Raw genomic sequence first — 122,410 nt, forward strand, 5'->3', positions numbered from 1 at the left:
CAGCCTGGCTGTCCAAGTGAGGTCAGTCACAGCCTTGTGTCAAAAGGCCAAAGTGATGTCTTGTTCACCTGTGAATTTTCCAGACCTGAGTTCCCTTTTCCACCAAGAATATTAAGCGTGACAAAACCTGGACTTGAAACATTGTGTTTGAACAGCAGAGTTTGGATTTCCTTTTCTTTAGTATGAATATATAATTTCATTTGCCTGATTTCTAGAGCGAGAGATTCACAGCTCCAATGAGATAGTATCACATGAACAAAGGTTTCAGTACATCCAGGACAGAAGAACTGAAACCATTTGTGCTTAAAATACATGACATGTGTGCCTCACCTGCAAAACAGTTACTTAAAAGACACTGATTTAACGAGCTGCAGAGTCAGAAAACTGACTGCCTTTCTGCCCATTTCCCCACCCATTCAGTGGGGCAGGCAGGACCCATTTCCCTCCCCTCCAAGAGAGGGGGATGAGAGGTGTGGCTCATGCTTTGATAGTGCCCCATGCCATGCCTTGCACATGGACCAGACATTGTTGTCTCAGTTTTCCTCCCTGTGTTTTCCACTGAATGAATTAATCAGATCTGGTGATAAAGTCTCCCCTCAGCTTTTGTCCTCTTTGCATTCTTTAAATATTTAGTACCAGAATGTCTTTAGGTCACCCTGGCTGAGGCTGAGTATTTCCTCCCAGGAGCTCTGGTTGGTGGCAGTGGTGGTGAGCCAGGAAAAGGCCAGAGTGGGAAAGGTCCTTGTATAGCTGGGGTGGCACTGGGGAGGACACTGCTGAAAAGAAGAAAAATCAGGAAAGGCAGAGGGAGAGCACAAGGGAAACAAAAGAATTGGGTAAACTTAAGGGATGTAGGTTGAGATGGCACAGAGAAAGTTCCTGGCTGGGCAATATTTTATGATTTCAGAAGGCTGAGAAGACAACCTGGATGGAGACAGCAAAAAGCCAGTGGGAACAGACAGGTTGCCCAGTTCATTTGGAAATAAAAAGGGAAGTAAGGATATATCTAGAGGGACAGGAGTGGGTAATAACAGTTAATGGTAATTACAGAGTGAACTGCTGAGATGTGCTCACTTCAACTTCAGCACCAGCTGATGGCAATCACTCACAATCTGTACAGTGGGAGCTCCCTGGCAAGAACCACAAACCACAACCTGTAAAAATTATATTTAAAAGCAAACCTTTTACACCCCTGCTTCATTCTTACTCCTTAAACTATCTTTTATTAATTTTGATTTTTAATAGATCCCCTGAGAAGTTAGAAGCATGTTGTTTCTGGGACAATTGCCCACCAATGTATATGCTTTATAATTCTCTTTATTAAAATCTTTCTTCTTAAGAAACACAAATTGAAACACTTTGCAATCAGTTACACAGATCAGTTAATATTGGTGACAGGTCCTACATAATTAAACAAGTACTAACAAATTTCAACTGTTTACAAACCAAAACTTAAATTAACAAGATTATATAAGCTCAATAAATAGTACATCTGGTCCAGTTCAAGTATAATTCAACAAATCACAGCCTTAATCCTTAGAGAACAGAAAAAAAACCCTGAATATAACCAGCCTAACACTAATTTAGTGTTAAAGCCAGTGTGAAACTTTATCTGATCTAATGGGGCAAATGTTTAATTATTTTATTTTTTTCTTCAAAGGAAGTAGGTTGCAGATTGACATTAAAGACTATTTGAGATCAATGCAGATTTCACAGAGATGAAAAACATAGTCCCTATTATAAAAGTGCAATCTTTGGTTGAGATGTATCGAAATGGTTTTGATATATTAAGGAAGCTCCTTTTTAAATATCAACATTTGTTTGGCTAGACCTGAGCCTGCTTTGTGCTATATACATATACATATATATATATATATATAAATAAAGAGCGTGGATTATAGTGATGACAAATTATGCCAACTAAAAAAAGTCAAGAGTTTAATATAATAAACCAAAAGAAACAACACATTTTTACACAAGCTGAGGAAGGTAAGGGGCTGCCTACAGCAGAATTCTTTCTCAGCAGAATAGGTAGTAGAGACAAGTTGAGAAGTGCCTGTCAGCATTGCATGATGGCCTGTTGGAGAGGGAAGGAGATTAGCTCTGAGTTCTCAAAGTGCATCGGCCTCAAACTAATCATGGGCATCATTAGGGGCTAATTGAGACTTGGGATTGCTTTCAACTGTTGAGGTTTTGGGGAGAAAGGACCTTCTCAGAAGGGGAAGTGCCCATTTGGCTGTTTCCAGGATTTTGCAGATTGCTGTTTTGTCAGGACAGAGCCCAAAGGGTTGGGGTGTCCAAACCAGCCCTACAAATATCTGGCTCTGATCACGGCTGTGGGGCTGGGCTCTGCACCTGCACTGCTCACCTGAGTCATCTCCCTCCAGAAGAGGAAACTGCACAGGGCAGAGATGCCATCTAGAGCCACCTCCTTCCTCAGTGGCAAGCAAGGGCCTGTAGCTGTGACCCAAACACGGTGTCTGGAGCCAGGACATTTCCTGCTGAGCCTCGGTCAAGACTCCACCTCTGGAGACTGAAACTTGGGGACCAAAGGATACCAAGAACCACTGTATCAAGGAGGGATTTTGTATTCCTAACGCAATTGTCCAGGGAAAAAAAGGAGGTTAATTGCAAGCTGTGAAAAATGGGAGTGAACCTGGTTCAGAACCAGAGGAGGGGGAAAGTAGTTTGAATCATCTCCCATAAATCCAAAAATAAGCCCCTGGGTAAACACTCATTTTAATTATTCTTCTGCTGCCAGTCAAAATCTCATGGTTACCTGCTGCTTTCCCTGCCTGCCTGTATCCACCTGTTGTCTGTTTTCAGAAAGTGTGATTTAAAGCTCTTTGGCCTGGGAAAGTCTTTGTTGTGGATTTGTGCCTTGCCTATAATAAAGGCAGTGGACCTGTAGCTTCTGCTGCACTACAAATAAAGAATAATAACAGTGATACTTTTCTCATTTGAGGTTACCTGGGGATAAAGCTGCTGGAGGCATATGACTTTGATATACAGTCAGCTATGTCTCACATCCAATTAAGCTTAACCACATGGTCTAACAAGCTCCCATTAGGCTGGTGAGAGCCCCAGTTTGATAGCAGGGTTAGCTTCAAAGATTTGATGCTTGATTTCCTTCCCTTGTGTTCAGTTTGTGCTGAAGGGCACCAAGGGAACTTCATATTCAGATGATACATGACCAGCTAGAGAGCTGCACTTTAGAAGACAATTGCACAATCTTTACTGCCATTTTCATCATCTTACAGCCTGCAATACAAGCTCTTGTCCTAATGGCCCTGTGCTCAAGTTTCACTGCAATGTGAAAAACAAACAGTCAAAGGAAAACCCAACCCTTGAAGGAAAAATACCTGGTTTGCAATATTGGTGGGTTTTTTTCTTCTCCACAGGGGGAAAAAAAAAACAAACTCTCATACAAAAAAAAAAAAAAAAAAAAAAGAAACAACAACAAACCAAAAAAAACCCAAACAAAAAAACCCACCAAAAACCAAAAAAAGCCCCCACCTAAACAACAATAAAAACCACCCCAAGACTAAAACTAAACTATCTGTTTTAAATGACAGATGGACACAAGTCTTAACATACTTCAAGCCTGGACAAAGGAGGATTTAGGCTGTAATGTTTTTCATTTCCCCTTGTTGTTTGGTAGGCTCTGAATCTGGGATGCAAAGAATCCCTCAACTTGCAAGAAGCAGGAATTCCAACTATGAAATCTGAACCTACCTCTAGTAAAAATGAGTGGAAAGCACAGGCCATGGAATGGAACAGGGCTTCAGGCAACAACACCAGGCACTTCTGAGAGACACTGCCTGGCTACAGGGTACTTCAGAGAACGAGCACAGCTGCTGGCACAAGACATAATGGAACAAATACTTTGGTGGAAGCAGTTTTGGCAATTTAGCCACTTTGCAATATCATGCAACATCCCTGTCACTCTTAGGGAAAGCTAGAACCTTCTGGGAAACTGTTTCCTCTGCACAACATCTAAAGAGGACATCCAGTACCAGCAATTTTTACAGAACATACTGTGATGAATATTAGAGTCAGGCAAAGAATGGAAATGCCTGCAAATCCCCATCTGCCTAGATTGCACAGGGCATTTTATAAACTCTGGGATCAATCCTGGCAATAGTTGGCATGCGTATTCACTTTAGTACACAAAGCCCTATTGAAATGAACCAGAAACTTGTACAGTGCATTTCAAAGGGACTTTGCAAAATACTAAGCAACAACTGTGCAGAAACAATAGGTCATAATAATGCCAGAGCTGCTGGTGCATCCTGTGTTCTCAGTGCAGTGCTCCGTGAGCCATCAGTTGTTGTATTCACCTTAAAAAATTCAGGGAAATAAAATACAAAAACAATATTAGAATCTGGCATCTTTCCATAAAAACCAGGAAGATTCAATGTTGCCAAGCTGAGGAAAAGCAAGCTTTAAAGAAAACAAAAAGACCCCAAAAGCAAGGATCTTGAATAAAATGTCTAAAAGAGACATGGTCCAAACATGTGGCACTTTAAAAAGCCTCTCATGAGAGTTTCAAGTCTGTAAGACTCAAAGTTGGCACCCTTTAGAATTATCAAAAAGAAGAGTTTCAAACACAACGGTCCCTGGAGAACACCCTGACCACACCATGGAAAATGCTGAAACCAGAGCAGGCTGGCTGTCAGCACGTGCATTTGAACTGCTCTTGCTGTGCTGGCTTCAGGCTCTGAGGTCCCTGGGACAGACTGTGGCTCCCCCAGAATTCACACAACACTGCCAGTGTGCAGTCAGTGCTTGACAACACAAACATTTGTCATTTCACCAAGCTCTAAGACATGGAGGTGGGTGCTGATGGGGTTTACATTATGCCATCTACTCACTAGTTTTAGCAAAATCTACTTCTTTTATGCAAATCCTACTTCTCACTGGGGCAAATGGCTGAAGATATTTTAAGCAACATTTAAGCCTATAAATAGTCATATCTCCTTTCCTTCCAGCGTCCACTGGAGGATGCTGAGTGCTTCTAAGTACTCCACCTGATCTGACATGTTACATCAGAACTAAAACTTTAAGAATCCCTGAGAATTCTGATTTAATCTAGGAAACCACTCCCAGCACGCAGAGTGTGAGAAAGAATTGCTCCACTTCTAACAGATATGCCAGCATTGCTTCACCGTGGGAAACAGTTTCAGGCATTTTGGTTTTTAATGGCACTCTGGGCATAGATGCATGGAACATGCTCTTTATTTCCCCTCCTCTGTACAGTGCAAATTGACAGTTATATCATAGAAATTAAAAAAAAAAAAAAAAATCAGCATTCACTCATTACAGCTCTTCCAGTTCATCTGCATCATAGTTTTTTCTTTGCAAAGTGAGGAACGATGCCAGTGTCATCCTGAGACAGAGGACTGCCTTCTTCCTTCATTTTCAGGCTCTCTTCTGCAAGCTGGGATAGATACTTCTGCAATCACATAAAAAACCCAAAGCATTGTTACCAAAACTGAAAATATTCAACACAGGATTCTTTATGCCTCTTCAGAACTCTAACTCTTCCAGTATCTCAAAAGAAAAGAAAGCACACAGAAGCCCCATTTTGGTGAAAACTCAAGCTAGAAGATATGGCTGTGTCAGGTAAACTAGCTGAATACATGCAGAGCCTCAGAAGTTCAGAGCTTTTACTGTGTGCCACGGGGAGAACTGGTGACAGAACCAGGAGGACTCTACTCCCCATCAGTCTGTGTGATCAGACCTCACCTCTTCTCTACTCCCCTGTGCTACAGGGCAGGAACTAACTCCACAGAGTCAACTGAATTCTGGTGTGTCAGAACATAAATGTGATTTCAGAGTCTTGATTTAAAGTTTTTATATTATATTTTCAGCATGTCCAGCTCAGAGATACACCTTTTGTATGAGAACATTTTGTTTTAAGGGAATAATCACACTCAGTAATAATCAACACAATTTAGCAATTTGGCTAGAGTATTTACCTTTATTGTGTTTCTCTAAGATAAAGCCTTTCACTGCTTTGGGTACTCACTGAGATTTAAAAGAACAGACATGGCCAGTGAGGCTTTCAGCCTTTTGGCAGTGCTCTTAATTGGCAGAGCTGCACACAAAATGGATGATGAATGGGTATGGGTCTCAAAATAGTGCTCAAACTATTTATTCAAGGTCAGCAGACATAGAAATGGATGGAAAGAAGCTTTTTCAGCAGCAGCTAGTGCAGAGACACCTGGGAAATTCCAACATAATAAGGTAGAGGTATTCTTCTTAATGATTTACACACATCACCTCCATCATACTCAAGAATAACTGATCTACACATTATTAGGATCATAAAACTCCTTTTCTAGCTATTTACTCATTCTGATTTATTTTGAAAAGATCCTTTCACATCACTGCAAAATTTTCTCTAATTGCAGGATTTCCCCAGAGTACAGTTTACTCTTTGGCATCCATGGAGAAGAGAATAAATAAGAAATGGCTGTAAAAATCCTAAGGGCTGTGTTAGAATTGCCACATTCTCTCAGATAAATACAAGTTTTGAATATAAGAGGCTCATCTGAAAGTTACTCAGCAATGGTAATGAATGGACATACCCATGGACTGCACCCTTATTACTCTGACTAGAGAGATTGGGCTGTGGAAATTACACAACTCTCAGTCTTGATCTCTGGGTGCAAAATTCCACGTGGCAAAAAGCCAGAGTAAATGTTACAGTAGTATACAGAGATACAGGGACCATAAAGGCAGGGAGCCGTGTTCTGTACAGCGTGAACTGTAATAAATCACTAACACTTGTCCCTGCATCAGATAACCCAAGCTTTTGGGGCTTTTCATGAGCACCGACCAAAATAAGACTGGATTTTATCCACTACCTTTAGCTGATTTTGCCTGTCATGAGTACCACAAACACCAGATTTGAACTTTGAGATTCAGATTAACATATAGCAAAATGGAAGTCAAGCAAAAAATGTATGTTTTTTTCATTTAAATACAAGTTTTGACAAATACTGCATAAAGCCAATGGAAAACAGGATGAAATATTGCACTGAGTTGCCAAGGTAGCTTCCACCAGATGAATGGTAGCTGGAGGAAGTGGAGGAAAGGATGGCAAAAATATGGATTTTTTCGACATGGGAATTGCAGTGTATCCGTAAATACAAATATCACCTGGGAAAATAATTTATTATGATGAAGAGAATTAAAAATTACAAAAAGTCTGCAAGGCTGGCAAAGAAACAGTTGATTTTTTTAATCAGTGATTGGTATTATTTGAGGGACATCATAGTTAGATAAAGTTGACTACTTTACTTCAAGACAAAACTATCACCATATAAACAAGGCTTTTGGAAGAAAATTGGCAAACAAGCTGTTCAGTGTTGCATTCAAATCCAAACACTGAGCATATATTTTGGATGTGGCTCAAGGAGATCACATGAGAGACAACAAGTAGCAAATCAGCTATAAAAGGCTCAAAGCTGTGACACAATTTGGGACACTGTTGTTGTCATTGGATGATGGCATTTGGCATTCAGGAAGGAGAACAGGAACACTGCAGTAGCACTCCCATAGCTGCACTACTGAGACCCTAGTTCCTACATTGGTGGATACGCTCGTTAACTTGCATCATCACAGGAGAAGCCTCATATTCCTTGCAGAATGCATAAAAGATCATTATGGAGACTAAAAGGGTTCTAGCAGCACAGAACAGTGATTTTAAATTTGCTAAGTTTCCATTTGAGCAGGCAAAAGTTGGACGAGACATTTACTTCCTGTATGTAGCAAGATAAGAGATATGGCTCGACAGAACAGCCTGTTTTTATTAGTGCATTTGGCAGATTTAATTTTAACAGCTTTTATAGTCTTTGTTCTTTTATCTCAAGTCAGTGTTAGCTATCTACCACAGTACTCATGGGAAATGTCTTAATGGGGATAAAAAGAGGTTATTTTCACACTAAGTCAGTTTTAGTTGGGCCTGTTTCTTACGACTTTAACAAAATAAGTTAGAAAATTAAAAAATAAAAATCCCTCTTCTTTGCATGGAACCAGTTTCCAGGGGCAGGAGCTGCAATCTTTCTTTAGAATGAGTTTCTTAGGGACAGACTTGCATGGAATACACAGCCTGCACTGAGTGGTGCCACCTCTGGTGAATCCCTCTGAGTTTTTTTGTATGAAGCAAAAAAAAGGAATGCAAACTTGGCACCTGTTTTTCAAGCTTGCACTTAGAGGGTCCATTATGAGCAAGCATCAGAGCTCTGTAGGAAGCCTTTGGAAGCCAGAGGCCTTTGTATAATTACAGCTATGGAACTTCGGGAAAACCAAGAAGAAAATTCTCCCAGAGAAATTACTTGACTGTGAGTGTCAATGCCTACTAGCCAGCTAAGGAAAGAGAGCTATTACTTGTACAGAAGCAGAGTTACTGCAGTTACTGTGGGCTGAGGGAAGGAACAGAGAAAGGAGGAGCAGCTCTGCTTTGCTCTGCCATGACTTTTGCTAAGAGTATGAGAATGCCAGCACAGGTGTGTGTGTAGTGTACACACCCTGCTCACAGGCAGGGACTGGGGGTGGGAGCCAAGGCGTTCTCCTCTGAGGAGCCCTGAGCATGGGACAGGTAACGCTCAGGCTGTTGGGACTGATTCTATTGATGGTACATCTCAAAAGTGACAGGCAGTCTTTGATTGAACTGCAGGCACACGTGGTCTCCCTGTGCTGTTACCAACTGCTGACATGTTTTTGCTACAATCTTATGGAGCAACAAGCACTGACATGCTCCTGCATATCCCGATGGAAATGACCCAGCAGTGCTGCTCTGCACACAGGGAGGGGATTTCAGCAGGTCACAGGAAATGCCTGACAGAGCCCACATGTCACAGAGAGCTGCAAGCTGAAACACGCTGAGAACCCACACCAACACAGAAATGGCTCTGGCTATGTTATCAGACAAATGCCATGTGTAATGCTCCTGATGTTAACATGTACTGAACACTGCTACTGCTGGGGTCACTCCCAGTGACAGAAACATCTGGGACCCTCTGAAACAGGGAATTAAAGATTTGACTTGCATGCTGTGCTAGTCACAAGGACCAAATGTAGATGAGAAGATCAAATTATCACCTGGCCTCATTTTACCTATGATCCAGAAGTTGATTTCAAGGACCTGAAAGTGAGAAATTAGCATGCTAATGATTGGAGCTACTGAAAAGTTTGTCTACCTGAATTTCACTTCATCCGAATTCTGTCTACAGACTAAAAACTAATTTTTTATCACATCATCTACCTTACACACAAACCATTCCACAACCTTGTTGTTAGGTAGCTTCAGGTGTGTTTTTACCTGGAGATTTTTGTAGTGAACAGTACTCCTGCAGTGACTTGTCTTTGCTGTCTCTTCATTTGTATAGAAGAGTCCACAGAGCTTGCAGTAAAACCCAGTTCTAGGCACCACGAATTCCACTCCTGTTGAGAAATTCTGAATTACATTAAAGTGTCAGTTGAAATCCTATCCCTCCCATAATAAACTTGTTTTCAAATAAAAAAACATGCTATTTAGTTAAATATTAGGAATAGGAAGACTGAATCCTGAATCACTTCTCTGATTTCCCTAATTTTGCAATATTGAGCTGCACTTTAAAATCTTGTGCATTGAAAACACACCTTTTCTCTTCTCTCTTAGATATACATGCTTTAAAATTTATTTTGTCATAATATTGACTGGAAACTTCACTCTGTAACCTCAAGGGCTAGAAAAGCAATAATACTTTTTAGCAGTAAATACATGTTCAAGTTACACAGATTGCTTTTGAGGATGTACTTCTTCCAGGTGTTTTGCTCATAATCAGTATTTATACAGTAAAGCCAATACTTCTGTTTATACTTTATGCCAAAGACTTTTAAATTACTAAGTCATTTTTCATATGTATTTCATATATAGTCCAAGGGAACTTATTTCATCTCATCAGCTGCCTTTTGCCATTCATTTGGAATGAATTAGCAATGATGTAGAATCAAAAGGCTGTTTCTTTCAACAGCTACCCGTCTGTCATATACTCTGTTCCTTCTCTCCTCACATCTGTTCTGAGAAATAAATATAGCAAGTAGCCTTAAAGTGACATCTTGTTGTAAGCCCTGGGTATTGCAGTGGGCGGCCCAACGTACCCAGGGGAATGCTGAGCTCGGTGAAGACGTCCTCTTGTTCCCAGCCTGCTGCAGAGGGCCTTTGTTTAGACTCTACCTCCGGGTATTCCAGAGATCTCATTTCCAAGTACCTAGAATTTGCTTAACAAATGAATAAATGTATTGAATGAAAACAGTTTATTAAAGAGACGTTTGTAAGCTTCTTGGGAACACTTTCTGGGTGGATCTATAAATGAAGTAAAATCAGGAGAAAAATGCTTTTCCATTCCAATCAGAGGCCTGTTTAGAGCAGCTCCAGCAGCTGTATTACGGTGTGCAGTCACTCTGATTTCTCCCAGTAGACCATTTTTCTATTTCTAATTTAATGCTATGTTTGGAGGGGTTTTTGTATTTTAGCCTATAAACAGAGCTATAACATTACACACCTCTGGCAGAAGCATGGCCTGACTGCAGCTTTGTAACCACATATATTACTGCATGATCAGTGCTGCAGCTGGGCTGACACAGGGGCTGCTGAGAGGGTGGGGCAGCAGGACCTGATGAATACAATTCTATAAACCTGCCTTTTGTAGGATCCCTGCAACATCATTGGCATCTTCTCCCTGGAGCCACTCTTCTCTCATCCTCACCTCTCCAAGGGATGGTTCTGCTTTATGGCACCCAGACACTAAAAGATTTTGGTTTCTGAAGAGTAGGGATGGGATGGTTGGTCCCTGCTGGCTGACACTAATTGACACAGCAGGAGATTCAAGATGTGGAAACACTGGATTGGTTTGCTGAGGTAGATATAGCCAGTCAAAAGAACAGATGATGTCCCTTCCCATGATTGCTATCATATGAATTATTTTATTTTAAAATAAGAGGAATTTGCTATCACAGAGCTACAGAAATACAGATAAACTGTCGCAGACATCTGACCATGGTCACAATAAACTGGTCTGATTCCTCTTTTTCAGTCCTTACATCAAAGAACTACCTCCCTTGCCCTGACAAAATTTCTATTGCATTGCAAATTTCACCTAAATAAGGGATATATTTTCTCATAAAACAAACATATTTTGCCCAAACCAAACCCTACCTGTCTTTCAAGTCTGTAGTTCAAAGATCTACAGTTTCTGGCTATTAGAATGATTTTTTCTTCACTTTTAAATATGTCTATTGCATGATTTAAAAGACAATAATATAAAATCCTAACTGGTTGGCTTTCAAGCTAACTTTAAACCTACCCCAGGATTCCAATATGCAGCAGAGAACCTGGAAGACCCCCAGTAAGCTGGTAAGCTTAGACACTCAGGGTCTTTGCAGCAACTGAAGTCCCACTTCAGTTGATTTCTGTGCTTCTGAGCTGGCAGCTGCATTTGTAGAGGGCCTAGAGCCTTGGACAGCAGATCCCAGATAACAAGTCCATGTCAGAAACCTGGGAAGCATGAGAGGTCCTGGAGCTTCCAGGCTCCCTGCTGACAAGCTGGAAGCTGAGATGCTGGAAACACTAGTAAATATGCTCTTGAGACACCCAACTCTTTCATCAGCTGGCTGCCCAGGAAGCCCAGGAGAGCCAACTTTGCCCTGCCCAGTGCCATGGCAATATTATCTCCAAACATGCAAAGTCTGGCAAGGTGTCTTCAGGCCAATCAGGCAAGTATTAAAAACCAATGAGCTTCAAATCTGTCCTGGAGGAAGAAGTTAGCTCAAAATCAGATGTTCTCATGAAATGTTTCCAGCATTGCACTCTCAAAAATCTTCCATCAGCTTCTTTTCAAAAGCCCCTGTCCATCACACGGGCTCTGGCAGCAATTAAAAAAGAGCATTTCTGACCAACATACTCAATGTAGTTTTTCACTTCATCTCACTATGCACAGCCCATTTGCTCAAGTATCATGACAAGGAACTGAATTGACTTTCAGATCTCAACATCCCTTTTTTCCTGACAGCTAAAATATAAATAGTTAGCTATGATTACATTTATTGACATTATCTCACAGCACGTCCTATCAGTTATATTAAAGGCAGCTTGCAGTAGATAATAGGACATGATAAGGCAAGTCCTGGCAAAAGGCATATATTTGCATGAACAGGGCCTGAGAAATACCAATCTATGCATGATATCCATATTAATAATGCTTCAGTACAGTGTGTAAGAATACCCACCTTGTCCAGGAGCCAGCCAGACATTACAGATACTTTTCTGTTGACCTTCAGAGACTGTCACTCATTTCATTGACAATTCAAAACAAATTTAGCAAGGCACTGAAAGACTTCAGCTAAACTCATGTGAACCTTGACATGACAATTATAGCAGCTTATGCCTTTCAGAAAGCTTGCAAGCTGCTTATCATATTTCCTTTACACTATTCATCTAAGAGGCTCTAATGATTTAGCTTGGCCAAAGGCACTGGGGTTCTTTTACTAAGCTGCTCCAAGGACAAGCCTTGATACTATTAATGACACTTATTCTCGTTAGCAATAAATTTCAGTCTACCCTCAGAGAAAACATGCAAGGCTCTCTGCAGGCTGAAGGGAAAAAAAGCAGTAGTTACCCTTGGCCTCTGGACACTCTTGGCTTCCATGTCTTGTTTCTTCACTAGCGTTTTTAATGAGCATTTCCGTAACTTCTCTGCTCTCAGCTCCTTGTGATCCCATCTGTTTGTAATCATCTATAAATGTATCAGGGAGCTGGAGAGTCTCTTCTTTCAGATGAACAGAAGGTATTTGGTGATCTTCAGGCTCTAAACGAGTGTCAGAGCTCTTATCAATTTTTCCTTCCTTCTGCTGGCAATCAGACTCCTTAGCAGATTCGTCTTCTTTCAATTCCTCTGGCTTCTGTTCAGGGTCCAGATTTAGCCTTGATGCTTCAGTTACAGCATCACCATTATCATCATCCTCATCATCTTCCTGACAGCCACTAGAAGCTGCACTGCCCTTTGCTGTTATGAAGTTTGTTTCTAAAGCTTTATGGGCAAATTTGTCTTCACTTCTTGTTAAGTGGCTGTGATCGTTTTTCAGTTCTAACATGGTTGACATACAGGCACACATTTCTGAAGCAGCTTTATTTTTCTGATCAACTGGGACTATTTCTTCAAGCTCAGTTATATCAGGCTCCATAATTAAATCATCTTCTCCCACTTCATCTACTGTCACTAATTCTTCCATGTTAGCAGGATACCAGGTCTCACCTTCTATTTCACTTCCACTCTCCCAGTCTCGGTCCTGTCACAGATGCAAAACATTTGAGAGATTGATGATTATAGATAATCACTGTAAAAAGTGGTCCTTGAAACAAGGAAGAACCTTGATATGGCCATGTCTAACTCCTCTTGTGTTTTAGTTTCGAAGTGTGATATGCCTTGGTGCTGTGATTTTAAATCTTATGCACAAGGACAAAAAATCTCTTGAATTATCACATAAACTTCTCTTTGTGAAGATTCTGTAACTGTCTTGGGGATTGCAGTCTCTCCAGTCCCCTGCTTCTCGCTTTTCTGTAAGCAGTAGAGCAAGGCACAATGTGTTACACTTTGTTATGCAATTGATGCTACTATATGATCCCCTTCCTCTGCCTCCTTCTCAGTGCAATGAAAATATATTGAACCCCATTTGAGCCACTGTGGCTTTGACTCTTTCCTGGACCAGGTCCTTTAAATTCACATAGTGACTGAGAAAATATGGCTTCCTTCTACAGTCATTTCCTTCCACCAGCAAGATCCCTCTGGCAGGGACTGTGCTGGGAGCCACTGGCCTAAACTTTAGGAAAAAGCAGGTTTACAGTTATACCCCAAAGCACATATTCTGAAATACCTCATATGTGCAGTTTCAGACGTACAGGACTTAGGCACTAATAGTGGACTTGAGAAGTCTTAGAATTAAAAGGTATACCTTACTTTTAAGACACACTTGCATCTTAGATTTCAAATCCCAGACTCCCTGTGTACACACAATCTATTAATAATCTGTATTCTCCTCCTGTTTGGCCATTCCCACACTTCCCCTCCTAGAATCCTAAAACAGCATGAAAACTCTGTGAGCTGGCACTGCTCTTGCCAGGAGATCAGTTTTCTGCAGCAAGAGATATCAATATCTTCCATATTTGACCATCAACCCATGACCCTACAGAAATGAAGCTGGAGGAATTCCAGGGACATTGCTGTCCTCGATTGCAATGCAGCAGTAGGGGTGCTGTAAAGGCATTATTTAATTAAAACCAGAAACAATCAGAAGACTGCTATCTATAGTTCATAAGGCCAATGTTCTAAAAAGTATTCATCTTAGTCCCCTCTTTCCCCACTAACTGACCACATCTCCTATTTTTGGGCACGGTTTGCAAAGTTACCCAGTTCACTTGAGCATACATTCCTCACAGCTGCCACTGCCAAGCGCTATGTATGTGAAGCAATGTACATGAGCAAAGAGTAACTAAAAAAAGAGTTCTGGAGACTTCAGGAAAAGCTGTCCCTTAAAGCAGAGGTCAAGATAAGGCAAGCTAATTTAGACAACCTCCTTCTCCAACCCCTTTATGTGGTTTTTCATGAGGGGTTAATATTTCATTTGGGAGAATGTTCTACCAAACCTGAGGTTTCAATCATTTTCTCAAAGAAGCTACACCAACGTGTCACCAACCTTCTCTTTCCTTGTGTTTTCCAGAATCTCTTCAGATTCTTTTCCTTGTTTATTATCTGAAGGTGAGCTCTTCACTGGAACTTGCTCCTCTTTTTCAAGCTAAAATAAATACATATACATGTATACAACACACAGTGGTGCTCTAGTATGTTTCTATTCTGGGTTTAGAGAAGCAAAGTCACTCACAAGGTCACATTCTTTATTTCTAAAGTTTATGCAAGTCAACTAGGCTGTGGGAAAAGACCCAACAATAAATTCCGTTAGCAGAGCTGTACAAATAAGAATTAAGAAAAAGAATTTTAAATGAAATTAGAGGTGTAATTTATATCACAGAATTGGCTGAAAGACAGGTGGGGGAGAATGTCAATTCATTAAAATTTCCAGCCTCCACTCTTCTGTTCTCTACCCACATTTGTTATGTTGGCTCAGATGTGGTAAGGAGAGCAGCAGTGTTAAACTCTGCAGAAGACCTCGACTGTTTTGTTTATTGACACAGGACCAGTTGAAAATGGAATTGGTTGTACAGTTCATACTTGGGAAGAGCAAAACCACAATACTACCTTGTATTTAGTAAAAGGGGGACAAAGCAAAAGTGAGTCCAAGACATACTAAGCTATTTTTTCCTTTAAAAATAAATTACTAGCAATAGTCCCCAGAGAGGTATGTCTTTAGCAAAGCCACTGTAAAACAACTTGGAAAACATGCAGAGGAGTGTGATTTAGGATGTTGTCTGACATTTCTCTCTGACGTCTCCTCCCAAGGAACCACACATCATTGTAAAATACCAGCCAAAGGAGAAAGATGATAAAAGGTGGTACAAACATGCTTCTCTATGGCATGAGGCAGTGCTGCTGCTGGTTACAGACTAGTGAGTTACAAATCGAGGAAATTCCACCAACTCAGCCCCACAGGAGAAGAAGGTCAACTGGAAACAACCGACAATGGCCCTGGCAGCACAAAGCACAAGCAAGAGATGGAGCCCTGGTCAGCCAAGCACCTCTGCAGCCTCCTGTGCCAACAGACCTGGGGGTGGATGGCAGCCGCTATCCCTGGGGGACTCCAGGGGTGGCAAGGTGGCCAAGAGCCAGTAACCAGATCCCCAAGGGGTGGGGATGTGAGTATGGGCTGTACTGAGACTGAGCAAATGACGTATCTGGATGTGTTCCCCCTCCTACCTCTTCCCAGTGGAGAATCAAACCCACAAACATTGCCACTTTACCACTGGAAGTATTTCTCCAGAGATTGCATAATTTTATAGGTGAGCTGATTCAGTGGTTTCTGTCATGGGAAGAGATTTCTGCCAGAACATTGAAGGGAGTGGTGTGAATTATCCCTGCCAGCCACAGTTGAGGGTAGGCACACATGATTAATTGCTCTGTTGAGTTATCCAGAAAGAAATGTTTCTCATTAAAAGTTCATTCCCCATTTTAGTAGTATAGCAACCACTTCCCTGTATAAATACTGTGCACCTCTGTAAAATATCACCAAATTTCCAGATAACTCAATCCTCCTCACTGGCAGCAGAAGCAGGTGATGGATGCAGAAAGAGCAGCTATGGGGCATTCTGCACAGAGTTAAGAGGAGGACAATTGCCTCTTCACACACAGCCTGCATGCAAATAGCAGACTGACACTTGGTTTCATTTTCAGCTGTCTGCCCCATCCCCTCATTTGTTACCCAAAGGTTCTATGCTAGACACAAAATGATAATGTCCATATATGCACAAGACTGGAATAGATCTGCATGGTCTGGGCAAAAACATGGACAAGATGGCCTCCCAAGACTTCTTCTATGACTACATTCCCTAATTTTATAATGGAAAAACATTTCATATTGCTGGCATCACACCCACAACAAATTCTTTAAGATATTTCAGAAAATGTATTACTTCACCACTTACACATCTTCTTACATATACTTTTAGATCTCTATTTACCTCGTTCTCAGGTGGTTTGGTTTCCTTTACATCACTGCCTTCAGCAGTAGCATCTTCTTGGTCTTTTTCAGCTTTCTTCACCTTATTCTTATCACTTTGTTTTTGCCTGGAGCCCTCAGATGCTTTGCTGTGCTTCTGTTCAGCTGCCTCCTCCCTGGCAGTGTCCTCACTGTAAGAATGCCTGCGTTCCCTTAACTTTGCCTCTTCCTTCCTCTTAGATCTCCCAGGTAAATCTTGCAGCTGCCTCTGAAACTTGTCCGATTTTGACTTAGAGGATTTTCGGTAATAGTCATCTTCCCTGTTCTTGTAGCCAGACAAAGGGTGAAGGGACCCAGGGGAACCAGTCTTTAAATATTTTTCTCGGTGTCCTCTGCCTCCTTCAAGCCGTTCATCCAAATCAAACTTGTCCAGTTGTCGGGAATAATGTTTCCTCTCGTGTACCCACGTGTCAGTCCTGTCCCTCTTCTCGTCCCCATTCTCTCGCCATTCTCTGCTATCTCTTTCCTCTTCCCGTCGAGAGTAGGGGGACTGATCCCACGCGTCTCTCCCATTTCCCCAGTCGGTCCTGCTGGTCCCCAGCGGGCTGTGCGGTGAACTGCAGGAGGTGAAGCTGGGCGTGTGGGACCGAGGTGACAGCGAGCGGCTTATGGGGCTGCGGGAGCGGGGCCTCTCAGTGCCGTACCTGCTGCAGGGGGAAAGGCAGCTACTGTAACTGGCTGACCCACTGCTGTCTACCAATTCTTGTACACTGGGAGCTCGTGGGGACTGCCCTGGGGACTGTGGACCTGAGACCCCAGGCCTTTCACAGACATTCACTGCACAGCTGCAAGCAGTGAACAGGAGAAAAGGCAGTGTCATAGCCACTGAGCTTAACTAAATCCCCACAGAACTGTCAAGCATATATTCATTCATTCTTAAAAGCATCTCATAAGGGTTTAGCATTAAAAGCTTATAATATGTTAATACCTTTACAATGACCCTAATGTATATACCCTTAATACTCACTCAGCTAGGGCATCTCTGACACAAAAGTGACAAAGGCCACCTGTTTAAAAGAGATGTTTTAGGACTGTGATTCCTCTCGCATTTTGCTGAAAGTTCCAGAAGTCAAAGAGATCAGAAATGTACCCAAATACATTTTAATCTGAACTGCCTCCTTCCCACTTGGTCTCAAAGCACCACCAGCCTTTATGCTTTTCAATCAACAGGGAGGAGAGTGGAAAAGTTTCATTTTTATGCTCTTCACATGCCAGACATACTTTCTGAGACATAATCAGTAGGAAAGAATTATTTTCATAACATGCACAGTTTCAATTGGATCTCATTTTACAGGCCCTGTACCAACTATTGAACTATATAAAAATATATACTATTTTATAAGTGAAATCCCAATTAGGAAAGCAAATTAAATACAAGAGGGAAGCATACAGACAATGCTCCTTCTACCTGTAGATTTACAGACTTCCAATTCCAAACTTTGGAGAAACTTTACCTGTCCACTTCACGCAGCAGATCCCTCTCCCTCTGTGAGTGGATGTCCTGGATTATAGCAGCCACATTTTTACCTGGTTTCTAATAAAAACAAAGACATTGTTTAGCATGCTGCTCTACTCTCCAAGTGATACAGGTGATTTGTCCTTCAAGAAACAGTATCCATGCTTCACTCAATTATTCTAGAACTAGAAATACTTAGTTTCAGGGTTGTGGTTACACTCTCTTTTGCAGTTGCCTTCTCAACAGCACGATCAAAGCAGTAAAATGATACAAACGGAAAATTTGCTCCATTACGTTGTAGCAGTCTCTCCTCATATTTGGCTGCTCTAACAGGCTTTGCAAACCAGCTTGTTTTCAAACCTTGTTACACAATCACTACAGAGCATTTTCTAGGAAACTGGATCTAAGAGGAAACAAACCAGACAATTTTTCTGATACAGAATCAAATATGTACAGCAGCCTATCTCTGATCCTCTAGGTATGAACTGCCTTCTCTTGATCTCAGAGTTATTCATTCTGGATTATAGCTCTAAAGGACTATGTTTAGACAAGGAGAGCTTCAGACAAGCTAAGTGCAAGATGTATCCTGGGGTGTTGATTACTCCTAGGTAGGATGCCCTACACAGGCTGGAGTGCTCACAATTCCTCAAACACTTGGAGCACACACAGATGAGCAACATAATCATGCAGGACCTCAGCAGTTTGTAGCAGTATATGCTAGTTCATGCATATTTCCTTCTTGGTATTTTTATTTGCTTTCTTTCTTTTGCAAAGCAAAATAATTCCATGACCTGAAAAACTGTAATTGGAAAGGCAGAAAAATCTTCCTGGAATCTAGGCAAACTATCACATTCTCCTGGGTAACTCCTGCCTCTCTTCAAGATGCACAATCTCCACCACCAAACATCTGAACCCCTCCCTGTGCCACATTAGGAAAGCCTGCCCTGATTTATGAACTTTTGGCAGCTCATTTTAAGTCTCCTTAAGCTAGTATACACATACAGGAGAGAAAGAGGCTTTCTAAAGGTCAAGCCAAACTATCCGAGTTCCTTTATTTTTTTTTTTCCCCAAGGCTCATAAAGGACTCTTAACATTAAATTGGAACATTACAGAGCTGTTCTACAAAATAACTTTGTGCTGTGTTAGGTAATACAATATGGAGCTCTTAAGCTCTGCATTGCCAGTTCTGGTCCAAGTCACCATGAAATAAAATTACTCTCTTAGCATTACATGACAGTATATAAGCCTCTATAAATACTTTCACAAGAGCAGTGATCTCTGGACATCACTCAAGTGTCCAGAACAGAAGTGTCACACACTCTACAGAAAGTCTAAATAATATTGCTCTGGTTTGACTTTGTGTTAAAAGAAAAAAAAAAACCTCTTGCTTTATAACTTAGGTCATTCACAAGAAATAAAAAAAAAAAATCATTATTGTGTTTAATCCTGTTACCACTGCTTGGTGTCAAGACTGCTATGGCTCAGGCATGGAAGCAGTGAAAAAAGTATTGTTCTGGGCTTAATGCCTAACTAAAAGGATAGAACCATCTTATTTTCGCTGACATGTTGTATCTTACACATGGCTGTGTTTTAGATCTTTCTTAGACCAAGGAGTCTGCTCACAAGGAAGTTCAGAAGGGATTTTTGAAATAATGGTATGAAAGGATCATAGAAAATAGGGTCTCTTCCAAGAGTTACAATTTAGAATAAGAGCAAGTGTAAAAAGATCAATAATATACACTGCTTAATTTATCTTTATTTCTTTTCCCATCATATTGAAGCATTAATTAGAAATCAGTAATCAGCAAGAATCTTTTAAAATGTATTCTCCAGATGTGCCATGGAAACTCATATAATTGGATCAAGAATGACCATCTTACCTTCAGCTGTAATTCCTTGTATCTTTTAGACATCCTAATAAGTAACTTGTCATCATTTATCATAGCAGGTTTTTCTTTGTAGTACTGTACCATGGCTTGGGCTGCTTCACTGTAAGCCATTTCCAGAAAGGCCTAGCACAAATGGAGACAACTTTACAATCTATTACATAATTAAGAATACAAAGTAAAAGAGAGAAAAGGCAGCACAATAAATTTTCTCTGGATGCTTCTCATACAAAATGTCTTGATAGTACAAAATTGGGTAGCTTTCCAGGCCTGAAGCTGAAATGATAATACTCAGTCCATTTCTCATCCTTTCTTAAATTGCAAATAATGGTTTCAAACCAGCTATTAAAGCCAATATGTCACCCTAGAAGACGGTTCAGTTAAAAATGAAATGACTGGTATCTATTCTTCCTTGACTGGCAGTGTTCAAGGCCAGGCTGGATGGGGCTCTGAGCAACCTGTTCTAGTGGAAAGTGTCCCTGCCCATGGCAGGGGGTTAGAACTAGATGGTCTTTAAGGTCCCTTCCTACCCAAACCATTCTATCATTCTGTGATTTTTACATATTACAACCTCAAACATTTTCCACCAGCATGGATTCTACATCCATCCATTTTGTCTGCTGTGAGAGAAGATATTCTATTCTTACCAGCTTACACCACTGGTACTTTAAGATACTTAGAGTATACTAAGCTACTATAAAGAATAAGAGAAGTCTGAAGTAACCCTAACAAATGGCTGAGAGAAGGCAGGAAGTAACTCACTTTTTAAAAAAATTAGAAGTAGAAGTTGAGTTTCACAACACTTTTTCATTGAGATTGCCAGGATTTTTAAACAAGAACTTGTTTAGATGTGGTCATGTTTACATCCTCATCTAATTCAGTGACCACCAACTTTTTTTTCACTTTGAGAGCAGACTTCATGTATTTAAGTTTCTATTACTAAATCAGAGGTTTCCCCCCAAAGACTCTGTCCTCATGTTTATGTCTTCATATCTTTATGTCTTTATGCCATCAGATGTCAACACTGGTAACCCCCAATGTACAGTACCTGATTAGTAGATTTCATGAGGATATAGTTGGTGACCTTTCCAAATGGGAGGCCCAGGTTAATGACATCATTCTCTGTGCAGCTTCCCTCGGGGAGGTTGCAAATGTGAACAACTCGACCCAGTGTAGATTTCCTCTGGGGAAACTGGGGGAAAAAAACCCAACTCAGACCAGTTTTTTTATGTTAGATATTCTTTCCACTGGATAACATCTTACATTTCTGCAAAAAAATTAAACGCTCTGCTCACCTGCTATTAAGAAAAAATATTCTTTAAAATTTGCATTTTACAATCCTGGTTTAGAAGTACAAATGGAAATGGAAATGTTTAGCTGCAGTGCAATGTAGTCTCCATCCCTGGACTTTGCAAAGTCCAGAGAGGATTTCTAGAAGGCAGATACCTCCTTCAAACAGGATCAACAATACTCCTGCAAAAACTAACTACTCACTGCAGTCCTTGCTGATTTTATGGATATTGGAAATCACTACATGGGTGTTCAGGATAGCAGGGACTAAATTTAAATCCTTCTTCATGGAACACACTGGGCCTGGGGTAAAAGTGATCCCACCTGACTTGTGAGAGGACACACAGCTGTACCTGGGGTTAGAAAACCTGCTACTTCCCCCTGGGGGCACAATGAGCAGTGGAGATGCAGAGAGGCAGAGCTCCCAAACTGGGCTGGCAAAGGCACAGAGCACTGGAGTAGTGATCACTTCCCAAGGGTGGAAGTCTATTTTGGAGTGCTGGGGCAGTTGCGAAAGAGCTGCCCATCTCCCTGGCATGGGAAGCAGGCTCTACACTCCCTGTGCAAAAGGCATCAGCCAGAGAGAATGTTAATTTACCATAGCTAATGACAAGCAAAACGTCACTCACACAGGATTAAATCTTTCCAGACTACCTCCATGTTTATGAACTCTCCATTGGGATTTTACTGAAGAAGTAACTCTACCTTCAGTTAAAATTGTGCCATTCAAGGGAAGATGCAAATCATGTAATCTTGTGGGATCAAGTTCACCAGAGCCATCACAAATGTTTGGCTTGTCAGCAAGTTCACAAGCTACAGAGCTAATGTTATCTTATTTACACCTCCATCCTGTTGCCTTCCCTCCAGACTTCACCACTTAACCATTTCTGTATTTTTGCTGCATTAGAACCCTGCATTACACAGTGATCTGCTACTGAGATTGCATCTCACAGAGCTTACTCAGGTGCATAAGGTAAGTCAAAGAGAAGTGCAAAAGTCCAGAAGTTAGGTTTTTATTCTGGCAGAAAAATAACAAAGACCTGATCCTGAAAAAAAGATGAAGCAATTCAACTCCAATTGAACAGAAAAGGCAGTGATGTCTGCACACATCTGGCAAGGCAGCATGTAGCACAGAGTAGAAGAACACTACTACAGCTAGAGGAAAAGGAAACATCAAATGGAGTCCCATTGTAAGAACACTCCAGGTCACCAATCACCTTCTGTTTGTTTTGTTAGATCTGTTAAAAAGATGATATGTAAGAGTCTATTGGACTCGAAAGGCTCAGCTCTTCAGAGCCTTGGCTCCAGAGCCCACGTTCCCACACACAGCCCTCAGTACATTAAATCAAACAACTGTAAGACATTGCCACTTCCCCACAATTGGCAATGGCTTAAATGAAAATGCTATGCCATAAACCTGCTGTAGTTCTTGATTAAGAAGTGGTCACATACTCGTGCCAGAAGTCAACAGGCTGCACCAAGCAATAATCTTGTCAGCTGATTGCAGTTAAACTGGATCCATTCATTAAACAGAGCTGTAAATCATGGCCAGAAAAGGAATATACACCTTCCATATCTACAATCAGGAAGTTAGAGGAGCTGTTGCATGCCAGGTGTTGCATGTAATTTTCAGTAAGACTCAAAGTTAACTTTCTTAGCAACCAACATCTGCCAGGGGTTACTAATGCAGCTGCATGGCTATTAAAAAAAACAAGTCTAATAAAATATGTACAACAGCAAAATGCACCTCATACTATTTACAATATTACTTCACCTATCCAATTTGGTGATTTTTTATTACAGCTGTTTTCTTACATTTGTTGTTGTTGCTCCTTGCTTTTCAAATTCTTTATCCCTTTCTTGAGCTTCACATGAAATTTTTTCTAAAGATAGTAAGAAACTGCCAATCTCATCCCTCCAGTGCTAATGGCTCACCACGCCCAAGTGAAGACTGGTAGCACTTGCCTTTTACAGAGGGATAGAGTTATTTGCAGATGGACAGCACAGAGCAAGCTCTTCCAGAAATCTGAACACTTTGTTTATGATTACATGCAGGGTCAAGTGTAATCTCCTACTGCTCAGTTAAATGGCAGCAGCTTAGCTGAAAGTGAATACTACCATGCAAAGGTGTAATAAATTATAAGCCACCTGGGTTGCAGAGTGAATGACAGCTGGCAAACTCAGTCTTAACACCTCTAATATAGCTCCCTGTTCATCCAATAGGCTTCTGAAGAAAAAAGGGATTTACAGCATCCAGGAAAATCAAAGTTATTGTTTCTTTTATGTCTCAAAATACTGCAGGTCATTCAGAAGAGGACTTCTTCAGGCAGCTTAAATGATAAATAGTGACAGATTCTAAAGCGAAATGACACTGGTATTAGCAGTGATTTCATTTGTTGCGAAGTTGACAGACATGATGAAAAGGAACATTCCTCTGCACCCACTACTAGTCCACCTCTGACCTTGGAGGCAGCTGTCATGAGCAGCTCTGCTCTTTGCTGGCCTGCACTCACAGTGCCTGTGACAGGCAGAAGCTGAAACCCCTTCAAATAACCTCTTGCACAGTAAAACTGCACTGTAGAAAATTGGCCGGATTAAGGGAATCTGGGTGAACTTTCTGCAAGCAGTGCCTGATGTGAACTGGAGTGCCACAGGGACACAACTCAGCCTGGCTTTTCTGAGTGTCTGAGACCACATCAGGAGAGATATATACATAAAAGTTAACAAGGTGAAAAGTTGAACCCCTGGATTATTGCTGCTATTCCATCAACGCCCTAACATAAGTCTTTGGTGTGCCCAGCTCTAGTTGTAGCTTTCTGAGATGAGTTTCATTTTATGAGTTTCATAACCCTAACAACTTTGTATTTTCATTATGAATATGGTTTGCTTTTATTTGCCTTTTTTTTTCTCTTTTAAAATGTTTCTGCTTTGTCTTTTAATGTTGGTTCTTTTTTCTGGCATTTTTTGACTACAGAACTAGGAATTCAAGTGTGCATTAGAGCAATATAAAACTGGGTACCTGTGCTGAATGCAGGGCAGGGACTAATAAACCTAAACCATGGAAGGCTCCACATCAAAACAAACTTGCTGAAAGGCCACCAGTGACAGCAGAGGATGTAAATACTACATTAAAATAAACTAAGGAAAAGCTAATCGAGTATAATGAACTGATCTGGGACCTCCAGGAGAATAATAGTGAAGCTGCAGCCACTGTCTTTGCCACTGTTGCTACCTGGGAGAAGGACCTCAGTGTGAGAGAGGCAGAGAGCAATTGCTACAAATAACCAGAGAGACAGAAGGTTGCTTGATGGGCTCAATATTGAAGGTAACTCAAAATTAATCCAAATCTTCATTCCAAGCTGAAACTGACCTTCCTGGGTCAAAAAGTCTCAGGTAATGGGGGAAAAAAGTCAATGGAAAACACAAACCTATTTACCAACCTCCCCAGATATCTGACAAGCAAACAACTGTTAGTACTGGAAAAAACAAAGCAAAACAAAAACTACAACCAAATTCATATTTGGTCAAAATCAAAAGCATAAAAGAACTGCGGGGAAATTGAAATAACAGAGTGAATATTCAGACTACTGCCTAAAAGAAAGCCTTCAGGGTTTTAATTCCAAGTAAGCAGAAGTGGCTTCTACAAGAATCTTCTACAAGAAACACAGACATCAATTTGCTTAGGTACTCACTCTTACCCCTGATGGAGGAGAAGAAAATGTAGGACCTGGCTGGCCAAAGGATCTTGCTGGTGTAGCGATAAAAGATGCGCCAACATTTGGTGGATAATCTAAATAATGGATTACACAAATTTCATTAAATCTTGGCTCATATTAATTGCATTAATGTGCTCAGTAAACAATGCCCCATTTCCACAGTAAATAATTTCATAGTCTCTACATCAAATTATACACTGTTTTGTTGTAGCATGAAAACAAGTTATTGTTTGAAAGAAAAATAAATTCATATTTCAAAGGGCACAGTATTGGCTTCCATTTTTTTTGTGCACAATTTCTCAAAATTTTTCCTTTGAAATTTTTATCACATTTCATTTTAAAAACACAGTTCTCCTCAGAGACTCATTTCCCTTTCAATTAAAAAAAGTGTTTTAAACTAGTGCATATGCAATCATTCACCTTCGATACTAGATGGATTGAAAACTGCTGCATTATTTGGCGATAAATGCAATGTTCCATCTGCTGAGCTTAACATACACCGGATACCAGTGCTGGAAAAGAAAGAAAAGAACTTTAGGGACATGCATGATATACCAAAAATATTAAAGCTTCATTGTTAGGCAGTAAATTCCCAGTGGAAAACCACTCAAGTAAGGGATACTCTGTTAGCAATTCAGTTTGAAGAATTCACTTTAAAATAATACTTACTTATCTGAAAAAGCCATACATTTTTGAATGTGAAGACTTCCCTTAATGTGCTGATCCCAGTCCTATGTTGAAACAAAGAGATGATGAACACAGGAAAAATCCTGAGACAAATTTACAAAAGATTATTCTTCCATTCAGTTTGTTCTAAAAACCTTGTTCTAAAAACAATACTGAGATGCTGAAGATCAAACCATGTGATGTCAGAGCCAAGCACACCTTCAACCAATGCATTATTTGAATGTTAAATTATCCATTATTTTACAAAAGGAAACCTTCTCTGTATTAGATTTTAAATTCAGTGTATTTCTAGTAATGAAGTTATTTCAGTCTTGCTGAAGACCTCATCCTGCAAAGTGCTAAGCACCTTCAATTCCTGCAATGTCCATAAAGAACTTGTTCGGTATTCAAGGCAGCCAGGACAGTGCTTATTATTTCACTAGATAAGCAACATTTGTCAAAGTACACTTAGCTTTTTACATTTGTATGATCCCATTGAGGCAGGGCATTAAACACCAACTAACAGATCTCCTGAAACTCACTGCAATGGCATTCTTCCTGCACTTTTTAAGTGTTTAATGAAAAAAAGAAATGCCCAGCATGCCCTAGACAGGGTCTGCTTCAGCCCAGCCCCACAAGCTGCAGTAACCAAAGCAAAACCTTTTGCAAGCAGTTGTTAAAAGAGGAAAAAGGTGAACATGAAAGCAAATATGTTCAAATATCCCAAATCCCCAGGGTGTGTAGGGATCAGGTACTATTTAATCTGCTGGTCATTTTCTTTCTTACATATATGCTGTTGTAATTTTATTGTCAGGCCACCATCAGTGTGAAAATACATGCCTTTGTGGTTAGGTGCTGGTCCTGTGATGTGACAGAAAAGGTCATAAGGACTTGTTGAACAGGGCTCACCAGGAGGCCAGAACAACCATGGATGGCTGTGGGGCTCAGAGGGTCACTAAAGTGGCCTTCTCCAGACCTGACCTAAATAACGTGACCTACAACACACTGCCTGGGAATCTGGGAAGCTGTTTCTTGAGGGTGAGGTTGAATTTGGAGCTCCCTTGGCAGTATGAACAGAAAAGTGAGAGAGAGCACAGTCTGTACCACATGTGCTGAGCAGCTTCTTGCTTTCAGGTCAAAGTCCCTGGGGACCTCGAGACCTAAATTTTCTTGTGAGACACAAGGAAGAAAAATTTCCTACAGAGGAATAGTTAAAATAACTTTATCCAAAAATTGTGCTGGTTTGTTTAAACAACCTGCCTCCATGAGGCTGTGTTAGGGGGAAGCCTTTGGGATCAGAAAAAGAGAAGCAGATGAAACTACAGACGTGGGGTTGCAACACTGGCTTGAGTATCGGGGGGATCAGCTTCAAGCTCCTCCCCGCCTCACTCGGGGCCCATGAGATGAGCAAGGGCCTCGGCTCAGACCTCACATTTCTCACATCAGTGCTGTAATCTCACCATCTTTCACAGCAGCATGTGGAACAAAACCAGATCTCGAAGCCCCAGTAACTGCCATGAAACAGATGTACCATGCCCTCAGCAAAACTAAGGCCTTTTGTTTCTGCATCTCTCAGGGCACCTCTGTGGTGATGGACACTGGCACTGAGGGGTGGCAGGAGCTGGTGGCCAGATCAGTCACCTGATAGCCTGTCCAAGGGTCTGACCCGTGCCCAGGGACGCCCTCAAACCACTCACCTTCACATCGAAGATCTTCTTGTCGCACAGGGCGCAGATGTGGGGAAAGTGGAGAGGGGTCACGCCGCGGAGGTCGCCAAGCTGGTGCGGCGGCAGGGAGCGGGTGGGCAGGTCAGGCGTGCCGCCACTGCGCTCCTCCTTCTGCCTCATGCGAGGGCTGCCGAAGCTCTGCGCGCTGTGGTTGAGGCGGCCGAAGGCGGGGGGGGCGGCCGTGCTGAACTTTGTGTCAGGTGTCGGCTCTTCGGGGTTGTACAGCTCGTTTCTTATTTCATACTGCTGCTGACTCGCTGACGGCCACAGGCTGTCGCCGGGCATGAGGTCAGCCTTGTTTTGGCTGGGGAAATTAGGGATATTTTCCCACTGGTTGCTTGTACTGCTGCCATGCAAGACAGGGCCGGGATCTCCTTTCGGATGGGAGCCCGCGTGTGGGTTGCTGGGGAAGGCCCGTGCTGCACCGTGCTGTGCTGCTGCCCCGTAGGACTCCTTGGGAAACGTCGCTCCTGCCTCGTGCTGCAGCTGGCCGGGAGCCCCAAAGTGACTCTCATAGCGCGGCCCTGCTGCTGGGGTGGCAGTGTGGGTGCCACCAGCAAGGAAGCCATGCTGGCTGGACTGTTCCCCCTCCGAGGCGAATGCCTGAGAGGCGGCAGTGACGGCGTTTTGCTTGTTGTACTCGTAAAAGCCCCCTGCAGCAGTAGATGTGGAAGCACCTGCCTTGTTGAGACCCACCACCACGGGTTGCTGGCCGGAGGTCGGAGCCATGACACTTCCAAAGGGATTCATGACAATTGCGTTGGGCGCCTGGGCCTGGACGGCTCCCAGACCTCCCCCTGGGGCAGTTAAGGCCGGGCTCTGGGCAGGAAAGGCTATGCCACCAGAGGGGAACCTCGTTCCAGAGATGCTGGGCCCCTGGGGTGGGCCTGCGCTGTGGCCCTGCGGGGCACTCATCACCGTGGGGTGCCTCAGCTGGTTGAAGAGTGGCTGTGACATGGCCACTTTGGAGAGCACCTGGTTGAGGACAGTGGCAGCGGCCGGGTTGTTGGTGACAGCAGTCTGAGCCAACTTCAGCCTGTGGAGCGTGAGCTGTGCCTGGAGCTGCGCCAGCTGCAGGCTTGCTGGCGAGGGGAGCAGGGGGCTCGGGGCGCCAACAGAGAATGGACTCTTCTCCAGGAGCTTGGCAGCACTGCAAAGGATCAGCATCTGGGTTAGCCTACACCCACCTCCTGTGAAATCCCAGCATGGAATACACAGCTGCTGCCAGAGGTTTCGTGTATCCAAACTCAGGGAAAGCAAAGGCCATACAGGTCCTCCCACACCATCCCCAAATCAGCAATTTTCCCCCTTTTTTGCACTTCATGCTACCTCCAGCCCCCCTGCTGAGACATCACTGATCCTGATTTTGTGATACTGTCACAATAATAATTTGTGAATAATGATTCCCTTTCCCTACAAAGCAGGCAGATGTGAAGAAGAGGACATCAAATAGGATTTTAAAGCCAGCCCCACAGGTATTTCCCACCTAGTACATCTGGCTGCATAAAGCAAGAGAAAATATTCCACATGCATTTATTTTGTTTACAGTCCTTTTGTTATTAATCTGCACAGCAGCTTGTTCTGTAACAAACCCTATAGTTTTGCAAATGCAAATATAGAGGAGGAAAAAAACTGAATGAGAAGCAACTACAAACAAGCTGTCCTCAAGAGTTTTCCCTGTTCAGCTAGAATCTAAGACAAAATTTCTGCAGTGCCAGCTGGTGAAAATCAAGGTCTTTATACTTCCTAGAAATAAGAGGTACACTGAGCGTTGTCCTTCAAGTCTCATACATGGGATGAATAAATGACTGAATTGCCTGCTTGAACTCCAGAGCTGCGAAAACAGAAGATGAATTTTTCAGGCATATGGTGGTTCCTTGCTTTGGGAAACACCTTTGAGACATCTCACCAGTTCACAGCACCACCACCAAACTATCATTTTCATGCTCCTACTGGAAAAATGTTATCCTTCACTTTCCACCACCTCTGCTCGCAGACAGCACAGCTACTCATTGCATTACAAATGGCTGTTCATTCTGACAGTGAGAGCAGAGAACACTCATACACAGGGATGTGGTCCAAAGCTCAATTAATTTATATTGTAAAAATGTATTGAGTTTCAATTGAGGCCTTTCAAAGTAGCAGGAACCATGCATCAACCACCACGCAACCCTCACTGTTAATAATTGGCCAATTTGCTAAACTGCATGGATGAAGCTGTAGTTAATGATAAATGTCTTGTCAGCATGCTACATTTGAAAACCACAAATTAGGAAAACATCTGCTTAAATCCAAAGTATGACTAAGAGAAAATGAATGGGTTTCATATTTAACATTTAACTTCCACTAGCAACTGCAAGGCACATCTGTCTCCCAAAACACAAACCACTGTTGGGATAAATGCATCACTATGTAATGACACGACTCCCTGCCAGCACAGGCTGACACCAGTGCTCAGCTTCAGAGCTGAGGTGCCTTTTGTTTCCCCATGTGGTTTCCATCACTTACTCTCTGACTTGCACTTACAACCCAGTTTGCTGTAAATTTGATTATGGATGACAGTCAGTGTGCAAGTACAGTCAAAACAACATGGAGAGCCTCACAAACCCCAGCCCAGGAGATCCTGAGGATGCACAAAGCTGCTGAGGAGTGCATGTGGTGAGAGGGGCTCAACGAGCAGGGGATGCCACAATGGCACACACACTGTCATTGCCACCGGGGGCCATGGATGGCCCTGTGCCTAGGCTGTATTGTGCCACCAGCATCTGGAGTGTCCTGACTCATGGTGTGTTTTCTGGCATTTACCACAGGCCTGACAACAGTTTTATTTTATAGCTACTTACACCCTTTGTTCTTTAAGTAGCTGCAAAACTCTTTAAAAAACTTTTACAAAGCATGCAAATAAGATCTGCCCAGTGGTCTCAAAGAGAAAAGCCAGCAGCATATAATGTTTTCAGCGCAGGAGCTATAGATGACTCCTGTTCCCAGCAATCTAATTCCACAGTGCTGCAAGCCTACGCAGCAGTGTGCCTATCCCAACAGCTGCAGCCACTTCCCAGCTCTGGTGGTTACCTGCTGGACACAGGCACAGGCTCCCTCGCCAGAGAAACCACCTCACTTGACACTGCCACAAGCCCTGAAGCTGCCTCACCCTCCTCATATCTTGCCCAAGTTTGGAACATTGTTTCCAATAACCTGCACCCCCAGCTGGGCAATGCTTTGGGTGCTGCCTCTCCCCAGCTCCGTGCTTGCTCCTGGGATCTGCTGCTGGGTGTGGGGAAGGCAAGGCCAGGAGTGCCCTGCACAGCTGCACTGGAAACGCTCTGGCCACTTGAGACCAACAGCCTTTGGACCCTGCTGTGGAGCAGGGCAGCACCCGCCCCCTGTGCCTGCTGGCTTCATCCCTGGATTGCAAGCCAACAGTCCAAACCAAGGAAAGACTGGGGCTGCAGAAAACCTTACCAAAAATGAACCCATTGTATGGTATGTTGAATACCATATGGTCTCCATACCATATGGCATTCAACCATTCAGTTGTATGAAGAAGCCACAGCCTCCAATCCACTTAAGAGAGACACAGAATAAGAGGGAACAGTTGCTCCCACGCACCAATAGGTTTGGGAATGGCCAAACCTTCAAAATCCATTTCTATTATGAATTTCCAGATTTCAGGGTGTTTCTGGTTGCAAAATTTATCCTCCCACAGCAGAAAAAGAATATTTTATCATCTAACCAAGGCAAAGAAGGAAGTGCTTGTTCTTGGGTCAGTGAGAAAGCAGATATGCAGAGAGAGGGTTGGAGAAGAGCCGTACATAAAACATATTTTAAAGAGATACTCAGATTTGAGGATTTCTGTTCTGTTGTGAAATACACAACGCAAGAGATACACTGGGCCAGCGTGCACAGCTTTGAAAGTTTCTTTCTTTCTATCCTACTATCACAATGTTTATGTATTGGATAACATAATTTTGTAAATAATCTTGCTACAGACTTACTGACCTGCTGGAAAGTGCAAACACAAGGTGAGGATAGCACTCAGCTAAGGTAGTTTGTGGGTGTCATTCCCCATTTGGACATACCTCCCACCCCCAGCTCATCCTCAGGTTACTGCAAGGCAGCCCCCACCTGCTCGTGGGGGGTCTCTGCCACAAGATGATTGAAAGCAGCTGAATGAAGCTCTCATTCTGCATCAAGCACTCGGGGAATTGGCCTGCGTCAGACACAGTTAGCTCTATCCCGCGCAAAACATTCCCGATTATAAGGTCAGCAATGTAAAAAGTAAACAGAACTTATTCTCTGCAATTATTTATTTAACACCCGCTGTACAGCTGGCCTACACCAGCACCACTAGGAAGGCCAGAAATGGTCTTTCTTTGCTGAAATAATGGCAGGCAGGAGTGCTGCCACACAGTTTTGACAAAGAAATCCATAGCCCAGACAAGTTTTCACACAGTTCTGAGAGACGGGAGTTGAAATTGTACATTGATATCGCAGCACTCACAATGGGATTAGCAAACAATGGCAAGGTCATATCACCATAAATCAATTCAGCCCACCTGCTATCCCTGTAATCTTTATTATGCTTTCAGTATCCAGGAACAGTGTCAGAGGTAAGGTATCTAGATGGCTGGATTATTTGAGCAATCCTGTCTACAAGAGTGATGAAAAGGTTGACCACAAAACATGTCTATTAGAACAGACCAACAACCTGGAGCTTGATTTTCAACTGACAAAACTAAGGGTTTCAAAATGCTGCCTAGCACCTTTCAAAATTAGGAAAGAAATAAAAAATCTGGACTAATAAATTAATCACTTGAGTTGCAACTACTTATATATTCACAAATATTTGAAATGCTGCATAAGGTGTGAATTTGAATACTTTAAAAAAACCCCTAAGTCATAGCACTGCAGAATTTTTCTTGTGTCTTCCATGAATCTTGCATATATTCTAAGATTTTTGCATTCCCTCCCCAAGACACATCTATACATGTAATTACACCTACCTGTCAAAATATTCGCATGAGAAATTTTTAACAATTTTTGTTCCAGAGTGTGCCCTTTTTTTTCCCAAGCAGTCAGTATTACTATGTTAAAACTTCAGAATTAAAATGACAAGGACATTAACATACCCAAGTATCCTAAATGCATCATCACTCTGCACTAGTACAGTATTAGATTTAAATGTGTGCAGTAGCATGCTGGTTTTTCTAAAGCTGCTTCTGAATCAGTTAGCAAACTTTAAATTAATGATTCAGCATTCCTGAATACATCACACAGAATCATCTCTTAATTATGCAAGCACAAAATCATTCTGTTATGCAGAAAGGTGAACATATCTCTTCCCTGTAATGTATCACTTATGAGAAAAATATAGGGCTGCCTTCTCTAAACTCATCCAAAACAATTGCCACTGTACTAAAAAAGCAAATATGCCTCAAAAATATACAAATCCACTGCTTGACAATGAAGTTGGGAAGATATTAGGTCTAGATGTAGTTTTCAAATTAAAACAGGACAGAATCCAGCCTCTTGAACACAAGAGAACTGCAACATCATATTTCAAACACTGTTAGGAATAAAGACAAAGTTCAGCAAATTCCACAACATATATTACTTATAATAAAATTATTATAATTACATTTAATATAATGCTGTTTTGCTGATCTTATCAATAATACAGGGTCTATATTCACTTTTGCTTGTTGAATAAATCCAGCACTTATACCAACAGAGACTGGAGCACTGGTTAAAAAATGAACTCAGGAAATTTCTCCTATATCCTTGGATTGTTTCTGGCTGATATTAAGTAACTGCTCATTTTCCCTTCAGCTCCACAAGAAGTTGCTTTGTTGGGTTTTTTTGTTTAAGTAAAATGAATTTTTTGGTCATAAAAGCTTAGAAAGACTGCTGAAAGGAGAAAATCCTTCACCTTCATAATTTAAGCTCTGAAATCATCTACCACCAAACTTTTTTTTCCTGAGTTCTGGTTAGAAATGATAAAAAAAAAGAGATCATGTTTCCCAGTAAGTTCAGCTAATGATGGGGAGCACTAAAAACCTTAAGCTACTTTAATATGTGTATAAGCTGCAAGTAAAACCTTTCTTATCCCAAATAATGATTTCTAAAGCCTTCCATTACACTACTGAGAGAGGAAAATAAAACATCAGCCAATGTATACATGTGCTTTGCCAAGCGAGTTTTGCATGTTTGGCAATGCTAAACTCTACTAACTGGACAATTATCTAACCTAACAGTTATCTAGAAGATGAAATATAAAATGTTATCACAGAGCTGCTAACCCTGATGTTTACAAAGCTAATGGGAGTTAAGTGCTTGCCTCCTACCAAGAGTCCTTCTGCTCATGTTTTGGCTTGAAACTTTCAAGCCAAAAGGTTCTCTTGCCAGGCAATTTTCACTCAGAAAGGAACAAGATAAAGGGGCAAAACACAGTAGCTTTGTCTTGGAGAACAGTTCTTTGTTTTGATCACAGAAATAAAATTGGAAGTGATCTTAGAAGGATGGTTAGACCAGTTCCTGAAGCAGGATCAAGCTGAACTCAACCACTTGGGACATATTTATTTAATCTGCTCTTAGGAAGCTTGTTTGGTGGATATTCCATGACCTCCAGGGATAATTAATTGCTCAAATCCCCTTAATTTTATAAAACTCATTAGAAGCCTGTGGTGGCTGTCTGCTGACACCCTAAGCCCATCATCCCATGCTCACAGACAAGGGCTTCTCTTACCTGTAGCTGCTGATATCTTATCTTCTCTGCAATCATCCCAGTTCCCTTCTCTACACATTTTGTGTGCTTTGCACTTGTTTGCAAACCCCAGGCTGATTGCTTTTCTTTTTATATATATGTAAATATATATATATATATATATATATATATAACAGCACAGCCCTGTGGTTCCCTGTTACACCCAACCCCTTTCCTGAAGGGATATTGCCCAAATATGCTGGTTGGGAGGAATCTTGGGAGCTCAACTGGTGTGACCTCCCACACAATAAGGACTAGCTCAGTCCTTGCTTTTTTTGACTGTCCAAAAGATTAATTGTATCACAATTTCATTTTATCCTCATCAATATTGCATCCACATTAAGTCAGATCTGGTTTGTCAGGATTACTCTGAATTCCCATGGTGCCTCCAGAGCACTTGTAAACTCTCTCCTCTCAGCACCAATTTAATGGATACTTCGCTCACCCAAGTTATCAATGAAGGCATGAAGTAAACTAAGGATGTTCCAAATAAGGAAATTGTGGTGCGCTTTCCATTTGCTCTCCAAACACCAGTAATTCAAGGACATGTTATCCACCTTGAAGCTCTGCTTTGCATGCTTAGGAGACCATGTTTTTTCCTCCCTGACAGTCATTTCTGCTAAAAAAACCCCATATTTGCATTTGCAAGAATAAAAGGGTGGATCACCTCTGGTGAGACTGATTTCTCATTAACAACCCTTGCTCTATATTTCTGAGGAAGTTATCTCGGATTGTTGTTTAAAATCAACTATTTGTTCTGGTTTCTTTGCAACAACATTTGCTTCTGTTTCATTCTAGCTGCTTTCAGTTGCTGAATCCAGGACTATAGAAAACAGTTGGCACTTACAACACAAGAATAATACCAGGTACCACCAAGGTTTGTGCTGGCCATCACATTTCCTGTATATGTTACTCAGTACTTGTTTTATCCTGAAAATATGCTTCTTATATTGTGTGAAACTCCAGATTGCATACTGGGCTTATTTCTGCTTTCCCCCAAGCAATGCATCTCTCCATAAATAGTTAGGTAAAGTTCAGCTCTTTTCAAGTAAGGAACGTAGTCTAGCAAATGTACTACATAAACTCAAGACTCTAAGTCATTATTTCCAAAAGGTGGGAAAGTTTTCATATTGTTTCATGATATCTAAATTTTGTTTGATTTTGACAATGTCCCACAGTATGTCAAAGATGTCTCTGAGCATTAGTGCGCACAAAGGAACATTGGTTTATATTTTGAATTTCAGTAGGCAGCCATACTAATTTCTTTAGCTGTACTGCAAGCATCTAGCTGGAACTGCTTCCCAAGGAAATGCAATCCTTTATTTACTGAAAGTAAAGAAAAATATTTTTCAAAATTTATTTTAAATTTATGCTAAGACCTGTCAGAAATAGCTATAGCACCAGATCAGTGCCCTGAGTAACATGTTGCAAAGTTCTAAACTAGCAGAGAAATTGTCATAGTTTTGTGGAGCTTTCAGGGCTTGCTATGACAGTCTGGCAGTGTCATGCTGCCCATGCCTGTCTCCCCAGCACTCTTCCTGCAACAACTCTTATCAGCTAGGCTTCAAATACCCTTTACTGGCCAAAGTCCTGGTTGGTTGGATGATCCCTGCAAACCAGCATCCCAGCAGGGGTCCTGTAAGGAGGGGTGTTGAGGGACCCCAATAACTCAGGACCCCAACAGCCACGGGCCCTGTGCAGGTGGTGGTGTCGGGGTGCTGAGTGCTCAAACCCCTCCTGCTCCTGCCCCAAGCTGCCAACAGAACAGCACTGGGAACTTGCCTGGGACCAAGGAACACAGAAGGTCTTTTGGGGGATGAAAAGCAGGAGAAAAGGTGGTATGGACCATAATGCAAATCCACAGGGTGGGCAAAAAGGCAGGGACAAGGATTAGCATTGGTGAGCATTGGCAGAGCCAGGTAACTCTGTGGGAACAGGGCAGGGGCTCCAGCAGATGCACCCCTGCCCCGGAGCGCTGCCGCTCTGCCACACGGCTCCGTGCGCCCGGCGCTGCGCCCGGCCTCCCCTCGCAAAGAACACAATTCTGGGGGAAAGGATCTGGAAAGCTTATTTTAATGTAATAAAGAAAAGAAAATGCAGACTTTAAAAAAGAAAAAAACACGATTCAGAAATCCTTTAAAGGTTTTTACATGAACGCATAGACAAATGCCCAACCGAAAAATAATCCTTGACATATAGTATTTACTACAAGAGATATTACAGTAATATCTCACCACACCTCCTGCTAATGTGTTCTCTGCATGACAATGTTAACCACTACAATAATAATAAGTTTGAATGTATCAATATCTTGCAGTGCCTGGAGGCACAGCTGTTTTCATTTGTGTGTTGAAAGTAGGAGCCATAATGTGGTAGGCGGATAATTCTTCATTTGAATAAGCCATTTCTATTTCACAGTAACATAAGACAACATAAAAGCCCTTTTACCAAGGTAATATCTTCAGTTTGTAGACAGGAAAATGACATATAACTGTGGAAAGCATAGAGTACAAAGAAGAATTTTTATTTCTAAAGTAGCTTCATTTGTGTTCAAAGAAAGGATTGCCATTTGTGGGGGGGAAAAAAATTAAACTCTCGTTTTTAAATATTAGTGCCAATGATACATTTGAAAATTTTAATGAAAAAGCATATTAGTAAACTAAGTCTCTGGCAGGACACTACTGACACAAGCTACAGAAATCACATGCAAACCTGAGCTCTCCTGTTTGTATGCTAAGTCAGCTGAAAAGTGACAGCTTGTGACCACAAGTCACCCAGGAGCATCACAATCATTTCAGAATTAATCTAGTATCACCATCTCCCCTAAAAGCTGTTTACATGCTAGATGCTACTAACCAACATAGCACATGAGTGCAGGAGCAGAAATGCTGGAATTGCTCCTATCTGAAGGGGCCGACATGATTTACTTTTTCTTTACTGCTAATGTTGAAATGTTGGCAATTTAAAGTAATAAATTCTTTTAAAAACCCAACCAAAGCCCCTGAAGCTTCAGCTATTTTTCAATCAGATTTCTGATTAGAAAACCAGAACCTCTGTGGATTTCCTAAGATGTTTATATTACATGACTATATACTTCGGCCTATTTTTTGGTTTTCCCTTTATGCATATTTTAACACAACATAAGTGTTATAAATTCCTATTGTTTAGGTACTCTCACATGCTACTGGTGTACATAAATTATACATGAACCTTGTGAAGCCCCAATCTAATTCAGCTGTTACTGAAGCATGTTGTAAAGCCTTCCTGATTTCACTGTAACAAGAGCAATGCTTCTGTGTCCCTTTTTGGTTATATTTAATTTAAGCATAAAACATCAAATAAGTTTGCTCTCCTTCCATGATCTCTTTGAAATCAGCCTTTAATACTAGGCCATATTATTCACACGGTTAAACAGAAGTAATACGCAGGGTATTTTAGCCTAGAAGCTTTCATTATCTGTTTTGCAATGAATGTTGCTCACTGTTTTCTTTAATGATTCCAATTTCTATGCTAAAGAAATTTAATGTGAATCTTAAAAGATATATAAGAGGTTTTCTTTAGTTTTCTTATGTTAGAGGGCAACCGTTGTATGAATCAGACCTGAGCATGTTCCTTCTGGCAGAAAACAGCCTGTGCCAGAACTGTTGCAACTCTTTGGCTTTGAGAAGTTTAATTTATTGTCTTAAATAATAAACTGCCATTCAATCAACCTTGTGAAACAAAACATAAAACATGACTGTGCTTAAATCTTGAACAGGAACCAAAAGAGTTTTCCACAAAGGAAACAAAATTGGAAGAGGCATTTTGTATTAAATAACATCGATTATTTTGTTCTCTCTTTCTGTCTGCCTTCAGTATTAATTAGGAGTAACTGACAGTTAATATGCTCCAAGCTCTGCATGGTAAAATTGATTAGTATACTAAGACAGAAAATAAGAATCAGTTTTTGATGAAAAATATCAGGTTTCAGAGCACTGCATGTGGCAGCTGTAGGAAGGAAAAAGTGTGAAGATATTAACCTATCCCCAACACTGAGCTGGGCATTTGCCCACTCCTGCTGACAGAACTGTCAATGGAGTCGGCCGGCCACTACTTTTAGGTTAAGCACTGCCTTATTTCCTCTCAATTTTTGCTTGATGGTCTGTCCATTTTTACTATAAGCACATGCTCTGCTGAGTAGTGATTGTCTAAATGTCTATGGAGCTTACATGACTGAAGAAAAATAAGTTTTTACTTATCCCACTGGCCTGCACAGCAGATGTTACACCTTGTGTTATTGATGTATCTTTTAACTGCAAAACACCCTAGGACCCAGATTCAATTTTGTGTGGAACGACATCCAAGAAAGTTATTACTACTATTGCCTTTTTTAAAAAAATACTATTTTATTTAATACTACCATATTTCTTTACCAGCCTTTACTTCTGAAAATAAAAAGCTCTCTTGAAGTATAAAGTATCAGTTATTAGAAAAACCCCAAACGATAAAATGACAAAACAAACAAAAAATAATAATGCTTTGATTCCTCTTTTTTTCTTTTTTTATTCCAAAGAACTCTATTCATAGCCTAATGAAAGCATTTCCAAATTCAAACATCTTCAAAAAATTTTGGTATTTTGAGTTCTTCCACGATTTGCAAATAACTCTTTGCCCACTGCTTGTAAACAGCACTAATATAATTCTGCTTTGTGCCTACTAACACAGACTATGAGGCTTATTACCGGGAGGTTAACCATGGCAAATCAATAGGATACAATTGGGTGTGGAATGTCTTTTAAAGTCTAAAAGCCCTTTATTACGAAAAAGCTAAGCACAATAAGAAGCTACTGCCCAAAGCAGACCGTATCTTTAATCTGAAATCTCAGTTAGCTATTGCTGCCAGAGCTGCACTTCCCTGTCTTTTCCCCTGTTACGGAAAGAGCTGAACTTCAAAATTAAATTTTAAAGACCGCTAAGATACTCCACTTGGCATATGAGTGTCCCTCCTTGCTGAGAGGACAGGGACACAGGCATTTCGGCACGGCGGTGGGTGAACATGGGTGACACGACATGATCTTACCTTCTTGCAACATGAAGGGCTGCCGGGAGCAGCGAGCTGGTGCGGAGGAAGCGCGGCCAGGAGCCGATGTCAGCGTTGCGCACATGCCTCCCGGTAACATCCCACTGACATTCTACCTGCTCTCTGCACCCCGATTATTTACAAGCTTCCTTCCAGAAAGTCACAACTTTAGGAACAAAAAAACCCACCCCAAATGGAGGACTGGAAGGCAGATCACGTGGCCACCAGGAGCCGGTCTTGTTGCATTACACGCAGCAAGTGTGGATGGCAAACAATATCGGTTGATGTTTATGCCATATGTTCTCGATCTCTTCAAGTATCAGCACCAAAATCCTGCTTCTGTACAGTGTAATACCATGGGATCCTACTGGGAAAAGGGTCACAGTCTAATTAGGCAAACTGCGGAAAAAACACGGCTCACTAATGAAGACTGAGGGAGACTGAATTTTACAAAGCAAGCCCTTGCTCTGAAAGACAACAAGTATTACCCAGCTGAAGTTTTAACAGTTTCTTAAAACACACACTCAAATACATCACATTTTATCCCCAGAGCAATTTGTCCATGTTCAGGCTGGCTGCTTCCTAAGGACAGTTGAGGTTTTGAGGAAAGACACTGCTGATATTTGTTAGCTCGAGCAGTATTATCGCTCGAATCAGCCCTCCGCCCGCTCAGAAACACTCAGGGAAAGGCAAAGTCATCATCCAGCACTAATCCACTGCCCCAAAAGTGTACGAAAGCTGACCTGTGCCACAGGTTCTGCTGGGACCCCAAAGCAAGAGCAAGAGGTAGCGCAGAGCCCGCACACCCGCACGCTGCCTTCGGCAAGTTATCTCAGCAGGTTCTTCTTATTGCTGATCTACCTTTTCCTTGAAAACCAAAGTTTTCCAAGAACAAATTTTGCACTTCCATAAACCCAAATATATTACACCTTACATCTGGGTGGCAAAATCAATGATCTTTCCCATATTTCACACTATTAAAAAATTAACATAGACAGAAAACCTATTTTGCTGTCTCTGCTTCTAATGTGACATGGTATATATGTCAATTAAGAAATACATTCTATTATTAATAAATAAATGAGCTGTTCTCTCATATCCAAAGATCAAAATAAGGCAAATATTCCTATTTTGCCACAGGGACATGAGCCTCTTCAGCCCATCAGACAATGTTTCTTACAGCAAGAGCTTGTTAAACTTCCTTTTTCCAGCATTAGTCTGGAAACCTTTCGCAATAGCACTGGCACTCTGTATGTGACATGATCCTTCTATGGAAGATGCCATTTCCAAAATTACCTTGCAGTAAGGCAAACCACAAACTAAATCAGCCTGCAAGCGCACACCTCTTACCTTGAAAAAAAATATTGTAATCCTGCAATACTTCACACTTACTCAAAGTAGAGACTGGAGGGTTCTCCATCCATATTTTCTAATTTTTTCTTGCCTTATTTCTTCCTTCCTGCACCACGTCAGAGAGCTCTCCCCGCCCCTCAAAAGGAGAAAACTATTGTTCAAGTTTTTGGCTTTTCTCCAAATATAAAACCCATAATGCTTAAGAGATGGCAAAGACCATGACTGAAAGGGGAAAGGCACCTAACAGGTGGTCCAAGGGGGTTCCTTCACACATACAACTCCCATCAGGAAACAGCGTAAAATTCAGGGGAAGGAGAAGGAATTAGTAAAAGCTACAGGGCTTTTCTACAGCCTGTCACTTCTCCCCCCGGCACAGGCGCCCTCATGCTCTGCTCTGCATCTGCATTACATTAAACGGGGTGAAGAAACACAAACCAACTTTCACTCGAATGTGAACTCTCCGCTTCGTGTCACCCTCAGGACAATCATGTGAAGCACATATGGCGAGCTCAGCCTGGGAACCGCACAGGACCTTTCCGGCCAGGAGCAGAGCTAATCCTCGCCGCTGCCCGCACAAGGCTCATGTGACTGAGCGCTGCAGGTTCTCCCTGCCCGCAGCTGCTGGCCCAGCCAACTGCGCCCTGTCAGCAGGCAGACTGGCATTCTTTCCACCGAGGCACGGCAGGCCAACGGTGAACGAAAGCGAGGAGAGTAACACAGGCAGTTTGATTGCAGAAAACACTGCCTAACACACAGGCTGCATGGCTGCTGATCTCTCCGAAGAGGGAAAAAATTCACTTTCTCAGTTATAGGGTTTTCCCCAACCTGCATTTTCATCTGTCATCAGATACTTGAGTTTCCCTTCACACCCAGGGAAAGAACGTGCCCCAAAACCATGGTGTTCCTGGCAGTCTGGCAAGTCTCATCCCTGTAGCATGTCCTCACTTCATCTATCTGCTAAGTTAGGAGGAAAGAAGAAAGAAACCAGCAGCTACTCCTTTCCCTACTTGCTTACAAGGAAAGACATGCCATTCAGAATAAATCAGTTAACAGTCAGGTCTATCTGCCTTTTTTAGGGTTTTTTGCAAACTTAAAAGTGATCGAAGGGATCAAAAACTCCATTAATTTTGAAAGTGGATGCACTTTGGAGAGAGACTGTGAAGTCTCTCAGCTGGTTCAATTTCAGCTGGGAGCATCTTCATTGTTTTCAGATGGACCCAATACCCACCTTTTTGGCACATGCAAGGCCTCCTAACTGCCTGATGCCCTCTGCTAAAGTAATATGATGCTCTCTGGGGCTGGTGATATGAGAAAGGCTCACTGGCAGTCTTTAAATATTAGTGGGAGTAAGGAAAAAAAGCATTCAGACCACTTGGATTAAAAAATGAAAAAGCACAGATGAAGTAATGCAGCTGAGAACAGATTTTAGCTGAGCAGTTGGCATACAAGGAGAGATATCAAGTCAAAGGCAAGAATATATTTGATGAGGAGCTGTAAGTCCTGTGATGCAGCTTTTCAGGAAATTTGCTCTCTAACACTCTAATTTGGGATTGTTTAGACTTGACTTTGTAATTTAGCAGTCAATCTTTTTATATAAATCACCTAAGCATAATTTTTGGGTTCTGAAGTCTCTTCACTTGTTTAAAAATCTCTTTTTATTGCAGGAAGCATCAAAAAAATTTAGATTTTGCCCCTGTCTCCAGAATTTCTGGATCATAGTATTACTGTTACAAAACCCATCAGTACGTCATTTTGAAAACATTCTGAGAAGTCAGATGCGTCAATGCAAGCCAAGCAGAAATGTGACGGATCAATTTGAATATTTAAACAGCAGAATTTAGAAAAAGAATTGGACCGAGATCTCCAGATGTGGGAGCATCCCCACTCAAAGAAGACTACTGAATAAAGAACACATCCTGATATTTGGATGGAATATGAGCCTAAAAATCTCTTGGCATAAACTACCTTCTACAGAGTGGGGTTTGGAAGAAGCTTATCTCCATATTCCACAAAAATGAGCTTTAGAGTCATGCTTCTATAATACCCAAGAAATGAGATGCTGGCAGACAGAATTGTGGTTGGATTTGCTGTAAGAATTCCCATATTTCTAAAACAATCAAATAAGTTGGTTTTTTTAAATGGAGTGTGTTTCATCCATCTTAACCTCTATAATGTAATGCACAGTAAAACAAATTATCTCGTTCACCCAAGAAAAAAATCTTAATAAGCTGTCTTCACAGTGCACACAGAAAATTCTAAAACATGTATTTCTTCTGCTTTTACTCACAGCCAGTCACACCTCCTGGGCTCCATCCAGCTCCATTTAGCAATATTCAAACAAATTATTTTAAAAAGGGAAGCTACAATTCTTTTTGTAGCCAGCAATACAGCCTAATTAAGCATTACAGCCTGGTCCTAAGACCAGGACAGGAAGCCACCTTCCTTACTGGGACTGGAATCAGACAGCTTCATCTACAACTTCTTTATGATAGACAGGAAAACTGAACATATGTCTTGAATGTCTGTATCTAAACTAGCAAGTTGAAGACCAGAAATATTCCACACAACTGCGATTCCAAAATGTTTGGGCATTTGGACATTGACATTTTTGTACAACCACTAGCAAGACCATTCAAACTTCATAAATACTTTTTAACATGACATCAAAAAACAATGACAGACCTTAACATAGTCTTCTAGGTTTGTAAGTGCAACCACTGTTTGATAATAAAACAGGCCCACATCAATATTTCTGATTTTTTTTTTTAGATGCTCAAGTGCCTGTAGAGACTTAGGCTTCAAAGATTGGCAGCATCAAATCTATCTGCCAATATATACTACTGAAATCACAGTGCAGTGCTGCTGCCAGAGTCCAGGTGAATCCTGGTATCAGGGGGGATGAGCTGTAAAATATGGGTTGGGATGATAAAGGACCCTCTGGGCCACATAGTATGAAATATCTGAGGTCAGACTCAAGTATTCGGTGGTCTTTTCTTGCTAGGAAACCTCTACCAAGCTGAGATTTGCTCGTGTGTCTAGCATTCACACTTCTTCTCCACCTGGTTCAAAGACTGTGCTAATCAAATACTCTAACAAGTATTTTCGCTGCACATAAAATACATTTTAGCAGAGAAGATAGTTATACTTTAAGTGGGACCAATAAACCCCCAGTCATCCATATGTGTAACATAGGCTGAAGCCTTCCCAGTGCAGAGAAATGCGGGCCCCCTGCACTACTGCTGGCTGCTTCCATCTAAGGGCAGAGCACAGTCACCTGCTTTAATGATGTTTTTCCTACTTTTCTGGTATTCCTTCTAGGTTTTTGTATTGTAGTCCACAGTGAATGCAGTGGTTCATTAAAACACACAGGGAAATAACTTGGTGGATGGGACAGCAGGTGAAGATAGTGTTCAGTGCTCAGCACCATCATAAAGAGATCCTGAGCAGTTTCCATAGGTGCATTGGTTTTCAGTTACTTAACTGAATTTCCTAAAATCCTCCTGTACAACAGATCAGTCTCAAAGTCTCTTGTCAGATTTAGTAAGCCTTCAATCAGGTCTTCTAGCTGTGATCCAGCCTGTGTTCTCTGTGTTGGTAATACTTTCAGACACTTTCACCCTCTGATTTATCTACTGAAAGCAAAGCCTTTGTTCATCACTGGAGCTTCAAAGAGAATAATACACACAATAAGCTCGGCTGCCCACTCCAGCATTAACATACAAATAACTTAGAGGGCTATCTAGATGTCATTGATGAAAACTCAGTAACAAATCATTTAGTTGAGTTTTGTCCCATTTGGCCATACATTTGGAAAAAGGCATGGTCAGCTAGGCTTTCACCAATACAGGATGGTGTTTTCTGCAAGACATCTGGTCCTGCTCAGTTATTTTCACCTAATACAATGCACTGATTTTGTGGAAATTAAAACTATGGCAGAACTGCCATTAATTTGCAGCACAGGAAAGATTCACTAATTTTCTCCTCTAGGAAGGAGTGTGGCTCAGTACATGGAGTAGACAGCTCAGCTCTTCAGCAACTCTGTCAGGAGCATGCAGAGGTAAGCAAAAAAGCTCTTGCCCTGTCTTATATGTCGGTCCTGAGGGGTGTGATGGAGACAGCCAGTCCCAAGTGCCATCTGCCATGCTACATGTGAGCATCACACTGTGCTGCCCCTTCACATGCCTGCCTGGATTAGCCAATGTCAACAAGAGAGTTACACCCTTCCCTATATGGGCACATGAGGGGCATCCAGCTCCATGTGCACCACGGGGGAGGGACTGCAGGGAGAGGACAGACAAAACACAGGCTTGAAGCCTTAGGAAGCAATGCCAATCTACTCCTGACTCTTGAAACAGGATCAGAGACCCTGGGAACAGAGCCCTGGAGCAGTCAAACACACTGAGCAGATTTTGTCCCGAATATGAGTCACCTGATGGCAAGGCATAAGACAACCCAGTGTTTTGGTGCTGCCAGCCTTTTTGGTTCCTCGTCTCTCATCCTCTCCAGGTTTTGCACAGCTGGTGTGGTGAGTACAGTGGCCCTTGAGCATCTGAAGTGATGCTCAGGGGGAAAGGCTCAAAGATCTCACCAGTCTGGAGTATCTCCAGGCAGGGTGCATTTATCACCAGTGCCACAAAGGCAGGAGGGAACAAACCCAGATTGTAGTGGGTGCTTCCCTGTCTGCCACATGCTGGGTTTGCTCAGGAGAAGGTTGGTGACCTGGAGCATGAGCAAGGACATGCCAATGGTCCTTCTGGCCTCCTGGTCTCCAAGGAGGGAAAGAGGACAAGCAACACTAGGTCTATAAACAGATCATGGGAAGGATACAGGTGTGAAATTAAGCTGAATGTTGGCTCAAAGATGTCCCAAGGTGGTAAGTCTGGGGGTTGAGCAGAAGATGAAATTATCAGCAAAAACACAAGAAGAGTGGTTGGTTAGAATGTATATTCTTCCATCTTTAGGCACATACTTTAAGGAAAAAAAGATACTAAAGTATTTTCACACAAATCAGCTGAATATAAATGTGAAATATTGCATGAAAATGACAGAATAAGCCTGAGAGTTAATATCAATACTAACATCTAGGATGAACCATTTTAATAACATCTCCACTCTGCTACTACCCAGGAAAACATGCTGATGCAGGCTGGGAAATCTGAGGAGCAGCTCATGTGATGCAGACTCCTGACATTCCCTCAGACATGACTAAGCTTAAACAAGTGGCATTATCTGGTGCATTTGAAAGCAAGATGTGAACAACGTGATCATGGGGGCTTTTTTTGGTACCTCTCAAAACGTTCCTGTTCAGGATCAGGATGGGGTTTGTGAAGTGAAAGATATTATGAACAAGTTAAAATTTGCTTGCAGCTTTCATGATCTTGCCAGCCTTGAACTTAGGAGAGAGTGCTGAGAGCTAACAGCATGAATGTATAAAACAGTAATTCTGTGAAAATGCCTATAATGGAACTGACACCATCTCCATGACAAAAATAACTACAATTCCTATCACAGAAAACACAGGCTAAGCTAGAAATAGAGCCTAAAAGTAGGCACTCTACTCAGTTTTGCAAGTTTTACATCATCACAAATACATTGGTATTTTAAGTCTGCTGCCTCCAAATGTAGAATTAAATAGTAAGTCACCACAAATGCTATTTTCCAGTCACGAAGCTGAACACACAAGTGAGCTTTGTATTAACCAAAAAATTGAATAAAATGAAAATGAAAATAAATGTATGATGTGAATCCCAGATGCTATTACCCTGATGTGTGTGCTCACCTCAGGAACACCAAGCTCAAACAGCACCTAAGCCCTTATGCAGGCAAACCCTAAAGGCACACATCAACCAGAACTCCTGCACTGCAGTTTCCCTTATTCTTAGCATGAGATTAATTTTATTCTACATTCATAGGTGTTTCTTAAAAATAAAACAACTTGATATTACAAATGAAGACTTCTGCTTTTGAAGAAAGTAAAGCAAAGAGATCATACTTAATTTCAAAAGATTGTCAAAACATATATGGTGTGGAGTCAAACACAGCCTCTTCAAACAGAAACCAATGTATTTTCCATCTTAAGAAACCTGTAATTTCTCATCTTTCCTACGTAGACTTTTGCATTTAGCTCAGCAACTATTGGAGGTGCTCACTGGCTGATACTGCCACCCAATGGTTCTTTAGTCATTAACAGATCACAAAAAAATAAAATCAAAGCAGATGTAATGCAGAACCAGTTCTGCTTCAGCTACAGGAATAGAAAGCACCTTCATAGGTAGGACATTTCCAGTAAAGAGCTCTTCTGAAAAATGACCATATAAAATACATGTAAAAAATACTCATTTGAGGATGGTGGAAATGGAGCCAATTCTCAGAATTTCAGCTGAATATTCTCACTACCACCTCCAGTAATAAATATGGGTGAGTTATTCAGCTGACACAGACAGCAGCTTCTGCACCCAGTCCTCAGCCAGGCACTTCTGAAGATGTTCCCTCACTGCAGGAGAAGGGATAAAGAGCCTCTTTCTCCTTCTCCTTTCTGGCTTTCTAGCTCTGACTACACTTTAGCACTTCCAGACATAAAGCAAATCTGACTGGCCCTGAAGACTTTTTAATTCAGGGCATGGAGAGGGATCCAACAAATTATCTTGTGATCTCTGAATATGTATGTAGAGAAAGTAAAAGGGACTTCAAGAAGAGAAGCAAAGTTAATTAAAGTTGAGGAGAAATAGAAAACTCTGTTTCCATTCCTGCAGTGAAGTCCATGAGAGATTTCTTTGCCCACAGGTGGAGGATATCCCATGATGGGGAAAGCACAATGACGCTTCCTATGAGGAAGAAGATGGGAGTTTACACCTGGTGCACACCTTGACTTTGTCTTTGAATAACAGGGGGGTTCCCTTCTTTCTCCCATCCCAAGTGAATATGTCTCCCCATCCCAGGTTGTGAGAGCCTGACTGTGTTTGTTGGCACCATTTCCCTCACAGCCAAGGAGGGTCAGACGGCTGCACTGCACCCAGCCTGGGCACCTCTCTGACAAAGACCAGCCTTGAACTGCTCCTGACTCACAGCCACCACCAACACCCATCAGCCACTCAACAGGGAGTTATGGTGAGGCTTCTGGAAGCAGGACTCCAACAAGAAAAACAAGAGATTTTGTTTTTCTCTGAAAAAAAACCTACAAAGGATTACATGCAGCAGAAATATTATTCTGCATTATTATATGTGCTACAAGGTCCCAACAATCTTACTTTAATGCAATAATTTGATTCACAAAGCAATGTCTAGTAACTAGTTCTTTTTGTCATTTTCTTGTTAACAAACAAGACTGATCCTGCTTTATTTTCTGCATACAGTTATGATGACAAACATCTTCACGTGTATTTTCTGTGTCATAAGCAGTAGTAAAATAATTCCCTTCCATATATCGGCAATTTTTTTCCCACTAAGTACTAAAAAAAATTCCTTTGGGAAAAAAAATTGTAAGTACTTTGTTCTGGACTCACAGCAGTTTAAGACACCCACAGGGTGCATTCACTGAAGTTACAGAGGGGCTGCAGCTGGTCATCCTGCTCTGTGTGCAGGGCATCCTTCCCAAAGTGGTACTTGGTGAGTGAAGGTGGAATAACCACTAGATGGGGATGTCTGGCTTCAGAATGTTAAAGAGCCAAGAGTTAAAAACAGTGTAAACACATTCTGCAATAAAGCTTTTTCAGAGTATTGACAGGAAAGGAAAAAAAAAGGAATGAGAGGAACAGAGAACACATGCACTTGGCTTCTCCATGTCTTTCACTGGATTGAGTGAAAGACCATGCATGGATTCATACTGTGCAAGGGATAAACAGTACAAGAGAAAACAGTATCAGGTCAATGTGTGTATTTCCAAACTGACCTGAAAATAGTTTCAACAAATATCCAGGCAACAGCAAACTGCCGGTGTATCTCCCCAGCCTTCTAGCAGGTTCTCCCACTTCTGACTATCTTTCTTCTCTGGCAAGGGATCTTTTGCAGTTCCACCTGCTTGTCCTTTTTTCCACCCTGCTATCCACATGGATCCTCTCCTCTTCCCTCCAGCACCTGGTAGCCAAATCCTGCCACTCCCCTACCCATGTCTTTCCATCAGGTTACAGCTAGAACTTCAATATGCATCACCTGTCTAAATGAATGGGACCCACACCTTCATAAGATGTGCATGGCCCTCATCCCTTCCACCATGACAGAGCTCTTCAAGTGGTTCTGTAGATCCCAGGGCTTGAAGCCTCTATTAGAAGCCCTGAAACTCTTCACAGGACAGGCAATGCTTTTTCTTTACCACTTTATCAGCTTTGGGGCCCACTTGTTCACTTGTCCCTATTTCTCCCTGTGAATGCAATGACTTCTGCACTAAAATCCAAGGTCCCTTTTCCCTCCACCTTCAAATCCTCTCTTCCAGTATTACCCTCCTCCTCAGCAGTGGCTAAATAATCACAGAGCAGCAGAGCAGTGGGGGATTTCTCAGATACACTTTAATATTTCATACATCACTTGAAAATTCCAGTATACGTCAAGAGAAGGCTGCACTCTGAAGTCAGATTCTTTTACAGAAGACACCCGGGGAGCCCTGTTAGGAATACAGACAGATTCCAAATAAACTGGATCTTCCTTTTTTCAAAGCTGAAAACTATTTACTCCCATAAAAGCTTTCTAACTGATTTCTGTTCACATTAAAAAAAACACATGAAGCCTTTTAAACTTTTCATTGGTTGCTTTTTCTTGTCCCAAGGTAAAAGGTTACAAATAAAACACCACTGTTCAATGCTTTGAAAGTAGCTGGCCATCTCCTTTTAAAACACTGTTATATAAGAGTGAAAAATGGCACAAAACTAAAAAAAAAAAAAGTTATTAAAAAAGTTTCCTTCCACTTAAGGGGCAAAATCTTGGATTTATTTCTAAAGCTGTGTTTCAGAGATGACACATATTTAGTCAGGCTTTCATACTCCTGAGTAAGCAAACAAAAAAATAGTCAATGCTCAGTATGCTTTGTCATAGCTTTCAACTACTGGAAAGCAAAGGTAAATACAAAAAGCACTGCAGGCTGTATTCCTCATCACCATTCTTTTCACCCAAAGATAAAATATTTATTATCTCAGCAGTACAGACTCAGCCTCCTCTGGGCATTTGCTGTAACATATTAGAGATCTGAGGAGATGCTGTTAATGGTCACATGGGAGCCTCATGCATATACAATGCAATTCTGTCACACCACTGTGACAGAATTAAATTTTTCAATGTAATTCTAAAACTTCCATGCCTTTGCACTGCTAAACATTCAGTCAGGGTCATTACAGACTTTGACACGCTCTGCATCTGACTGTAAAGGAGCATTTTGTCATTTGCAAGGCAGCATTCCCCATGCTCTGGTCCTACTCAGTGCTCTGTGCAGCAAATTAGGCTGTGGAATTCCCTCCCCTCAGGCATGAAGAAAGTAATTCATTGCATAATGCTTGAGCATACCAGTATCTGGGTGGGCATTGCTATTTACTAAAAGAATAACTATATGTGTGCATAAGAAAAGACTTTTAACTACAGCTCCATGAAAGATCCTGGGCAGAGATCTCTTGAGGAGCTGCAGACAATACTCCCGAAAGGAAACCTGATTCTATCCTCGGAATTACAACATCATCCACTACAGCAAGGAAGCATAAAACAGCTCATTAGCAGCCCTATCGAGTGACAGACCTAAAGCCAGCTCCAAAGTCACCCACACCTGTCTGCCTATAGCGACTGCCAAAAAGCCAAATTCCTTAGGGATTAGAATCCTTGTCCCCTTTCTACATCTGCATCCTACAACCCCAATTTGCTTCAGGGAATCACAGGTTTTAGAGCAGCAGGGTGCACAGCAAGAGTGAAAAGACAAGCAGATGCTGTAGATCCTCCCCACAAATGACCAAATTCCACACTGCTGTGTTTTAAATGTGAAAACTCAAAATGCCACTAAAAATACCCATCAATTTTAATTAGCACTATTTGAAATAGCACAATATTAAGTCACCCAGAAAAAAATACACACTGGCACTTCTATTATACTGGTTCTTTTATGGTTATAAACAAAAAGGCACAAGTCCTACCATGATCTTAGGATCTCATTTATAGTAGGCACCCTGAGGTGTTCTTTTGACAGAGTAAGAGCAAACAGCATTAATCATATACTAGTTATTGTGTGCTTCACACTGAACTCCAATACCACAGTGAAAAGCCTTAATTATGATAAAGCTGAGCAGAACTCTTAAAAGCAATCCAGAAAAATCTATTTTTCCACATCATGATTCACAATGATCTGAATGTGTCATCAGTCTCCCAGGATCTGTTTTCTATAATCAGTGGGATTTTTTTAAAGATGCTTTACATACAGGCCTCAGGGGTGATCTATCAGGAAATTTGATAGTGAGTTCAGAGAAATTAAATTAACAACTGACATGCACCTGTATCTGTCAGAGATTCAGTAACAGGACTACAAAGATCATATCCACATCATTCAACTCTCTATAGGAAGAAGGGAACAGCCTCAGTTAGATCAGACAATTTTATCCTTCTGGAAATCTTTCCTAATTGTAGCAAACCACTAGAAAAATGATGAATGGATAATACAACATGGTAGAAAGGGGGAGAGGAGAGAGAAGCATTTTTTTTTTTGAGGCAATTTAATAAGAAATTTCAGATAGGTGTAATGATGTCTTGGAAGTGTGAAAAAGGCCTTACTAATGCCACCCTGTTTGTTTTCCTTCCTGATATAATTAGCATTATTACTATCAGAATTTAGTGCACTGTTACATTGAAGGACATAAAACTAGATGCAATAGAGCTGAGATTGTACACAGCTGTAATAAGACAAATAACACTGATCCTATAGAGTAGAAGAAAATTATACAGCAGAAAATGAGAACTCCTCACACTGCCAAAACACTACAAGGTACAGCTCTGAGATATGGCACACTCGCAAGCCCACATGTAAGAATTTTTCAGAAAAAATTACAAACTTTCAAGAAGCAAAAGGAAGAAAAAGCCTTCTGAATACTTCCCTAAATTATTCCTTCTACTGCAGCAATATAAACCTAGGCGCGCTTTTTTTCTAGATATTAAGCTCAGCTTTAAGTTTTTATCCCAAATTGCATTGAATCTAAGTAGGTGACGACCTATAAACTTGAAGAAGGCTTGGGACTTTTCTGCCTGGGAGAGAAAAGTCAACAACAGCCTGAGTTTCTTGACCATTGCCTAGAACTGCCTTAAATTGCAATTCTAATTGTAGGCTTAGTTAATTCTTAAAAGAAATGCATGGTTTTGATGTAAGGAAAAGATGCACTAATTCTGAAGGACCATTTAATCTCTCTCTTAGCTTACAAAGACTTGTCTAGCAAAAGTTTGAAGCACAAAAATGATCCTGAAAGGAAAGTCTCAATGGCACCCACATCTGAACACCCACCTGCTTCCCTCCACTGCCAAGCTGCTATGGATTCAGCAGCCAGCACAGACGCTTAACTAGCATCTTCCAAATTTTGGAACAAGCCTGAATGAACAGGAGGCAGGGCAGATCCAGAAGCAGGTTTAAGGAGGCAGACAGCTGGCCTAAGAGTGGCACAGGAATTCAGTAATCTGAAGGGCTGCATTCCTGGCCCACGTGAAGGGACCTAGAGCCCCAGCTGCAGGATGCAAGAGCTCAGAAGCCCATTCAGTTATGTACTAAGGAGAGATTCACACTGGAGTAAAAAGTCACATATCATGGCAAAACGTTTGTGAGAGAAGCCCAAAAGCTCCTTATTACAGGTGGGAGAGCAGTAACTAATAAATCCACTTACTAGGTTCCCCCTCCCTGCCAGAGCATTGAGACACTTCAACTATTTCTCACTCAGCATTTTGCCTTTTACCTTAATAAAACATGCAGAAGTTTTAAGGAATTTAACCACTCTACCTGGGGTTTAAAAATCTCTATCTCTGGTTAAGAGTCTATTTCGTACAAATATGCTAAGAGATATCACCTTCAGTAGGGTTTTTAGGAATAAGTACCTACCTTATGAAGATAATAAAAGTCAGATCCATTGGAAACAGCTGCAGGTTCTTCTAACACTTGCACGGCATCTTTAAAGAAACCCCTTGGATCTGTAGCTGTAGCGCCGGTGGGAGAGCCCAGGGTTGTGCCTGGCCACTTGGTTACACACACAGTCTGGAAGCTGATGCACTGGATTCTGCTCTGCATCATCACCCTGCCTGTGCTCAGCCAGAACTTCAAACCCCACAGTCTGTCTGGGATAATACCTTAAATCCTAACCCATGCCTCCCTTCCAAAAAATGTACACTAACCCAATTCATTCCTTTTGTTTTATCTGTTACGCATATTCAGTGTTCAACTGCACAGTAGATGGCAGTAAATCTTCACATGCCATGGTAGAAACCCTCCAGCCTCCCTTAAGAATTTAAACAATTTGTGAATACATTTATGACATTTTTCAACATACTGTAGAAGTAAACTCCCACTCAGCTACACAACTTCAGCTTTCTCACCAACATTTTCCCTAGGTGTACACACATGATTCTATTATTTCACACATGGTTCATTCTCAAGAGTTCTTTAATTTCGAAAAAGCCATGGGATGCACATGCAGTTTAGTGCTCTCAGATGAAGAATGGCTTATTTCAGTGTAAGGTAACCCAAAGACTTGTGAAACGTTCAACAGAGGATTCTTAATCACAGCTGTAAATGTGTTGACAAACAGAGAGTGAGGAAGGGAAAAACCACACTTGGTGTTACTGACAGTATGTCAAACAGCATTACCGGAAAGAGACAAGCTGCAGCATGTGATTTGGACGACACTTTGAGACACAGAAATACATCTTGATTTAGATTTTGTGCCATAAAAGAGCATCCTCTTCCTGCCAAGCCCCTGCAAAGCTCTGAATCTCCCTTTTCTCTAATGTTCAGCATTTAACCTCTTCTACCAAAGATGCCATTTCAAGTTTTAAAACACCTCATGTCCCAGTTTACAAAAGGTACATTTGCTAAATAATTTTACAGCTACAGGTATGTCTGAGTAATTTATAGGACACATGAAGCCATAAAAATTGAGCCAAAAAATGGTATTCATAGGACATGAACACCAGGACATGAATTGGTAGAGGTATTCCCAGTTCCCTACCTTGGTTCTTGGATCATCATCAAAATGAATAAAAATTTGCTGGACAAGTATTTTGATCAAGTTCACAGTCAGTTAAGTGGTCATTTTTCCAGTGAAATTGTAAAATTCACACCAGTGAGGAAGGCAGCCCTTTAAGTGCCTTCGCTTCCAGTGTACAAATTCAGCTCATCTCCAAAAAATATTGTTATGCCTGGTCGTGTTTCAGAGACTTCCATAAAAATCAGTGAGAAGCCATAAAACAGTCTCTCTTTATAAAGTAATGATGATACTAATTCAACCAGATTAATATTATACTTGACTTGTAACAGCACACAGAAATCTGGTTTACATCACATCTTTCTGACGGACTGCATTCCAAAATAATTTTGGTGCCAGCTCTCACATTCCCAAAAGTGTTTTAAAAAACCACCTTGCAACCATCTGTAGAGGCTTCTTAGCTTGCATCCAGCAATTGAACACTACTCTCTGGGAATTCTGGGCTAGCATTCAAGATCAGTACGCTGGCATCTGCACAGGGCAGCGCAGAAGTGTGAAATCTTTGGGACTCAAAACTCCACGAGAAACGTCTTCTGATCACGCTTCATTTATATGAAAGTCAGTCAAACAGCTCCTGCAGCTCTGTTTCTCATGAGCAGCAGCTGAATTGCTTGCACAAAGCAATTTGCCTGCTGCACTAAAGCAATTGCCTCTGCATTGCTCCAGTGTACTGGGGCAGCAAGGACAGAGATTTATGCCAGGACTCACAAACAATACTGCCCTTGTACCCTCTTGCTCCAGCGTGGGACTTTCTTGCAGGGAGTGGGGAGTGCTTACCAACAATACAACTTTTCTTCAACAGAATAATGTTGTAGATTCATTTCTCTTGTAATTTTGAAGTACTCTGTACACACATTTGATCTTTTCTACTTTTTAAAAGATCCCATCAGGGAGGCCTAGCAGCCATTTACTGCAGAAAGAGAAGGCAAAGAGAAAGCTGCCTACAAACACCAATCACCAATCACAGATGAGCTGGATGCAATGCAATATCTGCTCAAGCTGAAACTGCTTGAACCCAGGAAAAAAAGTTAAGAGGAAATTTTCCTTTAGATGCTCACGGCATTTTTAGAAGAAGAAAGAGGAAGAACCTGCTTTAAATCTACCAATTTAATGGTGTACGCAAAAAATCTCACTGTTTTCAAGAAGCCTAACAAGAACATGGAGTTTGTACCTATGAAAATTTTCAAAGCCCTGAATTAAAATTTACCTCTTTGGTCTATCAACAACAAATGTTTCACCTCCCAGCCCCAGGGCAAAGCTCACTGGCTTCACACTATTTCACAACATCTACATTCTCAGGAAGAGCACAAAATCCTCTACACCACCAGAGCAATTTCAGCCCAAGTCTCCTATTCAGCTCAATGTAATTTGATTTAGGTGAAGCACAGAGGAACCTTATAAATTATAATCTGATGTTACACAGCCTACAAACATCTCCCCTCTCGAATGCTGAACTGGACACCTAATAGGGCCACAAACTTAAGATTTCCTTGTCAAATTTTTATAAAACCCCCTCACAAGATAATCTAGTATCTTCAAAGTGGCATTATCATCCATGATTAGAGCTGAAAACTTGCTGAAGAAAAGGCTATATGCTATAATTAAAAAAAAAAAAAAATCATGTTACTCTTTTCTTATCTATTAATTCTTCCCAGCCACTGAAGCATATGTCTAACTTTCAGTGGGTTACTGGTGGATTTAAGGCAGTGGAATAAATCAATTATCATTTCTGTTGCTTCCAGTAAAAGCAATATTGCAATTCTTTGGTCAGTTTAAGCCCCAGACACTACACATCAGTGAAGCTCTGAAGTATGGAATTACATTTACACATTTACTGCAAAGAAGCATTTGCTTCACCCTTACCACAGGATAAAGTGTTCAGGAAAATAAAGCAAAAATCCTTGTGGTAACATGTACACACTCACTTTGGAGAAGATAATCTTTCAGTATGAACTAAATGAGCTAGATAAACATCTCATCACACTCCAGTAAGTTATGAGCCTCCTCCACATCAAAGACAGCACAAAATAGCTGAGTCATGTGCAGTGTTTACAGGATGTCCACTTCTGCAGTGGACAATGCCCCTACAGAGCCTAAATATCTTCAGCCTGAGAGAGAACTACAGACAATCCTGTGATACTGCCACAGTCAACACACAGGATCCAGACACTCACAGACTTGTGACCTTTATCACAGCCCATCACAGGCTGCTCACCAGCATGTGGACAACCCTATTTATGGCATCATCAAACCCCTGCAAGTTATCCCCTGTCTGAGAGCTTGGAGCCCAGCATGCCTGAACCATCAAATATCTCAGCATTCCTCACATGGTGCTCAGTTTGCTCTAGCAAGACAGACAAATCAGGGTTATCCTCAGCCTGCCTTGGTTTTAGTTCTGACACAGTTATGGGCAACACAAAAGGAAATGATGCCGTGGTATGAGTGAGGAGCCAGTACTCACAGCTGACTACTGGTGATCAGATTATTTCCATGACACAAATAGGAACAGAAAAAGGATTTTAGCAAAAATGTTTGCTCATAAGCCACAAATCAAAGTGGAGGAGGGAGCAAAGCAATTGGGAATTATGAGAGATTTTACTTTTCAGTACTTCTACCTTTTTAATCCTTTCATTGCCTCCCTGCTGGATAAATGCAATTTGAGTTCCTGTCTTTACCTGAAAACTGCTTCTTCAATCTTCTCCTTCTGCAAATTTTGGTTCAATCCTGACACTGCCTCATCTGCCTTTTCCACTCCTCCTCTCATTACACTGCATAAAATCACAGGTTTGCAAAGTTCAAATCTGGACATGCCACTGGCTCACCCCACATTACCCTGCATGCCACAGCCTGGGAGGCTTCACCTTGCTAATCCAGTAACATGTATTTGAATGGAAGCAAGATTTTCTGCAAAACTGCAAAAATGAGACCACTGTTTTGGTCTCATTTCCCTTACTATTGCAGTGCAATTTTAACTCAAATATCCTTTTCTGTACTTACTACTTTGGATTTGGCTTTAGAACATATTGTGTTAACAAGGGCCCAGCTTGCTGCACAAACTGAGGTTACAATATTGTTATTCAAAACTGCAGCAATTTTTATGCTTCTAGTGAGTAGCATCTAGGTTTACTCCAAACTGTTGGTGGAATTGCTGAATAAGACTGTTTCCAAGTCTCTATGAAAAGATTTCTATTTGAAGGAAATTCACTACTGCCAACACTTCTCAGACATTTCAAAGTTTGGGGCCTTTAATACGGTAAGAATTTGATGTACAGATAATGTGGTTCTTCCCTAAAAATAAAAGGCCTGGGAGATATGAAGCAAAATACATGGCAAACATGAAACCTCATTATCTATATACAAACCTTTATCAAACAAAACTAAAAAACTTAACGGGAAAATGTCAGCTAACTCCTTTTAACAGAAGATTACACTGACAGAAACAACTACACTTCTACTCTCTTCAGTCTTTATCATTTGTATTCACCTTAAAAATCCCTGTAATATTGTTCTTTGTTTGTATCAGACTAACCACATTAGAGCTACACAGACAATTCCAGTCATCATTTTCCAACGCTTATCCCTTCTTCCTCAGTTTGAATTTATTTCCACATTCCATGATTTTTTAATTAAATTCTCACGGCAAAAATGTCTGGGAATTTCTGGATCCAACTTCAGATTCTTTGGTACAGGTAACCAGATGGGTTGATTTTTAGTGCAGTTCTACTAGGAAAAACATTACCATATTCTCACTAAATATTTACTTTAGTGTACTGTGTATCCTTCTATTTCAATACAACAAAGTTATCCTGCTCTTTTCCAAAAAGAAATGAAATATTTATTGGAAAGCAAGATATTTCTCAAACAGTTCTGCTTTTCTTGCATCAATTCTAGCTCCTTTACAGTCTTTATCTGGTACTGGGTCTCAGTCCTTTCTAGTGTCATTCTCCTGAAACATCTAAATTCTTCCATCAGCCACAGATTTTATTTTATACTTCCCAGAGAGAATATCCCAGTTGATTTTTCTGTTATTGAGTGGGAAGAGTGCAGTAAATATTCTGCAAGGTTTCTTTACAAAAATATCAATTTAATTTATTCACTTCTAATTTTTTCTTCTCAATCAAGATTGCTCAGAAGATTTTTCTCCAGAGAGATGAAATTCAGCATTTCTGAAATGCCACATCAGCCTGTTAGCCCTCCAAATCAGCATATGCCTCCTCTTTGGGAAGTAGGTCAGGCTCACTGGTCCCTAGGCAACCACCAAATCTCACTCCCTTGATCAATGCATCTGCATCCCTCTTCATGACGTCTGAAATAGGTTCAGCTGGCATTGTGTGCTGTGGTTTTTGCATTAAAAGATTATTATCTGTTTTTAGCAATGCTAAGTGAGTTATTATTGGCTGCATCAGATCTCTGGCACATTGAATGGCCCATTTTTAAATATTACATATCTGCTTTCCTTCTCCTCCCACATACTGCCATATAACAGACTAGTTCCCTTTGGTCTCTGGCTTTATTTAATGGATTCTTTTCCAGACCTTGATTATCAAATTAATCCTCATGCAGTCAAAACTCAGTGGATATGAATTACTCATCAGTTCCTTAATACTATAACATCCAGCTTGATTTCTTTATTTTTGTGCTCATCCTTTCTAAGAGTCTGGATGAGCACATGAGCAGAGAGGGAAGTCACAGAGTACACCCCCAGCACACTGCATTGCACTACACACATGCACTGCCAGGGCCTTTGAAAGCACCATACAGCAAGGCAGGGACCAGAAAGCACAATGACAGAGCTCTGTAAACCTGCTTCCACTGGGGCTGCTGAGATTCCTTGCAAGAGTTGCATTGAGAACTCAAAGCTGCTGCTCAGTCACAGTAGCCTGACCTGGCGCTGGTTCAGCCACTGAAGTATCCCATGAGTTTTATGACCCTCATCACACAAATAGTTCCCTGAGGGTTTAGTAATACACATTTCTTAAAATCACTGAGAATATCAGTTCTCTCCTGCTGGTCTCCCACAGCCCATCAGAGTATGTGAGCACACATATTTTGTATTAGGGGATCAATCTGTTCACTGCAAGCTGAGCTCAGTTTGTACATTTGACTTAGCAATAACACCCAGTGCAATAAATTAGATGTTAATTCAATGCCTTTATATCTGCTTCTTGTAATGTCAGACATGCTTTGCCTTCCAGTTTGCAAGGTACAAGGCTGCTGCTCTCCAGAGAGCTCTGCAGCTCCCTGGAACACAGCTCAGAGCTGTGCCTGGGCTCTGCTATTGAGGTAAGTTCTATTGGTTTATAAGAAAACAGCTCAAAGTGCTGTATACTTTTCTTCCTTTCTCCTGACAATTATCTCTTGGTTATAGCTCTGAACTAAAACAAAAACAAGGACTGTTTTTCTTAACTATATCTAAAGACATCTTGTACAGGTAAGAGTAAAAAACCTAAGAAAGTCCAAACTACAAACCTAAAATCAAGTTATGATGGAGAGGCTAAATCCAGCTACCAAAACATGGATATTATTATGTAAAGGTAACAATTATATTACACTCTCTCATACTTAGTAACTACACCTGCATGATTTAAAAAAAAGACCTCATATAAAGGAATTAAACACATATTTCCTATTTACATGGTCCATACTTGGATTTAAAACTGGTGAAAAGGAAAAAATAAAAACAAAAATATGTGAAACGTAAAGAAAAATGAGAATGACATATTTTTCTCAATGTTCTTGCAAATGAGAGATGGGCATGAAACAACATTTTTTCTATATTTGGTTGAAAAAAATGTGCCACTTCTATTTATCTGTCATAAAAGATAGAGACAAGTAAGGGAAAACTTCTTTGTAGTGATTAAAACTCGCACTCCCAGTGTCTCAGGAGAGACAAGACCAAATGCAGCCACTGATTAACCCTGGCCATGGCCTGCCCCGGCCTAGCTGATGGAGGGAGGGAACAGTCATTCCACACAAGCAATGTCAAGTGACAGCAGTTTTACCTGACACATACTCAGCAGATGCATCAACAACACCAGTGAAGCAGATGCTATTTAGACCTTCCCTGGAGAAAGCATGAGAAATATACTTGGATTAACTCCTCACCTCCATGGGATTGCTGCACTAATTGTGGCTTGTCTAAATATCAGCATCAGCTCTCCAAAGGAGCAAGCCAAGAGGCTTAACAACAACAGGCATTTAGGGAAAACTGTCTCCATTCCTCCATATCCCACCAGTTCCAAGGACCAGAGGTCTGGGGCCTTGGCTTTGCTGTGTGACTGGTGTTCACATAGCTGCAGCCTCAAGATCTGCTGGGCATGACAGCCTGCAGACACAGCAGATTTCCATCTGTCTTCATCATCAAGCTGTGGCCGTCAATCCCACCAGCTTCACGGGAAACCTTGGTGTTACTGATCAGCTTAGCCTACTGTGCACACACCACACAGCTCCAAACCATAAAATTATTGTTTTTACAAGGGCAGTGGATTTAAAACTGCGTAAGCCCTTCAACTGAAGAAATGGAAGGCTATAGCACCAACTTAAATGCACATGTGAATGGATGAAACCATATACACCAGTGTCTCAGGATGTATTTGAACCTTGAAGCTACAATATATATATTTATGCACAAAAGAGAAAAGGTATTCTGTATTTCTCACAGAATGATTTATACAGGAACTGTCCGTGGAGCAGCAGTTCACCACCTGATCTCGGAAGCCAGCAACGGCAGCAGCATCTTCTCTAGATACAGAGACACGACAGGTGGGAGAAGCAGACAAGACAAGATTTCTTTTAGGTGTACAAAGTTTGTATTTCATTCATGCTATTTCTGAAATGGAATAACATCAGCAAGTAGTCATGAGGCCACAAGTTAGGAAATTACATCATACACTTGGCAAGGACTGTGGGATATAAATAAATGTGAACATCAAACCTTTCACAGAAACAGATGCAAAAAGGGATTCATTTGCTCCTGTGAAATTTGCAGTTTGCAACATTTACGTGTAGATGTGCAAATTGTTTTTTGCTTCCCAGGAGCAGAAGAATTGTTTTTTGCTTCTGCTCTGGCAGAACTGGGCTGTACATTGCTATGTGAAGGGCAATGGGTGATTGCTACAAGATGCAGAGCATAGCACAGAACCTAACTTAGTACACCAAAAATCGTGAATCCAAGAACGTATGTAAGGAACCTTTTTCCTCTCTCTCCGTTTCCCTGTTCAGAGTAGTTATAGAAAGAGAAAATACTCTGTGTGCTACAATTTAGTACGAGTAATCCTTATAAAAAATTCTCTGCAGCCAACCTTACAATAGAAACACTCTACTTCCCTTCTTCCCTTCAGGTTATTTTAAACACATTTGCAAGTGGTTCAATACCTAGAACCAGACCCTGCAAAGATAAAAACAGAAGAAGAATTTTATTACCACAACCTGTCTTACAGGTCCTTCTTGGAGCAGATGTGCACACGTGCTCCTGACTTAAATTAACTCTATACAAACTTTTATTGCTTCTTCTGCTTTTATAAAATAATGACTTAGCTCCCTGGATGAAGGTAGGCAGAGATTACTGAGATCCACAGGACACTGAACCACACTTGTCCAAAATTACTGGCGTCCTATGCCATTAATTAAAATGGACAGCATGGATTCACTTCTGGGCACTGGAATTGATAACATGTCAATTTAGCAGCTACACAGTTTTCAGAGTAAGTGTGAGTAGACAATCCTACCTGTCAGGCCAAACAATTTGATAAATCTGAATTCATAATATTGCAAAAAAACCCCAAACCAAAACCAAACACCTCTTTGGAAATATTCTTAGCACTCCTCCATGCTGGTCTTTCGTAACTTTCCTTCGTCCTTCCCACTCCCACCAGGGAATAAGCAATAGCCTTGAGATGTTGAAAAACCATGCAAGTGAATCCCACCCCTTCCACTAACATCCCTGCTTGCATGGAGATAGCACTTTCCAGTGCTACAAATTCCAGGCAAAATGTTTCAGCATATCTTACTGCCTGGCAACCACCCCAAAATGTAGAGGTTTTGGTATGTACTATACAAAAGTATAGAGAATCAATTCTTGCTGTTCAGCTCCCCCCCATCTTGCAACACTGTCAGAGCTGGAGAAATCACCTCAGTCTGGATTTACCACATTAAAGACTTCTATTGCTGGCCTTGCCTCCCCATAATTAGCTTTTGGTATTTCAATCTGCAAAATCTTTTCTTTATTCAAGAATTCCTATGTGCTTTAGTACATTTGCTTAATGATGTTTTGCTGGTTTGGATTGTTGGCTATTGAGTACAATGTACTTTTTACATGAGAGCAAGGAGAATGAAGACAGGAATCGAGCAAACCCACCCAAAGCAGGACCACGACACTGGCATTTTCTTAAATAAATCTTAACAGATTAACACAAATACTTAACTGGCAGGAGGTGTGCACACATGACTTCAGTAAGCCTTCCACAAGTTAAACCAATAGTGCTCTACAGCAGAGAGGTTCATTGCTCACTGAAGCTTAGGTAGCTACTGTTTGAAACAATGCACAGATTAAATAACTGCAAATTCTAGAAACGTGCCAGGAAGGGTGGACTGCTTGTCTATTCTAAGATTTGTTGCATTTCTCTGTCTTGCAGCTACAATTCATAACTATATACAGAAGTCCTGATTTCTAATCATTAATTGGAATCATGATCATATAAAAGTAACTATCCTGCAGCATAAAATTAATCTAAACACAGAGAAACAATTTGAAGCAAATGGCAGTCTTGCTGACTGAGATTTTACAGATGTTGCAAGGATATTGCTTCCTTGCTTCTAGCACTGCCATAATTTTAAGACACAAATCTAAACACATCTTTATAGTGTTGGCCTTCAGCCTTCACACTTGGCTGCTGTAATCACTCCTCTCCTAATTTTTTCTTATTTTCCATAAGGATTTTACTTATTTTGATCACGGCCTCTTACTCATTCCCTCTTGCAGTGCAGATAGTAAAACAGAAATGTTATTTAAACACAGAAATCCGTAGATTTCACTGGAGTTAGGGGCTATTTTTAGCCCAGCTAGCACAGAGATTCACTGAAGTGTTTACTAGCTTGAACATAGGTCATAAAGTCTGCATTTGTTGGTACCAAAGACCACCTGCAGTTTAGATTATTTATGATCAGTGACAACTGGGTATTACTCTCCAACAGGCAAATACATTTAACCCTTCTCTATGAGCCACAAAGCTCTTGAATGGACACTGCAGTAGTGACCTTTGTGTGTCTCTCAAGAGTGTCTTTCCACCCTTGTGCCTCTGGAAACACACATGGGACTTGCTGCCCTTAGACTTACAGGCTTTTCTTACTGCTCACATCAAAAGGGAAGCCCCAGTTGGACGTGCAAGGCCAAAATCCCTCAGGAAACCCCTGAGAAACAACAGGCAAATTATCTGGAAAGCAAAACAAGCCCTTCTGCAGAAGATAGGGGAAAGAACTTGAGAACTCAGACCTGAGAACTGCAGAGGTTACTGTATATCCACCACTTCACATTTTATCAATTTCAGTATTATTTAATCTCAAATTAACCTTGCAGGTAGCTATGAAATGCAAAGCCACTTTGACAGTATTGTCAATTATCTCTACTGCCTTTATTACCTATTATATTTGTATTACTTTCCTGTGGTCTGCCATTGTCACTCCATGTTCCTATGGCAAATTCATGAAGATGTTCCTAAGAGTCTCCTGGCCCACCTCTCCCTTGCTGACTGCTCAGGGCAGGAGGCTGAAGGAATTGCAAAGGGCAACAAGATCTTAATTGATCAGGTTTGGGCAAATACAAGAATCACCTTGTGTCTAAACCAGGTGCACAGCGTCACCTGGAACCCATTCTCTAAGCACAGAAACAAATCTGAAATCTGACTTTCAAACCAGAATGATCACTCCATTCCTCACCAACTCCAGTTCACCATACAAATTATTCTGGATGAATTCTCATTTGTTATTTGGGTGAACACAAGTCTTTTGCAATTAATGTCCATGAAAACCCAAGCTTAGTCTGTGTCACTTGTCATGCCTAGATGAATACTAACACTAATAATTTTACACAGTGATTATCTATCATGTAAATAACTACCATGACCTCCTCAATGTCAGCCCTTAGTACACTCAGAGCAATTAGAAACAACTATCCTGCTGTTATTCCAAACTTTGACGAAGCCAATAGAAAGATTTCTATTTATTTCCAAAAATAATAAATTATTTTAACTATATACTCATGGCTTTAAAAATGTTGCCTCTGACTCCGAGTCTTTAATTCACTTGCAATCAAAATATTCTTTGCATAAGTACAGGGCAAGACAACCCTGGCAGGTCTCCTGGGGTTTCCTGCCAGACCACCAAAGTGTGCAAGATTTGGCTTCTGCTTCTCCACCATCACCCACCAACCTGGCAAGCCCTGGGAGAGCTGGCTGTGGACAGGGCTTTTGGGGCTGGTCTGCTGGGTCTTAGTAAGGTCTTTGGCAGTGCATAACTGCATTTTGCAATTGTGGAGGCAGGAACATGAAGCACTGGCTCCACTGCTGGCTCCATTCTAGGAACTCAGGCACATGCTGCTGAAACTGCCAGGAACTCCTGCTTCTCTGTAAAGAGCTCCTACAGCTCAGCCTCCTGAGCAAAGACCTCAGATGCAATGCAGCAACAGATTCAGAGCCAGTGCCCCTCTCAAAAAGTTAGCCCCTACTTGGTTCATTTGAGAATTAAAAAACAGCAAGTCAGAAATTTTATATCTTAAATGCTTGCAAAAAACAGCCCAATAGTTATGATCACACAATACTTGCTGTGTTTTTTCATAGAGGGGCACTGCTTTAACAAGCAAGCTGACACATTCTGCACTGGCTTTATCTTCTAAATGATTTCAAGTTCTGTGCCAAAGTCAGCACATTATAATAAGCTTGCCCTGGAATGGAATGTAAGAGAAATTATTTATTATAAATATTCAGATACATATGTACTTCTCAAAATAATCTGATGTTTGCTCATAGTAGTGGCTAGAACAATAAATAGATTAACAATTTATTATCTCTCTCTTCTGTGAAGATTATAGTTCTCTGCTCCTTGGCAAACACTTTGGACTGTGCAACAACATTACGTTTCATTATGCATCACTGTCACATACTTTTGTGCTATGAAGCTTTTGTGTGAGATGTCAAATTTGTTACAAAAATCTTTGAAGTGAATTAAATTTTATGCAGTTTCATTCAATTGCTTATTGATGCCATTAAATATCTTCCCAATTCATATTCCTGACAATGCAGCTTGAACTGCAGAAGACTTTGAAAAGTAACACTTGATCACAATTCTTGAATTAGCTTACACTGCTGAGCCACATGGAGCCCAAACATCAGCCTGGTTGCACAAGTGATTTAGAAAAATACACACAACTAAAATTAAGGATTCCAGATTTACCACTGGGATATTCTGCTGCATTCCCACTGATCTCCATAGCATTTGTTAATAGCAAAGGTCACTTTGCATTCCAGCACGCTTGAACAACCCCCTGAAGAGCTATGCCTGGGGCTCTGGAGAGCTTCTGAAGACTAACAGAGCAGAGGGGAGGTGAACAAGGACAAGATGCTGATGCCTTGAGGTACGCCTTCATAAATCAGGGAAACTCTTTAGAAAGAGATTGAGTTCTAACAGGTTTTCAGAGGTCTGAGTCATCAAGAGAAAAAACAGGGCACTTTGTGCTAATTTTGTTAGAACTTACTGATTGCCACTACTATTTAATCAGCATACTTAATGTCATTCATTACGATGAGTATTCACTTACTGATGAACAAACCTTCAATTGCATTTGTCAGCAATAATCACTTCTTCAGGGGAAGGCTGAAAGCCTCACAGCCCTCTGATGAACATGCTAAAATACACCAAGATAACCAACAGTAAGAAACTGAAATTGGCTGTTTAAAGATTATGTTCAACTGGCTGACGTACATCTCCTCAGACTCTCATGATGTCTTGATGAGAGATTAAAAGCCCTTTTGGCAGTGTGACCTTTGCATGTGTAGGGTAATCTGTATCTCCAGCACATCAGATCCCTGCCTCTCTTGTCCCCTTTAAACTCATTTTCAAGCTTTCTGTTTTGCTCGGCTAAAGATAAAGGGGGTTCAATGCTATATAGGTGAACATGCACAGCTCCTGCTGCTTTTGGGGTAGGAGCAGAAAAATAGTGCTACTCCTACATGTTCATATAAAAAAAATAGTAAAACGTGAATCAAAACTATGTTAGAGGAATAATATGTTTTGGGAAACAAAACAGCAGATGATCCCCAAATTTAGATTTATCCCATCTAAAATCGGGCCCCAAATTTCAGGACAGCCCAAGAAAAGCTGCTAGAGACCCAGGAGAATCAAGCTCTCCAGCTCAAGTGCAGCAGACCTAGGGTTCTGATATAATGTACAGGGATTAAGCAGTGGCCTTCCAATACTCTTTCTGAAGATTAGTGTAAGATTTCTTTCTGATAACATAATCATGTCAAGAGTCAGCCCTCTTGAGAGTTTCTTCTAGTCATCAATACCTTTATGCACTGTCATTAATACATATCTAATTTTCTTATTCCTAGGGAAGAGATCCCATTAGGATTTGGTGTAACACCCTTTTCTCACACAATCTTATTGTATACTTGCTGGCAAATGTATCCACCAAGGAATGAAACAGAATTTATTTGATGTTCCTATGTTACTGCCCTGGAGCAGATGCTCCAGCACAGAAGATTTTCAGATTATCAGGATGGGATAAGAGGAATGTAAAAGTTAATTCCTAAGATACTTATGGATCTGGCATGGGCCAAGCACTAGAGAACATGCATGAAGGAGAAAGGATGAGATGGGGATCCATGTTACCAGAGCTCCGGAATGCTGCAGTGTATGTTTAAAGAAAGCCTTTCTTAGGATTGCAGGATCCACATGGCACGGTGCACACATGGTGCATAGCATGGCATTAACTGAGGAGAGGATCTGAACAAGGAAAACATCTGCATCTTCTCCCTTTTACATGGCTACAATGCCTCCTTCACAAGGGAATTAGGTGCCCCATCTGCATCAGAGCTGGTGTTGGCCAATACAAAATTTTCCTCTGGAAAGGTTTTTTTCCTAAGGACAAAAGCTGCTTTGAGAGTTGAATTTGAAGTTATTCTGCTCACAATGTAGTTCAATAACATTTTTTTAAATTATCTCTGATGCAATTTTCCTGATCTTTAGCTTATTATGGTAATACTTGCATTTTTTCAATGTGCTTTCAGTGAAAAGCCACAAGTAGGTGAACAAAACTGATCATGTATATAAGTACCACGAGAGACCTGACAAAAATAACATTTAACCAGTGAGGAGGTGCCCACAGGCCATATGCATGTGGGTTTACCCATTTCACTGTGCATGACTTGGCTGTGTAATACATATTTTACATCAGCTTCTGCCCTGACGTTGTTCACATCAAACCCTTGTAAGAAGATCAACAAGCTCTTAGGAGGATATGAAATTACTGACACAACAGAACACACATAAGCCCTGGCTTAATTCAGCGGCGTCCTTAGGTGCCACCTTTTCCTAGAGTATTTCCAGCTTCCACAAAAGTTTCTGGAAAGCAACAGAGCAATATTTAAAAGTTAGCAACAGTTTAACTTGAGTCTTACACTATTTACATCTATTTATCTTTTTTTCCTTGTAAGGTTTCCATGTGACAGGAGAGTAATTTGCGACTGATAGCACTGAGATGCATGACTTTGCATACATTACCCACTATGGTGCAGCGTAGAGATATTTCAAGATAGCTTAAAATAAACTGGCTTGAGCACAAGAAATGGGTTGAGATGTAACAACACAGAGCTCTGCCCACAGCTTCATCCATCCCAACAAGTACCAAAAGCAACTGGCACAGCTTGCAGATACATTAGGCTTGGATGAGTGCCGACCTCTGCCACTCCTACCCCTTTTTGAGCAGGCATTTTATTCCATGTTAACAGCACTTCTGCAGAGAAAGCTTAGGCTCCCGCTACCCATGTCCTCCGTGCACAGCCACTTGTCACCAGCCCTTGCAGCAACACCCACACCAACATCAAACAGGCAAACCAGCCATGCCACATGCCACAACAGCAGCTGTGGCATCTGCAGACAGCCTAAATCCCTCCCTCAGAACCCTACAGAGACACTGGAGACCCTGCACTGGAACAACCACCATGGTAACCTGCACTGCTGCCACACTAGGCAGGGGTCAATGTGAAAGTAAGGAATAAAGATTTCATGTACCTCAAAGATGATTTACAAGAGGAGAAGGGGAAATGGGACAGGAAAAGCTATTTTCCTCCACATTTTTATGGCACATGAAATTTCCTTCTTAGCATACCATGTCCTTTCAGGATATAAAAATTGTAGTGACTGAAAAAATAACAAGATAATGACATAAGAATCAAAACAAAAATTAGGGGTCTGAGGCACAAAACTATATTAATACTTTTGAATTAAAAAAAAAAAGTTTTGTAAAATTTTCAATGTCCTCTCCTTTTTGGCCTGAGCAATTATATGATAAGTGTTGTTAAAACTGCAAATATCAAAGAAAGAGAATCAGATACACTCTTTCAGTGAAATGTAGGAAGAAAGTATCAAAACCCAAAGAGTTAAAGAACCAAACATTTAGTATACTTTCAAATATCAAGTTCATACTCAATCGTTCATCAAGTTTATCTCTTCCCTGATTCAGGGATGTGATCTTTTCTGGCTTTAAAGCACTTCCTAAGCATCACTTCCACAGTACTACCTAAACAAACAGTACACTTGGTATACAAGAGTGCATTTTATGATCTGCTACACCAAGATTTCCTGAAGTGTGTTCAAGAAAATGGCCACATGGAAGAGGACTTCTTTTCACCTGCACAACCTATTTAACTTTCAGTTGCTTCTGGTTTTTGGGAGGTTTTTAATGCTGCAGTTCAATTTTTACTCTACTCCCTCCTCCAATCAAGAAAGGAATCTCAAAATTTAAAGGGTAAGTCCAGGAAAAACTCACAATTTATTACAGAGGCTTACATAAAAGCAAAAACAGCCACAGTGGATTAATGTATTTCCTTTCCCACAGCTTTTTCACTTAAACCATAACTGTGCATATTTACTGCAACTCTTCCATCTGCCAGCGGCATTGTGCTGACACATCCGGCACACAGGCTGAGGGCTGATGGCAAGGAGACAGGTCCCACCACTGCTCTCAAACTTTGTGATTAATATAGCATGAAAACTGGTGAAAAGCCACACTCACAGACATTGCTGACTATCAACAGTGTCCCAAATCCCTGCTATTTCAGTCCTTTATCCTAAACTCGAGTCAAGTCTTTAACAATATAAAATGCTTATAAACAAAAACTAAAATAGATTGTCATCAAAAGCTTAAGGGTTATAATCAGACTTGCTCCTTTTTCTTACAAGTTCTACATAGCCTGTGTAGAGGAAGAAGAAATGGCTCCTGCAGACATTTAGTTTTTCTTTTACGAAAAGCAGTACAACCAAAGAGGAGGTACTTACCTTTTGACAAGGTCAAATAGAGTCCACATCACCACATCCACAGTCCAGTCAGAGTTTATCCTTTGAACCCAATCCTTTCAGCAGGCATATATATAAACACACACACTTGACAATATGGGAAGTGTTACTGATAGATAAGTTATGTAAATGATACAACGTACTATAATCACCTCTAAACTTATTCTCAGAGTTCAGATGTTTCTGGAAGGGATCAACCAGCCTCAATGTCACTCCAGTGACCCAACATGACAAACCCACTAACTGCAGCAATGTCAGAGTAATTCTTCCAAAAGCTTGGTGACCTCTTTGAAAACCTCTCTCCAGCCTAACACTGGCCTGAAAAAACCTAGCTCCTCCCCAAACTGAAAAACACACATAAAATGTGCGTATTTTGCTTCCATGTAGTGAACTTCAAGAAAAGTGATATTTTCTTTTCTTGTTTGTGATGGCAAATCTGTTTTGGGGGATGGTTATTTCTGAAGTGTCATTCTTAATTACTAGTAAACAAGCTGACTGCAATTCTGACACTGAATTTCACCCCTCTTTGATATTTTTTTTCTGTCCAACACTTTCTACATGACCAAAATGGGCAAACTCACAGCAAAATGTGGCCATTTTAGCAGCTTGAAAAGGCCACCAAAAGACACATATAATCCCATTTGTCAAGAAAGATGAAATCAGAGGTCTTCAAACTACCGGAAAATACAGCCATCCCAACCCTCCTCCTACTGATGCACCAAGTAACAGCAACACAGCCAGAACTGGATAAAGTAAACCCATGTAGCTCCCACACCATGGTAATGCTGACTTCTTCCAGAAGTTAAAAGTACTGCAGTCTCCTTTTGCTGAGAACAATAGGCAGGCTTGGTGATACAGATGTTTATTCACTGGGAATACAAATTGGACATATCAGTTTATCAGTTTGCTGTGCAGATGTCAACAAAAACATCCAAGCTCATACTTCCAAATGTGCTTTACACTAAAAACCATGGTGTGAACACAGACAGTCTTTCCCTGCCCCATGACGTTTCCTGGCAGGTGCTCTTTCCTTAGAGATGACTATTACCATTGATGACGCACATCAATGCTTTTCATGCCCATTTAGAAAGAAAAAGCTGCAAGCTTTCTTAAGTCTCTGCTATAAAACTTAATCATTTACATCTTAGCACAAATATTTCCATGTGCCACACTAGTCTCATCTGATATCAAGCTGTGAAAAAAGAATCACCTACTGATCTTGACAGGCTTAAAGGTAATAAAACGACTTTTGGTCAAGAGTGTCAGTTAAGACAGCAATCTCATAAAGGAACCTTGTAAGAAATATCACCCATTGCTGTTCATAAACACAAGCCTGGTTTGGCTATATTCAATTACAAGCAAAGAAGGATAATTAAACAGTTCATGATATGGAATGACTAAAACATGTGCAATCTTATTTATATTCTCTGCACCTGTGTTTTCTATGGCTTAAATTATAATACTGATCTTTTAAACTGCACTCAGAGAGTATCCCAGTACATTCACATGGGAATGATATGTTCCATTTTTAATTAATATGTAAATTTAAAAGACGCAAGATACTGCAGAGCCTTACCACTAGCCAAATATATACTGGCAAATAACCATTAAGATATTTACTCTTGTGTCAAGACAACCCAAGTACTTCCAGAAGTAGTCCGTGCGCCCAGTTTACTTGTCAGTGTTATTTTTCTCCTTTGTTCTCTCCACCTTTATTTTGTTTTTTTTCGCTGCTTCAACTCATATTATTTAATCCACAGTGTAATGGGGACCTCTAGTAGCTCATTTTTCAAAACGAATTGTAACCTCTACCCGTGTAAGCTGCAACTGCATTTTCCAGCGCTCGGGGCAATGAAACCACAGAACCCCAGCTAAAGCCCTCTAATCCTTAACAAAGTCTTTGAGGTGGAGGCTCCCAGCGCTGTCAGATGCGTGCAGGGAGACGGCACGGGGAGCCGTGGCGGTGCCGAGGGTGGCAGCTCTGGCTCCGAGGCGGCCGCGCTGGCAGCGCCACCGGGCAGCGAGGGCCGAGCAGCCCCCAGGGCCGAGCCAGGTGCGTGATTCTGCACTTTACTGCAACTGCCCACTCATGTCCGAGCACCGACAGGCTGCTCCCGCCCTAAATATCGTGGGAAACATAACATCCTCATGCTTTTACTTAGTTATCACATTTTTAATTAATTTTTGCAGTATCATGGTAGATTACTGCTATGTCTGTAATTTCATCTGCCCTATATTCCAGCCGTTACTTTTTACAGATCTTACAGGAGTTACAAAATAATTGTCAGGTATTTTTATTTTGCATGTTCCTTAGAAGTACTTGAAAGAAAAGCACTAGTAGTTGGTTTGGATATAAAAATTGAAAGTAATCTAATACAAACTTTATTTTTTAAAAAAGCCAGTTAGTTTGAAGCCTCCTAACCTCAAAGAAAAAAGAAAGAAGAGACTGCACGATATGTGTGTTTCTAGACAGGGAATTCATAATATACACGACTGCTCTTTATTTCCAATTCGTTTTTAAGCGTGTGGGTAACACACTATGATATTTTTTATTTGGCACTTTCCCCTAAGGTAGAAGAATAGAAATTGCTCGACAAAGTACAGTTATACAACTGAATGAAAACTCATCTACCTTCAAGATATTTAAACACATACAAAGAAAAACAAATTTATATCCTTAAAAATTTTTAAATGCACCCTTAAACCTACTGTAATAGTTAAGCATAACCATTAGCTGACTTCTCTATTATAATGTGGACTAGTAGTAATTAAAAATATTTATATAATGATCTATTCTATATCCCCCACAAAAATCTAATGTCAAACACATCAAAGAATTTTCTGACACTAAAAGCTTATATTATTCAATCTTTGTGGTACACTGACATTTAACTATAAATCAAAATGTTTTCACACTTTTTCCCTGTACACTGGACAGCACAGAACTTTCTGAGCTCAGTGAGGATTTCAAGAAAATTTCTTCATTGCCAGTATTGACATGCATATATTAACTTCTGAGAAACAAAAATTATTTAACATTTTAACTACTCTCACAGATTATTTTTCCCTTATACTACCAATCAATGGTCCTTCATATTTGCTATACTTTCCTTATACTGTCCTTCTTTGAAGTATACTTAAAATTTACCCCAAAAAAAGTTTGAAAATACTTAACTGAAAAAGATAACAAAACATCAATTCAGGCTAGGTATTACTATTTTTTAAAAACAAGCTACTAAAACAAGAAAAATTACTTTTAGAGAATTCACAAAGAATGAGATGCTTTAAATAGGATTTTCCTACTATGCCAGCCAACACCTAGGATTATTTTCATTGTGCTTTATTCCAACAAGCCAACAGCATAGCAGCTTCTAGCTGTATGTGTAAGTCAATCATCCCAGAACAGCAATTCAGAAAAACAAATTTCTTAATGTTGAATAGATTGCCAACAGCATAGTAATGGAAAATTATTCTAAAAGTTATAGCAACCATGATACTTTCTCCCAAGTGATTAGAAAAACATCTGTTATTTACATTGGGTTTTTTGTTTATAACAGTTACTCTTTCTTTTCTTCTTACCTTTAGGTGATATTTCATTTCACAGTAAAAGGAAGTGCATAGCCAGTTTTAGATTATGAAGGATTACATGGCATTAAGACTGTCAGAAGAAAGAGTGAAGGCAAACTGTGAACCAGCCAGATTAACACCAATGCTGTCACCAGGATTTTCCTTCCAGCGCCTAACTTTTTACATTTAAAATATTCTTTCTTTTTTTAGATTTAAAACGTAATCCTTCAAACAGTCTTATCATAGTCTTTATTTGAACTTAATGATATGTCCAGTGCTACAGTTTCAGTATTTTGCTGACTTCTCTGCTAATAAGGATATAACAAACCCATCTAAGGCATTAACTCTTTTGTAATTTGTGGCTTCTTAAAGATTTTTTAAGATGACAATTATACAACAGATGAAATTTAACATTAATTCTGAGTAACCAAAGCTGAATACAAACAAATTTTAATACTCTGAGCACATCACTGAGACTTATACTCAAGAAAACCAGCAGAAACACAGACGATTGAAATATCCATGAACATTCTTAACTTTTGGGATTTACCATAAAAATGAAACAGCAAGAATAAACACACTCAATTACCACTCAACAAGTTCTGCATCACCCCTTTAATTGCAGGGTTTTTCCAATGCTAAAAACATCAAAAACAAGTTTATATACTTTTAAGATTATATGCTATCCTATATGATGAGGAATGAATACAAAAAGCAGTCATTAACACAATTCCAATTACGGTTGTCAACCCTTTACTTTCAAGCTTTCCTTTAAACTTTAAAAGTCCAGAAATAAAGATGACTGTAACCACATTTTTTTACTACAACTGTTTTGTAAAATTTACTACAACATGTATTCTGAAGCAGATTATTTATTTTTATATCAAAATTTATTTTATATTACTACTTAATATGCAAGCAATTAGGCCACTGATTAAAAAAAATATCTTTGAAATAGAATTTATAAGTTTCCAGACAAGTTCGTAGCAAGCATTCCTTAAATCTAGCAGTGTTCAGAGTCAGGCCAGAGTAGCCCATTTATGATTTCCCCCACTGCAAATGAAACAAACAAAATAATACATACCCAACAAATTTTTTTGACATGATACACAAAACCCAAACCTGAATATAATAAAAGTAAACAGCACTATTATGTAAAATTTTGACAGCATTCTCTGATAACACATTTAGTTGGAAAGAGAGACAGATTAGTTAATATGAAGAAGTATCGAAATACAAATAGTCTACCAAAATATTTCTTCCTTTTATTATCTAGCCATTTATCTTAGAAACTGCTGAAATACATTCTGCTAAAAGCTGACTGCTAATATGACGTACTTGGGCCATTTTCACTGCACATTGATCAGAGGAAACACTTTCATGCTCTACTGAAAATGCACAGGTATTTTTTAGCACTCTTTCAAGCCCAGAAAGAACTTCCTTAAACAACCTGATTGTGCTTAATGTTTTCTGCTTCATTGAACATTCACACAAATTAAATCAACTAAACCAGAAAGCAATCAACAAAAAAAAAGGCATAAATTTGTTTATGCTTACAAAATTCTGAGTAGACAATGAAATGCAGTAAAAACTACTCAAAGAATTTGCTTGCTTGTTTATTATTTTGTTTTATCATTTGTTTTGGGGTTTTTTAAAATGAAATCTAGAATTAGGCTAAACAGTCTCCCAGAAGTTGTTTGTTTAAATTATTTTACAGTTCTCCAAGGGAGGGCTGGGTTCAGATTTTAGGGTTCAGGACTTTGAGTGGAAAATCTGCCCGAACTCCAATCTCCCACACAAGACAGAAACCTGGCCTCTAAAGGGATTTAGTCTATCAGAAATCAGCTCCAGAGATGAGATTCAAATGCTGGGTCCAGTAATTCCAGGTGTTCTCAAAGCCATGTTAGCATCACAAATGGAGAGGATTTTACCCTTCCCCACATCCTGTTTACAGAGCAGATGTGGGGGCTCCCTGGACCCTGACAGACAACTCTTTGTTCCCAGTTGACTGGAGGGCTTCCAAGCATTCCCACTAAAGAAAACGGGGTTTCTCTGTCCCAGTTGTGTTATGAGGGAAGGAAAATTGCTAATTCCATTGGCTCTTCAGGGGGCACATCTCAGTGAGAATGGTCAAGGTTAGCAACATCTCCACAGGTTTCATAGTTGGCTCATTTCAAGGTGCTTTTTGTTTTGTTTTTCTCTCAAGCCCAAAAATACCAGTGAATGAATTTTTATAAATAACTTGTCTAGGATTGAAGATCTACTGATGAGAATTAATTGGGCTTGGGCTTTAAATTGTCTCATGCCATCGACTCATAAAGGAGTATTTGAAATCACTAACTGAATGCAATGAGATAATATTCCTGTGTAAGAAAGCCAACACTCCCTTTCTTTCTTTCTTTAGCCATTTTATTGAGAAATACAGCATTTATTCCCTCTGCTGATTCTCTAGCCAATCTTAATACTGGATATTAACACCTATTTTGCTTAGATACCAGAGACCATGCAGAGGATTCCCTGGGAGGTTTCCTGAAGCAAAGATTCAGAGAAAGAATTGCTAATTCTAAAATAGAAATTTTCAAGCTCCAGGGGTACTAATGAATAATATACAGAAAACCTCAAGCCAACTGATTTTGGAAACTTGGCATAAAACTACATTTCTGAGAGAGTTGAACAGGAGTGTCTAAAATATTAATTTTTGGTACAATCTCACTGAGAGATATGATGAAGATAATAAAAGGAATAAAAAATGTATTTTCATGCTCCTGAAATGGAAAGGTTCTTACTGCTTCCTGCTCTTCAAGGGTAATATGAGACAGGATATATTTGTTGGTATAATTTATTGGATAATTTGGTAATTTATTGGAGTTCTAAAACAGCATGATTTGCTTAGTTATATGCCTATAATATATATGCACTGAGTAAAAAGGCACTTTTTAAGTGCACACACAAAGAACTGTTCCAGAACTAATTATTCCTACAGAATACAATTCCATTCTGATTTTATTAAATGCACTTTAACAATGGCTTTGAAGTATTTGAGATAAACAAATTTCAAGTCACATCAATGTGATATTTCATATATCGTGCAAATGAGTAATTTGCAGCTTAAACTCCTTCACAGGTTTGCTCCCAGTGCTGTACACAGCAGGTCACTGCCAGTACTGAAAAGTTTTGCTGCAGTTTAGCAGCTCCAGTTTTCAGTCACACAACGCTGCAACAGCGACAAGATTATGAGTTTTCTTTGTCACTCCATTTACTGGGAAGCATTTTACTGAAACCATATTGAAGACCAGCAGTAAGATCTGATAAAAAAGTAACCTTTCTAGCTTTCACTCCAGCTAAAATAAAAACACACGGGTCATTGCTTTAGAAAGCAAACTCCAAGCGAAGGACAGCAAAATACCGCTGAAGGAATGGTTCTGATACTCTGCTGACTTGTATTACCTGTTTGGTACATGAAGAGCCTGAAAGCTGGGGTTTGGAAAATTTTACAAGTCACCATGACAAATTTTAACATAAAAAACATCAATGTGTTGCAGATGTTAAGCCAATTCTACTAGTCAAGCAGAATATTTTGGCTGTTTAAATCCTTCAAGATAGGTGGTTTAAAGAAATAACCCCAATTCTCCAACTGCAGAGGTGGAGAGGGCCTGGCTGGGACCAAAGCAGCTCATTCTTTACCACAGTTAATTTTTCTCCTTTCTTTTTTTTTCCTTCTAAGTTTCTTTTCCTTTTTTTGACAGTTGCAAAATGGGTGAATGACACGAAAAATCGTTGACACTTTCATTCGACAACTCCACAGATCTCTAACCAGGAGCCGCGTACAATCCACCGAAAAAACTGACAGTACAGTATTTAACAGGTAAACGCTTTTGTATCTACTCATCTAGTCCTAGGACTCACTCAGGGTTAATCTACATTTACACTCCATAGGATTTGGGAGTGCTTCAGAACAGCCTATGCTGCTACGTTTGCAATTTTTCATAAGAGCATTTCACAAATCTGTGTAGTCAGAATTACAAGCTCCCAGGAGAAGGAGTGACCACATTGTCTGATTCAGATTTTTTAGTTAATAACTAGGACTGCTTTTAGTTAATACAGAAGTATCACTTGTGGGGATGACAGCAACAGAAACCATTTATGGTAATAGTAATTAATGAGATGCACCAACAAATTTCTCCTGGAGGATATGAAGATCTTTGTTGCTTCGGGAAAAACAGGAGCTTAATTAGGCTATGATTTAATCTGTGATTTCAACTTCTGTTTTTCACCTGACACTCAGAAATTATCTATAGTGATATGAGCAAGAAGTATGATATCAAGGAAATACCTGTTCAGCTCTTCTAATTACTTTTCAACCTTACTCAATACCAACTTGCAGCACTTTTTCTTTCATTCGGTACAAAAATAGTCTGAGTGAGATTCCATAATACTTGTTCTAACCATTTTAAAACAGTGTGCCCAGGTCCATGAGATTAATATTGCAGATAAATAACATTTAGACAGAAAGCAGTTAATACATTGAAGATGTTCAGAGAAGACCTTACACATGCACTACTGGATGTGTGAACTGCCTCCATATAACTATGTTTTCTCTGATTAAGAACTTATTTTGAAAGAATTTTAGTTTTCCTTTGTTCACAGCAGTATTTTCCCCTCATACAAAGATTTTCACCCATTGACTAATAAAATTACATAGATGCAGATGTTAAATAGTAGTTTCTGCAAGGCTTCACTAACACAAGGTCAAATATGTATTATCTGTCACCTTAATTTTCTTTTTCAGGTAAAATTTACCACTCTTGCAAATCACACAATAATTGCTCATGTTGGTAGGCATGTCAACAACTGGCATAAAATAACCTCCATCACCCCTGAAAAGTGTATTTTTTATTTACCATGAGGAAAGTATTCCTGTAATGTATTTTCCGTGGTATGATTAAGTTGAAGAGACAAAGGCAACTCAGTGATTATTAATAATTACATTTTTATACAGTCTGAACACACACAAAGAACATTTCATTTTTCTGGTAACACAGAAGTTCACGAATTTTCACTTCCGCCTTCAAAGTTCTACTTAAATTTTGCAAATGTGTCTTTAGATAGGGAACCATTCACCAGTTAAATGCCTATTTTGAATAAATTGTTTCTTCTCTTTGCCCCTTCCCTTCCAGTAAAGGAAGTTGCTATAATATGAAAGAGACTGAAAACAGAGGAAAAACTACCACTTTGCCAAAGCCACCTATATTTATCCATAGTGATAACAATGCACAGTCTCTTATGGGACTTTCTTCTTGTGAAGAAAATCTATTATTTATAGCTAAAAAGAAAAAAATAAACTTTTACAGTTACAGTTTATTTACATTATTTAATTCTATTTTTTAAATACCAACATAAATAAAGCCAATCAAAACATAAAATTTCTCAGAGATCTAATACTTTATTATTAACCCACAAACAGAGACAGAGAAGCAACTGTGCAGTTAAACTGCTTTGCTCTTTCAACACTGCAGGGTCCAAGAATTTGGGGCAGGGGGCAGTGTCAAGCCAAACCACTAAATGATTAAAGAAAACCCATCATTTAATATAATGTGAGTGAATCGGCCCACTACCACACTCCAGCACAGACAAAGCACTTTTTTATGCATTCTAACAGTTTGCACAGAATTTTATGTTCTTTCTAAAGCTTCCTTCAATGCCTTACCCTTATGAGGGTCTATATTAAGTTTTCACCACGTATCTAACAAAAAATCTTTAAAATAATGCACGTAAGTAACTTCTCCATAAATAAAACATTATGTAATTGGAGTGGCCCTTCTTAAAAAGGAATTAAGTGCTAAATTACAAAAAATCCCAAATGTGCCAGAAAAATACACTTTGAAAGTACACCTATTGTACAAAACCAATAAATAAACAAATAAAGATGTTTATAAAATTTTTTATACTTCCAAATTGTTTACACTAATTCATGCTTTTAACAGATCTCTGTTTAAGGAAGCATGGTTTCCTATGGCTTCCTGGTCTCACTAGCAGTGCTCTCCCACAGCCCTGTAGCTCACTAAGCCTTGCTAGAGACTTTAATGAACATCCTTAAAAATAGAGAAAAGTTTGTGACTTCTCCTATCTAGGTCTTTTAAATGCCAGCACTATCAAGCAGACACCCCAGGACCCAGGAAGGATAAGGGGATGTTGTCAACAAAGGAAAAAAGAGATAAGGCCTTCTGTGCCCACCCCCTTGACCTAACAAAAACCCAGGGCTTGATACTGGTCTCCAGGTCAAAAATAGACTGTCTGCATCTGAAAGCAGCAGAGAACATTTCCACAGTTATCTCATTCTTAGTTGTTTTGCAAACCACATTAAGGCACTTCAGAAAAACAGCACGCATATCTGCTGTGGAATCATTTGGGAACAATTCTGAATGCTATTTAATAAAAAGCATGTTTTTCAAGAGCAATAGAAGCAATTAAGAAAAATAAATCCTACCCTGAAGTCCATTCTCCTGTACATTATGCTTTCAATAGGTGTCTTCACAAAACCACCACTAACCCGTTCCACTGAAAATTAAAACCAAAACATATACACCTCCCTCTGCCTTTTTTACTCAACACAATATCCCACACTGAAGGCACAAATGCTTAACAAAATATTGGATAGCCACACAGCAGTGAGATACACTGTGTTCTCCCTCTTATCTATCAAGGAAAAAATAGCATTAACTACCGAATGTTATTCCAAGCAATTTTAACAAACCAGTATCATCAAGTCAAATGAATACACTACCTTTTCTGATTCATTATCTTTGGATTTGCGTTTCTCCTCTTATAAAATTTTGTCTGCTTTCCTCTGATAAAACTCAGTAATTCCCCATGTTCTTGCTGAGTACTCATGTGAGTTTACACGGTTCAACTGCTTGTGTTGTCCAAGCCAGTATAGCTTAAATCCCAGTCAGCCAGGAAGCCAGGCAGATAAGCACTGGCCTACGGAAAATTTATCTTTTGAAAGGGAACAGAGTGCTTGAAACAGAACTTAAGGTCAGGACAATCTGTAAGTTAATGTAAACTAGAGTTTGTAGATGAAGGACATAGCAAATGCATTGAACAAGATTATCTGCCAGGTTCCACTAGGTGTTCCCAATTACAAATCAATTCATTTTATCTAATTCGAATAGGTGGAATACACATTTTCTCCACTACAGAACTGCATAATTTAATAATAAAATTAAATAAAACAGATTTTGAGATTTGTAGTTTGATTAATAAAAAGGTGGTGGGATGCTTTTTAGCTGAGATATGCGGATTTCCTTGCAAACCAACAGAAGAAAAAACATTTTCCAGTGGAAGGCTCTCTTGCATAAGAAACTTTTTTCTTTTTTTTTAAGTAAAATCTTTGCTTTTATTTTAAAATCATATATTCTAAAATCGTCTGTTCTACAGACTGAGTACTGAAAGGTTGTTTTCCAATACTATACACAAACATAAATTTCATAATGTGTTTTAAATTCAAGATCAGAAAGTTTCAGAAAATAATTAATATTTGCCTTTCAAAATCTTCAGATATAATGGAATTCTAGGACACTGCATAGTTGCAGAGAGAACAAAAATTTCAGTAAATCAAGGGGGGAAATAATGCATAAATAGTAACTGAAAGCACAGGTATTATTAAGTAGCATTTAACTAATCACAATTGACAAAGTATCAGCGTATAGAACAGAACAAAAACACTCACTAAACCAATGAAATTAACATTATTCACTTACGTTTGTTCTTGAAGGTGACTTCCTTTTATGCAAAAAATTTGTATTCACAAATTTGAACTAAATTAAATTCATGAATTATATCCAAGCCTAATAGTTGCTTAATGTAAAAAAAAAAAAAGGCTTTTCCTGTATATATTCTAAAAAATAATCCAAATACCACTAAGGAGATTCAGACATGCCTAAATAGCTTTCATTATATAAATGAAACTAAATTCTAAGCTAAATATTGAATATGGTTAGTTTAGAAGTGATAAAGAATTTTATCTGCCTGTCTCCAATCTGAGATTCTAACCCCACGGGAATTTCTTTCGCTAGAAAAATTAACTCTGGCTTTTGGAAGAGGGTTTTTCAGTGACACACAATCTTCTTGATGGGATACAAATAAAAATATGTTCTCTTTCTTCACTACATATACATGCAAGAATGGGAAACAATTCTAAATTTAGTCATAAAGTATCAGCTTCTTGAGCTAATGAATTCACCTTCTGTGCTCCAGATATGTAGAGAACAAGCACAAAAATGGGACATTTCTGCAATTGTCTTGCACGGAAGAAATACACTGATAGAGTAAGCAAGAATGAACTACAATATGAACAAATGTGAGATATTATTTTGTTAATCTAAAGAGAAAATAGAAAATATTTAATTACAATGAAATTGTCTGATGTGCCACAGTATGTTACTGTTGACCAATGGATAAACTTAAAAGATTTTCCATTTTGCTTGTCCCATTCACACAGCAGTTGCACATCACTTCCCACTAAACTACTCAAAGAGTCTCTGCATAGGACAAGACTTCTGGATGGTTATTGGTTTGATCTTATCTATTACCAATGGGAAATAAATAAACAATATAGTTTGATATCCTGTTCTATGATTTCTGAAAAAAAAGCTTTTTCTGTAAGTAGAACAAAAGACCACGTCCTGTTCTGACTGCTTCATAAAAGCCTCCCCCACTAAACAGAAAAACGGCAAGGTTAATATGCACAACCTGATGTTTAATGACTGAAGTGATTTATGCAGGATACATGGTTTATAGTTTGCTCTGTAGCTTTCCTATAAAAGTGACAGTTTGACATGGCAGATTTAGATAAACACAGCTCCTAAGAAACAATGACAAAATATGGTACCGCACTACTGATTAAAAAAAATTGCCTAATTTGGATTAATCAGAAATTGAGAGCTGAGGTGGGAAGAAAAATGTAGTTAAGAATATTAAAAGAACATCTAAATCATAAAAAAAAAACTCACTTGTATCTGAATAATTGTTTAACCTATTTGTGATAAAATGATCCTGTACTACTGCAGCAACTAAATAGATGCATCAAAGTATTTTAACCATATTATGCCTAAAGAATTTATTTCTAGACAGACAGCTTTTACACTGACATAGAACTTTTAAATTAGAAGATGATGGCAAATACACAAAAAGCAGAAGAGAAGTAAAATCTTTCAAAAACAATGTATTTTGATCAACTGATTTTCCTATTGGCAGTACCACTTTAAACTGCGATGGAATTTTAAAAACTGTCTCGAGATATCCAAATCAAACTCAGGGTATCTAACAAATTTCTCAAGTTTCTATGACTAATAGTGTATCACAGAGTTGATAGTTATGGGCTAAATGTGATCCTGACCTTTTGCGCTTACGGCTGCGAGCCCTGCAGTCTGTGCGCTGAGCCAACACAAAATCTATGCTTACAGCAATGCTCTGCACACCAACAACCCTCCCAGGCAGGATCCCCACTCAGTTTATAGCCTCTTTAAAATACAGCAAAGGGTTCCTAGAATCACAGAAGGCTCCCTACTCCTCCTCAGGAAGGTAATGTCTTTTGCAGTTGCTCCCTCCTTGATCAAGAAAGTAATTTTTTTTTTTTTTTTGAGGAGAGACCCTGTAATGCTAGAAAGCTGATGTTAATACAGCATTTTCAGGCTTTAGATAAATATTACATTTCAAACTTCTATCAAGTCTGAAAATCTCTGGTCTCTCTCAGTCAAACAAATGTTGAATTTCTATTCCTACCATCTTAAACCAATTCAGTGGGCTGGACTTCTGTGCAAAAACTCTTCCAGGTGTCCAATCTGCTGTGATTCTCTATGGCATTTCTTACAAACAGGAAGAAGCAATGAATATTTCTACTTTGTGCTTTATATACCAGGTTCAGCTGTTGAGGAAGAAGCAGCCAATTATTACACCAAAAAAAAAAAAATCTAAAATTAAAGAAGGCTTGGTAAAGGAGAAGAAACTAGGAATATTGCAAATCCAGACATGGCAGGACATCAGGAAGACTAAAAAGATTTTGAGCGGGAGAAAACCTGATGAAAAAGTTGCTGAGGAGCAGAGGAGGAAAGGGAGAAGGGCATGAAAACAGCATCCTTTCAAGACCTTTTCCTACCTCTGTCCCCTCTCTCAGCCCTTAAATCACTGGTGAGTCCATTCACCACAAACTCTTTGCAAAAAGGAGCAAAGAGGTTACATGAAACTGAGCACCACAGCTCTTCCCCTGGGCTTGGAGTAATATTTAATGAAAACTGTAATTAGGTCTCTGCTACCCTTCAATTTCCAAAAGCCACTGTCATTAATTTTGTTTTAGAGGACAGGCTGAAGCAATCAGAATGGCAAAGCACTTCAATCACCAGCAACACTGCAGTGAGCAAAGACAACCTAAGTCAATAAACAAGCCTGGCTGAGTGACTACAAACAACAAATGCTCCTTACGAGCAGCCAAACTGAAGATCATCAGGAAACTGTAAAATGAGACATGTGCATCTTGCAAACCTCTCCTCTTTCCACCCTTCCCTACAAGGCATTGATCTGACACTGAAGTGTGGAATTCCCCAGAGACTTGATAAAGGAAAAATAAAAACAGATACCAGTTAATCACTGCCATGCATGATAAAAACCAGATGAGGGAGTCACTGGGTAAAACAGCATCACGCAACCATTAAAAAAACTGGAAACAGGTTTTTTTCCAGCAGTGCTGGAAACTGCTCCTCTTTCCAGTATTTCTCAGCTCCTGTTCCAGCCCTTCTTGCCTGAAAGCCTACAGACAGGGTAGAAAGTGCTATGCCAGATCAGATCAACTAACCCAGTGATCTGAGCCTGCCAATGGCAACCTATGGGCAGATGGTCCACGGATATTGAGACAACCACAAGATACTAAACCCACCTCAAGAAATTTTCTTTTTCCAGAAGCTAGTTAAAACCATTTATTTATGTCTCTTTTGCTATTCTTCTCTCCATCCCATTTTCTGGATTTTACCAAAGGGTAGGATAGCCCAAAGAAGTGCCTACAAAACCCATTCTACAGGATAACTGCCAACAGACTGAAACCTCCTACCCCAGCCCTAATCTCCCTTGAACACTTCTTGTATGTGGGTTTAAGTGAGAAACCCTACACAGCTGAATGTCAGGATGCACAGGGAGTTTTCCTTCCCCATGTACTCTTCAAATCCTCCCTCTTCACAGCAACACTGCACCTGTCCCAGCACAGTACCCCTGGCGCCTTCAATTAATGCTGAGAAAATCCTGAGTTAAGTGCCTACTTAAATTTGATGGGTTTGCCATTCAAATGATGGTCTGTCAGCCTAATAAAAGCACCAGTTAGTAAACAACATTACTGCACGAACATTGGCAGAATTATGAGCAACTGCAAGCTGCAATTAATTTGACCTTAGCTACCATGCCCACACAACCAGTGATGCTAATGCTGTGATTTTATTTCAGATCAATGTAAACAGCAACAAATCAACATTCCTGCCATTTCTCCAAAGAGGAATCAAAACTACCCAGTGCAGCTAGGGGAATTTGCAATTGAACAGATGCAAACTACTTCATAGCCCTGAGGAAAATGGAATTCATTCACCAATGTGTAGCTTGAGCTAAACTAATCCGAGTTGCATATCCAGTTCTCGAAGAGCTCTGAGCAGCAATCAATCTTCCTGCATTCACCAAGTGATTTGTTAATCTGCAGTTTTCATAACATAATAAAGAACATATGGATTAACCAGCTATTGTTCATAACAGCCTGATGAGCTTCTTACAGTCTCTTGGTTACTTACTGACTATAACAGTATCCAGTACAGTGAAACAAACTGGGCAGTATGGATTACATCATGTTCTACCATCTGGAAAGCATTACAATATAATCACTAATACTGTGAAGCCTCCTGAATCCATTCTTCATTTATAACGCGACTGTTTGAGTTCCAGAAAGAGCATCTGAAGAGTGATTTGTAAAATATGTTACTGAAATCCTAAGTAGGATATTGTTCTTAATAAAAACCATACCTAAGTACAAACTCGATTTTCAGCTTATATCCTTAACCAATTATGTACCAATGCATATCTCCACTGGTAGGTTTTCTTGCTAAATCCATTCTTGCAGGGGATTAGTTAGCTCAGAGCAACCATACTGGGATAGAGCTTTCCAGGGCCAGCAAGGTGATTGGAACATTCCCCAGTGCCTGCTCAGCACCCTCTATTAGGTGTACAGAGAGAGTCTAAAGAGTGATGGCATAAGACAGCAACACAGAAAGCTGGGTCACAGCTCAGGGAGTGGGTGGGACAGGCTGGCAGTGGGCAGAGCACTGCAGTCCCAGGGGCTGTAGGGTATTCCTGGTCTGTCCACTACTCCTGTGCTGATGGGCAGAAAAAACTGTTCACGGTCAGCTGCTGAGGAGAAATGCTGCCCTGAGAATGCACCACAGAGCAACTCAGCAGACACTGGGTTTTGTACAGTCACAGTTGCCTTTAGTGTTACCCACGTTTCCCAGGATAAATGTCCAGCATTCTAGCTTGTTCCTGGCCCAGGATGCACATGCTGCAGGGCTTGCTCTCACTACAAGAGAAGCCAGTCCTGCCAGCAAGGGACAAGCACAGCTTCTGACATGAGAAGCAAAGTCTGCACAACAGCCCTTAGATCCATTTCTGTGAAACTTGTTCCACGGCTGAAAGCCAACAGGGGTCAACAGCATGCAGCAGTTTAGTTTCACAGTGAATCCCCTTTACAAATAGCCCTGGGCTGACAAATTCCACCATGCTCCTTAAGATATTTTTTCCAGTAAGACAAAGCCAAGCCCTTAACAGGGCAACCTGCAGAGAGCTCAGTAAATGAAACCTCTGGATTGGCTTTCCCAGGCAGCCATCCCCATTTTACTTCCAAGACTTCAGTATCCCTAAGGAGATATGCAACTGAGTGATTATCCACAGCTGAAGAAAATATATCTATGTCTTTGTGTGTGTATATATATGTATAGTGTGGATATAGATATAGATATAAAAACACACACACACACTCTCCACACAAAGTCACAATGATACAACAATCTCAACTCTTCCATGATCTCCAGCTCTTCAAACAATCAGGTCAGGCTAACCTTGTCACAAATTTATTACAAATCTGGTAAAACCTATAGAAGGAGTACTTTCTAGAAGTTACTGTAAAAGTTGGGTCATGTGACAGGTCACGCAATAATCTGAAATCTCAACTGGAGAAAAGCAAACCATTTGTTTCTAAAATTGTGCCCTAGAAATATAGTCAGTTTCCACCATATCAATGCTTTGACCCAGGCAGCCCCAGAAATTTGGTAAGAAACCAAGAGATCTTTTGGACAAAGTAGTTAATCATAAACATCCTTGTTCCAACACTGATTTTATGCAATTGACTGGTGAAAGGAGCACAGGCCTTTTTGGATGACACAGCAGCTGTGTGGGAGACCAGGAGTATTTATACATTGGGAAAGGTTAGTAATATTAATAGCTAAAATTGTGCATAATCTCTAAAACAAGAGCTCCTTACAAAAATAAAACTGTATATAAGTGCACAAACATACACACCCTAAAAAACACATTCACACATAAAAATGTTAATGTATTACACACGTCTCTATTACTAATGCTAAGATAGATGTTTTCTATTCTACCTGCATGATATGCTACACAAAAAAGTCTGTTTTCATTATCATATAACATGACAGGAATTTTGCCATTTTTTTATTCATTTCAGTGAAAAGTGCTTTATGACCTGGCTCCTTAGTTTTATTACCCACTTAAGCAAATATAATTCATGCGTCATTTTCGGAATAAAAAGGAGGATGTTTCAAATTCTTCAAATTAAGTCTGCTATTACAACTATTTAAAGCCCAAATATGAAGAAAATGTTAGAATTTTTATAGTCTTTTTAAAACCAAATATTTATCCCAGCTAATAAATCTGTATGTCTGAACTCTGAAGCATTCAAACAAATGGATAAATGCTCAAGCTGCTAAAAAACAGATCAAGTTTCTAATTCTCCAGTTATTTAACTCCATCTATTGAAAAGGACGTTAGAGAATTAAATGTCTGTTTTAAAATACGATAAACCTGGTAAGATATTTTTAAACAGGCATAGATATTACAAAAATAGTTCCTTTTGCCACCTTGAGAAGTGCACTTTTAAGATCATCTAGAAGAACAACGAGCAATTCTTCTAGACTTGCATGCATAGAATTCTCCTTTCCTTTTCAGTACTCTTCAATCAATGTTGAAGGTAATTGCTGTCCTGATCACCAGCTCATATTGAACAGATGAGCACTAGTAAATCAAAAGCTGTCCAGATCTCCTACTGTGGATCAACATATACATAATGGCTGCTTGCCCATGACTGGAAATCCTTCTGATAGCTTAATGCTGTCAGGTGCTTCATTTCCAGTGGCCAAAACATAATGTAACATTCCAGAGGACAAATTTTTCAGGCTTCATTTCAAGCACAGAAGTATGTGAACACCATTAAAACCCACTGATTTTGCCAAGATGCTTTTGTCAAGCATGTGTTTCGCTAATTCATTTACAAAAATAAACATACAAAACTAATCCGTTTAGAAAGCTAAACAACAGCAGAAGATGTAGACAAAGATGATAGAAGCAGAAGTTCTGCAGGTACTGTTAGTTTGGCATTTTTAACATTGGACTACAGTCTCAGTTGGAGAAAAGACAATCTATTAAGGTAATTAGTTTTTTTTAAAATTGTCTAGGTGAACATCAGATCTGTATTGAAGTCTGAAAATTAAATTTTGCATTTCTCAAAGAATAAGCAGTCTGTGTATTTCTTTACAGGATGTAATATGCTCACATAAATCTTTGTGCTGACAAATTATCAATCTGAAGTAAAAAATGGGCAGTAGTACAGGAGAACATGAACAGAGACAGCAGCCAGCCAAGGCAGGAGGATTTACTGAAGAGATGGTTTGCCAAGGGTTTTCTGGAGAGGGCGGGGAGGGGGTGGAAGCTTGGAACAAATTAATAGGCAAACTGTTCCAAGCACCAAGATTGGCACAGGAAGACGTGTCCAAAGACTGTGACTCCAGGTTTGTGTTACTTAACATCACTGTCTGGCTATCTAACTATACTGACACAAACCACTGTGAATAGCAACATGTTTCTCACCAGTGATAGAAATGCGCTGTCATCCAATACCCAAATCTATGAAATCTCCGGTGTTTCTGGGAAGCAGATGTGCGAAGGTCCAGCAGTCAGAACAGGCTGAATCCCAAAGTGGGATTTGCCTGGGCAGATGTATTCACACTTACTGCCATGCCCAGGTACCAGCCACCCTGCAGACAGTTTGTAGCAGGCCATTTACTCATTTAGCTGTCAAGGGTAGGAGTGCAAATAGACTGCCATATGCACGCTGCAGGAATACGTGGATGTTGAAGGTGATGCCTTTTAAAACCGATCACCTCACCCAACTTCATCAAGCTGACAGAACACAAAGGACCCCACACAGTGGAGCCTGTTCACTGCTTAGCCAGACATAGGAAACTGCAGGGAAAACTCTTCCCAAAATCTCTGACACCACAGCTACCCCCCACTGACAAAAGCAAATGAACCAGGAAAACACTGAGAAGGTTTTTTCCATTTTACACTCTGGTTAGGATCAAGAGCAGCTACACGAGTACGCAATGAAGTGCTGTGTTCTCTTAGGAGTGTCCTTTCCAGAGACAGGGGTCAGTTGGGAATAAGTCACACAGCCTGTGCTTCAAACAGCTGAAAGTCAAAGAAGTCAAGGGACAAATGCCACAGGGAACAGAGACAGCCTTTCCCTTGATACCTCTGGGTGCAGCACTGGGTTCTGAACACCGTGTTCATGGACGGGGTGTTTTGGCTGAGCTGGGAGCGGAGGGTTTGCAGGAGGAAGCACACCCTCTGCAGGCTGAGACTGTGCCACTGGAAAACAGCATAGCTCTAGGCAAGCAAAGGCAGCTCCGTTTGAAAGAAGTTGCATGGATTTTTTTCAAACTCACTGAAATGCAGGAAGAAGAATTCAGGATATCTAAATCAGCAGAAAAATGCTACAAATCTATGGTATATAAGCAGTTCCACTGCACCTCCTGTTCTGGGATCACATTGTCCCTTTCACACAAACAAATGAAAAGACATAAAACCAAAATAAAATAAGAATAACCTCGCACAAAGCAAAAGATGTGAAGAAATGAAAGAATAAAAAGACATTCCCTTTAATTTAATATGAATACCTTTTTTTGAAGTGCACTTTCTCATTATATTTTCCAGAAGAACACATGGAGCAGATACACATAAACCTTACCTACTTGCTAATTTTTTAACATATGAAAATAGATTTTAAACACTTACCATGAGGTTTCCATCACTGTAAATAATAACAAAACTACAAATTAAGCATAAAACTAATTAAACAAACATCAAGTAGCAAAAGTGGGTCTACAGAAAAGATTAATATAATTATAGCTCAGCAATTTGAGAAGAGAATATTTTGAATAAGTAGGTAATTAAGTTAAGAGAGGCCTAAAGAAAGATTTCACACTCACATTCATATGCTGAAGCAGTTTAAAAATAGAGAGCAAGAACTGCCTGACTTCATGTTTTAATTTTAGCTGGGTGATGAGCTGGTCCCAAAGACAGAAAGGGACAGCAGGATTTTTTCTCAGCAAAGTGCCCTTCGTATTTTTATGTGAAGGAAATGCAGTATGTTCTATTAATATCCTGTTGTGGCTGTACATAAGCCTAGGCACCCTTTCAACCAGGAAAAAGTTCTGGTTTGCTTCTTCAAATCACTTCACTTTCAAAGACAAACACAGAGATTAGAGAACCTCCCTACTGCTCTCGCCACTTCACAGGTAAATAACATCCACACAGGAGTAGACACTTTGTTTTCCCATCAGTCGCCTACTGCAATTACTAAAGCTGTAATTTTCTATCATGAGGAGGGAAAAGCAAATTATTTGAGTTTGCACCTTAACTTCATTCTCATTTTAATTAAGAGCTGGGAAAAAAATGTCAACACCAACCAGAAAGGTGGGTGGGTGCAGGAGGCAAGAAATGTTGTTTGACTTAATGTTGGCATTATGCCCAGGCTCTCCCAAAGAAGCTGGAAGAAGTACACAGACTTTTCCCACATAAAGGAAGATTCTGCTCTGGGTATGGCTCCCTCATATCTCATACATTTCACCTTGCTGACACTTCTCTGATTAACCTAATCCAAGCAAAAGCTCCCCATTTTGAGGAAGCCCTGCCCATCCAACACTGTTTCAGGCTGGCAAATTTTGACAGTGGGGCAGAACTGAAATTCTTCTTGTTCAATAGCATCACATTGAAAACTTTTCTGTCCTTCAGGGAATGGTGGAAGTGAAGACTAACCACCTTGTAGATTATTTTTCTGACATACTCTTTCCAAAGTGTCAGCTATGCAAGTGAAGGTCAGATTCTCCCCCAAATCCTCAAGTGTCACAAAAGCACATTTTTACCTAAGACTAATTTTCTTGATAGATGACAATGCTTAAAACCTAGGCAGGAGTCTGAGCTAATCCTGCAGTGAAAACAAGCCTGCTAAGTCTCCCATCCTCTTCCACAGTTAGATTCCCTTGCTTGTATTTTAGAGCAACAATCAGAAAGATTCTCCCTCTTACATTTGGCATTTATTTACAGATTCATCTGAGGCTCCACCTGTGAAATTTCACTTGCATTAAGACTGGTCATTGATTCACTCCAGCTCCTTCTGTGAGCAAGCATTTGCAAACTTTATTTGCCAGGGAAGTGAAATGCAAGTCAGTTGAAATTTGCATTAACAACCTGCTGATCAGCACTTCCTAGGTGAGGATGCCCTGCCATTATGATCTTTAGTGCACTGTCTTAATGAACTGTGTCCCCAAAAGCACAGAAGGACCGTGCCATCCCTTTTAGTGACCTGCTTCCCCATCCATTTAGCTCTTGAGGAAATAAAGCAGAGCGCAACACTTAGGCAGCTAAGCCTAGGAAGATGTGTAGTTTGTTTACATCCATATAACCAATACCTTTTGGTTTTAATCTTAACACGGTTTTGAATTTTTAATTACCACAATGTGTTTTTTTCCCCACAATCCCACCAAACCCAATCCAAATTTATGTTAGAAATTCCAGACAGTTCTGAAAACTTTTTTCCATTATGCTGTTCAGATGAAGGTCACTGTCTTTTCTCCCAGCCATTTGTACACATGAAATGAGCTCATTTACTCTTATCACTCCTAGCATTTCTAGTTTAAGTGTCAGATACCAAAACAGGCCCAGGCATCAAGAGCACTCTATCCCCACCATTGGAATGACAACTTCCACTTGACTTCTTGCATCAAATGAAGTTAAAGCACTTGAAACTAAAGACTGAAGAGATGACCAAGTCCTTTTGTTTTTCTGCGGAGCCCTCTTGCAAGACGCTCCCTTGCAAGAAGGTTGTTGGCTGATATTTTTCCTTTCTCCTGCTTAAGTTCAACACAAAGTTTGTAGGAAGAGATCATCACTCACCACATCACTATTTATAGTTACTTACTCTATTGTTATCCTAACAAGACCTTAATCAACAAAGCTTCTGATCCTCCTTAATTAAAATTGTAACATGAAGGCATTTTTGGTTGAAAGAGCTTTTAATATAAATGAGATTTCTGATTTTCTTGCTCTAAATTTAAAAAAAAAATTGAAAATTCAAAGACCAATTCTTCTTCATTTCCCTTCCTAAATCATTCAGATAATGCTTCTCTTTCACCCTCCTGTGTAAACAAATCCTTCATGGATTCTAGGTATGAGAGGTTGGTTTTCTGTGGCAGAAGACAGAGACACTCAATTTATTTTTCTATCATCTTCTGAAAAAGGAAAAATACTCTTTCAAAGAGTTCACCATGCAGACACACCTTCCACTTCAGCAAGGTAACACACCAGACTCTATCAAGGGACAAGTACATTTTTGGCAAAGCAGTTTCAATTTCAGAAGGATACATACAAAATATTCACTGCTTGCTCAAACAAGCAGTCAAGTCTGAGTTTGCTTCAGAGCCAGCCCAGCAGGATCTAAATGCTGGGGAATGACAGGAACCTCTCTGGCTTTATTAGGCTGTCTGGCAGTACTGTATAAGAAGCATTCTCCAGGACTTACTGAAGATGCAATGCAGTCCCTACAGCACTGGCTTTCCTGCATGTGAGGGGGCTGTGTTCTCCAAGCCGGGCTTCCAGGTGATCCAGCAACACTCCCACCATCAACGCCTGCTGCCCCCACCGCTGCCACCCATGCAGTTCTGTTCTTAGAGAAGTGCTGACTCCTAAAAGCTGGTCACTCTGCCAGCTTCACTACAGATAAATAAGTACAATTACCTCAGGGAACTTAAATTAAGAGCTGCCTCTCTGTCTCACACAGTTATATACAACTCTGTCATGTTCAAGCTTGAAGATGCATTTTTTCCTGCTCCCTTGATGATTTTGTTGCTTCTTAAGAACAGGGGCTGGAGGTGGAGGGCTAAAAATTATGTACTCCTCAAATTACTAAAATGTCTAACCCCAGATCTGGGGTCCATTTATCACAAGTCACACTCTTGGTCAGTCTCTGTTTTGTCCACCAAGAGCCAACCAGCAAGCCCTCCTCCCACGCTGTGCTATTTGTGCAAACTGCTAGCTTGGAGAAAAAAAGTAAATACAGAGCTGGTTTACTTCTAGTGAGGTCCCCCTGGCATCCAGCTAAGAGGTGAGAAAACTAAATATAACAAACTTAAAACTACAATTATTATAGGGGAGTTTGCCAGAGCCGCTCTGAAGCTCCTAATGGTCTGTTGGGGATTTATGGATCAGCTGTGAAAATTTACTCACAGCTAAAACTTGCCAATCAAGTCCTTGGCTTTGAACACTGCTACCAACTTCTACATAATACAGTTTGTCAAAAGAAAAACAGTAGGTTTTAATGTTTCAGAGAAGGGTACGAGAAAAATCTATCATACTAAGCAGACCAATAAGACAAGCATGCAGAGGCTCCCTTCTGAACGTTTGCATCTTTGTATAAAATGGTCTTATATTTTTACAGAGCAGGAGGAGATTACAAGTGCTGCCAAAATACACAGTAAGAGACAGTATGTTGTACAGAAAAGACTGCAAACTGCTGTCTTGCAGTTTAAGAGCAGATTCCCTCCATAAATTTTGCCAGTGATCCAGAAAATAATATTATTTGCTGGTATTTTATGTTCTTGCCATATGGATGGGGATATAAAATTTAGTAAAGCTTCTCTGAAATTGTATCTGCTATTTGCATATTATTCCATTTTAAAAGGGCAGCAAAAATAACAAACAAAAAATTCTGAGAACTTACACAGAAAGCAAAGCAAGTAGCCAGCTTAGATGAGAGATATAAGACCATGCCTTATTTCTCCCAAATGCTCAGCACAAATGAGAAGACAGCAGTGATGGCCCCCTGTAAGGGCAGCTCTGTGCAGAGGAGCTGATGGGCTCTTTGTAGAGCCCTCTCCACCTCCAACTCTGCAAATCCCTGCAGCTGGTGAGGCTTCAACACTTTCAAACCACAAGTAGTGGTTTGAAAACATGTCAGACCTCTAATATGCTACTAAGCACCACAGAGGAGCATGGACCCCTACTCCTCCCTGCACAGATCCATACTCTTTAAAAATGGAAGTTTTAATGCTTCAAACTTTCTGATATTTACTTTGGCTTCTACTACATTAGGTCTCTTCTGTCAGCAATTACCCCAAGAAACAAACACTAAAGAGTCATGAAGCCTTGCAGATTTAGATGATAGGATCTGATCCTTTAAAGCCTTATACACATAAATAATCCTCATGTGTATGAATAAGGCTTTAGAAGATCATAGCATATACATTATATCCAAAGAGGAATTCAAGTCCTATTTACTGCTGACAATCAAACTCCTGGCCACCTAACATTATTTATGCAATTTATAACATTGTTATGCTATAAATTATGTAATATAAAGACATATTGCTTTACTCTGCACATGTATACTTTAACCATCTATACAAAATCACAAAGTCACTTCTAGCCCTTGCAAATTTCAACTTAACTCTTTTTTTTTTGAAGGAAATTCAATCTTTTAGTAATCTGCAATGCAGATTACTAGATTGAACAGAAATTATCCCAAGCCTTGTAGAAGTCTGATCTAACAAAGATACATGACATGGGATTAATTTAAATTTCATTGTCAAATTTGGAGTATTTAATTAGCAATTTTTTATCCACCAGAAGCTGGGAAAGAGGAGGTACATTCAAATGCAGAAAGTGAGTTGACTTGAATTCAAGTACCACAGAACTTTGATTATTTTATTACAACACTTTACCTATGAACCTGTTTGCCCATGCCACCCACAGAGGTACCTATATAACCATCTCAGTTACTATTCTTCTGTAGTTCTTACAAACATCCCTAGATACAACAGTGACATTTTGCTGAGTGTAATGCATGGCAGAGTAACCTGAGGCAGACCTCCTGGTTCATCTGAGTTAACAGAAGATGCCAACAAAAGGGTCAGCCCTGTCTGCAGCATGAGAAGGTGTTGCTACACAACACAACAGTGACCTTGAATGAAGCAGTAAATAAAGAAAAGAGGCCAGTGTTTGGTTGTGAGTTGGCAGGATGGAGGAAAATTGTAGGTGACCTTAAAAGAATGTGCCATGAGAGGAACACAAATGGATGGTGCAGAGTACACGGATAGCAAGGGTGTGAATGTTAAGACGTGTTAATGGAAGACTTTGAAAGATAAGAGAAACCTAGGGCTGCAAAAAATCTCATCCTAGTTTGCTATTATTTCTCTCTACGGTTTCAGGAGATGACAGTCATCTTTTCTCCAAATGCCATCCTTAGTCTGAATTGTGCATAATCTCAGACAGAATTTTATGTGGAGGAGCAGAGAAAACCTCTAAAAATCACCAGAATAGCATCCAAACTGCAAACCATGCAAATACCCATAGCTGTGCCCAGTTCTGCAGGGACTGGAGCAACCTACTCTGTACCAGAAGTTAATCTGCTCTCACTCTATTTCCAAGAAGAACAGAAAGACGGGTGAGAAAGACATTAAAATATTTTCTTTAAAATGAGGCCAAAAATAGAACAGTAAAAGTTGGTCAGTGTAAGAAACTGCATGTGTCATCAACCTAATAAAACTACTTAGTGCATCTTCCCTTAGAGGGAAAACACGTTAATCAGCAGAGACAGAAATAAGATTTGTTCCTGCAGAAACAGACAGTATTTGTTATCTCAGTAAAGCCAATGCCAGCCATCAAGCCACTTATTGAAGAGGAACTCAAAGCCTGTTTCCTAATACAAATATTAAAATATAAGTAAAAACGCACTGCAACTCCTGCACATTTCCCAAGTGGCCCTAACTCACAGACACCATCAATTCACACGTGTCTGTGCATCCAGGAAAAAAGCCAAGTCATGACACATAAAACTGTAGCTTTTGACACTACCAAATCCAAGACATTTGACATTGCTTGAATTCTAAAACTCTGCATCCTAATCTACAGAAAATCCCAAGTTTCATGGCAAGTTGAGGAAAGTTAAGACTAGATAAAACCAGATGCTTTTATTATGTCAAAAGCTGGTACGGCAGAGAAGGGACCAGGTGATCAGAAAGCTGTCAGGGAGCTTGCTCATAACCTGCCCAAAATGCTATTTTCTCTGTTCATCCTGGCCAGCAGAAGATATTACTCAAGGGAACACAAGTTAAAGACTTCCTTATCCTGTTCCTGTCTTCAGAAGAAGTAATCCAGAAGTGGAATCTCTCCCCAAGGAGTGATTGTCATTAAGATTTCACATAGCACAGGCTTTAGAGTTAAAATTGTGCAGGAGATAGACTGCTCCTCACAACCAGCATAGCTACAGATTGCTGTCACCCCCAGAGTCAGGCAGTGCTCATGGCATCTTTGGAGCACGCTGCAGAGGCTGGTGAGACAGCTGCACATCTTTAAACAACCAAGATGGTAAAGAACAAATCTGAACTGCATCATTCATGCAACATCATTCATGCAACTCCACCCGGGTCCTGCTCATTGCCTGTTCAGCTCATCTCCCAACACAGACATGGAGAAAACTAACAACAAATGCATCCTCCTTGTATTTCCTTAGATGCACAAGATAATTGTACCACAAGCTGCACATTCAATATCAGTTAAACTCCCATTTCACAAGTTTGCATACACACACCCAGCAATGCAGTTATCCTGATACAAAGTGACTTTTGTGCCGTCGTACCTACTGATCCTTTAAGAAAACAAGCCTTTGCCCCCTTCCTGCAACAGAATACCCGATGCTTTCATTCCACATTTCTTCTAAATAGGCAAGAGGCATTTGTAAAACGGGCTAGGCTTGAGCTGTCAGAACAGGACAGATATTAAACGTTTCTAAAGCCCAAAGGGAGACGTTTTCTGGTTTCCCCCTCTGTGTCAAGTGACAGCTCCACTGTGATGGGTCATTAGCGTGACAAAGGGAAAGCAGCTGGACATAGAGAGGGGCAGAGGCTAACAGAGCGATTACATCCTTAAATCAACTATAAAATGTTACAAAGGATGAAGAGGAGGAAAAAAGGGAGGAGTATATTCAGGGGAATAAAGTCAGTTTGATTAAGTGTCTAGCTACAAATCATATGAAATGAATTCATTTAAATAAAAGAAAAAGCAAGACAACTTACACTTCTGAGAAAGCAGATTCTATTTGAAGAAGCATTTCAAAGTGATTGACATTATTATTTAATGCAAATAACCCATTTTCCCCTCCTAAATAAATTTCTACAGTCTCTATGAATTAAAAAAGTATCATTGAAGATCTAGTTTCTCACATTTTGATAGCCACCAGAAAGGATCAGAACTGGTTACTGAGGTTTTTCCCATCTCCATTTTACCTTCCTCCAAATGAGATCAGGAAGATTTTAGCACCACATCAATAGCAGTAGCTCAGCAGGTCACACACAACTCTTACTGTTAGGTGCACACAGCTCTGAAAGCACAAGTAGTGAATTAAGAGGAAAACTAAAGGAACATATTTTCCAGCCTTCCCATTGATGGGAACAGTATATTAAATTTCCAATAAAAAGCAACATCCAGGCAACTGAGTTTTACTAAAGAGGACTCCATTGTCATGTGTTGTATTCCAAAACTTCATTTAGTATATTTCTTCTTATAAATTGTGCATTATTGAAGTTTTCGCTAAAGTTGGCATCACTGCTGTTATGTCTCTCTCCACTAAAATCTGACATTTCTGGGCAACTAAGAATTGATTGATAACTGATAATAAAAGTCAGATTACTTGGAAATTTTTGCATGCAACACATTCCTTCTAAATTCTTTTGCTCTGACTCCTTTCTGCTTTAGTACCTCTGTGCTCTCTCTTCAGTCTTTTTATTTTGCCTTTCTGCCAGTAAGCTGTTGGGTTTTAAATCAGAGATTAAAGAAAAAAAATCAACCAAACAGAACAAACCTAAGTCCCAAACTCCACACTTTCAATCATTTTTGTTTAAGAGAGAACCTCCATATGATTAAGTAATCTTAAACCTTTGGGTCACAGCTAATATAAAGGAGGGATCATTGTTTTCCAACAAAAAAAGAAATTAAAAGAAATAAATAAAAAAGAAATTTTAATTACATGACTTGAAGATAATTATAATTCACTGATGCTGATTTTGGAAAACAACTAAACTTAAAAGTGAAGCACCCTCTGTTTGTACCTGTCCCTGCCCCCTCCATTCACACACACTCACATTTGGTACACACATTTGGCATTTTAAGTCCTGATTCTAATCTCAGGTGAAGTGTAAGAAGAGTCTCAATTATGACTCAATAAGCCAGACAATTCCAGAAAAACTGCATTTTCCCCCACTGCCCGTTTCATAATATACAGAGACAATAAATGGCAAACCCAAGGAGGAGCTTAACAATGTGGGTTTGCTTCCCACATTCCCTGGCCAGTCCCACACCATGCTGCTTTTACAGCTCCTGTCCTTGTTTTGGTAAAGCTGCTCAGCTAAGACAACTACAGCCCCCATCTGTTTTGTTTTCATCTCCAGTCAGGGCTGTTAGATTTGTTTCAACACAAACTCCGTGAGTTTTCAGAGCCCTATCAGGTAGAGAAGAAATTGAGATTTTGGAGATGTACTTTAAAAGGCAAATAAGTATGGAAAGCCTGTATCAGTAACAGTAAGAAGAGAAACAGTAAAACCAGTGTTTCTCCTTGTTAAGTATCAGTTGGCCTTTGCCATATATGCCAAACTATTTGCCATGACTAATGTATATAATGGGAGTACATTTCATATTTTATCTCTCCTGGGAGACTTTGAGTCAGGGAGGGGAAAAAAAAAAAAAGAAAGGAAAAGGAAAAAGAAAATCCCACACTATACAAAACAAACAGACAATGATGCAAATAAAACCCCCACATGTTTAACATAGTGGGCTAGAGTTAAAAAAAAAGATAAACTGGAGATAATTTTTCTCAACAAGTTTTCTCCTTGCTGCTATAGGGAAATAAAGGACTCAAAGCACTCAGCACCAGCCTGCTTCCTCCTCTCTGCCCCCAGAACTGGCACAAACTGATGACAACTTGGGCGCAGATGTTGGAAATTCCATCTTCCTTCCAGAGGAGCTCAAAATCTCCAGGGCACAACCCCTCAGGAAAAAAAAAATATTAATTTTGCCTTTCCCCTCATTGTTTTAAGGTGACTTTTATTCAATTTGTAAACCAAACATATATTCCTATATCAACACAGGGAGTTAAAAACTGCTCTATTTCCACCGGACAGATATGACCCATGACAAATCATTAAAACCAAAAGCATACAAAGAGTTGGATTTCAATACAATAAGGTCTCCTATAATCATAGAGTTTACTCGTGACAAATGTTTTCAGCAAAACTCTCATAGAAAGCACTCTTCATGCAACATCTCTATAGTTAACCCACAGTCACCACTCAGTCCTTTCTCTCAGTTATTTCCAGCTAGCTGCTCTGTCAGACTGCAATAAATCACACACCTGGAATTATTAATAGGAGTCTGCACTCTCTCATGCTGCTTAGTCACTCCAGCCAATCTAACAGCAGGTACTAAAATTTGTCACACACTGACCTGTCATCTAAAACTTACATTTTGCAGTGCAACTGCAAATTATAAATGAAACTTTCAAACCATATAAGTTTTCTCATAAGAGCAGACTTACCGGGAGAGGGGGGAAAAAGCCCCAAGACAACAAACAGTTCCAAACACACATTGGTCTTTACAGAGATATCCAACACGTGTTTCACTTGTTGGCACTACAGACCCTACCCTGCATTTCCACTCCTTCCACACAACAGCAGCAGAAACCAGTTATGAACACTGGCCAACACCATTACAACGTTCTTCTTCTCAGTCTTCTGCTTTATCTCATACAGAAGGGTATGTTTTTATAAGTCATCCTCTGAAGCACGTAAATTCAGGTTTCCTTTTCCCAGCAATTTCTCATTCTCAGCTCTACAGCTTGAGGGCTTTGACTGCAATAAGGCTTTTAGTTTTGGAAAAGAAGAAGTATTTTCCCATCAAACATCACAACAACCTGCATAGATAGAATGCTTTAACTCTGTAAATCTTATCATTGGACCTTTACTATCAACGCAACTGACGTAGTCACTTGGGGAAAAAGTACAACATGTAGAGAGCATATTTCAATTTATATTTTATTGTAGTTGGATACTACCAGCAGGGAATTTCAAACTAGAGATTCAGTAATACTTTTATATTAAAATTACATTATAAATTTTAAAGCAGAGGGGCATTTAAAGAATACAGTGCATGCTACCTGTGTTGCATGAGTTCAGAAATGCTAAGACATTTCAGATCTCCAGTTTCACTAAATTTTAATCCTTGTTCAAAGCTCAGCACTCACAATGAATGTTTATCAGCTGCCCATGTAGGAAGTAATTTTTTAAAGTTACGTTGCCCTTCACCTAACATCTGTAAACGTTCCTAACAAAACAAAGGCAAGAAAGAAGGAATCCAGAGAGCTTTTAAAGTTTAAATGGGATAATGAAAAATACGTATTTTATATGATACTATAATGAAAGACTTCAAACAGGGAGGTGTTTTCTTAAACACCACAGAATATTCTGATCTACTTGGCTCTGAATTAGCATTCTGCAACTGCACATTTGTTTACTGCAGCTCGGAAAGCAAAAAAATAGCAATTGTTGAAAAAAGTCAAGAAAAACAAAATGCTCAGAAAACAAGATCAGTGTTTTCTTTCCTGTAATGAAACCATTACTTAATTTTGTAGAAGAATTACTGCTTTCATTCCATTGTATTTTACCAGTCATAATACCTGTTCTAGCGTATCAGAAATAAACTTGGAAGAGCAATTCTGGATATTCCCTAACATCTCCCTTTCAATTATTCACTATATATTCAGTTTAGATTATAAAATACCAAGTTATTATCATAAAAACAAAGTACAATTTGCCTGCATTTCCAATTCAGTGCATTTATTAATCAGGTAAACAGGCACACACCAAATTACGCCACACGTTACAAAACTGTAAGATCGAGTTGCAGGACCTTAGATGGAGATGTTCGGTGTTTGTCACCCTATGTCACATTAACATGACAAAGAACACTCAGAACACGGCATCTCTCTCAAATCTTTCCATTAAAGGTAGGGTCAAAAGGAAAGCATTTCAAGTTTACCTACCTATAATCTGCTAGGAAGTATGACTAGCAAGAATGTGATGCCCTCATACATTGTGGTGTAACACACACCACATGAGAAATAAAATTGTGAAGCATTCTCCACAGATCTACCTATCTGACTTGCAATATGCAGCCACATAGTCTTGGTAATTGTGAGAAAATGAGGGTCAACTTTAGAGACTGTAGTTTAAAATTTAAGACTGATTTTGAGTAAGTGCAGATTACTCTGTGGTTGCACAATAATTCACATGTATCACAGCAACGGCCCAGTGGACTTAGGAAGAGACAATTAGTATTTCAATTTCAGTGCAAATCTCCAAATCTGTATTTCCAATCAGAAATAAAAATGTAGGTAACAAGAACCTTGAATGTTTTCACAATTAAGCTACAAACCATAATTTAAAAACAAACAGACTAAAAGAAAATAAAGCATCAAATTTATGGACCACATTCTGCAGAAAGTTTGAAAGTCCAGTTGTTTACATATTTATAAAAGCTGATGTGATTCCCAACTCAAAATAACGTTCATACGTTAAATTTGCGGTAACATCAACACATTGCACTTCTGTATTTGTGTACGTGTATTTTGCAAATGTGAGAGAATTGAAAGCATTTCCTCCGTTAATTACATTGTTGGGTTTTGTTAAGAAGGTGATAATGGAGATGCCTAAGCCAGCGCCTTTGCTGAAGGAGTTGCTGCAGGAAAGCGGCTCAAGCCCGGCGTCAAGGCCGTGGCAGCTCCTCAGTGCTTTGTCATACTCGCGCTTTGCTTGAGGGCCGCACACGGCCTCAGTCCACTTGGCGGTCTGGGACATGATATCGAAAGCGGTTCTCAACCTTCAACACTGCGCAGCACCCAGTGTCCGGCTCGTCAACTCAAATCTTTAAGTAATAGAAGGCAGTTCTAATAGCTCCATAGCCGGCTATTTGTTAGCAGATTAAAAGCCTTACCTCCTCCACTACGTTATAACTTCCCAAAAAATCAGATACAGTGCACTTAACCACCTTGAATCAGCACAGATCATCAGCTTAGGCCTTACTCATGCTTCACCTATTAGCTACAGAGCATTCTCATTTAGCCAGATAAGTATCACTGGCACCACTGCATCTGCGTAGCAGAAGTGCTTTCTTCCCTCTTTCTGGGTGGAAAACAAAACAGCAAAAAACACTCGCATCACTGCACTCATTAATAAGACTTCCAAACCCGCACAGGTTACTTTTCCCGTGACAGTTTTGCAGAGAGATGCGATCGCTTTCTGGCACCCCAGGCCTGCCGGGGGGACGGCAGCAGCGGAACGGCGGCGGGGCAGGCGGCACACACCGCCGCGGGGCAAGCGACGGAAACTTCCCCGGCCCAGCTCCCGGGCACGGAAGACGCGGTGCCGGGGCGAACCCTCGGCAAACCGACACGACCAGCTTTTCAGGCAGAAAACTTCTGAGGGCAGCGAGGCCACTGCCGGTCTTTAGGGGAGTCCGTGCCCCTAACAGCGGGGACAGGCCCGCCGCCACACGCAGGGCGAAGCGAGGCTCAGCCCCGCGGGGCACCGCTCGGCCACGGCCAGGGCCGGTGCCGGGCCGACCCTCCGCCCGCCCGGCTGTCAGTCTGGCCGCGGGGGGAGGGAAGGGGGGCACCGCCACCGGGGAGGGAGAACGACCCGCGCCTGCCCGCCCGCCCTCCCGGCGCGGCGGAACGCGGGGCGGCTCTTACTTGTGGAGGAGCTGGGGCAGGCTGGGCGGCGGCGGCGGCATCCCTCGGCTGGGGGCCCCGCTGCGGGCATCGCTCTCCGGCGGGTCAGCGCCGCGGGGAGCCGGGGCCTGGCTCATGGCAGCGGCGGGGACCATACGGGGCGGCCCCTGCGGCGGGAGGCGCGGGTGGCCGCGCAGCCCTCGGCCGCGGCGGCGGGAGGGAGGGTGGCAGAGAGAAGGGAGGGAGGGGGCAGAGGACCGGCCCTGGAGACAACCGCGCTCCCCCCGCGCCCCCCCGCCGGGCTGGCGACGGCGGGACAGGCAACCCCCTGCGACTGAGCCCGCCCTGCCGGAGGGCTGTGGTCACCGGCGGGGGCGGCCGGTGCTGCGCGGAGCCCCAGAGGCGCTGGCGGGGCCGGAGGGAGGGGCGGGCGGAGCCCCCGGCCCGGCCCCACCTGGGCGCCGGGCCCGTTCCCTCCCTCCTCCGCCCGCACCTGCCCGACGGGAGGGACCCACGCCCCGCGGCGGCCCGGCGGCTCTGCCCTGTGTCCCAGCCGGGACAGGGTCGCTCGGGCACACCTGTTCGGGGCAGGGTGGCTCGGGCGCACCTGGCCCTGCCCGGGATGGTCCCGGGGGTCGCGCTTGGTAAAGGACAGGCTGTACAGTAAAGAGTGAGCAGTACCAGCCCCTTCACACTCCGGCAACAATTTACAATCATCAAACGCCAAGGACAAGGGGGAGAGCGTGTGTACTGTTCTAATTTCTCGTTGGTAGCACCTCTCAAGAAATGTAATCAGTAATTTTTCAGATATAGGCTCTGTCGGGTGATATAAAATGGGAGAGTCAATTAATAAACCTTCTCGAGGAGCAAGTAATCTCTGCAGCAGACCCTCCTCTCCGTCTGGGCCCAACCACGATGGGTTTTTAATAAAGGACGTCGATTGCGGGCTCTCTGCTTCCAAACACATACCTTAGTGTGATCAAGACCTACTCAGGAAGGCTTTACCTGCTGCTGTAATAAGACAGGACTAAGGAGTGGAATTGCTGCCTGACAATACAATGTGACAAAAAAAGTTTTACCTGTGCACGTTTTGGGAGGGAATTTCAGGTGACTGATGGAGCAGAAATTGCACTCTTGCATTAAACAAGTAACACTGAGAATGTTTCTTCCAGCTCATGCTCCCTTTATAAAGTCCTGTTTATTAGAGAGGGACAAGTCAAAGACCATTTCAGTACTTGCTCCTGCACTACCTCTGCTAGCCACACACCCTCCCCCCAGCACGCACACACACACACACATACCCCGAGGAAAGCAGAAACATCCTGGCTTCTTTGAAAAATTAATCCTAATTCAGGAAGACAAATTTTGAAGGGGTCAGGTTCCCCTCCCCTGCACCTGGCACAGTCATTTACAAATATGTAGCCTTCTAAATGGGAACAAAATGCCACCTCCAGTGACTGGAAAATTTTAAGTTAGTTGCATTAATCACGTACTTTACACTTTGCAGATGGAGAGCACCAACCAGGTGCAGGGCAGTGGAGAATTGGGCCACATTTCAGTTGCACAGTTACTTAATGGTAATGTAACACCAAATGCACCTTCTAAAAATGAATAGCCATCAGTATTTGTTTAGACACATTGACTTACACTATATTCTGAGAAATACAAAAAATGGAGCTTCACATCCTTTCCCACAAGGAAAAAAATTTGCAAATTATGTGTTTTCTGGTTCAGTGAGGGCCAAGGGGTGGTCAGCACTGTGTAGTTACAAGATGCCTGATCTTCCAACAAAGGAAAGGTAAGGTCTCACAGACAGGTGAGGCAACTCATGGGAAAAAATGTTTAACATGTGGGACCATCTCTGCCCAAGGTTTAAAGCAAATCCAGGTGTCCACTGATCATCCACAGAAAAGTGGCTTTGTGTGAATTTCCTGAGCAGCAGTGAAAGCCCTTGAGACCAAGCAACAGCCAACTGCTGCCTGTAATTATTTGAGGAAGTGAAAGATGGTGACTCATGGCTCAGAGGGCAACAGGAGCACAGCTATGACACTAATGCACGGCCCTGGATTAGGAGGTGGATAGTCACAAGAACGTGTTACTTCGCACAGACATATTACATCACTTGTAATAATGGATCAAGTGTGTTTTACTAGGCACTACTATTTCTGCACTTAATACATCCACTGTACAACTCAGCATTCAGTCTCAGCATGGGATCCTAAAACTCTGCAAAGATTTTCTCCATTTATTTTAGCAGTTCTCATCCTTATGTCTGCTTCTTGTCAAAGTTTTTAGGTTTTGTTTTTGGTGGTTTTTTGTTGTTGTTGGTTTTGGGGTTTTTTGGGTTGTTTTTTTTTTGTTTATTTTCTTTCTCTTTTTCTCTCATATCCCAGTGTTTGGCTTGGCATGATCTGGTGTGACAAAAGCACTGACCCCTCACCACCAGCTGGTCCCTGCCTTACCCTAATGCAGTAGTAAGGCTCACTGCAGTAGTAAGGGAAATAAGTGGGTGGGTGTGAGCAGGCACAGGCTGACCAATGTTCATGGACTCTCTTATTCAAGAAATCAGTATAAGGAGTTTTCTGGCCAAACCTTACAGTATTTCTGGAGCACTGCCATAAGAGAGAAACAACAGTGGCTGGTCCAAAAACCACACTTTTAGGGTCTGGGTTTGGCAGTAGAACTGAACAAGTGCTAACAGCTATGCAAGTTCCTGTTCTCCTAATATGGAACATAGTTATGCACATGGAGAAATCAGAACTGTAGGTTTTTTTCCACTTGGCTAGAGACGTATTCTGTGTTTGTGTAACTGTCAGCTAATAGAGATTTTGTTAAAAATATTGGCAAAACACTGACTTTCCCATTGCTGACTTCGTATGTATTAAATATCTATGATTTTAGATTAAAACTGCTGATTTTTTTTTTTAAGTATCTGTGCCAGCATATTAATGAGAGCTCATGCAAAAAACACTCCTGGCTAATAATTTCAGCTGAGATTAATATGTTTACTGCATCTCCCAATACAATTATACAATCCCCACCTCTTACAATGCCTTTTTGGAGTTTCCAGTTGTAGCAGTATGCATGCTAAAACTGAAATCCTGATCTAACTGCTGTTCTAACTTGCATGAGGATAAATCAGATGCAGCTCTCTGGTGTAAATGAACTCACACCCAGAATATTCCATTTTTAGGAGCAGATCAAGAAGGCACAGGCAGAACCTGGAGAAAAAGAAAGGGATCATAAAGTAGGACAGTGATGGAGCTAGGCACACACAGATACTGCGTCTCTAAATAGTTCAGCATCAAACAACAAAAACAGCAATGATTTCATTGCTTTAAGAGCTTATTTAACTGTAGAGTTACACAGTAGCAAGGAAACACATCTAAGAATAAAAGATGTCAATCTGCCTATTAGTCTGACTAAGGCCTTTCATTGGTTGATGCCTAAATCTGTTATTCTGTGACCTGAAATATAATCCTTGAAGAATTAATTGCCTTAATTTTAATCTTCTGAAAATTAATATATAATCAACTCTTCATTATCAGGGAAAAGAAGCAATTGGAAAAAAAAAAAAAAAAGATGGAAAACCTAGATAACGTGAGTACCTCAGGGCCAGGGCTGGCCCAGCTGTGCATGTTGTGCCCTGGTGTAAATGTCCTGCTCACTTAAGCTGCAATGAGCCGTAGCAGTTTAGGTACCACTGCATGTCTAACATGGTTTATTCCCAAAGTGGTTAAGGGACCCACACTCAATGGAGAATAAACTCTGGTTTTTTACTGTTACTACTGTACACAGGTACTTCAATTCGTATTTATAAAGTGTGATCTAGATAGTGTTGTGACGGTTCTGCAGCAGCAATAGTCATTAAAATACAAACATGATTTCATGTGGAATGAGATGTCGTCTCTGAAATAGGACTGAAGTAACATAAGTATCCAGTTGCAGGAATAAAAGACTTCATCTAGGAAGAATGGCAACATCGTACTCCTTAACAGACTGATAGAGAGAGTAGAAAAGCACTCTCTTATTCAACTTCCAAAAGTAATGAAGTAAAATTCAGGTTAAAAAAATGAAAAACACTTCAGTCCAGTCAGTTTAGGGCTATCAATGTATCAGGTTTTCCTAGGTTATCCTGAACTCTGTTTTTGGAGCTAGCTGTACCTGTTTTCTTATTCTCTGCGATCATTGTTTGGATAGAGAAGCTGAAGACTGAAGCAGAAATTTCCAGTGCCTGGGTATGTGAAATTCACCTTCTGGGTAAGTCTCTATTTACTTCTATCAACTTCTCCTGAAAAATATTTCAGTCAGCACCACTTTTGACTTTTTTCTTTTCAGTGATTTTCTTTTCACTGGATGTGAATGGCAACAGGTGGCCACAACTGGTAGGTTCTTTTGCAGTTACTCTGTCTTTGCATTTTCCTGCACCTGTGTGGGCTCTACTGCTCATGACTGCATGTCATTGAAATGGTGGTATTCAGAAACCAGGCTACATTTATAAAGGACCTGGTAAAATTTAGCTCAAGCCTGCAAGTTTCTTTATAAGAAACAAACAAAATTTTCTTTCAAAATTTTTGAAAGCAGAAAGTTTCCTATTAGTTTGAAAGAAAAATACAGGGGAGATCTAGCCCTTTAGAATTAGGTGTTTATAGAGCAGATGTTTTTGTAGGAGAACAGAATTACCTGAAGAATATGATTAAGCACATTAGGTTAGGAGCAAAATAATCAACCCAGAAAATGAAACTTATGAATGATTCACCAAGAGATACAGCCTGGTTCCAGACTTCTGAAAGGTGAAAAACAAAACTCAGGAGCTGGACTGACTGCTGCAGTATGCAGATCATGTGCTTTCAAGAGTCAAGCAGATCAAGGTGCTAAAGGAAAATCTTTGGAGATAAGCTATCAGACACTCTATCATGGATAGCTGAGACTTCCAAATATGCTGGGACTGGGAAAGGCAAACATTGCAGAATTTTAAGCCTTATGCAGAACAATGCGGAATAAACAAATGATGTCTTTTTGCAGGTACTGTGAGAAGCTGTGTATTCCCTCAGCACCTTGAGCCAGGGACAATATAATCCTCAATTCACATATTATAAATTTAGAAAATATTGGAATGTGCAACTGATCATACCTAGGAGGTATACAGACTCTTTGATCCCAGAATACTGGCTTATGTCATTAATGGCTTGTGTCATGCTCTTTTCTAGCTGCAGAAATTGAAAATGTTTACCATTTTAACTATTTTAACTATTAGCCAACTGCTTATAGAACAGCAAAATGTAATTAAAGAAAACATAATGGCAACAGTAAAAAATGAATGTTACACTACTCTGAGAAAAAAAAAGGACTTTTAAAACAATCCTTGATGTTACTTTCATCTCTTCAGATAGCTGAAATATGCATGTTAATAACCTGACTTATCTTTCTGTGCTTTCACTATTGCATACTTCCATTAATGTCATGGTGTAACTGGTCTGCTTCCAGTCATCCTCACTTCTGATTCTCATCCTTCATGGCCCCATAAGCACAAGAGAATTAACTATAAAAGCTTATTTATTTGTTTACCCCATTCCTTTCTAATGTATGTGTGGGGAGTTTTTCCTCTCATTGCCAAAGTGATAGGTGCTATCTATCACATTTTCACTATTAATAAAAATACCCATAATTAATATATTTAGTACAGATTTTACTTCAGTAATTTTTAATTTTAAAGATACTATATTAGAAGTAATATCCAGACCTTAAAAAGCTTAATTTGTCAAGCCTTTAAATACTAACTCCATGTATATGCAAGTTCTAAGGGTATATGCATAGCTGGAGGTAAAGTCTAAACTTAATGGTTTATTTACCCATGGTAAAACACTGATTTTTGCATAACTGCTGAGTATCATTTGATAATGATAAATACTACTGAAACACAAAGACAAACTGAGTATAAATTAGATTACAAAGTAGGGTCTTTTAATATTTTATATGAAGACAAGTGATTTCTGGAAGTCTGCTTAAGTAGAACAGCACCAAGGACTGCACAATTTATGCCCCTACAAATGATGTTTGGTTATAGTGAGGATATGGTGGTCTGTTCTATGGCAAACAAATCCCTTCCTGGGCCCTCTCACTTGTGAGATGTTCTGCAGGACCGAGTTTTTGACCGACCACATGTGCGAGCCCCGCCTGCTGGCATGAGCTGCCGAGGTGCCCTGCCTCTGGGAGGCTGCGGAGCTCGGCAGAGCCAAGGCCAGAGCTGCAGTGCCTCCTGACGGAGCGAGGCAGGGCTCCTTCCCCCTTGTCCGCTGACAAATTGCACAGCTGTGGTGTTACATGTCAGCACTTGCAGTGCGGATCTCCGGAGACAAACCAGGAATGTTCTGCATGCCAGACAGTGGCGCTGAGCCATTACATTGAGACAACCTTCTTGAGGGAACCGTGGGCCCTGAGTGAACAAGAGTGGGGAATCCACTGACAATCTGACCTGCAGCCATGTAACCACAGGCAGTCCAGTGCAGCAGGGCCAGCTCTACAGATGAAAGAAAAGAAGTCTTGCAAAAGTGTGCCAAATCCATGTAGCATTTGCTGCATAGATACTACAGTGATTTCAAACAACTCTCATGGCATTTAGATAAGGTAGGTGAGACTATGTGTCCCTGAAGTCTGAGATATGCTTTCATCAACATTCATGGTGAGCCCGAAGTTATTTGATGATGTTTATCATCATCTGGAATACTTCCAGTGGAAAACATGATCTTGCTGATCTGGAATCTAACTCAGCTCCTGCAATCTATATATTCAGGGTAAGAGTCAACAGAGAAATGCACATTGACATTTAATGCAAAGGACTCTGAAGTTACCTGAAATGATCTGCTCACCTGTTGAGGTCATCTTCTAAAATTAGCCTTTCAGTTTAGAACCTACAGTTCTTTTTTTTTCACTGAACTACCACAGCTGCTAACCTTTCACATCCTCCTTCCCCTTAGAAAATCTACAAGGACTTTAAAAGTAATTTCCCTATTTGGAAGATGAAGAATATATAATATATAGGATTGTAAAATAAATTTTGTAAATAATTATCATAGGGACTGAAAAATGAAACAGCAGTATTGAAAGAAAATTATGGAGGGATAAAACCCCAAAATATTATTGTAACCATGGAGGAAAATACATAACTGTTATTACTGTGATGTCAAATTAGTTTATTGAAATGTGCCATATAGGATAGGGAAATACTAAGAATAAAAAAAAACGTTTTGACTTGAGCTCTGGAGGGCTTCTCCTTTGTTACTTCTCACTTTAGTAGTGAGTTTACCTCTTTCTTTATCAGCAACTTGTGAGGAAGGTCACAGAAAACAAACAGCAAAGATAAATATTGGGGTAAAAAGAAACATGAATTAAAGAGCAATAATTCATGCTCACAGGTGACACAGCAAAAGCTCCACCAACACAGAAAATAATCTTAAAAGAGAACTAGTAGCATACTGTAGATGAGGCTACAAGAAGATGAATGCATAGCTTCTTGGAAACCTTCACTCACAGCTGGTATGAGTAGTCTGCTGTCAAACTAGAAAGGCGTATAATTTGGAAATCTGGAAGGGTTAATTCCTTTTCCTATATTGTTATTCAACGGTCTGGGTAACGGAACAGATCACACGTCTGAAATGTGCATGTGGGGTAAAGTGCTACAGGCAAATTGGAGCACAGAAAGAGTCTTCAGAACAATTTGGAGAGATCAGAGAAACTGTGAAGAACACAGGATTCAGCTGAGGAAGGACAGGTGTTAAGTCCTGTACTTAGGAAAGGAAAATATTGTCTGGGAAAGTACAGGATGGGGAATGACTAGACAGAAAACAGTTGTTCTGAACAAGACTTGGGGGTATTACAGAGGATCACAGCTGAACATGAGTCAACAATATCATGCAAGGAAGGCATCCATCAACCTAAGCTATATAAATAGGAGTTTTGTCTGATGTAATTCACTTATTTTTCTTGGTGGTGATAGGGTCTCAGTAAGAACACTACATCCACTCTGGCAGTGGTAATTTCACTAGGAAATGGATTGAAAAATTCAGAAGAAAGGATAGAAAAGCCTACAAAAGATGAGTCACAAAAAAAATGATGATGGAAAAGGCATTGTTCAGTCTAGAAATGAAAAGACTGAAAGCAGAAAATAACATTTAAAGAGAATGGAATAAATTGGTTTTAATCCCCAGGGGGAAGAAGATAGAGGAAAGTGGGCTTGAATCACAGAACAAGAGGTTCAGATTAAATCTGCTAATTGCAAATAAGAGAATATCTCAAATTTTGAAACCTCACGTAGCAGCTTTAAAATAGATTGCACAAACCATCTGTCAGGAACGAGTCAAACACGATCCAACTTTGGGGCAAGAGGAAGGATTAGGTACACCTAGGTGTCCCATTATCCATGATTATTGAAGCAAGCAAACTCTGGAATGGCAATGAAAAATCCATTGGAAAGCAAGAAGTGCAAAAGTTAATATAACTTACGTAGTTTGCAGGTCCAGCAACTCTTCATAGTCCATACAGGTCCATGGTTTAGGTGGCTTGAAGATGGCCAACAATGTATATTAATAAAAGGCATGATCATGCATCTAAAGAAGGTCTTGAAAGTGATACAGTCAAAGTAGGGAAGGAGAAAAAGCTGTTTTCTTAGGAGAGAGAGAGAAGCAGAGATCATACAAACATTTTGAAGGCTTGTATTTGTTCCTAGTGAAAGGGAGTTCATACGGGGTCTCTAAGAAATGAATGCATTACTCTCCCAGACACAGAAGCCATTGCAAACACAGGCCCTAAACAGAAAATAAGGTTTCACACATGGGATGACCCTTAAATTCAGCCCCATCCAGGAAATCCTGAACTAGAGCCTAAGGAAATCTTAGTTTAACTGATGCTTGTTTAAACCCAAGTTATTAAATATTTTGGCTAATAGGCAGTTCAAGTAAGAGTCTCGAAGAAGCCATGTCTCTACATACAAAATATAAAATAAATATGATCATATCAGGATAGTTTGCACTTAAAGAATCATGTCTGAAAAGTCAGATGCTTTAATCCACTCGTAAGCGCAGGCCCTTTTCCCTCCACTGTTAAAAAAAGATGTGTGATGAGACTGTGGCCAGCAATCCCAGGGTTAAAGAAGTGGCATAAGCCCCACCCCATCAGTCACAGTCCACAAAGCTTTTACTTGGACTGCCCTTGGCTGTGATAGCACATCATTACTAATCTTCCAAACATTGCACACATACAATCTGGAATGCAAGGCCTACCATGCAGTCTGCAAACTGACCAAAGCAAAGCCATTTGATTACTTCATGCTCAGGATACAAGGAAAAACAAAAACAGCCTTCAGCCAGGAAAAGACTAAAGCATAAAGTCCACCTAAAATCACATGTGAAATTAATTATGCTTTCTGGAAATGCTCATTTCTGGAAATCTCACAGTGGTCTCCTTGACCCAAAGAACACATAATCCATCTTAGGCACTGAAAGCTCCCTTACCTTTCACAGTTCACAGAGAAATCTAGTAGGCTGTAGTTACAATATATTGATTATTCAATTTATTTTTTTCTTTAACAGGAGAAAAAGCTATAAAAAAGAAAAAGAAGCTTTTAAAATCATGTCTTTTCTCTTTCTTTTCTCCCCTTTCCACTTGTTTTTTCATAGATAACTTGACATGTCACACAGTCTTTTCCAGTAAGCTGATCAATTGCCAAAAAAAATGTAGCCTCAGGGAAACTTTATCAATCAGCTCATGCTGAACTCAGCCCAGGAGAAAGGTAATACTCCTGAAAGAATTACATAATTTGTCTTGATTTTTCTCACAAGCACAGTTGTGTCCTTACCCTCTCAGTTTCAAGAGACACTAAAACTGTAAGCAGAGGCACAGACATTACAAGTGAGGTAAGTGAGGTCACATGCTTGAAAGAAGCAAGAAAATTTCTCAAGACCCCATGATTTAAAAAAAAAAAAAAAAGCCCATTGATAAGGACAGGCAGGAGGAAGGTAAGACAGAATCCAAAGGGAAAAATTAAACCTGAGTAGTTCCAGTTCAGTAAAATTCTAAGTCATTGAAAATAAATTCTTAGTAAAGAGAAATGTCAAGAAAGTTCAAATTCCTCTGCCTTTTCAGAGGATGAGGTTGAACTGCATGTTCCCATGTCTCCAAAGTTACCTTAATTTCCAGTCTTCTGAGTTTCTGGGACTGGTCTCTTCCTTTTGTTTGGAAGCTACTGTAGCTAATATAAATATATAAAAGGCAAAGCATCAGGAATTCAGTTCCTCTGCAAGTTACCTCTCCCGAAGTCTCACTCTGGTGAAGGTTTCACAAGATCAGTGATTATTTTTCTTTCTCTTTTTTTTTTTGGAGTAAACATGTAAACATAAAACTAATTCCTTCAATTCTTAAAATATTCACATAAAAGTTGGTTTGGGTTAAGCATAAACAAAATGGAATTTGAACAATGATCAGAAGCAGTTATTTGCGTGAAATGTTTGCTTCCAGATGAGCTTTTATAATCTCTCCAGCTAAACTGTCTGTCCTTTCCTAGGATATGCTTAGAGGGCAAAGTATTAGAAGTCCAACTCTTAAGTAAATGGTCCATACAGGGATTGAATCCACAACCTTGGTGTTATTAACACCATGCTCTGACCATCTGAGCTGATCTCATTTCAGATGGCTGAGGCTCCATCCCACAGACTACTGCCCAGCTCCTGTGCTTGCAGAGCTTTCTTGACTGCACCAAAACCACTGCTAGAGCTTGTGAAGGGTTAGAGCGTCCAGAAAGACCCAGCTCACTGGGTCTGAAGGGTGCAGAACTCACCAGGAACCTCCATCACCTCGAGGGAATGGCCCCAGTTACACAAGTTACAAACATCTCTACCATTTTCCAGGCAGTGAGAACAGGTCCCCTTCTGATCCACATAAAGGCTGGATAACAAAATATGTAAGTGATACAATAAATTGTTTAACAGTAACCTAGTCTTCCTTTGAGGTATCTGCTTCATTATTCCAGCCGTTGGTGAGTTTATGCTGGGAAACATGAGGATTGGTGGCCTGTGACATTTTATCAAAACTAATCTGACTACAGATGCTGTTTTTTAAATCCTAAATGCTTAATCCTAATATTTTAAATGCTTTTTAATTGTCTTGACAGCATCCTACAACTATAAGCACCACAGGTTAAATAATTTTTTTTTTTTTTTGCATTACCAGCTCATAACATATTTCTGAAAAGAGCCCTAGTGTAAGGCTGCACAGAGAACCTTTCACACTCTCATCACTTGGAGCAATCCCATTACAATATCTGGCCCCCTTTCTGGATATGGCTCTGAATGACTCGCTTTGAGCCATTCAAAAAATTTGTGGTAGACCTGGGTGTTGAAAGTAGCTCTCACAGGGGCTGATCCAGAGCTTATTTAAGTCAACAGAAGTCTTTCCAATTGATTTCAATTAATTCTGAGCAGGTTCTGAATCTCAGGGCACTGCCCTTGCTGTGGCAGCATGCTTTTTATACTGCTCATTTTATACACCTATCATATTTCTTCCAACAATTCTTTCCAAATTAAATTGCCTTAGGGTGCAAGGGAACATTTCAGAGAGATGAGGGACTGTAAGCTATCTTATTCTTATTGAAATCAATGTGGCTTGGATACCTATCTGCAATGTGTGCCATTTAAAATTTTCCACTTAATCAGGCCAGACCTTTCTGCAATGCTTTTCCCCATTTTTATCTCTTTTCTTTTCTGTGGATCACTTTTGCAGTCTTTTCTGATGTATAATGGGAAGAAGACAGGAGATCTTAGCAGAGATGGACACTAGACAATGCTGAGAGATTGATAGATGAGAAATCTATCTGGAAAAGTACATTTACAAAAAAAAAATTAAAATGAATGAAATTGGTTATTAGTTCAGTTAAGATGTGATCCTCCAGTTTTTTCAGATCCTCTGATTCCAGAAGCACACACACACACAAAAAAGCTGGCCTGCTGCCATGATAAAATAAGCCTATCATTTTCCAGCAGTTTAAATATGGGTCAAAACATTTAATCAGACAATATTAATTTATTTTAGTATTCCCTGGGGAAACCCAGGGTAACTTTAACAGAGAACTCCTTCTAGCTTTTGAAACAAAAAAGAAATGGAAGGACATCTACTGTGATTTATTTTCTCTGGATGATCAGTGGAGAAATTGGATATGCATGACACATTCATTTAGTCCTCACTTCCCTTTGATGATTAGGGCTGAATTTTCATTCTGGTATATGGGGATTTGTGTGTGTCACTCCAAACAACAAGTGTCATACATGTAAGTCCAAATGTAACTTTCTAAGAGTGAAGTTCAGAGACAAGAATCTCCAGTGTAAGTGGCCAAAACAGAATATTGCAATAGCATGCAAGTAATACTTATGTTCTAACATTGAAGCCTGAGCCTCACAAAGGCTTGACTGAATTTGTAATTAAGATCCTTTCCCTAGCTTTGGTGAAAAAACACATTGGAAATATGTGCAGGCATCAACCTAATTAAATCTATAAAAATTGATTAGCCATTTCAAAACATCTGTTACTTGGTCCTTTGCACACTATTGCCAATAACCTCAATAATGAGGTGTGACCAATGGCTTTATAGTGGGAGCATTGCAGCCTCAGGCAAGGGAGGCTGAAGAGGTCTAGCTGTAGCTCAGACTGATTGCAGTGAAATGGTGGGTCTGTGTAGTTAGGTGTAGGAATTTCATTTGCCTATAACTATCATTTGTTTATTAATATAATCTTTTAACAGAACACCAGAATTGGATAGAAATGTGAGCAACAGTTTTTCCAACAAAATCCTTTACCCTTTGGGATTACTTGGCATTAAAGAAAAGAAGAAGAAAGAAAGAAAGAATTCTATGGAACTAAGCTAATGGAATGAAGAAAAGAAAGTTATATAATGGATTATAAATGTTTGTAATTGTTTCTTGCAAACTCAGAGGCAATTTGAAAGGCTATTGCTGTGGCATAATATTTTCCAGTTGCCATTCAGTCCCAATGTCAAGTGATACAGGCAATAAAACTCTCCCTTACCTTCCCCTGTAAGACTATTCCATACATCACATTGTGAGCAAGTTTTATTTTTGGACTGTGATGAACACCTCACAAGATCAGGCCAGCAGCAAGGCACCAAGCACGTGGTGGTGATGTATCACATGGATTCAAAAACACTGCCTTCCACCACTGCAGCATCAGCTGCACCCATTGAAATGAACACATAATTAAAACGACAGCACAATTGCATTACTGTTTAAAACCTAGAGAAATATAATCCTTGCTAAATAATCACACTGCACTCAGATACTAAACATCTGGTGGATCTATTTTAAGATTAGACATGTAGCACCCCTGGACAGGTCTCAGCACTAGAGGAGTCAGATACAACCGCACGTGCGCTGCAAGAATGAGAAAGGCTGACCTTGAATGCGCCGAGTTGCACCCAGCAAAAGAGAGGTGGCAACAGCAAGCAACTCCAACTTTGAGGATGCAGCAGCCATGCAGCTGCCTCAGCTTCATTTGCAATAACCATCCTTGACTCAGCTCAGGAGAGGAAGCTGATACACTCAGTATCTGAAACACCTCAAATCTTCTGTGTACATCTATTTTATGTGTAAATCTGGAGAACGAAAAATAAAAGCAGCATCAAAAATATAATTTTTTGGTATCCAAGGCTTATGTCTTTATGTTTAAGAAAACTGAGCAATTTTACTCAGGTGGAAAAATGCCATGGCTTTGTTTCAGCTGGGAAGCTTAAAAGAAATTGCTTGAGGGAAGTGAGAGAAGAGCAAAAGTTTTTAATAGTCATTGTCATGCGGAAGGAGTGAAACAGAGAAAACATTCTCTTCTGTTATTCCTCCTTTTGTAATTCCAGGCATTAGTGTTCAAAAAACTTGGCAGTGGAAGCTCCTGTGCCAGCAGGAAGCCCAGACTGCAGTACACTGAGAAAACTTAAGTCTGATAATCCTCACACAAAATTTCTGTGCTGGGCATTTAATATTGTAATTTCCAGTCCACACAGATAAACCTGTGCTGGAAGAATGACATAAAACAAACCTATTCCCACTGAATGGGCTGTTTCAGCTCTAATTCTGTATAACAGATTGCATCATACACTCAGGGAAGCTGCTTTCCTCAGCATCTTCACCGAATAATCCACTAACAACAGCCTGTGCTCAAGAGCAAGGGATGGGCAGCCCTACAAACTGATGACAAATGCACTGTGTGGCTGCAGCCCTTCCCCTAGGCTGCTCTCAATCCCTATTTGTCCTCCCACAGCCCAGACTATTTTCCTGACAGTCTAAGCAGTGGGTGAGAGGTCTTTTCCTCTCACTAGTCCAGCTCAAGGGCTACAAGACAGGACTTCTGCCGCTATAAATGGGACTCCTGGAACAAATAACTAGCCTTAAAACTTTTTTGAATGATCCTGATAAGATTTTTCATAAGGCCATAATTTGTGGTGCCGTTATAAGATGTCAATTTTGGTGGAAAGAAGGTTAAAACAAAGAGATCACCCAATTCACAAACCCAGAAAAGCCATCTCAGAAACTGCAATTGGGATCACACCAATGACCATGATTAATGGACCCTGGATACTGTTAAAGTCTTGCTGCAGGAAGAACTGTCAGCTTCTATAAGTTTTGTTTGGCTTTAAATGTGTTTTTTAAGGAATTGGGTTTTTAGGTCAGAGCAGATATGCAAATCTAGAAAGAATTTTGCTTTTCACACCAGCTATTAATACACCCTACAGAGTTTTATTTTGGGTTTTATTACTTTCCCTGCAAATTCTACAATTAGATGGGTAAATGGCACATTTTTTATTAATTATTACACTGATAGGGGTTGAAAGCACTTAGCCTACAGGTTTGTATCTCACTGTACAAGGCCTCTGATAATCCTTCAGATGGACACTGTGCATCAAATGTTGCTTCATTAGAATCATACTTCAGTCTGCTTACCAAAGATCTTTCAAGGCAGCCAATAGCTGTGTGTAAGCCACACTAATCAGAGGTAGCAAAGGACAATAAACCACTCTGGAGCAGACTTCATTGCCAACACTCATCCATGTTTGCCTGCAGCTGATTTTTACTGCAACTACTTTTCCTCTTTGGTTCCTTCCCTAAAAACATATGACCCAGATCAATGTGTAAGAAATTACAGAAGAGTTGAACTCCACACAGAGGTATTTTCATCATCTTACAAAAACAACCATGAAAAACTAGACATTTTTCCAACTCCTTTTTAGGACAGGATTGTTATTTGTGTATTTCATCTGAATGGTTTTTAAGTAAAATTATTTATTTACATTTAAAATTTAATTTAATTCATTTTAACATTTAACTCTTCAAAAATTTCCAAAAAACAACTACAGGAAAACAAAATACTTAACAGGTGCAGTACAGACAGCAGAAATACCTGTTTGTGCATCCCATTAAGTTCGTCTTGTATTTCTATCACAGTTCAGAGCTTCATCTTCTATATCCTTATCCAGGCATAATGCTGCTCTCTTTTGCAGTAAAGTAACAAGAAAACAGCTGTTAGCATTACAAACACATTACAATTTCCAATTAATTTCAAAATTAAATAAGCTCTTTTCCAGTAATTCTTTGATGTCATCTAATTTTCTGCCAGTTGGTAAAGTCCGAGAGACAGAAGTCTCAAAGTAATCTGAATTTTATGGTTCTGAACTTTTCTCCCTTACAAGGAGCAAACAATTTTTTGCTTTGGTCTTTGAGGGATTATTAGTACAGAGGAACTATTATAAAACAATGAAGTGAATGTTTGATTTTCATTTCAATTCATAAGTCCATCTCTGTTCTTGAAACTATGATCCCTTATGCTGTGGCATACACTGAGAACTGATCAAAATTGTCTCAAAGGCTCATTAACACTTCAACACTAAAAAAAAAACCACAGGAAAACACATTAAACTTTTTATCAGTCACTCCACCACCAAACCCTCATTTCCTCACAGTATGGTTACATGCAGTGGAATAATTTTCTCTTCCTCTAGGCCATTCCACAATAACTCCCAGTGAAGTCACAGAGAGAGACTTAAGGGTTTTTTTTAAGCTAAATTCCAGCAGGAAGAACCAAGGTTATGTCTGTGCTGCCTGTTACAGAAGGGCCAAGGCTCCTTCATGGCAGATCTACTAATTCCCTACAGTGTGGCCCTACAAGTGCCTGTGAATGTACACTCTGGGCCACGTGTGAGGGGGTGGCACAGCATCCAGCCTCATGTGCCAAGGCAGGCATCATGTGGCCTCACATACCTGTGACTGCTCTAAGACCAACCTTTTAGTGCAGCATGAGCAGGACCTCATCTCAGAGCAGTAATCTCATCTGTTAATGGACAAACACAGCTGAGTCTGGACAGGCTCTGATCTTTAGAAGAGGCTGGGTGAGAACAGGAGTGAGAACAGCTATTTGTATTTGATTATCAGCCTTCAGCATCAACCTCTTTAGCTACTTCATATCCAGACAGGACTGCTTGGACCTCACAAGACAAATCTCTGAACACTCCAGCCAAAACAGGTGCAAAAACATGTAGTCAAGCTGAAAAAAAAGAAAGGAGAGCTGAAAATTAACAACCCTTTGGAGTTGTTGGGTTAAATTATATTGTGTATAGAATTCACATAGCACTACATTTAACTTTTCCTTATCAGAGGTAATCCTGATCTAAATAACCACAAGAGTTATTTATTTTCCAGACATGCTATGTCTGCTCTGTCATCTACTTGATATATGTAGGAATTTCCTCCTCTTCCTCATTGCTGGTCAACTTCATTAAATCTCATTCCACCAATCCCTCTGCTAGCTCAGTATCACCTCTTTCAGAGGTGTTAATGTAAATCCACAATGCTCTGTACCGGCTTTTAGTCATATCACTGCATGGTAATTTCAGGTTCTGATTGGGAAGTTGTTCCTTGCCCTTTTGGGTACATAGAACTGCTTTGAAATGTGCTTTGCAGGCACCTTTAAAGGCCAAAAGGGAAGCATCAAAGAAAAAGAATTTGCAGCCTTCTATTTAAAAACAAAGCCCCATCATTTCCATACACTCTCACTTTTTTTTAATACTTGACTCATCATCTTGTAACAGCACTGGCAATACTACAAAAGTCGCTTCCCTGAGGAGCTGCCCAGGCACTTGTATACTCCTGTGATGGCTGCCAATAGCAGTAAATAAACTTTCCAGTCTTACACTCATACTAAAGATCTAGCTATTTACAGGAAACCTTCCAAAAGATTCCCCAAGTGCTTGCAGATATTTTATTGTTACATAAAGTCTTTTGCACCTACACACTTAATCTAAAGCACAATTAAACTCCTTAGAAAAATTCCCATTAATCTCATTAATCTAGCAGTAGAGTTACTACTGCTAGCCCAGTTTATAAGGGTTGACCTTCATACCTGTTTGGCTGCTGATACTTATATCACTATCATATATTTTTATTTCAGGCAAGGAGCACAATGGGATAAGCCAATATAATTTTACTTGGCTTTCTATTTTTGTTTCATCAAAGCTTGCCTCTGTCTCAATATGTCTAAGTGCATCTGCATTTAACATTTTAAGACCTATGTTCAGTTCATTTGGTCAAGTGTCCTCTGCCATTGTAGATGCAAAGCAGGAAGTGTCTCATTTATGATTTGAAAAACTAGTCCTCTTGTTAACTTTGGGCTTAAATAAAGCACTCTGCAAGCACTGGCTCTGTGTGTGAAGGAAGTTCCTATTATCGCATTCTTAAATTTACTGTAAACAGATCCCTCCTCCTTGCATGGCATCTCAGGCCAGTGGGTGCATGACATACTGGAGAATTACCCTGGGAAACTGAGGACTGAGCCCTCGAGGGCTCAGCAGCGAAGGTCACAGACCCAGCCTCCAGACCTTGACCTTGGCTGACTGTGTGACAGTGCCAACATACCAGGCAAGAGGAGAGTGGGGGAGAAGGGTCAGCAGACATTGGAGACAGATGGCCTAATTCATCATACACCAGAAATAAATAATAAAAAAAAGCTGTTCCAAGCTTTACATGCACAGCAATGGTTGTAAATTCCACAACTGTGGAGACCTGCCAAGCCATTATACACATACCCATACCACAGTCACTGGGTATAGCTCCTGAAAGGTGAGCTCAGGAGAAACTGCAAAGCATGAAGGGTGCTGAGATCTCAGGAAATTGGTTCATAAAATGATCATCCAAGCCCTAGTGGAAAAACAGCATGCAGAAGTTTGGGACTGATGTGATATTACCGGTTATTTATAAACAATGCACTTACGCAATGCATAAATTGTCTGTGGATGTGATACTGAGTATTTTATACCTAATAAGCTTCTTTCAATAATAATTATTTTATTTATTTTGCTCTTAATAGTTTCCAAATTGGAGCTATTTGATGGCATGTCATGCTAAATAAAGTTCTCTTGTCACCAAGCAGAGTACCTCATAGGAACTGGCAAGGCTGGTGATGCCACTTTGGGAGGATGGAATGAAAACCAAAAGAGCTTTTCCCAGATCATGTATTTTGGTTTCTCTGCAGAAAGAGCAATAGAGCATCCTGGATGCTGTCTTTCAAATTTTGGCATCTATAAATCCACAGAGAGAAGGAAATAGAGTGGCATCAGTAATGGTGTTTGTTGCACAGGCTGACTGCTCAAAGTGGTCTTGTGAGCACAGCTTCCCTACAAAGACAACAGCAGCCATTGAGCTACTGAATGTCACAAAGCAAGTGCCAGAGAGCTTGACCATGGCCTTCATCCAGCCCTTTAGCTCTCTTTCTACACAGTCCAACATCTGTGCTCTACACAATAGAGAGTTATTAATACAACCTCCACACTCAGCCAATGTAAAAACCCACACATAGATCCAAGGGTTCCATTCAGGGGTTCCTTAGGAGCACATGGTATGGATAACTCTGCAAATTCTTGTCACTAATCTGAAGCTGCAACCCATGGAGCAGCCTTTCCTTTTGCTGCCAAGTGACCTTAGAGGGATCAGACAGGAGAAGGAATTCCTTTCTGTACAAGTAGGTTCAACAAGAAAAATGCATTTAACAGTTCAAGTATCCCTATCTGACTGCCAGTCTCCAAGTTTTTGGTTCTGGGTTGGTCCCCTAGAAGCTGGTGCTGAGTCAGAGAACCAGCACAACACACCCCCTGCTACCTCAGAGCCACCACAGACACTTCTCCTGAACTGTTACACAGTCAAGATAAAAACCACCCTGAAAACCTGGCTGTCTCCTTTTATCACACCAGCTGTATGCATCCATATTTTTCCCTTGTCTCACTGCACATTCCATGAAACAAGCCCAAGTTGCATCACTCAGTAACTCAAACAGAGGAATTAGGCAATGAAGCCCAGGTGCAGTGTGCTGAATATCACCAGCAATCCCATTCTGACAAGGGAACATTTTCTTCACTGAAGAACTGCTCTACATCCAGGAAGTACCCCAGCCTCCTGAGGAAGAGGGAGAAGGAACTACAAGACAAAAGCAGGTAAATATTCTCCAAGTTTTCCCTCTTACTCTAGGTATCCACCAGATTATTTCTTCATGAAAACAAGCTCCTCCATTCAGCTTGTGATCTCTGCTTTACCCTTACATTGGACACTGAGGGAATATGTATGTGATCAACCTTGACATTTAATCTAGGAATGGTTCTCTTATGGCTTGGACCCTTGATGTCTTATGTAGCAGATTGAGATGTCTTCCCAGGACACGACACCAAATGGGTCATTTTCAATTCAAGTGCCTCACACTAATACAACCCCAGTTGTTTTATTTCCCCTCCCTCTTTTCAAGAAGCACAATTGTAGGTGTTCCCCTCTCTTTTTCACTCCAAATTTGCAAGAGGCCTTTTACTAGATTTGCAAGACACCTTTCATCTAGATACACAGACCATTGTTCTTGAAAGCTTTCAGATATATTCAGAAAGTACAGTTGTGAACACACCTTTTAGAGCGTCCTTTATTAAACAAGGGATTTA

General features: G+C 40.3%; 1 protein-coding gene and 1 long non-coding RNA gene across 4 annotated transcripts; one reads left to right on the top strand and one right to left on the bottom strand.

The window, feature by feature from the left end:
• Positions 1-1,245: 1,245 nt before the first annotated feature.
• Positions 1,246-102,800, bottom strand: RBM20 (RNA binding motif protein 20). 3 transcript variants are annotated; one of them, XM_077182892.1, is made up of 14 exons: positions 102,415-102,800; positions 27,428-28,607; positions 25,734-25,795; positions 25,485-25,576; positions 25,047-25,138; positions 21,107-21,250; positions 20,053-20,184; positions 18,171-18,250; positions 16,679-17,360; positions 14,743-14,841; positions 12,669-13,338; positions 10,153-10,272; positions 9,332-9,453; positions 1,246-5,455 (listed from the first exon to the last, which is right to left on the bottom strand). In XM_077182892.1, the coding sequence occupies exons 1-14, from the start codon at positions 102,546-102,548 to the stop codon at positions 5,345-5,347; spliced, it is 3,720 nt and encodes a 1,239-aa protein (XP_077039007.1). In that variant the 5' UTR covers positions 102,549-102,800; the 3' UTR covers positions 1,246-5,344. The 3 variants fall into 3 exon arrangements, with proteins under 3 accessions (XP_077039007.1, XP_077039006.1, XP_077039008.1); XM_077182891.1 differs by having other exon boundaries at positions 16,679-17,363; XM_077182893.1 differs by lacking the exon at positions 14,743-14,841 and having other exon boundaries at positions 1,247-5,455; positions 16,679-17,363.
• Positions 71,284-85,000, top strand: LOC143694764 (uncharacterized). Its single transcript, XR_013183445.1, has 3 exons — positions 71,284-71,451; positions 76,712-76,830; positions 84,453-85,000. It is a non-coding gene; the product is annotated as an uncharacterized LOC143694764 (long non-coding RNA).
• Positions 102,801-122,410: the final 19,610 nt, after the last annotated feature.

Source organism: Agelaius phoeniceus, chromosome 9, assembly GCF_051311805.1.
Source record: "Agelaius phoeniceus isolate bAgePho1 chromosome 9, bAgePho1.hap1, whole genome shotgun sequence".
Lineage (NCBI taxonomy): Eukaryota > Metazoa > Chordata > Aves > Passeriformes > Icteridae > Agelaius > Agelaius phoeniceus.

Bases quoted from the DNA above. Each gene is read 5' to 3' on its own strand.
- RBM20 (XM_077182891.1), bottom strand. From the start codon at position 102,548: ATGGTCCCCGCCGCTGCCATGAGCCAGGCCCCGGCTCCCCGCGGCGCT. The intron at 25,796-27,427 runs GTGAGTGGTTTG...GTTTCAACATAG, and splicing joins AGAAGATCTTCGATGTGAAG to GACTGGGATCAGCACATTAA. The intron at 14,842-16,678 runs GTAAATAGAGAT...TATTTATTTTAG, and splicing joins CCAAACCACCTGAGAACGAG to CTTGAAAAAGAGGAGCAAGT.